This window comes from Lepidothrix coronata, unplaced genomic scaffold (assembly GCF_001604755.1).
Source record: "Lepidothrix coronata isolate B3197 unplaced genomic scaffold, Lepidothrix_coronata-1.0 Scaffold140, whole genome shotgun sequence".
Classification (NCBI taxonomy): Eukaryota; Metazoa; Chordata; class Aves; order Passeriformes; family Pipridae; genus Lepidothrix; species Lepidothrix coronata.
Genome location: NW_016690320.1, coordinates 795,486 through 939,664, shown reverse-complemented (window position 1 = coordinate 939,664; position 144,179 = coordinate 795,486). Strand labels below are relative to the sequence as shown.

General features: G+C 38.4%; 2 protein-coding genes and 1 long non-coding RNA gene across 6 annotated transcripts; 1 reads left to right on the top strand and 2 right to left on the bottom strand.

Moving 5' to 3' along the window:
• Positions 1-34,850: 34,850 nt before the first annotated feature.
• On the bottom strand, positions 34,851-73,869 carry LOC108503502. Its single transcript, XR_001876851.1, has 5 exons — positions 73,700-73,869; positions 59,199-59,309; positions 40,157-40,249; positions 35,145-35,241; positions 34,851-34,949 (listed from the first exon to the last, which is right to left on the bottom strand). It is a non-coding gene; the product is annotated as an uncharacterized LOC108503502 (long non-coding RNA).
• On the top strand, positions 44,265-96,352 carry LIPC (lipase C, hepatic type). Of its 3 annotated transcripts, none has more exons than XM_017827481.1 (10): positions 44,265-44,418; positions 66,187-66,237; positions 80,139-80,326; positions 81,932-82,111; positions 84,439-84,556; positions 86,550-86,783; positions 88,172-88,414; positions 91,716-91,836; positions 92,543-92,761; positions 95,194-96,352. In XM_017827481.1, the coding sequence occupies exons 1-10, from the start codon at positions 44,337-44,339 to the stop codon at positions 95,291-95,293; spliced, it is 1,536 nt and encodes a 511-aa protein (XP_017682970.1). In that variant the 5' UTR covers positions 44,265-44,336; the 3' UTR covers positions 95,294-96,352. The 3 variants fall into 3 exon arrangements, with proteins under 3 accessions (XP_017682970.1, XP_017682972.1, XP_017682973.1); XM_017827484.1 differs by having other exon boundaries at positions 44,285-44,418; positions 66,192-66,237; XM_017827483.1 differs by lacking the exon at positions 66,187-66,237.
• Positions 96,353-98,853: 2,501 nt separating this feature from the next.
• On the bottom strand, positions 98,854-143,524 carry ADAM10 (ADAM metallopeptidase domain 10). 2 transcript variants are annotated; one of them, XM_017827480.1, is made up of 17 exons: positions 143,461-143,524; positions 143,169-143,420; positions 135,191-135,341; positions 122,892-123,010; positions 120,773-120,931; positions 113,497-113,600; positions 111,933-112,082; positions 110,646-110,738; positions 109,846-110,029; positions 107,553-107,716; positions 105,736-105,919; positions 104,673-104,823; positions 104,208-104,391; positions 102,991-103,099; positions 102,525-102,745; positions 101,660-101,786; positions 98,854-101,159 (listed from the first exon to the last, which is right to left on the bottom strand). In XM_017827480.1, the coding sequence occupies exons 2-17, from the start codon at positions 143,221-143,223 to the stop codon at positions 101,065-101,067; spliced, it is 2,250 nt and encodes a 749-aa protein (XP_017682969.1). In that variant the 5' UTR covers positions 143,224-143,420; positions 143,461-143,524; the 3' UTR covers positions 98,854-101,064. The 2 variants fall into 2 exon arrangements, with proteins under 2 accessions (XP_017682969.1, XP_017682968.1); XM_017827479.1 differs by lacking the exons at positions 143,169-143,420; positions 143,461-143,524 and adding an exon at positions 142,383-142,413.
• Between the last annotated feature and the right edge of the window lie 655 nt (positions 143,525-144,179).

Below are 144,179 nucleotides of genomic sequence, written 5' to 3'. Positions count from 1 at the left end.
TGGTGGACTTTCTGTTCTCCTTTCCTTCTCCTGCCAACACTGTGTGCTGTGCTCTGTCTCTATACAGCACAATGTATCCCCAGAGATTTAAATACAACATGCTTTTCTCAGTTACTTATGAATCTTAGAAAGTTCTCACGAGAGCAAATTCAAGTTTCACCTCACAAGCTTGTTTTTTTGGCAGTTGCTTGCATATTTTTTCCCCACTGTTCCCACCAAACAACCCTGTTCTGGAAAATACAACAATTAACTATAACTTCCAGTAACAGCTGCTCTTTTTCTGCTCAGCACAATTGTTATTGCATTACAGATTACTTCTTTCAAACATTTACAATTTGAAAAGCCTTCTTTTTCAAACCACTATTAAAAATAGCACAAGATTATCCAGAAAAAAAATATTCTGTGCTCATCAGTTGGTAGTTTGGATTTTTATTTTCTAGTTTGCACTTACAACTTGTTAAAAGACCACTTTTATTTATTGTACTGTGAGTGTTAGTGTCTTTCTTCTTATTTGCACAGTCTAATGGCAGAGGAAAAAGTAGGAAAGTATTTTTGACCATTGGTGTTTCTATGTATATTTGAATCAAATATTAGAGAAATCCATATAGTATGAAGCCAGACGTGAACCTTTTATACAATTTTTCTCTCTTTGCTGACCCCAAATTCCTTCAAAAGTTGTTACTAAGATATGGAATAGGAATAGCACAGCACCTTAAATCAGCAATGATCAAGCTTTTTGGCCAGATGACCCAGTTAGCTCCTTTCCCATGACAAAGGACAGACTAACTTGGTCCCTCTCTGACCTGCCTAAGGACTGAGCAGTCTGCTTTAAATTCATCAGACTTTTCTTTCACACTCCAAACATTGCTCCAAACATCCAGAAATCAAGAGTAAGGATGCTGCTATTTGCTACATTGACAAATAAAGTGATAATAACGAAGAAGAGAAAACTTCAAAAGCTGGTAAAACAAAGCAAGCCCTTTTGGCCAGAGGCCAAAAAAGCTGTCTGAGAAATGCTTGGTTATCTCAGAAAATAGTGCACATTTCCCTGGGGACCACAAAAATAAGGAAACAACAGCATGGAGTAACACCACCAGAAGACTGTCTTTCTGTTCACCTGTCAGAAAACTCATACCTGTCTTGGATGCAAATTCTAACATTCCCAGTACTACTAAGAGGACCAGCTTAGGCACATTAATAGTATTATTTCCTCAGCATGAGGCACATAATAGTCTAATGGCTGAAGAATACTTTCCACACCCTCAGAAACAAGAGTAGTTTGTTTCACTGCACAGCTCTTCTCAGGAAACCTTACATGCCTTCCAGTTATAAACAGGGCTGTGAGTAAAAAAGCAACAAAGCAAACAATATCTAAAGACTTGAAAAGCCAGCATCTGAATAGAAGGAAATGAACAATCTCAGCCAGAGCTGAACAGATGCAATAGTTTTTGTAGCATGACCAAGGCATCAGATAACAAACATGAAGCCAAAGCAGTAGCACATGCTTGGCAACAAGTATTGCTAATTTAAAGAGTCAGGTGTTTTGTCAATGCCTTTTAAATACACTTACAAAATAAATAGTATTTGAGAATAAAAGGACTGAATTCCAGTGTTGTTGTTTTCCATAGCAAAGGAACAATACGTGATGATTTGAACATTTTCAGATTATTGAAACTAGACTTTAAAAAATAAACAGAAAAAGGGGGGGGAAAGAATGCAAATCTCAGTGGGGAAAAAGGAAAGCACAGTAGTAACTTACTTGAATTGATTTCCGCCCTGTGAACCTGAACCCTTCTGCAGCTGCTCACAAGAGGCAGCATGGACCTTCCCTATAAAACTGCACAATATCGAGACCAGAAGTGTTTTATCTTCATTTCTATCTCAGATGTTCAGGACATTAGCAACCAGTGGCTACACACTGCAGAAGACTTCTGCTACATAACCATTCTACCACCTAAGGCAGAAAGCCTACTCAGCTTCAGTGCAGAGAGAATTTCATCTCATGCACGTGTAAATCCCCAGTGGGTTCATGCTTTTCAGGGTACAGAAGCAACACATGTTTTTGAAGATGCTTGCACTGAAGAACAACTACGAGAAACACAAATAAAAAGATACATGAATCCAGCTGCCAGATTACCATGGAATCCCAGGGGATAAAGCAAGTGCAAAGGCTACTCCTCCTCTTGAGGGAGGAAAGCAGAACAGACAAACTTCGATTCAGAACCCCACTGTCTTCACAGCTATGAATAGTCTTCACAGAAGAATGCTTCAAAGTCACAGGCCATTCCAAAATGTAATGTATATGCAAATACAACTAGCACATCAGAGGCTTCTGATCCAAGAAAACATGATGGCTGAACAGAATATGGCTATGAACACATACACATTTCAATCTGTTCTAACACAAAAAGACAAAGTCCTTCCTTAAAATAGAAGCCATTATAAACTGCATTTGCTGTCATAGGTGGTTCTTTGAAATCCAAGGAACACAATAAACCAAACCATACAGCTTTAAAATGAATTTACCTGATCAAAACAAACAAAACAAAATCCACCTAAAATATTTACTCTGCCTGCAAGTGGACCGGTTTCCTTTTCTTCTTCCAAGTCTTTTGCCTGGTTTTCTAATACAACTGGCAGCAACCCTCCGGTTCTCTCTCAGGCTGCTGTCTTGACTGTGTGCAACTAGTCTTTCATTCAATGAGCACCAGGTCCTATACAAAATATTCCATTTCCATGAAGACAAAAAAAAAAGGAGTTTTGAGACATATTTCAAAATACATGTGATTTCATACCATTTCAAAAGTATACTGCGAGCAAACTGGACTTCCAACAATCCATCTAGCAATTACACTCTTTTTCCTTGCCTTTGGTCAGATGTGATGCTTACAGCAACCTGGCAGAACAATAATTATCTCATTAGGGGAGATCTACAGGACATGGGATTTGGATTTCCTCCTAGGGAAATCCTAGAACAAGAGATATAACTCAAGTATTGGCTGATTTTATCTGTTGTACAAGATTGACCCTGAGAAACACCGTGTTACAGGATATGATGCATAAATCAGTAAGAATCAGCTTGTGCTCCACATTCTGAATGCAAAGTGTTTAAACTTAACAGAGTTCTTATTTGTACATCTGACTTCAGGCAATTTCAGTAGTAATTAGAAAGCCAGAAGAAAACATATATTCCTAAAAAATATTAAGCAAACTTTAGAGCACAGCTATCCTGGGGAGGGGGGGGCAGGTGGTGGTAGAAGCTCTCCCTTCACATGTGAAGACTTAACTTCATGCCCAAATAGCAAATGTCTACAGCTTATAAAAGTGAAAAGTTGTAAAAGAATTACGATCTGAGCCTTTCTGATGGTCTTTTAATGTTATCATGACTGAGATAACCCTGCTCAAAAAATAATTAGTTTGCTTTACTTTCAAACTTACTAGATTTGTAACATCACAGTCTCTGGTTCTGAACTTTGCCTCTGTCATCGTTTTCCCTGATGCTCCTGGAGGTGTTCCGCTCTGTTCCAACTCTTCCATATTTATTTATTTTTTAGTAAGCACAAATGAGCTCCTTTCTTGTGTGCTTTTATTTGATCTGATAATAAACACATCCTCCTTCATGATCATCAGCTTTGATATACACAGTGGAATCCCCACATGCCCGTGGTGTGTTGGACTGTGCAAGAGCAAAGTGTTACACACCAGGCTTCCAAAACAAATTGCAGCTGCTGAGCCAGCCCGAGAGGGCTTCATCCCACACCACTTCCTCCTACAGTGGCTTTGGGAAGATTTTCCCTGTCAGAACAGTCCTTTATTCTGCAGGGCAGCTTTATCAAAAGCCATGTCTAGCATGAGGGCTCTAGTGGTACCTCAGCTTCGCTGTTATGAGAGGAAGAGGAGCACCAGCCTACCTAGGAGGGGTTCAGTGCTGTCCAAAGGTGTCCAGCTGTTCTGGGGGCCAGATAAAAGCTTAGACAGAAAAAAATCTATTGTAGCACTTAAGCATAAGGAGGTACTTCAGGCATGTGATTTGTCTGCTGGGCATCTCTGTGTTAAACACACACAGAGGAGGTGAATATAAGTTTGAGGTTGTTGCCATAAGCATTTACTTGGCAAAGAACAGTTCCTGGTGGAAATCAGCACTTAAGGAACACTTTTTTCAGAACAATTTTTTTTCAGATCAGCACTGCACCACTATTTAAATTACTTTCTCAGTTACGTATCAAAAGCCACAATACTTCTAAATTTTAATAATAGCCCCATACTCACCAGTAGGTTGTTTTTTTAAACAAAGCTTTTTTAAAAAAATTTCATTTGGACAGGATGTTGTTTATCACCAGCACTTACTATATTATTTTTGAAGACTGTGACACAGTGATATAAACGCTCCAGAAACATTATTTTGATGTAAAATACACATTGTAAAGGTGATGAGTATGGCAAGATCACATTAATTCAAACCTTGTTTTTATCTATCTCAGCCTTGAAATACATGGACCGTGTCTTTACTTCATCAAGCCGCTTGCTTATTTGAATGTCTTAGTTAGGACATTTTTCAAATGTTAAGAGCTTGTTAAAAATAAATTTTGAAGGAGCAAGGTCTATAGATCCTGATGTTCACAGAGGTGGCTTCTGTAGTCAGTAGCAGTGTCAGTAAGAAATGGAGTGAGCAAATGCAATGCACACAGGAGATGCCACACTTGGGTCACTCAGGTCCTGTGTGCCCAAGTAGGGAGGACAACAGTTAGATTTTAAGGTCTGAGTGCAGATATTTTTTATGACATGTTTATGTGGTGCCAAGCACAATGATGAGGCCCCACGGTAATGGGGTGACAATGACACACAGCTTTCCTGTGCCACCCCACCATAATCCTTGCCCCTGAACTTAGCCCTTTACTGTAGGGGAGACGTTTTAGCCTGCCCCACTTGTGCAGTCCTTGAGCTCTCTGCTGAGATGGCTGATAATACACTTTATAACTAATCCTGAGAGGAAAGGCTGGGTTTGGTGATGGGATGGATTTCCAGGCACAGAGTTTCAGAGTCAGATTCTGGTACCTTGTCACCTGGAGAAGCCCTTAGCATAAGCTTACTAAAAGAAGAAAATGATTCTTTATATTTTACAATGAAAGTACAAAACACAGTTATACCCAGAGACATAGGACCCTTGAACTAATTGCACCAATTGCACCAAAAATCACAGTATTTGAAAAGTGTGGTACACTTGGAAAGGTGATTTGAGCAGGACTGCAATGTTCATATCCCATTACCAGGCTCAAAGTGCCCTTAATTACCTTGTTTGTGTAAGACCAAAAAGTTTTACGCTGCTTTTGGACAGTATGACCAGCATCTCTGGGGAGTATCATGACAAGGTCATGAGTATCTCATAAGACCATCCAAAATCCCTAGATTTTTAATAAACACATTAATTCACATTAAATAGCTTGCATTCCAGCTATAGTTCTATTTTTAGGGTATTTGTTGTGCTTATATGAAGAAGTGTCACCAGTTTTGAAGTATTTTTAAAGACAAAAAAGAACAGCTACCTTTGTATGCAAGGGGCTGCTGGGGGAATGGGCTGCTTCCACTACCCCACCAGCTAATGGAGCTGCAGGGAAGGAACCAGGACGTGGCAAAGTGACCCACATGGTAACATGAGCTAAATGGAGAGCTCGTTGTTAAACTGATTGGTTGTTTTGCCCTCCTGGGAACCTTAATAAAATCTTTAAAGCAAAGGAAGTGCTCATTATTGTAATAGCACATTGGAATATCTCGTGTCAGCAACAACCTGATCTAATGGTTTACTCCTTAGCCAATATCTGAGATTTTCCTAAGGGATAACTACGTTTTCCTACTGCAGTGTTGAAGGGCCAAAAAATTACAGATTTGCCCATGAAAAACAGAACAGCCCCTTAAAACGACTTGCATATCCTGAATACTGCAAGAGAGCTCTAAAAAAGGGTGGAGACAGTTACCAGCCAGAGCTGGGACAAGGATTTGTAATAGGCACAGATAAATCGCAATGAAATTTTGAATTTAGCAGCCAGTTTATGAAAACCTTCACACAACTCTCTTTCCTCAAGAAATGTTCTGAGAAAAATTGCTTTCCTATGAACCCTGAGTAATGGTTTCCTGTATACCCCCACCCAGAATAGACTAAACACAAAACAGTAAAAAACGCTTTGGAGGTATAAAGCAGGCTGCTGGGATGAATGAAGTATTTGGGAGCATGACTGTTCAAATGCTAGCTAGAACAAAGTTATGGGATCTACTAAACATGCCTTAAAGCATGTTTAGTAGAATCCAGAATTATATTTTGTTATTTATTAGAAAGCTCCACAATAAACCAAAATATCTCCTTGTTCAATTTTTCAAAAAGATAGTATCTTTACTGTAACCAGTTTGAATTTTCCTCTTTTGAGCCTCTGATGATAGAATTAAAGACACATACCATGTGTCATTTTATACTTTTCCCCTATTATTTCCCTCCTCCCTTGCAAACTCTGTATCTTCTCAGTATTGAAGTTGTTTTAAAGCAGTAAAGGAAACATAAATACTACATCACAGAGGACAAAACATTTACAATATGTTTAAGTGTATTGAAATTTTCTAGTTACCAGGCAGTTTATATATAGGCATTACAATAAGCAAATTCAGAAGCCCAGGAATTGCAAAGCTGGTCCAAACAAATGTCACTGGATTAAACAATAACATACAGCCAGAAAATATTTTCCAGAGACAAAATAGAAGAAAAATTATGTAAACCATGCAGTAAAAAGATCACTTGACTTCTGTGCTGTATAACCTTGCCAGCTTAGGAACACTATGAAAATTAAATATTATCAAAATATATGATTTTACTCTAAGAAAAGATAAGCTAATTGTGCAGACTAATATTGAAAGCTGTTTAAAAAGAAGCTGTATAGTTTTAGCACACTGCCCAATGTTGCTACAAAATAATGTTTTATCTTGTGGGACCACAACTTTCTTGTCACTAACTTCTTTCTTATCAACTCATGATTTTTAATCAGAGCAATGTTTCCACAGTACCATTTACCAATAGGGAATTATATACACCCTTAAGCATATGCTCATGAGAAAGAGGATAGCAAACTCGTTGCTTAATTACTTGATACAAAATTATGTTTAGACAAAAGATATAATGAGAAACTAATGAGTTCCCAGGATAGCAAAAAATTAAGGTACAATACCATCTGTGTATCCATGATCCAGAAGTCCTTTTTGGTTTGCATTCAGAGAAAGACTTAGAACTCATATCAAATCATGTCCTCACAAATTTGCCCCAAAGCAAACTTATTCATGGTTTGAAGCATATATAAGAGTGTGAAAACTTACTCCAAAATTCTCCAAGTTCTGTAAATTATTAAAAACACACATCCATGATTTAAAGTTCATATAAGAAAATAAAAACATCAAAGTGTTTTAAGACCTGAGTCATACCAAATGGACTGGGGATATCCCCAAATCCAAGACATGCATTAGAATTTTTAGGTTTCCTAAAAATCTCCCCAACCCTTTGGAGCCACTGGAGGGTCATAGTTTTGAACTGCAGACCGTATTAATTGGCCAGCTCCACATTTGTTAGAGGAATCAATGCAGTGCACTAATTTACACACACAAAACATCTACCTACTTCATCTCAGAACCTCCTAGAATATAACTGCATTTTCTGAGGGATCCACACATATTATAGATAACTGATCATTCCTTTCATGTCAGATTGTTTTGATCTAGACTTACATGATGTACTTGCATATTTCAGTAGTTGCCCACTTACGATCTTGGCAACTGAAATTATGTAGTCAATATTTAACCTGTTTATCTCACAATAATAGCAGCAAAGAATCCACAGGAACAATATGCTTCAGTTAAACTCTTTGGAAATGTGCAATACTTTAAGCAGTTGCCAGAATTTCTGTTAACAAAACAGATTTAGAAAACTATAAACAGACAGGTAAACATTTTTAACAGCTAACTCTCAGCAGATAGCTCTTATTTGAAAGCAATTTGTACCTTTTATAAACATTAGCCCATAAAGACCTGATGACATGTTTAAGTCCCAGTGAAACATGCCACAGATAATCTTGACACAGTTTACTTAACCCCTCTTATGTATATAAACCATATTTGACCTCCTCCAAGACACTTTCAAATATCATATTCATCTTCTCATTTGGAAAAAAAAATACAACCAGTACTTTCAGAGCTATAAATTAATTTTAATTTTCATGTCTCTATGAGTACAAATCCAAAATATCTAGTCAATTCAGTTTTGAAATGTAAGTGATATAGATTTTTATCTTCTTTCATAGTTTGAATTTGATTTTTAAAAAATAGCCTGTAGTTTACTCTTGAATTCTTCTGAAGTCCAGACCACCAACCAACAACTACATGAAATGAAAAATTTATCACAAGCTGTGCCTAAGCCTTTAAAGAAAAATGAAGTAATGCAGGCACCAAGTACTTTTTAAAAGGCATACCTTTTATCCGAGGGCAAGTCCAAGAAGAAAATAAAGATGTCGCCTCAATGCTTGGCTGCCCATATTGCAGAAGGCAAGTCACAAAAAGCAGTCAGGTGCCTGATAAAGGGATCTGTGGAGAAAGACAGTGAACCCAAAAACTATGATCACTTCTGAAGAAATAAAGTTCCAAAGCAAAGATTTTGCCCCAGTTTGGGGGCTGGGCTGTCCTGAGGTAACTTTAGTGTTCTCATCAGAAAGTAAAAACATACTGTTACTTGTTGCTACCATTTATGATTCTTGATTAAGCAACTGAGGGCTGAATCTTAATTACCTGACTGTAGCATGTGCCATTCTCCACCCTGCAAGAATTTCAAAACCCGTACGAGAGACTAAAAGCCCTTCTCTGCAAATACATCTCGTTCCTGTGAAAGCTTCTTTTCCTGAAAATTAGCATCTGCAAACTTCCATGGCACTGCCTGCAGTCAAAGAGCAAACTTCCTCCCTTGCTGTCATCACCATGGCCTGCTGAAGGGACTCTTTGTGATAGAAACACCAAATTTAAATCTCATTTTTGGTTGTCTCAGAGAATCTTGACATTCTCGAGTGATTCTGCTGGTTGGGTGGTACATTACCCATGGGGGAGCTCAGTCTCAAAAAGCCACTGGCTGTGGCCTGTTCTGCTGCCTGAATTTCACTTGATCAGAGTATTGTGAACCTGTCACAGTCTCAGCACACAGGCAGCTGGTGACCTTTGTGGTGAAGGTGTGCACACATTAGAGCTCAGCTGGCCTGACTATGCTGGCAGGTAACCTGTGACTTAAAATACATATAACTAGGCTGGCAAAAGCATTTCCATGTAGAATAAGCTACTTCACCCAAATGGACTCATCAAAGGCAGAAAAAAAATAGCCAAGAGACAGTTCCTAAATTCTTTGTATCCTTAGCCCTGGTTACTTACTGTTGATGCTGCTGTGCTGTTTTCTAGGCAAATGTGTTGGGCTGAAAGAAAATGTTTCAGTCAGGTAGGGAAATGTTTTGTCAAAGCTACCCAAAATTGCAGTGGGGAAAATGGTTTCATGCAACAAGTCATATTATTAAACTTGGGAGCAGTCTACAAAGCTTAATGTTGGTACAAAATGCCACTGAAACATCACAGAGAGCCCACAGATCTGCACGGTGGGTTGTCATTCCTTTAGGGAAACACATTCCACAGGCCATAGAAAAGTGAATCAGCTCAGCATCCATGGTCTTAGATGTGGACTCTGACCTCTGGATCTACCCAAACCTTGCAAATGCAGGCTAAAGCCCCAGGTCAAAGGAGCATAGATTTAGCTTTATGTCAACCTGACTTTAAATGTTTACATAATATTTGCTGACTAGGAATAGTTTTCAGAAAAAAAGATGAGATTCTGTATAAAAGACTGTGCCTTCATCTGGCATTTGAAGATTTCACAGGGTAGAAATCTGGAGAATGTCTTAGAAGAATAAAAAAGCTTAACAGTTCAGTGTCAGACACAGTGTTCAGATGGGATCGTGTTCACGCCTGGTACTTTATGTTTCCAATTAACTTGATTTTGAAGCAATGGATGATGTCCAAAAATTTACATAAATAACAAATACAGTGAAAAGTACAGATTTCCTGGGGTGTTTTAATTTAACATTAACCAGACGCATTTGCAATTAAGGCTGAATTCAAAGTCTGGTGCCTTAAAGCAGGGAAACCATTTACAGTGGAGAACTTCCCATCTAGAAGGAATATGTCCCAAGGGATTCATATGTCTGCTTGTAACTATTCCACATGGCCCATATTTTAAATGCTTATAGCCAGGTCAAGACCTATAGTGCATCATCCATCACTGGTATGAAAACATGGTTATCAGGTTCCCCAAGAAATAGGTATTTATGCAATGTTCACATTAGCACAACCTGTGGAGCACAAATTCTATTGACATGAATAGAATTGTCCCTGAAGGAGGTATCCTTCTATTTTGTTCCCCACCAAGTACTCAGTGCCTTTGGCTCTCACATCTCCTACTGTTCCAGAGTGGTTGGGAAGCTCTGGATAAATGGGAAAGCAGACACAGAAGAAAACTGAGCTGGTGAAATTCATGCTTGGAAGAGCACAAGCAAGAGCAGGGCCTGGCAGAGATGCTGCCAGGAGCACAACCTGCTGGTCATGCACAAGAACAAGGGGGAAAATATTTCAGTCAACATGAGCTTGGAGGGCAAAGGTAGGGATGAACTTCCATACAAACAGATACAAATAGGCAGGTCTAGGCAGGCACTACTTCAGAGATTCATCTTTCCCTTCACAGATATCTGTGTGTGTGACTACTGTTTTGGCACCCTCCTAAATCATTTCAAATCAGACTAGTCATGTACTTTGCATGCAAGTTGGTGTATTACACACTGAAAAAGGTAGAGTGTAGTTTAATAGATTAAGGTAATTCATGTAAGGTTTTAATAGATTCATGTAATTCATTAAGAAACAGTAATTTCTTGTGGATAACAGTCTCACTGAGTCTGCTGAGAGCCTATGTTCTTTTTTCCTGCTTCCCTGTTCTTCATTGCATGACAGGAAGTTTTTTTTTCTTGAAGTTCAGTAGTTTCAATTCCTTCTCATTCAGCTAAAATAAGAAGCTGCTGACTGTGAAATTGCAATTCCTTGTGATGAAAGATAAAGCATTTGCAATAAGACAAGGAAGACTGTTTAAGGCCAGAGTGAAGCATCAAGTTTTCAAAACAAACAAGATCCTTTGCTTAAAGGTAAAATAATTATATTTTCTGAAGATTTATAAAGATAACTGGATTTTTAAACAGTGCTGGTATTTTCTGGCACTTTTCCTTATACTGGAAAAACTCCCTTGATTTCTCCTAGTGCTTTCTAATAATTACACCAGTCCATTTTATCCATGTTCCTGATGCTTTCTAGGAATTCACCATCTGCTTTCTAACAATTCATTCACTGATTCCTAGGAATTTCCCCACTACTTTCTCTTACATTCTAGAAATCCTAATACTTTCTAGGAATTCACCTGGTGCTTTCTAGGAATGTCCTGTCTGCTTTCTATGAGTTTTCCCTGCCCAATTTTCACGGAGTGTTCTAGGAATTCACACACTGCTTTTTGGAGATGCTACTGATGCTTTCTGGTACTCCTCCCCTCACTTTCTAGTTATTTCTTGCAGCTTTCTAGAAATTCCTCTGTTCTTTTATGGGAATCTTTCCATCCTCTCTTGAACTCCGTGTCAGGGAGCAGCAAGAGGAGGGATGCTTGGTGATGGAAGCTGTGAGCCACAGCACAGATGGGACTGGGACCCAGAGGACATGTCTGGGGCCAGCAGAGCAGAGAGTGGCTGGTTCCATCAACCCCCCAGACATGGCCAGACAAAGGCAAAGGAGAAAGTCATGTCCAAAGTCAGTCCAGGAAATCCAAATGAGTATTCAGGAACAGCAGGAAACAGGGTTTGAAACAGGCACACCTACTTGGTGTAGCTCACACAGGCACATTTTGAGGATTAGGAAGCACTCTCATTAAATAACTTCTACATTCAATGTTTTGTAAAATAACCTAATTAGAAGCTCTGTATTCCCTATCAAATGACAAATTGCTTTAAACTTTTTGCACAATAAATTCTGAAATGTTAAAATCAGAATTTTCCATTTATAATACATTAGATTTAATAATGGGATGTAGGCAAACTGTTTCTCCTCCCCTCTGGAAAATGCACGAGAAGTTACTCTGATACAAAATTATTTCATCATAAACTTAATATAAAGGTATGGTTTCTCAGGTTATACTTTCTTCTGTTTGGTGCATTACCTACATATTTACTGGTCCTACAACATTTAAACCATGCACTACAAATTCTTTTCATTATTCCTGTTTAGTTCGTGTGGTAGAAAATAATTGTTAAATGTTCCACTACAGGATTCTTATACTTTCTGAAGTTTAAAGTTGGTTAGTACAAATATTTGATAGGGTTTTTACTACTACTGATGTGCTACTCAGTTTCTTTGCTAATTCTAGACAGCTGGCCAGCCAATGTTTTTCAAAATATATTTGAATGCCCTTGGATTCACACAGAGTCCAAATAAATGCCTAGTGTGGGAGTGAAGAATGATTTTTAAGTCTTATCTTGACCCTTTAGGTGTACCCTCATTGCATAACAAAATATGAGCCATATATCACATAAAAGCACATTTTTCCCAGGACCTTCTATTACTTTGAATTTCAATATTTATTTTTTCATATTTAAAAGGTGGGGACCAGTTAGTATTTAACACATACACAGACAAGAGAACAAACCTTCCTACACATAATTTGCCAGCTGCTACACAAGCTGTTGATATACTTGCACATATAATTTTCATTGCTCTGTGTTGGGTACTAAAGGCTGGACATTCCTCACTACAAAATCACCACTAGAGACAGAATTCTACTGCAGAAGACAGAATTATTCACTTCTCCTTAGTACTGAAACATGCTGCAGTTGCTCTTGCAACTCAAATGGTGGAGCAGAAACCGGGACTCCACAAACTTACTGTGCCACTAAGTCTGGTTAGTTGAGATGTGTTACACACTAAAATCATCTTAACAGGACACTTGTCAGCTTCTTTAGACCTCAGACTCTGTGAACCGACTAACCTACATCTGAGGTCCCCCAAACAGTGTTAAGATGTGAAGCATAAATGTTCTAATGAAGGACTTTTCTCTCAAGTTTTGCACTGACTGTGAAGAACCTATGAGTTATTTCTTTCAACCTCCATTTTAATATGAATGTGGAGTTTCTCTTCTGGGTATGTCCTACATATAAGAACATAAAAATGAAAATGCGCTACATGTAAAGTATGTGCTACACGTAAAGTATGTACTTTAAAACTACCTGCTCTAATAATTTTAATGCTATATTCTTGGAGACAATTGTTCATACAGCGGATGGGAAGGGGTTTAAAACTGTTTATGTAGATCTGGCTTATGAGTCATTCATACTGATCTTTGCTACAGGTGCTCTAGGAAAGAAAAAATCAGAGAGACAAAATCACTTCAACTCAGCATATGTTTACAGCCATCTAGAAAACTGTACTCTCATCAGGCTCTTGATGTATTTGCAAAGGCAGTTAAGAAACTTTTCTTTAGTAAATACGACTTCAAATTTCTAATAAAACCTAATTTCCACCTCTTGGTAAACCATTTGTATTAGCCTACAGCAGATTCAAACCCAGAGCATGAATAAGCCAAGGTGCCAAATAAGTTAGGAAAAATGTCTTCAAGAAATTGAGACCATTTTGATAATGATAATTTGATTAATATTCTTCCGACGTTATGGCTCTCCAACAAGGTCAGCAACATACCAAAAATCAGTGAAAGTCTGGAAAAGCACATAGACCTTCTTCTGTTCTAATTTGCAATGTGGTAAGTCAGGAGAAAGCCTAATGAAAGCATTAATGTCACACTAATGTAAAATCCATGTAAGTGAATGGAAAGTCAAGGCAGTATTTCTACTGAATTGGGTATATTTTTCTTCAGAGTGCCTACTGAGAATACTTTGAAGTTTCCAAAACGTACATGTGAAATAGCTGCCATACCTAATTTTTAATCCTCTATTTCGTGAATAATTTCATATTCACATGATGAATCTACATTGTCACAACAGAATAAATGTCCACAAACACACATGTGGGTATTTTCTGCTGTCTACAGAATTCAGAAAAATTACAAGTAAATAGAACAGCATTTTTGGCGTATGAAGATGCTTGCCAGGATTTAGTACAAAACATTTCCTTGCCAAGCTCTAATGCTTTCCAAAGTCAGAAACAAACCTCATAAAATAGTCTTACATAATTGCCAACCAGATTTTCTTTTTAAATATAATTCAGTCTTTGTATTATAGACAAAACCATTCTGTTTAACACGTGTCTTCTCATCCCATCATGTTTGATTACACAACAAGCTCCTGACTTAAAGACCACTGAAATCCATGGCAACATTCATATTCACTGCAAATTCAATCTTTTCCCATTTGAATCAGAAAGAGAAAGCAAGAAAATCTAATATAGTGTGGCCTTCTGTAGATTATCAGTGCAGTCAGTGGCAGATCTGAGAAGAACTGGGTGCTCCTTACTTCTCCCTAGGAGATATGGAGCTGGCCATCTTTTGCAAGTGCTGCTGGTATTTGAACAGTCAAATGGACTTTTGGTTTGCTTTCCCTGTCTGTTCTGCAATGTACATGGGGGCTGGAAGGTGGAGGGGTTTCTGTAGGCACTGGGAAATAACATGAGCTACAGTGGTCTGAGAGGTTACTCCCTTCACTGTAATAACACTGCATACATCTATCAGCTCATAAACTGAACCTTCAGCTGCATCTTTCTAAATAAAACCCTTCCTCCCACACAGTTCCTATCAGCTGAATGGTGATGCAAAGAACTTTCCAGGAGAGGTCAGTTTAAAGGAATGACTGTACCCTCTGGCTTCCCTCTTTTCTTTTACAGAATTAACTGTTTGAAATCCTACCAACTGAAATGCATTTTTATTGTCCCTAAATTTCAAGGTGATTGTGTAAACATTTTACTTCAATAAAAGGATTTCTTAACAGCCAGCTAGGAAATCTCAGAGTCCATTATTAATTAGCAAAAAAAGTATCTTACGGAGAACCTGGATTATCTGGAGCATCAGGTACTGATTGAAAAAATAAAAGCACCATAGTACTTATTTTATTCAAATGTTGAAAGGCAGAGTTATAGCTCCAAAACTCACAGAGACACTCTTCAGAGGTACCTCTGCTCACCAGAATGGGAAATACATGCTCTGAATTTCATAGAATCACAAACTGGTTTGGGTTGGAAGGGACCTTAAAGATCATCTTGTTCCAACTCCCTGCCATGGGCAGGAATACCTTCCACTACACCAGATTGTTTCAAGCCCTGACCTTGAACATTTTTTTTTATTTTAAAAAATCCAAGATTAACTTCTCCACAATAACAATTACACCACTGTGATCAGTGATGAGGTGGTTTATGTTTGAACTTGCCTCTCAATAAATATTCAGCAATTAAGAAATTCTCATTTCTTTCTTTTTTAAATGTAAACAAGACAGCTTTTCACACATAAAGCTGTTCTAACTCCAGGGCAAGGGAAAGAATTATGAGGCAGGCTTTGTACAGGAAGGACAGCACACTTTAAAATTTAGATTAATTTGCTGGACCTGCTGTCCCTGTCTCCAGCAGTTGCTAAAAAGCAGGTTGTGATGCAGCCCTGGAGCTTAGGAAGGGTAGGAAAGCGGTAGCTGCTCCATCTGGGTTCCTCCACGGTGCCAAGAAGTGTGAGTGCAGTAGATGCAATTTAGGTTTTATATCAGCTGTTTCAGGTACCAATAGTAGCAGTGGCACAGACCCTGTAAGTCTTCTGGGAGGTCAAGTGGCTCACCTGTGCTCAAGCCTCCCACGCAGAAAGGTTGTGTGTGCTGCAGGCACAGCTCCTGTCTGCAAGGGAACGGGTCTGGGGCACGTCACCTCCACCAGGGTGCAGAGTGAGAGCTGGGGAGGACCCCGGGAGCTCCTCAGCTGAACTCTTCCACTGGTTCCACTTTCATGAGTGACCTGATGCCACAAAAAATAAGAAAACCACTTGAACACTGACTCTCAGCATCAGTTAACATAAATTACAATGTGTGTATTTTATCTGCATATCTAAAATATAATCTCTTTTGGGAGACCTATGACTGATGTGACAACCTGAAAAATTTGTGGAGCAATTTCTGCCTGAACAGTAATTGTGGCTGGGCCAGATAGTGTCCTGAACTTTTTAGTACAGACAGCTTTTCCCTTCATACAACTTCCTGGATGATAATCATCCCTTTGTGGAGCATGCTCTAGTACAGGATGATACTCATCTCATCCCTTTGTGGAGCATGCTGTAGTATCCCACTTGGTCAGTGGATTAGGATAAGTATTTTTTCCTATCTTACTCACCCTGAAGGAAGAGAGAAAAACCATCAAACAATAAAAAACAGAAACAGATTCTCCTGATTATAGCAACTTTCCAACATGTGCATTAATTATACAGGCAGTGGAGGTTATTCTTTCCACTGGATCCATGATTACTATCTCATGCAAAATATAGACTCCCTAGGAAATCCACTCTCACAGAAGAAATGAACAGGCATTTTAAAAGGTTGGATTTAGAAGTTCTATATGGCTGAAAAACAATCTTCTAGTCCTAGAATGTAATTAAGAAAATAAAACAGAAACAACAGAAAAGTAGAAAGCGAAAGCATCATTTTTCTCGGAGACAGCTTTATAAACAGAGTAGTTTCTGGAAAAGAAGATTTGGAAACATAAACAAGGAATCTGCCTAGTGTGTTGAAGGGAAAAGTGTTTTGCCTACAGTTTTTGATAAATAAAAAGAGTTTAACCAATTAAGTATCTGGCTCCAGAATCAATCTCTTTTTGTCATGGAAACAGCTTGTAAAACCCTAACTGAACATACGGAGAGTGCAGGCTGATGTCTAAAAGTTTCAATAAAATACTCAGTACTGCTATATCTCAGAATTGCATATTTGTCTAATGACAGAATGCAAGAAATTGCTGCTCCCTCTTGTTTAAGAAGGATTGTGAAGACTGGATTGTAAGATATCCTTATTTGCCCTATCAGGCAATTTGCCAGTATGCTTCAAGTCCTTAACACAGTAGTCATTGGATTTCTGTTTTATAGGAACATTTAAAAGACCTATGGTAAACCAGAAAGTAATTTCTCTGTGTTTTCCAGCACTAGATTATTCTCTTGCCACCACTGCAACATATTCTGTAGGTTGTCTTTACGAACTAATCCCCCTGCCCGGTGCTCATAACACTGGTTTAAAGGGAAGGACTCAACTCACACTCCAGCATATTGAACCCTAGGCCAGAACCAAGGAGTAGAACCTCGACCCAAACTTCTTGAAAAGCTGGAGTTGGGGCATTTACTTAGACTCAGCATGAAGCTTTTATTTCCATTTATAATCTGGTACTGGATGAGTATCAGAGGGAGAGAAGGAGGAGGAGCTGGGGAGGGATGGGGGAGATGAAAACCAACATCTCTTGTGGACTCACACATGCAAACAAAAAACTATTAATTTTCAAGAAAATACAAGTCACAAAATAAAAAGAGAAGGGAAACTTTGAGATACACAGAAAATGACAAGGGCAGCAAAATTTGTGCTAACAATTTAAAAACAAAAATTAATTTTTAATAAACCTAGAAGAAAAACATTTTCAGCAAAACACCAAGATGGGAAGCATTCCCATCAGCTGCCATTCCTGGCAGCATCACACTGCTCTGTGTGCTGCTGAGAGAAACAGTACTATCATTCCAGATGTCTGTCAGAATAGCTGTGTCACTCAACACGGTCCTGACTGACCAGATCTGCTGATGCCTCTCCAGTTCACTCATGTAAATTGGACTTTAAGCACAGTCCCTATTTGAAACACAGGATAACTCTCTGGAACTGCACTCAGTGCCTTCACTCCTGTGTGGGGACCTTTGTGAAGCCACAGAGAAAGATGTCCCATCATGCTGATTTAGCAAAAAGGCTGCACAGCACGAGCATGTCAGGTTTTAAAAGTGAAACAAGTACCATTTGTGCACATGGGACAGCAGTGAAATCAAATCTGTCCTCTCTAAAGTCTTCCAAATAGACATTTCTGAGAAAGACTAAATTTAACTTGTTTCAACAATACCTGTTGAAAGCGAACTTTCTTTCCCTTTAGGCTGAGCAGCATACCAGCTTCTCCACCTCCTGTGTATGAGCAATTCCATTACTTGCCATTAGAAGACTGTTTTTAAAACACCTGACAACATCAAGCTCTTTAGTAGCAGTTTCCATCTGAAAATAGAATATATTTATAAGAACTGACCTAACAAAGGCACAACTATCCCTGTATTGTGTCTAGTTTGCAGATTGAGGAACTCAAGCCCGGAGGAATTGGGTTCACAAAGTTCATCAGTATTAAATCTGGAATTAATATTTAAATTCAGAAATCCTTGCCCATTGATGTACATTTTAATATTTTATGGACTGCAGTGGGACCCACCTCTCATGTTAGAACGTGACTTATCCCGTGTTTCAGGGTGCGCTGCTCTGAGAGACAAATATCAGCTGACAGCAGAGTGTTTTAAAAGCCTTGTTCAGGTGTTTTCCCTTCCAAATTCCATGGCGTTTGTTGGGCACTGCCCTGGCGCAGGTGCGGCCATGTCGCTCTGCAGCCACTGGGTGGCACTTCACTAAGATTTTTTGGCTGGTCCGTGAGTTTTATTGGTGATATGAGACAACTTCTTCGTTTCGTTCTCATCTCAAACCGTTTTAAATGAAAACTGGTGATGCCGGTTAATATTTCACGTAATTTAATAATTATTCCATATTCAAAAATCTGAACTCTTAAAACACTCTGGCAGAGATTAAATCACCCCCCTTCACTCAAAGAGTGCAAACGTAATCTAAATTTGTCTATCGCATTTGTAAATTGGGATCAGAATTTCAGCCCCACAGAATCACATTTTTCCTTGTTTTGTAAGTCTGTTGCCATTTACAGAGTTACAGAACCGGGAAACTCTTGGCTCCCAGCAGGCAGGGACAGCAGGGAAGACAAACATGAAGCCTCAGCTCTCGTTCCCGTTCTTCCTTGGCTTAGTTCATGGGATGAGTCAGAAATGAGGCATCAGAGAATGAAAAGCAGAGAAACGAACACCCTGAGAAAAAAGGCAGTGTCGCTTGCAAAGCACACAGTGGCATTTTGGCCTGCTGTAAGGAACAGAGGTGCTGCCGTGCACAGCATTTATGGCTTAAAAGCTCAGTGTATTTTATCCTCAGGGTGATAACTCTTGGCTTTCTGATTCTTTTGACTTTGAACTTGGACTAAAAGTTCACCTGGCAAAGGGTGACCCAGTTTGAAAAGCGTTCTACTCTACAGCCAGACAGAAAGCTTTGCACAATTTTGGTACCACTATTAAAGAAAGCTGAAATCAAACTAGAAATAACAATCGGGGGAAAGCTGAGTCCACCTTGCAAGAGGAGGGTCTAGCACCTTATCCTGATAGTACAAAGAATATGCTTGTTTTCTTTGAACACATCAGGGTCAGGGGTAAAAAACTGATCAAAGAAGAAGCTATAAAAACTGTCCCCAGCTTAAAGTAGGGGACAGTTGAGAAATCAGAAGGTATTTACCTGGCAAGCCAGAGAAGTTCCTGCCAGGAAAGTGCAAGACACGGGAATCTTTATTCATTGTTAAGCAGACCTTGATAGTTACAGCTGGGAGACGAATGATCCAGTGGCATCATCTATTCCATGCTTTCTCCTGATGACAGTTCAGCCACCACTGTGAAGAAGGGCTGGCTTGGACGTTTATTGCTAAGCCCTAGGGCTGGAAGAAAACAGAAACATAAAATATTGGGAGAATTTCTGAGGGCTGTAGAATATTCAAAAGACACGCAGAATGAAGAGATCTTATGTTGCTTTTATGGTTTATTCCAAAATAGTGTGCACTTCAAAGTACTGACTACACTAACTCTTCTGGGATGTTAGTTCCACCCTAGCAGCTGTAAACTCCTTTCTAAAGAGTTAATTGTCCTGTTTGCCTCAGTTCAGCTGATAATTCTAGTTTCCAGTAATTAAGATTGCATTTCATGATTCTCAGCCTTAGTGAATTAATGTTTACAGTTTTGCATGCTACAAAAATAATACTTGTCATTATTTTAATTAAATTATTCATAAATGGCATTGGTTCCACTTCAGATGTATGTATAATGAGAACAGGACCAAGCGGACACATCCGTCATCATAAATTTTGATGCATTTTTTTCTGTTAATTGGAGATACATGGAACTGTTCACATTGGATGCAAATCTTTTTAAATTATCTTCCTGCTGTCTGAAAAAAAAACCCACAACCAACTTTTTTCTTCAAGCTAAAACAAGGAATCATTCTTTATTCATCTTTACACCTCATTTCAGGCAATTTTTTCCAGCCCTGACATGGTTCTGAGAGTCTCCTTGCCCAGATGCCTTGGTGTGCTGAAAAACACACTGAGAATAATGAGGAGGGTGCTTTTTTCTCCAGTGCTGCCACATGCATGTTGTCAGGAGCCTAGTACAAAACAAGATTAAGTCTGATTCCTATCTTGTTAAACTGCTATCCAGAGCACATCCCAACATATGTAAATTTTACTTTTTTTTAAATTACTCCTCACAGCCAGAAGAGTGACTGTTTTAATAGCACAGTTGTAAAGCAATGGGACAAATTCCATCATCCCACTGAGGCCAGTAGGGCTTATCCAATTTACACTGATGTAACAGCCATTTCTGACTCATGCCAGGGAAATCAATGCAAATTTGACCCATAGTCCAAATGGCAAAACGTTTGGGGACATTTTCTGTCCTGCAAATTCATCATCTCACTGGTGGAGAACAGGTTAGGGCGATCCCATGCTTGGGTGCACAAACCTCCACCTCACAACAGAGTCTGCTTTGGGGGTAAGAAAAGAGACCTTGACAAGTCTGCAGCTAAAAGTGAGTTTGTGACCTGGCTTGTTGATTTGCTGCAGGACTGGGACAGAGCATCAGAAAAGCTTCCCCCAGCACAGTCAGAAGGTGATGCAGGGATTTAACATTCTGTTAAAAGTGAGGGATGGACTTCCATAGAAATACACTGAAGGATGATCCATATTTAGGAGAACATGAAAAGTTTCATCCTGAAAGGCTGAATTTAAAATCGTTCCTGTTCCTTTCTGAGCACACACTAAAATGCTGTTATAAATGCTGTTATAAATAAAGGTATTAATCTTTCTTTGCTCCTTCTTCCTTCTCAAATTCTCCCTTCCACTCTGATCTCTAGTTTAGGTCCAAATAGTGGCAATGAAACTTCCAGGTACAACCCACATGAACAGTCCAACCTGATAATGGAGATCAGATTGCTGAGTGTTAAACAGCTTTGTTGTGGAATTAGTCAAAAGCTTTACTGTCAAGGTTCTTGGAGCAAAAAGCAGTATCCAGAGACAATCAAGACAGGCTTTAGCACAATGTTAACATGCACAGGGGTTTAATCTAAAATAAATACACAGTAATTGAGTTCTTTCATTAGAGCTGATCGTTTTCATTGATGGTGGCTTGTGGGAAGGAGGAGAGGAACAAAAACAGTGGCCATCTCTAAGGAATAAAGGCACATACACATTTACACACATCACCTAAGAAATATAACACAAAGCAAAAACAACCCACAAATATCTACAAATTCTAGGAAGCACCAATTACTGCATATTCTGCAACAATCAGTTAAATATTTAATCAGTTACAAGGTCTCACATAAGGAACATTTGAGAGTGCTAGTGGGAATGAGATCTGGAGCCAACAATGGGGAGCAGGGGTTCAAACCTAATTCGCAGGAAATTAGAGAGAACAATTAGAAGAAAGGTGATAAAATCTCTGTTTTCACAGTCAAGTATTTCAGATGCTTTCTTTTCTGATACAATTGGAATGTACAGATCGTGCCTAATTGCAAATCATATTCTTTCCCGGTTGGAATTCTCTTTGGAAGGAGTTGCCAAAATCCAACCTTTTTTCCACAAACCAGTCATTATCAGATCATCTTCAAATACTTGCACCCTCATTTTTATGACTGTTGAAATGTTTCCTCTGTGATTAATTAGGACCTCCATACTGACAGTCATGGTATGTTGGGTAGCATTTTATTCTATAAAGGATGCATTGTTGAGAAATCATGACTCACGAGTGAAAACAAATATTTTTCACATTCTGTTACTAATTTCTAAGGGTATTGCTCTCATATGTTCTACCAGCACCCTTTGCCTTTTCTTAAATATGGAAGTCAGAACACAGGGTGGGTTACCAAAAATTCCCCATACCTTTTCCCTCTTGTAAAGCTGTCAGAACTCTGACTGTTATGGAGGCATTAGCTGTTTTGTTCCCAGAACTGCTACTGCCTATTGGACTGCGGTTTCTCATGGAAAAGTTACTTTTGTTCTTTCTGCTCTCTTTGTTGTCTCTCTTGGACTAAAAGTACATAGCTGTTATTTGTGTTTCCCTAAACAGAAGAGTGCCTGAACTGAAGGAAAGGGGCATTCACTAACAAGAAGAAAAGGATTTGAGGAGACAGCCAGAGTCACAAGGCCAACAGACCTCACCATATGCAGTTTCACAACACTTGTTTTTCTTACCTGTTGCTTCTCTCGAGATTTTTCTTCAAATAACCCACAAATGAACTTCTGTTCACCTCTCCTAGAAGGGGTTGTGTTAAATGGTTGCTAAGACCTAGTGTTGTCTAGATCTGTTCTCTTCTGTTTAGTTTTGATGGCGGGACAACAGCCTTCAATTGGATCTGTGATGTGAGTGGTTTTTGCAGCCCTTGCTCTGCTACAGGCTGCTGGTTAAATTAATTCTTCAGACAGGCTTATGGCAATTTAATGACATATGAGAGCATGGAAAGGTCAAAATTTGGCTCCCAAACTCTACAGTAATAATTAATTCTTACATGGTGCACTGTAGCTATATAAGTACTTTACAGTATTACTGTTCCTGTGTGACAGACAGCAAATCAGATGGAGCATGACCATGGCCAAGCCAGGAAGAGAACCCAGAGCTCAGGCTGAGTGCTCTCTCTATGCTGCATTTTAGTATTAGTTAAGGCAGCAGCAAAGTAAAACACTGCCCAGCAAATTACTGGTGTAGAAGTATTTATAGACCACAATTCAGTGCAAGCCAGTGCATTGCCACTGACTTTATCAGAGTTCACTTGCCTATACCACGGGCACTGTGAGCTCTCGATTCCTGGAAAACAGGGTCCTTACTTCAGCAGCCCTTGGGCACAACACAGCAAACAGCACAACGCAGGAAGAAGATGTGACTGTGAGAGCCAGACAATCCTGTCTTTTTAAGAGAGGAAAACAGCCTGCAACCCTACACACAGCCACAACTGGCTGGGTACAACGGGCTCCAGTCAGAGCCGTCAGACACTGCCGTGGCTGAAGGGGAGCACAAAATTGCCCCATGATGGCACTGCTACCATGAACAGTTGCCTCCTGCCAGTCTCATGGAATTTCCTTTACACTTCCAAACAGTTCAGAGCAATGAAAGGACACGTGTTAGAGACAAAACTCTTCTAGGGATCAGCGAAACACATTGAGCACATTCTATAGTTAGGGGGAGTTTTAACTTCATTAATTGGTGACTCAGGTGTAGGAGTCCTGTCTGAGAGGAAGTGGCAAAATTCCACTACCCCCAAAGCCTTGACCTCTCTGTTTCAGAGGTCTGATAGTGCTAATTCTGCCATCTGGTTGGAGACACTGTTTTTCATTATATGACCGCCCATCTCCTATGACCGTGTCTGAAACCACCAACTCATTTCACAAAAGCCACACAACAGCAACCAGGAGACATAAACCCTGAGGGTAAAACAGGGTAAGAAACCAGGATTTAGATCATGGTAAGGCCTGCTCTTAGAGCACAGGGGCTGACAATCAGGTTAAGAACCAGTGTTTTATTCAAACAACAGATTCTAATCTGTACTGTGAGGTTTTATCCCAGAACAGTAGGATTTGTTAAAACGCCCTGAATTAAGCACCCGAATAAGGTCCAAATTATAATATGATTGGCCTCACACTACTCCAAAACCCCAAGTGTAATTTTTTTGTGCTTCTAGCAGAGTTTTTATGCTGGAACTAAGACCACATGAGGGCAGTGTAGGGGGGGGAGTAAAATCCAGGGATATGAACTAAACTATAAACCTGATTTCCCTGCCTCTTCATGAAATCTGAAGAGGTAGAGCTGTGTCTACTGAGTGCATTGGCCTGCAATCATCCCACAAACTACAGAGGAAAGTTTAACACTTCTGTTCAGCCTCTTCTTATCACCGTCTTTTCTCCCTCCTTTATTTCCTTCACACCTGCTGTGAATGTTCTCTTAGCTAGAGTTGTGGCTCTAAAGTGTCTCAGAGATTGAGATTTCCATGCACTTCGCTCTGCAAACATGCAATGATTGTGCTCCTGACAGAAGGGAAACTGTAAGAGAGCTGGAAAGTGATATGTCAGGCCTGCAGTTGGGTGAGGTGCACATTTTGCACTGGAGTAGAGTCTCCAAAACTTGAGTAAACACCCATGGATTCCCTCATCTAACCCAAAAGGCAAATGCCCCTGGGAAAGCAAACAAGACCAATGTCCTTGTCTTTTGCCAAGTATAATTTTCACATTATTTTGCTAGGCTAGGAAATATATTCTTCAGAAACTCTTAGCTAAGCCCCTCTTCCCCTCAAACCCTCTGCAAAGTTCAGTTCTCTAACTCACTGGGACAGCTGTTCAAGTGGTTTTTTTCAAGATGAAAGTAGCCAGAATTCTTAAAATCCTCTAACTCAGTTTTACTGTGAATATGCTCTTAACACATGCAATATGTACTTATGTAAACTTGATTCTATTGTCTGCATTGTACTTCACTGATCATTGAGCTCCTCTAGAATCTTAAATAGATAAGTCTTCCAGGACGTAGTTGCATTATTCTGCAATTTCTTTACCTTCAGTTTTGGTTTCATAAGCAATTGATTATTTGAAAATTTATATTCCATTATTTTAAAATTAATATTGCAATCCTGTGTAGTTAGATACAGTGATAAACAAGAGCTCTCTCTCTCAGACCCTTAAGGAAACAAACCATTTTTTAATAATCACAGTCAGTATCCTGTGCCAAGGTGGATTTTTATCCACTAAGTGGAATTGCTGTGCAATTCTCACTAAAGCACAGTATCATCATCTTCTGTTTGCCCAGGCACTACATCACACCCCCTGTGTCACCCGTGCCAGCCCCAGCTGTGACACTGGATCCTTGAAGAAAGCAAGGAAATTAATGAGGTAGAACCTTTCTGTTTGAAACCCAGGTTTATTGCCTTCCAGAAAATCCTGCTTTTCAGGGTATTCCTCCATGAAATCCTGCAAAATAGACTTACAATATTCTCAGTCACAACTAATGGTAAGAAAACAAGCCCGCTGCCTGCTTCTGGATATCACATAAACCTTTGTCTTGAACAGTGGGTTTGTATTTTTCCCTGTATCTGATCAATTAAATCCCACGTTAGGGCTTCATTTTGACTTCTATTTCCTTCAAAATTCATATTTTATTGCAAGGACCTTTTCTAGCATGAGACCCAGCATGCAGAAAACTGCTGTGCACATTTTTATTTACATGCCAGCTTATGCATCTTTGGTCATAACAGGAAATCTGATCTCCCTCGTACACAATTCCTGGCCATAAAGCCACCTCAAAGTAACTGGTCATTATAGGCAAAATACTGGTTCTCTTTTAGGGAATGACAGATCAGTCTTTGATTTAAAATGTCCGGGATCTGGGCCTAAATCTTCTCTGTTTTTCTCTTCTGTCTCTAGTTTGCTATAATTTGAGAGGCCTTTCTGCTGGGTTTGGGTGAATAAATGTTATGGTTGTCTGACAGAGAGAATAGCATTTAGCTCGTAATAGAGGCTTGCTATTTACAGTTTAAAAAAGCCTATTCTGAGGTCCTGTCCTGGATGCCTAAATGCATATGTGGCTTATATAGTGCATTTTGTGTATTTTGGCACAAGAATGGGGTACACAATGATCTTATTTAGCAATATTTTGAAGAACATGCCAATTTTGAAAAAACAGCCATTCAAATATGTGACAGAGCTGTACCTTCTGTGGAAGAGGATATAAAATTGAGAATTGTTGGCTTACCTATCCACTGTTTCTAAGGAAGGAATCTTCATTAACATCTTTTTTCAATTTTCATTTTATAAAACAGTTCATGCCAAACTGGAACATATCATCAAGTAAGGCCAAGTTGGGTAAGCACATGTTTTTTTGTATACAATGAGAAGTACATTGTGGTCTGAATTCTGTTCAGACTGAAGTCTTACTAAGCTGCTTTTGTACAGAGAGGTTAGAAGGAAGGCTTAAAATTACCTTAAGATCTCTTGTTGCTTATGAATACTAGTGAAAAGATTAATTAATTTGTATGAGAAGTTTAGAAATCTACTGTTACTCTTAATATCCAGTGCTGATCCTTCAAGTCAAAAAGAACTGACTCATCTTGGGACCCAAACATTGCAGTTCTGGGTCTCCATTATTTATCACATCAGAATGGGAATTACTGACACGTGAATTTTACTTGGGTTTTAATAGGTTTTACAATATAATTTAACATTGGTGAATTGAACTATTATTGCAAGGCAGGAAAAAGCTGTGGATTGTTTCTGTTTCAATTAAAAAAATACTGATTTTCCTAAGTGCTCTAGATGTCTATATTCTACTGAAATCTAAACGAGAATCTATAATTCTGCTGAAACTGTTAATGATGTCCTCACTGTGTTTCCCTTTCTCTTTTATTAACAGATTTCCATGTTTTTTCTTAAAGTCCTGTAAATAATAGACAAAGTTCCAAAATCCAAAATAAGAGAACTAAATGATGTTCAGGCACCATCCTAAAGCTGCTTTGTAATTTTGAATATTTAACATCATATTATAACATCAGTGAATAGATACTTGGCAAGATTGACTAAAAGAGATGTAGAAAGAGGAAACTAGTAACCATTTAACTGTGAAAAGGGCTCTAACACGATTCAGAGCCTGTGGGAAATGTGATATGAGTGGTTATTGTTGTGTCTGCCAATTAAATAAAGCTCATAAAATTATTCATAGCAAATAAAGTCTGTTGAAAAATTAACCAATTTTACTCATAGCAGACTGTTCAAAGATGCTTCAGCTTCTCTAAAAGCACTTTTTTTGTCTGGGAGGGGTTAGGAGACCATCCACAATGGTCAGTAGTCCTGGTGATGTGCACGATATGTTTTTTTGTTGTTGTTATTCTTTTCCTTGATGACAAACATTGACATGTTTGGAGGGAATTGACACTTTCCTATTTGTAAAGAACACTGTACTTTCAGTACAGTTCATAAGAAAGAAAATAAAAAAGAAAGCACTAATACATCCTAACAGCACTAAGAATAGATCCTAGTAATGTATAGAAGCACGACCACAATAATTTCAGATAACTAATGAACTGAAAACTTCTAAAAATGCTTCACTGTTAGGAAGTGAATAAGTGTAGGGATTTAGACTTCTGGTACCAGTCAAACAACAACTAAGAGATGCTGAATAGTCATATCCAAGTTTACCATGAACACCTGAATACAGCACACAAAATATAGCACCTTTACTCCAAAGCAAACAATGCTTTAAAATCCATGTATACTCGTGTTGTTTTCTCAATGCTGCACAAACACACAGGTTTGTGCTGTGCTTTACAAACCCGCAGCCAAAAGGGCAGTGCTCAGACCATTGGCTCCAGTTTGGAGATGGCAGCTGCATTCACTGGGATAGAAAAAAAGCTGGGGAGCTCAAGCCACCACAGTATTACTGCTGACAAACATCTGCACCCGGTCTCCCACCCAGGTCCTGAACAAAGCCGAGGTAATGCTCAGCACAGCCGTGAGCAGCCACTGGCTCAGAGATGGTGGGGAGCTGGGCAGGAGCTTGGGCTCTGTGCCACTGCACCCATTACTGGGTCAAGAGCTCGCCAGCTCTCTGTGGAAGGTTGTGTCTCCTCTGTTTTGCTAAGTACTGCTCTGAATTCTAAGATAGTGAAAATATGTTTTAGTAATAGCTTTGGTGCTGGAAATAAGTTTGTGATTTTTCCTGACTACAAATCTGCCAAGCAGTGAAAGAGCAGGAAGCCACTTGTACTTAGAAGAATGGGAGCACAGTTCTGCTTTGTACTTTCTAAACTCATCTACAGAGAGAAAATTGCCCAGCTCTACAGTATAGTCCACTTTCAGGCTACAAGAAAGGATCAGACAGTGCTTCTGCTCACAACACAGAGACAAAGGTTAATGAAAGCCAAGACCTTTGGGTTGAAATCTGTTCCTGCCACCGTAACCGCTCTGTGGATTAGAGTGCTTTCCTGCCAAGTGGCTCTCCCACAGCTGGAACAGTTTCACACAAACAACTTTTCCAGTTAGCTGTTTGTGTTTAGACTACTCTAGGTTTTTTAGGAACAGCTGTGCAGTTAAGCATCTAAGTTTAAAAACACTCTAGGCAAGTAATTCAGGTGCTAAACAAGGACAAGAGCACTGGAACACAAGGATGATGCTGTAGTGAAACAGCACAGTAGAAAGATAAAGACTATAAAAGCCTCTTGCTCATATCTTACACTATTTCAGGCTTACCCTCACCTTTCAGGCAAGTATGGACCTTTTTAAGAGAAGTTATAACATAGTAAGAACATTAACAACATTAAGAAACCACGCATACAATTTCTGGAATATTTTATCAGACTTCTCAATAATTTGATCTCTTCTCCTCACTCTCCCTTTGCTTCGCATTTTGCTCTGTAATTTTGCAATGCTTCTCAGTGAAACTACCTTTTTCATGATAATCAGTGGCCACAAGCTTTCCACCCCAAGAGCAAACACCCTCTGTCCCCAGATAGTCTCTTCCTTTCATCCAGCTACACCACGGAATGCCAACAGTTTCCCGTGTTCAGTGAACACACTTCAACATCTTCAAGTTCTAGGCCTAAAATTATGGTGGTATTTATACATACAGCACCTTTTGTCCCAAAGCTTTTCAAATGAACTAAAGATATACATGCTTTGTTCAGAGGTCATTTAATCTGCCATGGAAATGCAGCCAGCCTTGGTTGGAAATGCAGCAACAGTTAATAGTGCATAGCAATATAAGAGCAGTTTAGGTCAGCAAACTATGAATGCGTTTGTTCCTAATGAAGCTGCTGCTGTCATTTAGGAAAGGAGTAAGCACAATAATTATTCAGTTTGGAGTTTGGCCAGGAGACCAAAATTAACAGCATTCAGGCTTCAGTAAAAATGTTCAAGTGTTTAAAATGAGCCCAAATAATGTGGACCTAAGTTTGAAATTTCATTTGAAAGATGGATGAGCAGGTCATTTTGCTGTCAATGGGTCCCTAATTGGTTTGCTGCAGAAATTTTCTTTGATCAATACTTTCTACTTTTTCGTGTAACAAAGATTCTGTATTCATCATCTCTCACTCCTACATTCAATGCCTAGTTACAAATCCCTTACTTTAGTAAGGCAAAAGCGAAGAAACTGGAGTGACTTTATTACAGTGTGCATACTAAAAAGCCTTAACTTTTTAAAACAAATAGTTTTGTCTCATATCTATGAGGAAAATCAAGAACTTTCCATCCAATTGTTTTAGAGCGAATTAGGTTTCTGTTAGAAGCTGAGTTTTCTGCTTTTTCTGCTTCCTCACCAAAACAAAGATTGGAAAGAAAAGTGTCCTTTGTAATTTTAACTGGATGGCTGACTAGGAATTTGGATTATTTGCATTTGTCCCAGGTGAATATTGTTTCTATCCCTGTCCCATGTCACACACAGAATCTTACGGTTGCCCAACCCCTTCAGCAGGGCACAGGGCAAGGGTTTGGCTTAGCCCTCTTAGTTCATTTGCTGAAGGCCAGGCTTCTGTGAACACAAATCAGAGCTGTGAATACTCCACATATGAACATGGACAAAACTGACACGTGACTATTTGCATTAACAAAAGCTAGATTGCAGAGAGACAGTTATATGCACAAAATTATTTTTCAAGGGAGCATCTTTCACTCACAGCAATCTGGAATATGCTGCATCCACATCAGTAACATGCTCTTTGCTAGGGTTGCCCATCGAGATTGCCATACCAGCAAAGCTGTAGCACTGCAGACTTAGCCGGGCCTATAATCTACTTTTGATCTTGGCAGTAACTTCCCACTGACATAATTGATAGGTCTGGTTTCAGTCATGGAGTTCACAGAGCCTAACATTTACACTCTGACCCATAATCATATTTAGAATATACACACACCTCTTCCCGCACAGAGAATAAAAAGCTGCACAGTACATCTTTACAGGAAGACTGTAAAGATTCCACTCATCCATCCCTAAAGACAGAAGTCCTTTTCAAGGTTTTTCATCATGCTGTGCAATAGTTGTTAATGATGTCAACCTCCTATAGGTATCATACAAAGAAGACCAGGGAAATAACTAGGATACAATTTCATTATCCACATAAAAAATGTCCTTTCTTACAGCAATCCAGTTATTGAGGAAGTACTGCATGTTATGAGATATGACCAAGATATTTCTTTCATCAAACATAATGAAGCTGGAACAAACAATGTGAGACTTAACATACCTGTGACTTTTTACCTCAGGAGACCAACACAAAGCAGAAGGTTTTATCAAGTTATTTCATTATAAAAGTGACTGATATGCATGCTTAAAACATGCACTGAGGGAATGAGAGGCTGCAAAATATTAAAGTAACCCTAGACCACATTAGCATAGCCTTGATCTGCAAGAACAGTACTGGCAATAAACTTTAGCTCAGTACTGATTTTTTTGAACTTCACCACAGTTTCTTGTAATATCCTTTGTTAAGTCAAATCTTAAGTTCAAATGCAGTGAGCAAATTGCCCCATGTGTTTAAGTCTGGTCTTGATTTGTACAAAAGGCACATTCTATTTCTTCAAAGGTTGACTGAACAAAGTCCAACAACTGCAAACAAAGGATGCTGGTTTTGTTTCAAGTTAGCAGCTGAAGCTAAAAGATGTGATGCTTATGTTGCCTTTACTTAAAATCGTTATACCATAGTAATCTAGAAAGCACACAATAAAAATTCCCCAGTAGATCTGCAATAAAAATATTATTTAAGAATATTTTTAAAGGGCATCCGATTTGCCGTCACCAAAGGAGGAGGATCAGTATTCCTTCAGGTGACCAGAGTGCCTGTCCAGGGAAAATGTTCCATTTTCTATAGATCTGAGCTTCTGTAACTCAAAACAGTACAACAAATCTTAAAAGAAATGGAAACATGGAACCTATTTCCCAGAAGGCACCGCACCAACCACTGCAGCTTTTAATAGGTTTACGGCTTTATATGTATTGTAATTCCCCTTTTGGCATCCCATATTTTTAGGGGGTTTTATTCACTTTCTTCTGGAACTGAAAGTTTTTCTTCTCATAAACCAGTCTGTTCCAGAAAACGATCATAATGGCATTTTGCTGTTGCTTGGGAAGAAGGTGACCAGAGCTCTGCAGTGCTGAGGTGCAGTCAGGGACCAGCTGTGCCATGAGCTGCCTCCCCAGGGCCTGTCCCAGGGCACTGCTGCACCTACGGTATTCCAGCACAATTCCCCAGACACATATTGGATACATTCCTTGGGATACAAGGTCAACTATTTTTAAAAGTCAGGTTTTCAGGGGGCTTCCTTCTCTGAACCCACTAGTCTCAGTGCACCAGATTTGCCTGGACAAAATCCCAAAACAACTTCCTTAACAGAAGAGTATCACTCCTATTCAAAAGACACAGTGAAAATAGGCAGCCTTGTAGGGAAGCACTTCCTTTCAGAAATTATGGTACACATGGATATTTCACACATTAGGATACTGCCAACATTCTCCAATGTCAGCTGTTACCACACCTGTAGAAACTGGGCCATGCAGTTCATTACTAGCAGCTATCACTGCAAAGCCAAGTGTTCAACACAACATTGCTTCCATGGCTTTGATTAAGCAAATCACATGCACTAAATGAATGAGGAAATATTGTCTAAATCCTCATTTCAAAGTTATTATCTAAATTATTTGTTTTCCTATTCTGTTGTATTCGTTTTGATAAGCGTTTAATTTCACATCAAGTGATTTTTTTCTTCTAAGTAATGAGATCATCTTCTGCCAAAAGCTTTTCTTTTTGCTTGCTTTTTTTGTTTTGTTTCATAAAATGAAATCATTGCCATGTAATCCAGACTAATAGCTTCCCTGACAATCTATCAGCAAAATACAGGGATACGTGGCTCAAAATACAATACAAGCAAAATATAATAAATTCAAACCTACCTTCTTTAGGCTGTCATAACTCCTGATGAACACTGGCTATATGTGATACACTCCACATCACTACTAATGGCTCTCCAAGGACTATATCTGTAACGATTTGCCAGTGATACAGCCTGGATATCCTTTGCTATGAAACCTAAAATACGATACACATATCCTGTAATTCCAATTAAGAACTTGATTTCATTACGTATTTCATTCTTCTCAGAGGGAACAGGTATGAATTAAACAGGCAATGCATGAAACAAAGCCTTAAAAAAGGGAAAAAGAATATCAAAGACCTATAGCTAAATCAAAAATAATCTGGAAAATACACCAGTTCTTTAATTTAGACCAACTCTGCCTAAGCCTAAATGGAAAAGTAAAACTGGAGGGAAGAGATGTCATCCAGGGGGACCCTGACAGCTGTGAGAGGTGAGCTTGTGCAAACCTCACAAAGGTCAGCAAGGCCAAGTGCAAGGTCCTGCACCTGAGCCCGGGCAATCCCAAGAACAAATACAGGCTGAATGGAGAACCGAGTGAGAGCAGCCCTGGGGAGAAGAACTTGAGGGGTGTTGGTGGATGAGGGGCTGGATATGGGCCAAATGCAGTGTGTTTGCAGCCCAGAGAGTCAATTGTGTACTGGGCTGTGTCACAAGTGTGACCGGCAGGTTGAGGGAGGGGTTCTACCCCTCTACCCCACTCTTGTGAGAGACCTGCAGTGCTGTGCCCAGCTCAGGGACCCCCAGCATAACAAGGGCATGGACCTGCTGGAGCCAGTGCAGAGGATGGTCACAAATATGATCAGAGGCTGGAGCACCCCACCTATGACAACAGGCTGAGAGAGCCAGGGCTGTTCAGCCTGGAGAAGAAAAGGCTCCAAGGAGACGTTAGAGCACCTTCCAGTATGCAAAGAGGGCTACGAAGAGAGGTGGGGAGGGACTTTGCATGGACAAGGGCATGGAGTGATGGTACAAGGGGGAATGGCTTTAAACTGAGAGAGGGAAGATTTAAATTAGACATTAGGGAGAAATTCTTGGCTGTGAGGGGGGTGAGGCCCTGGTACAGGGTGGCTGCCCCATCCCTGGAAGTGTTCAAGGCCAGGCTGGAGGGGGCTCTGAGCAACCTGGGCTAGTGGAGGTGCCACTCCCATGGCAGGGCAGTGGAACAAGATGGTCTTTAAGGGCCCTTCCAACTCACACCATTCTGTGATTTTATGGTATATGTTTATGCATGACCTTAAATCCTCTCTTAGTGAGTGATTCTTGTAAAAACCACCTATTGCAAAACCTTCACTTATTTTGAAATAGATTATTTTCAGAGGAGAGGAATTAGGAGACAAAATCAGGAATATACAGTTTCTTTGAAAGTTGGACCTTAGGTTATGCTAGTTGAAATATCTCAGAACTGTTCCTAAAGTTGCATTATTTCTTTAAATGTTCGTGATTTTTGCTACTGTGAAATTTTCTAAGATTAATTTATAACAAAAATTATCACCACCTCCCTGGGATCCCTGGGGACAGTTGTAAAAGCTTTTACACAGGCTTTTTTTTTCACTAAAAAGAATTATGGCAAACTTCTTCACCCATTTCAAAATTTACATTATATATGACCTATAAAAATATAATCACATTCTTATTTCTTTATTTGAATTTCTTATTTCTGCAGCAAAAAGGAGTGGAAAATGTGACATTAAATGTTCTACTCAGCCTTTAAGTATGAGTAAATCACTTATTTGAAATTTTTGTGTTAACTTATCTCCTGACAAATACTATACAGAATGGACAGGCAGGGGTAACATATTGAGGAATTTGTTTGGTGCCATTTGGAGACTGTCATTTCAGAGCAAATGGAATTCAGTTTTATCTCTTTTGCATTAACAAAAAACTGATGTATTTAAATTGTAATAACTTTTGTAGAATTTCACATAGTAATTTCACTAATCTGGAACAAAGAAACTGGAACACATATTTTTCAATACAGAATGTGGTTGTCAGAAACACAATAACTTTTTCTAAAATAATTAAGAGGATTAAAATGGCGCTGTAGTTATATAAAGAAAAAAACCCCAAATTTTAATTACAAGTTGCTCTCCAAATATGCTTCTGACCTAAGATTCAAGGTCCTGAGCAAAGGTGCATCTTTATTAGACCTTCTGTATCAAAGTGAAATTACTGCATTTATAATAAATTGTGCATTTCTGTAATTTGGCAGTAACACAAAAAACCTCACAACGTATTTTGCATTCTTATTCTGTTTTGCATTATGAGATTCCCAGAGCCCATTACAAGAACCATTTACATGTAATTCAGTAAGATTTTAGAAACAGTATATTGGACAAAATGTTTTAATCAGACAGAGTGCAGAATTAGACCTAACAAATATATAGTATAAAGCATTTATCCAATCCTTTGCCAAAGTTTTGAAAATGTATTTTTTTAGTGCAACATTTTTTCATCTTTCAACTTACCTCTCTTTTTTTTTCTAGAGGAGGTGAAAGTCCATGAGTAATAAATTCAGATCTACCATGAATGGGCTTGATTTCCTCAGTCACCTTCAGGAAATTGCCCTAAGCCAGGGGTGTAAGTTGGAAAACATCGTCAGTGTATTGCAACCGTGCAAACATTTCTAGTTACACCTAGATTTTAGAGAGTTATCTTCCACAATATACCTTGTAGCTGAAAAACACTATAATTGACATTTTTAAGGAGGGCAGGGACAGAATTCTTCAATTTTAGGGTACAAACATGGTTGAGGTGCTTACCTGAGGCTGATTCCAGAACCTGCATTTTTAAATGTGCGTTCCTGCACTGCCAGATGAACCGGCTGCCAGGCACGGACTGCAGAGCAGATTGGACCATCTGTGAGGGAACATGACAAGAAAGGTTTCTACCCCATGGTCTGAATTCTTCCTCTGCAGGAAATTCCAGTACAAGATGCCAAATGGAATTTGGAAATTAAGAACAAATAATAATTTTGAAGTTATAATTAGAACACAGAAGAGCAAGGAGTACATAGCAGGAGACTGAGCTATTAAATCTCCAGGGAAAAGGCAGCTGCTGCTTCTGTGCTCTTCCTAAGGGTGGTGGGAAGGCACTGCAAGCCAGCAGTGGCTGCCCTGGGTTTCATGGTTTTGTGCCTCAGCACAGAGTGAAGAAATACATGCAGATAAAGAAGAACAGGTCCATGTGCCACAGCAAGTACGGACTTAGAAAGGTTTGCATCCCATGGATGAGGCTTTCTCAGTGGTGCTGCTCTTCTCCATAGTAAATGTGGTTTAGTCTGCTGACCTGTTCTCCAACCACCACAAACCTCTTAGTCACCTTGAAAATTCATAAGACTGACGCCTGTGTTTTGCCCTGCAAGTTATTCAACAAATAAGACATCACATGATAAGGTTTTGGAAAAGACAAGTATCATGTTCCCAAGTCAGAAGCCCTGTTTGCTTCCCTGCTCTTAAAATCTGCCCTGTATGGCCTAAACACAATATATTTGAGGTTAAAGTTTTGATGTGGGAACATAACAGAAAATGTATTCTGTTAACATTTATGTTCACTGAAGAAGTATTCATTTCAAAATTACTTCTGAGACATAAAAATAGCAGAAATATGCAAGGGGGAAAAAAAAGTTCAACATTTTTCTTAAGCTTTGCTCCCATCTGTTAGATTGAAGGATTCAATTAGATACAACATTATTACTTTGACTTATATAACACCTTCAGAAAATACAGTGTCATTTACAGAGCCTCACCACACTCTGGAAAAATAAGTACTATTCTGCTGCCTTTATCTAATGGGACACCTGAACCAGCAGAAAGCAGAGTGACTTACCCATGAGTTAACAACAGGAAATTAGAGCCATAGAAAGAAACCAGATCCAAACACCTGGTTCCTAAACTCACATTTTAAACACTAGATATGATGTTACTGCTTACAGGTTGACTGATTGTGGAATTGTGTGAAGTCGTTTCTTAACAGGCACCAAAACTGTTCAGAAAAAACAGTTTGAGAAAAAAAAAGGCTACTTTTCTCTGCTTTGTTTGCTTTCCAATCTGTAAACTACACTAATGCTGCCATTAAATACACCTGCCTTGGGGGGTTTTTACAAAAAAACCCTGATGTTCCACAATATGTGTACATTGTTTTCTAAGGGAACTTCTTTAAACAGTAAACAGTACTGCAGTAAGTGGGAGACACATATAGTTTGCTTGAAAGCCCCATGGTCAGGTGAGTTGAACCATGGCTTACCAGTGTCAGGGAGGAAGTAAAGAATAAGGGAGGGAATTATCAACTGATAAAGATGCAAAAAGAAACACAGAATTGAATCTCAGCAGTGCCCTTGCTGATCTCACTGTCTATGTAATTCATAATGATATTCTGGGATTCCCCTCATCATAAAAATGTGCAATTGTAGCACCAAAAATATACTTCTCATCTTAGTACTTGTAATTCTTGACCAGGGCTTTAAAAATCTTTTAAATAACTAAGTAGGCCAAGCTTTTAAGTATCTCTCTTACATTCGAGAAGGTTCCTGAGCACTCAAGTCACTTTATAGGACGCTGTACCCCTTTAATATTGTACTGGATATTGTTGTTCTGTCTCAAAAGGCATTATGGACTTTTCTGGTGAAAATTTACAGTGAAATATAGAAGAAAACAGAAGTAAAAATTTGAGCAACCCCCAAATTGCAGGTCTTTAATGTCATATATCTGACACCTGTATGGATGTGACTGAGAAATGAAGGCTGACATTCAACCCTGAATAAACATGCATGAAAGAAACTTGAGAAGTAGGTTTACACAATAAATTTTGTATGTGTTTGCAAAGTGTGTTGTGGTCAGAGACATTGCTCTGCTTGTTTCCTTCTCCTCCTTTATATCCCAAGCAAGTTACTAAAAGAGGAGTTTTACCATCATTTTGTTTGAGTTATGTCTGTGGCAGCTCTCTTGGTTATTGACCTTGCAGTCCCTCAGCACTGCTTGCTTTCAGCCCTTTGCTCAGCTTCCTCTTCAAAGTAAAGGCACTTCTCAAGCACTTTGGTGAACCACAGCTACTTAAAAGCCACAAGCACAAACTGGTCATTTGGCAAAGAATATATTATTCTTACTCAACTGACGTAATCAGACTTTCTCAATTAGCACTTATGGATGCAGCATATGCTCAAGGGCTTGTTTGCAATGCACTTGTCTGCAGTAAGTGTGACTCCCAGATGGAGAACTAGCTTTGTCTTACCCATGTTGCCACCCATAAAATGTTTCCACACACAAATGAAGGAACACAGGGAAAAAAAAAGAAAGTGGAGCTAGAGAAAACACCCTGATGGGGTTTCTTTTTAATTATATGCCTGCTTTTTTGGCCTATTCCACAATGCTGAAAATGAATACCACAGATGGAGGGTGGGTGTTAAAAGCCTATTGAATACTGAAATTTTACTAATCTGTTATAACAGGAAACATCTGTGCTAAATGCAGTATTTAAAAGCTCTTCCCATTTCAGTTGTGGAACATCAGTATTTACAGGACAATACCAAGAAATTGTTTGAATTCGTGGTCATGGTCACTTCAAATCTAATACTGACTGATTTCTTTCTGTGAATCATTTCAACAACTATGGACATCAGAATACCAATGTACACAATCAATTATCCTATGGTTTATCCAGACATCAAAGATTTGCAGTTCCAGAACTAACAGAGACACCAGCATTTAAATTCTTTCTAGTAGGCTACATTCATTTCTATTTGTGTGAACAAAGTCAACAATTCTTTTATCAATTTGGAACATTTTCAGGCAGTTTTTCAGACCAGATTTTCAGAAAGTTCGGAGAAGATTTTAAATGCATGTTTATCCTAACTGATGCTTAAAGTATTAAGGCTTCTTCATTCCTTAAGTAAGCTAATTTTCTATCCCATAATCTTGTCTAATCTTGTAGAAATGTAGGAACTGCACAATATATCAGATCCAAGAGTCTACCCAATCCAATATCTAAGTTCTGCTAGGACAAGCAAGAGCTGTGTCAGGTCCTAGAACAAGCAAAATGTTTGGGGTCGAGAATTAAGCACCTGAAACACTCTGCTCCTCCCAAATCTACTCTGTACACATTAATCCTATTCTTCCTCTTTCAGCTTTCTTGTCTGTTTGCTCTTCCTTTTTCATAAAGACTCGATTTCAGTGACAGCAGCTCCATGGGGATGCAGGTTTTGCTCCTGTGAGCATGTTAAGCTTTAAGAGTCATCATCAATCAGCACTTGAATGTTTATTGTCTTTCAAGTTCCTTTACTCGGCACAATTCTCTGCCTTTTGTTTAAGTGTTTTCGTGTGTATCCTCTTCAAATATGTTACTTGCAAGAAGCCCTACTTGTCTTGTCCTTGTTGCCTTCTTTATCAAGAACCATCAATCAATATTGAATACAGAGGTTAGAAAGGGAAGGGAGAGAACACTGTTGGTTTTACTATGGATTCACCTGTTTCAGATATGCTTCTCTTTGATGTGAGGGAGGTGAGCAAGCAAGGCAGCTTCAAAAAGCATTGCTCTTGTGTTGGTTTTGCTTAAAACCATCAAGCTCAGTCCTCAGGGGGGAGGGATGAGTTTGGGCTGGGTCTCAGTCTGCCAATGAGCTTTACTGCAGGTGTTGAGCTGTTTCTTACACAGACCAATGGAGGGAAATGTCCTCAGCAGGCAGGGTGGGCTTTCCAAAAGCACATCTGTTCTTCACAATTACATCTATTGACAGCACAGTGCTGATTGATGGAAGCTTTCCTACATGCCACAGCTCTAGAGAAAGCTGCTTTAGCAATGATCAGTTCAATGTAAAATTTTACAGGCTGTATAGTCACCCCTGAAACAGGGCACTGACAACAGCAAAAATCCAAAACAGAACTAAGAAAACAGGTGGATAAAAAGTCTGCAGCTGCACTACCCTTTCCTGTAGTGCATAACCATGCAGAAGTTCAGCCCTGGCTGCTGAAGAATAGAACTAATAGTAATGAAAGGCAGGGAGCAGGCCAGCTCCTCACCTATTTTAAGGCAGGGGTAATAGCAAGCACACAATATTCTACACATAATTGGAGAGCGTGGCCAGTCCAGATGTGTTGAGATTTGTTCTCCCCTTTTATTTGGTTTGTCTAATCTGTACTTTTCTGATTTGTCAAGCTTTCAGGGACATACCCCAAGAGAACACAGTGTACCCATGAGAAAGACAAACACACAAGCCAAGAAGCAGCATTCCTCTAAGGCAACTAAACAAGTAATGCATTGTTGCAAAAAGCACTCAGCTAACATTGAAGTAAACAAACTAGAGAACGCCTTTTTTAAATTGGAAGTAGGAGCAGATGACCCACTTATTGTACAACTATATTTATGCTTGGCAGTTGTATTTGGGTTCTCTTCTTTGTTTAGAGCTGTTTATAATACGAACTACTCAGTGTAGCATATTTAAAAATTATTAAAAGGTACAAATATACAAAATGTGCTAAACTTGAAACAAAACTTAAAATTGCAAGAATGCATTGGCTAGTCCCAGATGTGCACCCAAGGAAAGTGAGATAGTATTCTGGGTGATGAGTCATGGAAGAAGACTACCTTAATCAGGAGCTACAGAGCGTGAAATGCATCTTGCAGGAGAAACTCCTGTTTCACAAAACTATGGTCATGCAAATGAGTGGTTTTCTTTCATATCAGAAAACAAAATCTGCTGATCAATTATTTACTTGTGAATTTAATACTGAAAAGTCTGATGGCTCAATAGCTGTTGCTGTAAAGGAAGTTTCAGACTCACGTGCAGCTGCTGTATGTTTGACATAGGCCATGAATCCACACACAAAACTCCATCTAAAACTGTCTCTTCGGAGTTATTTCATATTTAAAAATCCTAGGAAAGATAAAACGGGAAGAATAAATTCTGGATTTAAAAACTGCATTAAAAATTCAACCACATAAAAATTTTCTTGCTCTATAACCTCAGATGTATTAGCATCACCATCACATGAATCTTTTTTCAAATGCTAGCGGCTTATTATAGGAACACAGGGTGGATCCTCAGCTGGTGAAAATCATTAGAGCTGCACAGAAGCCAATTTATGCTAGCTGAAGTTCTGGTCCATAAAATATCTTCTAAACCTGAAAGAACATCTTGTACTACAGTGTTATTGGTCTTCAGGTGATTGAAAACCATCTTGATGAACGGTGTGGTCTCAGGGAAAAAGCAGGACTGTACGCCTGACAAATTTCTGCCCTGTGTTCCCTGATTTAACTTGATTAGAAAGAAACATTTAAGCAAAAACTTGCATGGTACAATGCATCATTAGTCACATGCTGCTTCTCAATAGTGAAACCATCAATTTTGTTTCAGATGTCTAACTATAATTGGAACATTAGCCAAGAAGCAGATGGGGATTGTGATTGAGGGTTTACCTCCTGGGTATATATTGTACAAGCAGCATCTCAGCAGAAGAGAGAAGGTTATCAAGCTCTCTTACAGGACATGCAAACTAGATATAAACACACCAGCATAAGCTAGAAATCGGCCTTAGGACACTGTGTGTTTAAGAAAAGATAGCATTTCATATAAAGCAGGCAAAGCATTGGCCTCCATGCAATACTAAACAGGCATTTTATCTGTTTCACAGAAGAGCAGTTTGGATTCCGTATTTCTAAATTTAGAATGCAGATCACTACAGTTGGTATGAGTGATTTCAATGCGGGCAATGAAGTAATGTGCAAATGCTGGTTGTTATGGGAAAGAGAGTTCGTATCTACAGAATAGCTCCTTTTTTAAAATGGATCCTTTACATTTTAAGGCTAACTTATTTAACCATAGCCATAACCATATTAAACCTTACATTTAAGAACTTAATTTCAGATATTTTTTAAGAATCAAGGTTTTTGCAAATACCAAACTATCCATTTGCCTTATCCAGAGCATGAGTAACAAACATATTCAATTCTAAAGAATAAACTTTACACTCACTCTTGACAGTAACATCAGGACACAGTGTAGCTTGCATATTCCAGGTGTCATTTTCCTCCATCAACCACACAGCTTTCTTTATAGTACCTGAGATTTCTGTTCCCTGATTTTCTAGTGCCTGTGTTTATTCAGCTGCTGTAAATTTTGTCACTGCCAGTGACTGCAGCAGAGCAGTCTTACAGTTCATATGGCCCCAGCAGAGCAGCAGACAACTATTAGTGTCTCAGATACATCCAGTTTCACTCAGCATCCTCCATGACTAACTAATAAGAAGACCCAGAGCATCCTCTTTTTTCCAGAGGATTCTCTTTTTTCCGCAGTGATTTCCACCCAGAATATTGCGGCTCCCATTCACTGCACCACGCAGATCCAAATGTGGCTGGAAAAAAGCCATTTGGGTATGTGATGCAACGGGCTGCCAGTAACTCTGAGTAGCTACTGCACAGTCCCTTCTGATAAATACCTGTCTCCACTCTTTCTATTCTCATAATGTACCAAAGCCTCTTTCTTGTTATACTTTCTACATCAAGAACTAATTCCTAAAACAATTTAGGTTATATATTCATAGAATTTTATATATGCAATAACAATACAAACAGCAATTAACCCATCTGAGAGAACAGATCAAGCAAAGTAGTTATCAAGTGACCAGATAAACAAGTTGAAAACAGCAAAGGTTCTAATTTCAATATTTGGATTCACAGGAAAATTATTTGTTGGGAGTTTCCTACCTCTAATGTTCATTACATTGCAGGAGACCCATTCTTTTCTTTATGAGTAGATAATAAAGGCAATTGGATTTACTCATGTAAATCAAATGGAGAAGAAAAGAAAACCCAGCCCCACATTCCAAAAACACATTGTGTGACAATGCTGTAGAGGCCATTGGGAGCAGCTCCTTCCTCTGGAACACCATCACATCTGCTCTCTGTGGACTAATGTGCCATAACATGCAATTTTGTGCTACATAAACTCATCCTGAATATGCTCTGTGAAACCTCTCATTCAAATGCTGTACAATTATTCCCACAACACCGCTTAGGGCCGTCACCATTATCGGTGATACTTTGGGAACACTGAAAAGACAAATAAATATTGGCAGTGGCTGATGCAGAATTGCCAAAGAAAGTGAACACCTGCCAAAAGAAGGCAGGTTCCTCCTCCTTCTTTTCCCAGTTTTCCTCTTACCACTTTAAGCAATCCTTCATAAGATGCTCATAATGTTTCTGGTTTCCTACACAGGTGCTATAGTGGGAAGTAAATGCAAAGACTGATTCCTATGGTCTTTATTTTCAGGCAATCTCTTCACAAAGATCCAACAGCCTGTTCTGTCCTAACAGATCTACCACCTGGTTTCAGAACAATTCCTGTCTGCAGAAAATAGAGCTTGCAATCTTTCTCCCCCAAATGGTCTTGATTACTCTGGCTATATCACCATTCAACCTGTCACTCAGATCTGTCATCTTCACATCATCTTCAGCTAACATTTTTCTAAGTTCACTGCAAGCCTGTGCTAAATCACACCAGTAATTTCCACTAGTGTTAACTTTGCTAAAATACAGCATTTCCTGTCCATCATCACAGCCTAAATTCTTGTCTTGTTCTTTCTTCTTGTCCAAGTTCTATCTCCTGTCTTCTTTTCTCATTCACTGAAAATGCTGCTGCAAAGAGTATTTATCATTTATCAAAAGTAATTTTGATCCTATCACCTCATTTTCTGTATTTCTTCTCTTTTTAATGTACTTTCAGACACACACACTGATCAATCAGTCTCGACAATGCTTCAGGTGTTTGTGTGCCAAGACCACTGCCAGCTCTGGTGACTGGTGTGACCTTAGAGGTTGTTTGTAGGGGTTTGTAGCTGTCTGCTGCATCCTAGACTCAAAGCTCCTTGGAGTGAGCAAGGAAAGGGAGTGATCTGCACTTTTCTCCCTTATTCATAATTAGTAGAAATGCAGGTTGATTTGCAGCCTATCCTAAGGCCTGTGCTACCATGGCTACATCATAATTGGCACTTCATTCCCTTAAAATGTGCTAAAGTATGTCTCAAGAACTGATGGGGGAAAACTAGGATGCTCCAGACTGATGCTAAGGTGGCCCAGAGGACACCACTGTGTCCTGCTCGTGTGTGAGACCCAACTTAGTGTAATAGTTGCTGCCTATTCAAGAGTAATTTTGGTCCTCTCACACTTTGCACTACACCTCTATTCCTTGTGGCATATACACACAACACTGCAATTAAAATTCTGCTCTGATTTCCAGTACAAACCACACTGTATTAGTGGACACCTTTTCTCTGAACTGACTCCTACATTCACTACATGCATTCTCTTATGATTCTTTTAGTGGAAGTGGAGAGGTACATTGGTTAATTGTGCTTTAATAGTAAATTTTGTATGTGTTAAAATATGTTCACTTAATTTGAAACACTGTTGAGTGTTTCAAACTAACAATTATCAATTATCAAAATAACAATTAACAATTTTGGATAATTTACAATTATCCAAAATCTGATACCAGTTTTACTAATGAAATAAGAAAATTGTTTCATGCATATAAAATTTTGATGCTTCCCTTGCTGGGATTTGTCTATGTTAATGAAATATTTAGATTAACCTTCAGCTCTTACCATTATTTTACAAAATGTTCAGACTGAGCTGTTGACCAACTGAATTTGAGCTGGTTACCCATGGCCTTTACCAGTATTTCACAGAACTCATGCCCTCAAGTCCCCTTGCTCAGAGCTGTGCAAGGCAGGAGGTCCAGTTCCAAATTCTTTCTGCCACAGGTGGCATAACATGGAAATGAAGAGATTGAAAACAGGCAAATTCCATTTTCACTTCCATAAAAGGCAAATCCGGGGTAGGGAACAGGAGAGTTCAAGGTTAATGATTAATGGGCAAAGAATTTCTTGCAAAGCACTGCTAATTTTGTCCTTTTCCCATCTCTTGGCAGAATTTGGCAGAACTCTCTTTCAGAGAAAGAAAAAATGAAAAGTTTGCAACTTCTTTCATTTTTGTTGCTTTCTTGTGTCATCGTCTCAGCAAATACATATGGAGAAAAGAAAAAAGGTAATATACTATCAAATATAAATAATGATCATGAACCTTTTTTTAAATGTTTATGCTATAAAAATGTAGTAGTATTGACTGATTGATCATCAGCATGTTGTGTTTGGGTGCTGTGTTCCCTTAAACTATGGCATTTATAACTGTCTGTGTTTATTGGAAAATGCAGTTGTTTGTAATTACAACAAACATTTCTCAGTAGAAATCCATACATTTGAGACTATAAACTTATGGTACTGTGACCCTTAACAAACTTCTGATGAAGCTAATTTTAAAATTTATTAGTTTGAAAATATACACTGGAGTGATATTGTCATAATCCTCTTGGGCTGGAAGTATTCTCTACAACAGATTCAGTCTCCTACTATGAATCAACATTTCTAGCTATCTGACAGTGTTTAAGCTTTTATTTTCTGAGTTGCCTTTCATCTCAAGTGGGAGGAACATCTTGGAGTGAAAGAGATACATCTGCAGTATGTTTTGTAGAGCAGCACTGGGAAGGATCTCTGTCACTGGTTGTACTCCCATTTCCTATGCATTTGTGTTATGCACATTGTGTCAGTGTCTGGGGGACTCTTAAGTGCATCACAAAACTGCATTTCTTGAAACCTCTCAGATGTGATTGACAAAGACAATTCCATGTTTGGCTTCATCATTGAGCCATACAGAGCAAGAATGAGCTTTCCTTCTTATTTAACTACATTTCTAATAGTCTAAGTCTGAAGGGGATAAATGTAGTTTTCTCTTTAGCTGGAAATAAAGCAAGATGTGCACATTCACAGAAGTATGGCCTCTTTCAGTAGCTGTGTTTTGCATTTATGTTAATTTGTATTAACAGTTTTAGAAACCATTTGCTATAAAATGCTTTATATGCAATAGGCATTGTGATTTCAATCTACAGGAGGCAGGACCACCTTTCTTTGATTCTGCACATTAAAATTCCCCTTGGGTTTCATTTTGAACAACATAAAATCCTTGAATTAAAACACTATGAGAACTTAAACTGCAATTAATGCCATAACTTGGCCTGGTTTACCAGACAGCAAGATCTGCATATCCTTAACAGTTGCTGAACCTTAGAAAGCTGTTTAGAAACCATGAACAAATTCTGTATTTTTGAGAGAACCAAAAATTAGAGCACTAACTTTAATTTGAGGCATCTCACATAATCTTTGCCCAGATCTATCCAGATTCCACTGTGTGGTTAAAATTTAGTTCACCATAAATACAAACACCAGGCAGAGAGAAGAAATCATTGTACCCCTGTTTTTTCACAGTCACAGGTCTTGCCTTATGCAGCTCCATTCCCCTACCCCACTATCTGTGGCACTGTTTATAGCAAGGCCAGTTGCTTCACTCTCTCCGTCTCCCTTTCCCCTCATGACCTAGGACTCCTGTATCGATGGACTTCACTTGTTTGCTTATTGCTTCTGCAGTTTAAAACCTCACTTGTGACAAAACACAAGTGACATGTCATACTGACACTAGCAGATATGCCCAGTTCATAGTATGCTGAGGCAAGAGACTGATTTCAGAAGTAGAGCAGGTTCTCTTCTAAAAATGCAAGAAGACTCGACTGTATTTTCTTGTAGAGGCTATCCACAGCCCAACTAGATATGCTACAGAGGGCAGTTACAAGGTTAAAGGACCTGGTTTTCCATTACGCTGAACCTGGACCCTCATCTGCCAATTTTAAATGGGTCCAGCTCTAATTCCAACTATCCATTTGCATTAATATATATTTCTGCAGCTTTCACTCCCTTCTTATCCTTCTCCAATCCAACCTCAGCCACACCAACCTTGTCCAGAAGATAACGGAACTCCCAGTTCTCAAACTTGCCTTATTTCTATGGCCATTTGATTTGGCAGCATAGCTCTGCTGGTTCTGTCTGTCCTCAATCAGCTCTGGTATTTTGGCCACACTTAGTAACCTCAGGGAGTCTTTTTCTTCACTTCAATTCCCAAGGAGGCAAATTCTCTTCCCACAATGGCTTATGCAAATGACAATAAGGCATTATCTCTCACTAAGGAAGGGCAGCAAAGATTTTAGTTCTGCATAAGAGCCCTTTAAATGCTGTCAAGAGGAGACAGCTTTCAATGAGCATTGGATTTATTTTACCTGGATATCCTCACACCTTGGAGCTCCCTTGTTCTTGCTCTAGCAGGAACTGCAGCAATGAACAGTGTAACTAAAAGGATCTGCAAGGCCTTCTCAAAGATGAATGTCTGGCATGTCATTCTAGCACAAACAATTGCTCTAAGGGAACCATCCTCTAAAAGAACAATCACTGTGTAAGTAAAAGTCCTACTCATTCATTTGTACCCAGAAAATAATCAACTCTTTTTTTTCTCTATCATTTTATCCACCTGCACAGTAAAAGAAATTACATTACAAAATCAGAATTTATAGGAGTTAGACTGCAGTGGGTAAATCAATTTAGATAAGTGTATGTAAATAATTTTTACGAAGTTATATAAAATATACATACTATAGGTTCTTATTTTATACTTAATTATGTAGAACAAGATTTGCATTACCAAGCAAAAACAACATCCCATTTAAAACACACATGAGGTTATTCTTAAAAAAACCAGAGTGTTTCTGAAATATCATGGTTTTCTTGTACAATTATATAGCAGGAAAGAAGTTTGTAATTTTTGGCAAATGTTCATTATCTAAAAGCAGCATCCCGGAACCAGAAATAAGCACCTAAAAATAACATCCCTGAAGTTAAGCCAAGATGATTCTTTCTAAAAGCATGTGAAAAATGCTTCAACATAAGCTCCTATTTATTTTGATTCTTCTGCTGTAAACATAAAACTAGGTGGGAATATATTCAATTATTCCACTTGGTTGTGCAGAGCAGAGTTGTGCAGTGGCTGACATGAGAACTCCTGCTGTTGAGCCAGCACTTCTTACCTGACAGTCTCACAGCTGGCAGCTGAGCTGGACTTTTTTTTGCCCAAAAGAGAAAGGTAACATCTTAATTGTCATCCAGGTCTGCTATGTTTTAAGTATTACAGTGCTAACATCTTAGTAATATAACATAGACCACAGGAATGGATTATAGAGAAACCTGAATAGCTGTTACATTTTCTTTATTCCCTAAGAGTATTACAGAGATATAAAAGGTGTGTTTGGTATATCAAATCCTCCAAAGCCTAGATAAAACTCCTCAATAAAATGCAGTGCATGGAGTATACACTATCAGATCTGAAAAACTACCAAAATAATAATTTCCACATGATGCTGAAAAACTATAAGAAAGGCAATAAACAGAAGATTCAAATGCCATTTAAACTGCAGAGAAAGAGAGCTAAAGTCTGCTAAGGTTACCTTTGACATGGAAAGTGAATATCACTTTTACTGTCTAACAGTTTTTTAAAGTCTACCCTAAATGTAAAAATGTAGAGAAGACCTTCCTTTCAATTCCTTGAAGCATATTCAGTGTAATAATAATCTGTGCCTTAAGCTTTCATTAATTCTGTGTGATTCAGGTTTCTATTAAATGACAGAAGAACACAGACTAAAGCCAACAAGGCCACAGGATATTAGCAATCCCAGCCCACTTCCAGTTTGAGAGAAAGTGCTATGAAATGAAATTGGCTCCAAAAATTACCGAAAAAAAAGTATTCTTTTTCTCTCCCTCTTCTTCATTTGCAGAAATATACCATGATTACAACACATAGAAACAAGACTAAAACCAGTTAGTGTTTCTCATTTACTTCACTGGAGTTTGTACATCACCTCTGAAGCTGAAATTCATGTCACTTCTAGTTAGGTCATTCAAACAGGGATTCAGGAGCTAAATTTTATGATGTACCAAAATATTGGTCCAAGAAGTCTTGGAATTTGGAAGTTCAGATGTCAGGGTACTAACCAGTTACACTAATGATTTAGGTTATGATATTAATAGAAGTTCTACAAAAGTATTTGCTGTCATTTTCTCAGTGTTTCAGATTCACTGTATCCATACACAGCTTTTGCAATGCTCTCAGGAGTCTTAGAATTCTACCAAAATTTCTATCATCTAAACCAGTTATTGCTCCTTTTGGCACCCAGAAAAATCTACAAACATAAATTCAGCCATTGATTTTCACTGCAGAGTCCAAAATACAACTGTAGTCTAACAGAAGGCCCTTTGCTTTTCCCATGACAAGAGACAATAACGGGAATTTGATTGACAAAGGAACTATCCATGCATGAAACAAGTTTCAATCTTTCTACTAATGCAAGTGACTGAACATCTTAATGAGGACCTTAAATTCACCAGAGGATTGCAATTCATATGACTTAAGCATTACATTCTTCTGACCACTGCTGTATGAACAGTAGTTGAACTCATGTGACACTTAAAAAACTTGCCCATGCAGAACAGTTCTTGGTAAGGTGGCACTGCAGTCTAAGTGCTTAACTTATTTTCTTCCCCTTTCTCTCAAACTAGAGAAGGTTATAGTTAATTTTAAACATATATATATATATATATAGTTCTGATGGAAAATAACTATCAATAAGAACATTCATTATTAAAGAGAACATTTTTCTTTTCTGCCTATTTTGTGTTTCACTCTAGGTTCATATTACACATTTCATTTTGGAAAACATAGTTAAGCCCAATCCATGTGGAGCTGCAGGGTTATTAATAGAGTTGCATTGACAGCAGTACAATAGTGATGATGTAGCTCATAACACCATATGGTCCCCTTGGGTGGCCTTAGCACAGTGACCTTTTTTCCTACATGTTATCTAGAGCTTAGAGACTCTTTGCTGAAGATAAGTCAGACTCCTTGTACAGTGGAATAGCTTGGCAGCAGGTGGATGGGCCAGCAGCCACTTCCAAGCAGCATGATTAATATTTCCTGGCAACATAAGCAATAACTGGCAAAAGAGACAGAAGGGGCCATCTATCTGCACATGCCAGGACTGGGTGATAAAGTTCACTGCTCTGGCAACAGGCCAAATGTGAAATATAATTCCTGCAAAAAAAAATTGTTTAATGTCTATATTCCAAGTTTAAAAAAATTACCACTTTCACACTTTGTAGTCTTTCTTCTAGAAAAATATGCTGGTTTTAAAGTTATATTACTATGACAACTCTCTTGTTCCTTTTAAATTTAAAAAAAATTGTTAGAGCTGCTAATATCCTCAGAAAGCATTAACTGCACAGGATTGCACACCCTTACACATAACCACTGTGATCAGCCAACAAAAGCCTTTGCTGGTGCTGAAATGCTTCTAACACAAGGTGGTTGTAGAAAGAGGAGCTGTTGCCTAAAGCTACAGAAATTCTCCTTTTTGCTTAGCCAGTCCAGTAAAATCTATCTGAATCTTTTACCAATAATACTTGGTACATAATAACAATACCAATAATACTTGGTTTATATTTGGGCTTCTACTTTGCCTCCAGACTTCGTGGTGTTGCTCCAGCTGCAACAAATGACAAAAAAGAAATCTAGAAATACTGGATATCAGTAGACAAGGTGTTTGAACACATACTGCTCTCTGGAATGAAACCAGCATGTCTAATCTGAAAAACCAATTTTTAGGAGAGAAATCCTCAAAACTTCTGCTATTTTGAAATATTTGATCCAAAAAGCATTTTCTAATTTTGCATAGTGCTTTACTCAGTAAGGGAAACTGATGGAGACTACTTCCAGAGGAAGGCACTGAACCAGGGAGGAGATGATGACAGAGCGGATCCAAGGACAAAAATAAAAACATACACATACGTTTGGTTTAATTTTGTGTCTGGAGCTGACAAATGCCCCTAAAATTCTGCTACACTGGCATGTTCTCCCAGATCTTAATGCTAACTTTGACAACAATTATATAGAAACACTGCCGAGATTCAATTTTTCATTTTAAAATCTTCTCTATGTTAAATCACTTGTGGTTCTACTTTATGCTTCTCAGGCTGAAAATAATCTGTAGTGTCAGACTGAAGGATTTTATTTACCCTTTCAAGCACCATTTTTCTCCCTTTCAGTGGGCCATAAGGGATATCAGAGGACATCAATTAAGGTTTATCTTCATGTTTGCCAATCTGCACTTCCAAAAGTCCCTCAAATTAGAGATTCTGTCAAATTGGGGTGGGAGTGGTATGTATGGCTGTTCCCTAGTTGTGCTAATAAAAGATAAATATACTGAAAAACTACCAAATTACATTCTGATTTATTTACCAGGCAAATCATTGTCTAATAAATATACTGTCCAGGTAATTGTCACGACTTCAGACTAAAACTTGTCCAGAACTTATCTCTGATTGGAATTCTACAAGTTGTTATAAAAATAAAAATAATTAAATTTTATGGACTTTCAGACAAAAAATATGTTAAGAAGTTATATTCATGATTTAAGAGGGTAATATTTTGATTTGTTATATTCCCATTTGATTTTTTTTTTGTGTTGTGGTGAAATAGAACTGCTAGTTTTCATATTTATGTCCCTTGTACTTTTAACTGAAGATGACAGTGCCAATGCCCTCAAGGTTTCCTTTTTAGGGGCTGACAAGAGGAAGGGAAGGGACATGGGAGATATTTATCTTCTTTTTTTAAGGCAGAAATCTTTGGGCAACTTTTATTCACTAAAACAAAATATTTTGAATGGTATTATTCAGGCCATGCTTTCACCTGAGAGCTTACAATCTTCCAAGATTTTTTTTTGAAATTTAATCATTTGTAAGAATGATGAATACTATCTAAAACCCCTATCATTTTTTTCAGAAAGCTACTGCATTTTTGAAACTGATTATTATTACTGAAACAGAATATTACTTTTAGGGCCTGAACTGTGAGGAAGAAATAATATGAATCAGCAGTGCTTTTAGGACACGTGGGAAAGGTTTGACCTCCAGTTTATTGTGCCAAATATATGGTCTGTAAACTCTTCATCCCCAAAACCTTCAAAAGGTATTGAATCAAGTCCTTAGTAGCTACTTAAACACTTCTTTCAATGTCTCAAGCAATGCCTATTAATGCTGCCATATCACTCTTCAGTGATTCACTAGAGTCAGCACCTTCCAGACCTTTCAAACACCTGAACAATTTCATAACTGATCTTGACTAAAATAGCTTGTCTATGACAACACATAAATTGCCACCTACACAACAGTGCCTGGCTAAACTACAAGGAAAGCTGACAGCCCTAATTGCATTTAATGTCTTTATGCAAATGAGGGTAAGCTGGATGAAGCTGTCCCAGAGCAGAGGTTTACCAGCAGGAACAAGACTTTCACAGATTGTATCTGTGTGGGATTCCCCAAATCTGCTTTTCAGGTTAAGGACCAACTGCAACCAGCAGACAGAGTCTTCTCTGATGCTTGAAAGTAACCCCAAAGCAGTTTTTGCACAGTTTTCAAGAAATATGGAGGTGTTACATGGAGGATACATTCCTCCCCCCAGAGTACAGAGTAAATGAAGGGAACTGTGACTAAATTACAGTTGATTCTCTGGCCTGTTCTGCCAGTGTAGAAATGAGCAGAGCATACTGAAGAAGTAGCCTAGACCTAAACAAAAGAAAGAAAGAAGGGAACTTAGAATATTCAAAGATAAAGAACTCAGCTACCAGTGTAAAGCATTAATGCTTGATCTCTGCAGCACTAGAGACTGCACAGAAAGCCAGCTGGCACATCATCTGAAAATCCACTGTGCTCTCTATCCATCATGCTTACCTTCTGCTTACCTGGGGAAAGAAATTAAAGCTTGTTCTTTTAATTGGGAACAGTTTTTTTGTAAGGAACATCATAAATCATTCTTTACTTAGTAGACGAAATCAGAGAATCATAAAATCTGAGATACTAATAAGCTCTTTTTATCAGTCATCTTTGTCTATAGCTTACCCAATAAAGCTTTAAAAAACATTCCAACACAAAGCATTCCAGTGTGCAGTGCTGAAGTTACTCTTCTGTTTTCCATTGACCACTATGATGCAATTCAGCCATCTCTACTCAAACTGGGCAGTAGGTACTTTGTGATCCCCAGGCTTGCTGGGCTCCTGCAGTCCTCTGCAGTGAGAATAACTGGGCACTGCCTTAACCAGAAAGTATTCCATCTGACCTGCTGACCTGCACTTATTGCCCTCTAGGGCACACCAAGGTCAGTACAGAAAAAAAGAGACACTGAAACCTTTCTTGCAGCCACTAAGCTGACAGCATTTCAAATACCACCAAACATACAGAGAGTGTGTGCTAAGCATGAGATTTTGCTTACTACAAATGAATTGGTGACCTTCAGCCTGCGTTCTACACCAGTACAAGCTGTGTGTCCCACAGAGCTTTGGGATTTTCACATTTCTCTTAGGGCACAGATACCTTTAGGATTCGCTCTTTTCAAAAGCTTTGTGTGCCTTTCCTCTCTGCCAGAACGTTTCCTCCATCCCAACAGCAATATCCACACTGTTTCCTGGGCAGAGGAGTTCAGCAGGATCCTGATGGATGCCATTTCACAGTCTTAGTCTCTTCTCACATACTCTGTGACCATAATGTGATCTTTAATAAGTTAACTTAAAGGAACTGTAACTTTTCCAAGAAACTTCAGCCAAGGAACACGCCTCTTGGCACACTCTGGTTTGGCAGTGCCAGTGTCACCTCAAAGAAATGCAATGGAGATTCAGATCTGACAAAATGGACAAAACTCAGAGTCTTTGATCCAGCTCACAGAACAGACAGTTGTGCTGCTTACTATTTTAATCTCCCTAAATCATAGCTCACAGTAAATGGTAATGGGAAGGGCTGCTGAATACATTGTGTTCTTCTAGCTGGAATTTTAAGTAGCAGGAATTAACACAATTATCACAGAGATCCTTAGAAAATAGAAACAGAAGCAGGAGTATGACATACTATTGCAAGAGGAATCTTTGCATCCCCCTTCTTCCAAACCCATTTCTGGAATTTCAGTAAATTCATAGGATTTGCACTTTGGATTTATTTGGTTTTTCTCTTACGCCCTTCTCTATCCTTCCAGTCTAGGTTATGAGAGTTATGTATATCCATAAAAAATCTTCACCTTTATAAAACATTAAGTTCTAGTCAATTAATTCCATTGAGGATACCTGCATGACCTTAAGATGCACGTAACTATTCATTTAAATGAAATGTTACTCCCATGGACACCACCAAAAGACCTGATATTAACTTATTAGTTACTTTCCATCTATGAAGTATCAATGTCAGTTCTTTAACTGGCTTTAAAAAAAAGAATCACTTTGGATATTTTGAAAACTATCATCCTGGTGTGCAGAAGGGAACAGAATTCTCAGACACCAGAGAGTTAATGCTGCATCTGCTCAGGGCCTGGGTGCTCTGAGCTCACAAGGACTTCTCCCAAGCCATCCATCACATCAGCATTTAGCACTCTGCAACCTCAGCACTTCATTACTTCTCATCTCCCCCTTAGACATTCTGGACCAAGTCCAGAGTAATCCAAAAATATGGATCTTGGGTCTTTAACAAGTGATTAAAGAATCTTTTACACCCACCCTGTAACATACCATAAGTCATAATTCAGCTACTGGCTGGCTGTATTAGTGTTTTTCAAAGTAAACACAGTCACACAACTTAACTGTTGTACTACAGGACACTCTGGATCCCTGGAATTTCCAGATGGAAGACTGTTTGTTTCAGATATTCCTTTATTTCATCAAAATGTAGTAGATTTCCCCATGGATTTCTGTGAGCTGACACGGCCTGGATATTTCTACCTTCATTGTATATTGTACACCCTTGGATGCTGTGGGTAGTTGGAAAATGCAGTAAACCAGCATTTTTCCTCTTGCTGTGTAGCAAGTTAGTCCCTCAATACATGACTGTGTTCCTGAGTAAGCTTAATTGATCATAATAAGGCAATCAAATGTGAATATTTTTTGCTCTTTGATTTCTAGAATGTCATTTAACAGTATAACCAAAATGAGACTAAAGACATGAGTTATGCCAAATTAGAAATCTATCAGAAAATCAAATATTAATATTAATGAAAGAGAAGGGGTGACATTCTGCATCTGCCCAGCTCTGGAGAAAAACAAGGCCTCAAATACTTGATTTTTTGTGCTCTGTATTTAGCCAGTGCCCAGTGATAGCAGACATTTTAAAGTCCAAGGAAAGGCTGTGGTTCATTACCCTCTTGGTGCCATTAACAACTTCAGCAGCCCTTGCCTCAGGCCCCTGGTGCAGGTACTTCCTGAGCCTCTCCACTGTGCCAGTACAGCTGCTTAGTCAGAGAATGATTCTACAATTTTTCTTGCAGCCAATCAGCCTGCAAACTGGTCCAGTCGAAAAATAATCCTATTTCTTTCTTGTGATCCTACTTTTTAGCTGGATAAGCTCCCTGATCCTGTGCACTCTGCAACTAAGTGACCAGCTGTGCTGGGACAACGACAGGGACTACAGGAGGTCAGGAGTGAGGGGGTGGAAGCAAGACAGGGAAGAATTCTGCTTAGAGTTGCTTGGGCTGCACTGAAGCCAAATGTCCAGTTAGGAACTAAACACCCTAACCATTGAGTAATATTTTTTAAAATTTTTTTTAAGTTTAAGTTTTTAATCTCAATTTTAAAAAATAAATAAATCTGCTCCCTTACCAGGCTTTCTATCATCAAATTTAGGCTCTATTAGAAGTTTAAAGATCCTTTCCTCTCTTCTCATTTGATTGCTTTTCAAAAATCACTTTAGCAAAAGAAAGGGAACTCAGAAAAAAACCTAATTTATCATTCCAGCTCATAAAATAATGTAACTCGTTGTTCTGGTTGGTGTTAATAATATTTATATTGGAAAGGTCCAGGGCAATATCCTTGAAAACACAATTGTTTTCTGCACCATCAGCAACCTATTAGCCAGAAAAAATAAAAATTTTGTACTTTGGAGCTTTTTGGGTACTTGCTCAAATCAAAGCTTTCATTTCCTTCATACCCTCCATACATATTTCAGCAAATTAACCATGGAAAAAGTTCCAAAATTAGAGAGACAAGGTTTAATTTTTAACAATCCAATTCCTAATCTAATGTTTTCCTATTATTACTTCTGGATTTAACAAGGCTATTTAGCCTACAGGAGAAATCCTTTTAATAATGGAATTCTGGTGTAGTATTTTTGGGAGATCTCTGCCTTTTTTCCTCTTGATTCTCCACCACCCCCCACTTCTTTTTCCTCCACACACATGCACCCACTTAGTTAATTGTGTGTGATCACTAAACACAGACACATGTGGGCATGAGAGTCCCTAATCAGACAGGCACAGAAACAAAATCTCTATCCTTCAAGGACAGGGTGAATTCTGTCAGGCATTTTAAAGCCAAGGCAGGTCATTGAAGTTATTATTAGCACTAATTAGCACTCCCACAAGCTGCTGAATTCTTTACCTGAAGCCAAAGGCCACTCAATATGGTGCAAAATTTGCTCACATATTTGAAAGAATCAGTGAATTGGCTCCTCTGTAGGAACACAGGGTTGGTCCATTGCATGTGAATAGGCTTTTGGTAAAAATACATCTGATCCATGTACCAAAGGATCTACAGAAGCAGAGATATGATGAAACTGTTCCAAAACAAAGGAATTCTACAAATGTCTAAACAGATTTTGTGAGAAAAGGAAGACATCTGGCCTTACTTATTATAATGGTGCTGTATTTTAAACTTTCTAGCAGGTTTCAGACAATTCATCCCCCATCTCAGCTACACTGCTGTTCTTTTAAGTTAGTGTTTTATGTGGGAATTTGAAGACAAGTCTGTATGAAAACTGATTTTTTCTCCCTTGTGAGCAGCCTTCCCTCGAGAATGAGAGAGATCTGAACTGAATCACTGAGCTCCAAATAAAACACTGATCCTAATTCTGACAGTGGCTAAGAACTGATGAAAGCCAAGTGAGCCACCTCTCTTGTATCTTAAGCACATTTCGAACAAAGTGCCATAACGGGGAAGCCTGGCAATAGCTCTCATTAGTAAAAAGCACTGCTACAGGGCAGTAGAAGGATTTATTTGAAAGAAGGGAGAAAGAAATGTGTTAGAATCAGCTATTTTGGGTCTGTAAAATAATCCACACTATGACCTAGTCAAGCAAAATTGTACCAGGAGTCAAAAAGTAACATATTAACAAAAATAAAATTAGCAAATATTTACTGTAGAACCTACTATGCAGGAGCCTGGCACCTAAAGGATTCCCCTCCAAAAACAAGTCACTATCCTGTGTGGCAAGAAGTTGGAAACAATGAGGAGTCTTGAAAGGTAACAGGCAAGATGTTTCTCCAACTATCATTCCTTGCAAAAGTGAAAAGCAGAGAGTGAGAAACACAGAATAAACACTCCTTTAAAAAAATCCAGGCCCAGCTCAGTGCAGATTGACAAGCTGCAGCTCTTCATTAGCTGGACATGCAACCCAGCATCCAAATGCCATCCAAACTGGGGGCTTCCTATGTCACTCTGAGCTGTATCTGAGTTTGTGTCTGTCACAGAGGCTGCAGCTTCACTACAAGCTCCACTTGGCCATGCACTGTCACACTGAACACATTTTCATCCAGCCAAAAGTCAAATCACAGAGCTGGAGACAAGGCCCTCAGGATCTCCATCGGTCCCTTCCATGGGACACGACACAACACACTTTGTGGTTGCAGAGGTCAGCCAGTCCCTTTCGACTTTACGCCATCCTTAAGGCACCACTCAATATTTTAAAGAACTCTGCAGCTCTGAAGCACCAGTAATATTAATGGTCACAATTTTAGCATGATCAGTATTATTACCTCTGCTTTAAATTAGGCACCGAAAAACACTGAGCTTCCAGTTACTATGACACAGCATTCAATGCCAGGACTGGAATCCTTATTTTTAGCCTCCTGGTCCCATTCTTGAAGCATTTGCTTTGTCATACTGCAGCCAGAAATGCATTTCCTCTAAAACTAATATACAAACAGCATCAAAATTTTGGCCTTCACTCCCTGAGTGATAGTACCATTATGAAGATGAATCAAGGTCACTGCTTTTTCATTTGTGTTATCCATTTTTTGAAAAGGAAGCCCCACAAACCGAGATGTGACACTGGCTGCTGACGGAATCTCTGTCATTTTCTTCAATTTGCAACAATTTGTAGCATTTTCATTATTTAGAGACTTGATTTCCTGACACCAGGGCACAGCTACAAGGTAAATTTCTGGGAACACACAAATGACATAATCTATTTCCTTTAGTATGATGCCAGCAGCTGAAGGGTGAAATAATTGCCTGGAAGTGCACTGAGTTGCTTCATTCTGCTAAACCATTTAGGATAATGGGAATTCTGGAACTAAATCCCTAGACACCTAACTAAAATTAAGCCTTTTAAACACTGTGACAGAAATTAATGTCAAATGCTTCAGGAACACTTTCCCTCATGGAGACAAACCTCTCTACAAAAAACAGCATTGCTAACTCATAATTAACTCTCAGAAAGGAAAAGAGCAAAATTTTCTAACTGACTGTGATGATTCTCACACAGTTGGCTCATTGACAAGCCTTTTCTAAGGTTACAAAGTTAAGTAAAGGTTGCCAAGCACTGGTAGTATAATAGGACCATGGGATGCCTTGGATGTGCATTTAGAGGTTCCATTTACCAAATAAACAGGAGCTGGACAGATCCAAAGAATGAGGATGGTGCTTATTTTAGGAGACATTACAGATGGTTTCCAGTTTGTGTTTCAACAAAAAAATTGTGCAAAATTAGAGAACTGAAAACAAAAATCTCTCTTTTTGTTATTGAGACGTGAGGGATCATGATTCTGGTGTCTCAGGGCTAGAAGGCATGTATACTACCCTGGCCAGTGAACACCTTTAAAATGAAAATAAGCAAACATTAAATGCATATTTATAAGCAAACAAAACTCAGATGAGTGTGAGCATTAAAAAGTGTTTCACTCACAATTTCACTTAGGAAGGATTATTCACATTATCTCTAAATTGCTTTCACTAAATTAAGAGTCACGTGTTGCTGTTGTATCTTTGAACTTTTTCCATATGTTTTAGCCTGGATCAATTCAAATGTTTAAGGCAGTAAATATACTTTGAACAACAGCTGTTAGCTCAGAGGAGGAATCTGACCCTATAAGAAACTCTTTTGGCATACTCTGGTATTCAGCTGACATTCCCAGGCAGCCAGTACATCTGTGGGTGAATTCAGAGGGTCAGCATAGTAAAGGCAACAGGAAAAACCAGGGGATTATTAAGTAGATAGAAAACAAACAACTAAAGAATTTCAGACTTTGATTATCACACCTAATCTCCAGTGTCAAGCTATCTAACCAGCTTGTCTTCTGTATCACCTATGCAAAATTGAGGAAAGCAGTGCTGAGATAGCTATGCTTTAAAATAATGCTTTAAAATCTCTGTCTTTACCAAAGTTATTCTGTTTCAGAAGAACATAATCTTTACCGCTCTAAGTGAATTTTTCTGTCAGGAAAATAACTTTTCCCTTTTCATCAGTGTTGACACATCCTGTAATCTACCCTGCATCAGTTACATATGAGCCACCACACAAAGAGATTACACTGACCCTTATCCACTCATCATGGAATAAGATGAGAAGCAGGATTCTAAAGGGCAAGACTTGTTTGTAGTTTCCACTATGACCAAACCTGAATGTTCCAGTCCTTTGCTTTTCAAAACAAAAATGATGGTTCTCTCTGTTCACTCTCATTTTACCTATTAGGAGTCATAGAAACATGATCAAATATGATGATCTTTTCTTAACAAGGTATCTTTCCATAGTCAGAAGAAAAGTGTTCAAGAGCAGCAGATGAAATGTTACATGAAAGCCTAGATTCACAATTCTTACGTGAGCACTCTGGTTTCCTGAACCTGCTCCATCCCAGGGATTTCTGTCAGTTTGCTCCATTCCATAAAAATCCAAACTTAGGCTACTTCACCATTTCTATCAAGTTTGCTCCTGGAAAAGAAATAATCCAATCAGAGGAAGGAGGTAAAAAGAGATCTGATCAACAGGCTTAGAGTTCTTTATAATACAGGGCATTTCCCACAGTCTCCATTCCTGACCACTAAGTCAGAAAACAGAAAGACAATTCCTGAACACAGTAGTACATGAAGATTAAGCTCCTGGAATCGGGTTGACCAAGCTCTTAAATAACAGAAATGATACAATCCTCTGAGAAGTTTCTTGCATTGTGAAGTAGTCAGATAAAATATTCATGTTCTTAAATAGAACTGCTAATAAAAAAATAAGTAAAGGCTGGTTGTCAGCACTGTTTGCAATATGGTAGTGAAATGGGAATGAAAGCAATAGAAAATAGCATGCCAACAAGGGAATTTGAAAGCAATAAAGTAAATTTATATTTGTTTTATATTTTGCTTTATCCTTCACTGGTTTTAAAACTAATTTTTATTAACTATATCACCTGAGACTGAAAATACATACCTCAAATATGATAAGCAAGAAAAAGGCCCCAACATTCAATTAATAAAAAGACATTTTCTTTCTGCTTTGGTTTTAGCTTTGGGTACACACTCCAATGCAGTATTGTGACTGAATATAAAAACAGAACAAGGAATTTCGTACTTAATCCATAGTCTCCCTCAGCATCCACGAGAGTATGAATTTATATACTAAAAGGACATGGTTTATAAGAAAGGCATTAGAAGTGCATTTTACTTAATCTATTATTTCTCCTTTGAAAATATATTTTATTTGCTCTAAATACTGTTTCTTCTCCATTACCAGCCAGTCATCTTGTGATAGGGTCTCATAACTACATCATTCATCAAATTAAGACTATGTTTACTGCAAGAGGCCCCCCAGTGCAATAACAGCATATTTGAGCAGTGAGACATTGGGTGTAAAAGACCAAAGTGAGCCCACTCCAGGCCCCTGTGGAAGGGGAGAGCTTGGGAATCGCTCTGGACTGGTTCTAGTCTAGTTCTGGGGATGAGCACCCATCAGAAGCTGGAGCACATCAGGTACAGTGCCAGGGCACAGGCTTTGCTGTGGATTACTCTGCAAGGAGTCTGCTTTGAGTGCTCCCAGCTCACTCCTCAATGCAAACACAAGCACGGAAAGATGGGCAGATTTGTTGTAAAAGTGATCTCCTGTGGGAGAACCACAAATCCAGCCAATGGATTCCCGTGACCCATCCCCACTTAAGTCTGCACTTTTTCTAGGAAGGCTACTTTTGACACTCCTGATTTTAAAAAAGACAACACCATCAACGAAACAACAATAACAAAAATAAGGAGATGGGGGCAGACAAAATGTCAGATGAATTAGACCACTTGATTGCTGCTGGCAGACTTTCTATGCTTGCTTTCTACCACACATATTTTTTCATATCATTCCCTTTCATTGTGGGGCTGGAGAATACCCAGTACCATAGAAAGAGCGAGACAAAGCCTCCACAGTGAGGATTTAGGCTCATTTAAAATAGCTTTGAAACATGGTCATATCCCTAAAAATCCATTTTGTGTTTGTTTTATAATGGGCTCAATACTTCCTAAACCTATTTATAAATTCCTTCATCTTACACATGCTGTATCCTGCTAACAACATTTTATTTTTAGAAAATTCCCTTGCCTGACAATTTTGCAGACTTGACTCAACCAGTCTCCTGATAAATTCAAATTAAAAACTTGATAATTAAATACGGAGAAGTATTTCATCCTGTCATAATTTTTGACTGTCTGAAACATCAGAAGCTGTTATAAGGAAACTAATTTGTCTCCATAGCAAAAAAAAAAAAACAACAAAAAATCTAGAAGCTTGTCTGCTTTAATTAATCTGTTGCAAGACAGCTTTCAGAGGAAGGCCCAGCCACTCAGGCAAATTTTAGGCAATCTCTATAAGGTTTAAAGAGATGTTTATGCTCTCATTTTGGCACTGCCACTGTCTCAAATTCCAACTCTCTTGCTCCTTTAGCCAGGGTGCTGTTTTCCCCTACACTGCAGAGATGATGGGCCCCAGCTAACAGTTCCTGTGGTGCATGTCAAATTGACGTGGGTACTAATATGTTTTATTCACAATTTTTAGAGTTTGAAGTTAGATTAAATGACAAACAGAATAATACAGATAGTGAATCACCAAAAATCATCACTTATTTGCTGAGCTATACTTTTATCAGAGACCCTGTAAGTTACTTGAAGCTTGTCCGTGTCTCCACACTTCATATTTCTTCCTCCAAGATACTCTGCCTTCCCTTTCAGTAAATACAGTCTGCACAGCCCTACTGAAAGTTAACTTCCTATTCAAGTTGGCAAACAGGCCAGCTATTGTATCCTCTCTGAATACTGCTTTTATCTGACAGGTCTGTGAGTCAGCAACATCTCCCTTAAATACCCACTCCCAGTATCACATGCACAACCACCACAGCATCGTGTTCAAACCAGGGATGCTCAGCAAATATGCCCTGGGCACGTCTAGTCCCAGACTAGCACCAACAGGATCTAAACTCATAAAGGCTCATGCATATCTCAAAGCCACACTGACTTAATTTATGCCTCCAGATGGAGTTATCTTTCCAAGCAAAGCACACCACCAGTTAAGTCGCAAGCCTCGTAGGTGTGGGAAGAAAGGAGGCAGCCCAGGAGTGCTGCTGTAATGGAATACTGTGTTTTCACACCTACACCACATATACTGGAGAAGCAACTGTGCAGGATTGTCCGGGCATGTTCCCTGCATGCTGGCCAAGCTCTTTATTTGCTGACACATTCACGTCCTACAGAGCCAAGGACAAGATTAAGAAAGCTGACTCAACCGTGCCTGTGAGGTTTAGGGCGCTTCAGTGCCAGTGAGCAGCTCTGCTACAGTAAACTTGAAATGTTTTACTGCCCAGCTACATTGAAGAGAACAGAACAGCTATCTCACTGGAGGAATAAAGGGAACAGTAGAAGCTCTTTTGGGCTGTGGCTGCTGCTGTCCCACACCAAGCCCTGGGCAATCTCTGCCCTTTGGGATCATTTTGTACTGCAGAAACACTATGGAACATGATTTGTGTCCAAAGGAATATATGTTCCAAACACAACTATTGCAAGATTATGAATGAGTTTTTTATTAATAACTCATTAGAGAAAAAGAATGGGGAACCTATGAAAATTTTTTTCATTGTTTTCCCCATTTTACTTCCATTCCAAACCCAACAGACTGGCCTGGTTGCTCTTCTTCATTACAGTAGATAATAATATCCCTTGAAATGATTATGAACCAACTATGGACTACAGTGGTTCCATCTGGACTTCAGGATAGCAGAAATACCAGTGGGTTGTCAGCCCACAGCTGAGAACTTCTGACCTCAGTTCTTTCAGCTTCGTGTCAGGGACAAAAGAGACAAGCAAATGTGGACTAGAATTTCATTTTCTAATGGCATGGTTATAGTCCCTATAGTCTCCACTTCTCCTCTATTAAGAGGGAATATTTCATTCTATCTAGAACTTGGAGGAAAATATTTAAATTATATTTTTTCCTCACAAATATTTCAGGCGTACATTTCAGATAAATAACATTTCATTATTTGAATTTGTCATTGAAAGCTGAGCTCAGAGAACTCTATTAGGGACTTAGGAATTATTCTCCATAAATGAAGGAAACATGTCAGTTCCATCAAGCCCATCCAGCAGATCACAGAATAGAATCTAACAGATAAAAAGCAATTAAAATTTAATTTATCGTTATTTCATTTCCACTCGATTCTAGCTGGAACTGCAAACATACTGAAGGACTGTGAGAAATGCTGCCCTGCCCTTGTGATCTCTCTTGGGATTTCTGGGATGCTTCCAGTGTGTTCTGAAGTTGGCAGTCTGATATACCAGGAAATACACACAAAACCACGTTAAATGTGGCAGAGTAGGAAAGGTTTTGGCAAGGGTGGGTGAGCATCTCCCAGGACAGTTTTATAAAATGAACCATTATGACAGAGGTTGTATAAACAACTGCAAACCTCTTATGTCAACCAATTATTCCATGTGTCCTGAAAATGTCTGTCCGGCTACGGTGGCAGCTACAAAATGCCTGTGGAGCAGAGCCTGCCCATAGAAATAAACTCATACTTGTGTAAGATTAAGAGCATTAGGTTTGTTAATAAAAACCAAAATAATCCCTACCTCCATTCCCCAAAAGCCTTTGTTTAGGATTAAATAAATTGCAAAGTTGCTAATAAAAGAAGCAATAAATCTGAAAGACTGAGAAAGAATTATGCTTATGACAAAATGAACACTCATTGTAAGGAATAATTATCCCTATATTTCAACAAATGCACACCAAAAGTTGGCCACAGCACAGCTACTACGTCAGGTCTGTGCAGCACCACAGAAACGAGAATAAAATTCAGAATACTTAGAATATCAACACTATAATTACACAGCAGCATAATTACAGCTAATTACCTTAAAGGTTAAGAATGAACCTGTGTAAAATAAAGGAAATTCTTCTTTTAGTTAATGGAAGGTTTGGCTTATAGATTTGTCAGGCCCAGGTAGGAGAAAATGTATTTCTCTTTTAAAAACTAACATGCCCTTTATGTGAATCTATAGCAGAAAATTATGGGAGTTATTAAACTCACTGTAGAGGGGTAATAGATGGTTCTAATTCAAAATAAACTGAGTAGAGTGTGACTTTTGCTGCTTGCAGTGGCAGTTGTTTAGTTGAGGCAGCCTCCCATAAATCTGAACAAAATCCATGATGCTGCTGCAAAACAAAATGAAAAACAAAGGCAACAAATAGCTTCACTTCCATTTATAACAACTGACCCAGGCCCCATGGCAAACATGTGATATATCTCCAGCTGAGAGCCACAGGGGCCTGGGAAGTGATGATATACACCAGCACTCAGCACAGTTGCACATGGACTGTCTATTATCAGATGTAAACTTAAAAATAATAAAAAAAAGAGCATCACAAAACAAAACAAAAACCCCCTGACAAACAGCCAAGCCTGAAATGTCAATTTAATCATTAAATGCAATCACAACAATGTACCATCAGCAATATTAGACACTGTACAGAAAATGGATCAATAGAAAAAGCCCGTAAAGTGCAGAGCAGAGGTAGTTGCCCATCGCTGTCAATGACAGCAGCCAATGTGTTCCTCACAATCAATTTGATTATAAATTCTCAGATTGTCTGTGCTGTCCAGATTGCACCAGGAACACTCAAAATAGGCAGGATAACAATCATAGCACTGAACTAAAATTGGAGTGGGAGGGGATGTTTTAGGTTTTTTTTCTTTAAAGTTCTCTTTGGATTTCGTTTCTTCAATTAGCTCAGTATAAGTTGGGTTTGGGGTTTTTTTACTGTAATTAAATTATCATAAGCCATCTTCTGCCACTTTCCACTGGCTTATCACCCTCTCGATGGTTGATGGAAGTTATTTATTTTTCTTTCTTTCCTTAGGTTAAGTCACTTAAATTATTAAGACTTTACAGAATAAATAATTAAAGAAATAACTAATTTAGTACCTCCCTAACATTTCGGCAAAAATACAGCAGCATTTTCATTCACAGGAAAATACATATAATTTCTCAATTCCTTTTGAGAAATACTTACATTAACGCTCCTAGAAAACCAATAATTCTAAAATCAGAAGAAAATAATGGAACCTCTACAATGACTTCACTCACTGCATACTTTCTTTTAAAATTTACATGTCTTAAACATCCCAGGTCAAATCAACTCATAGCTTTTTATTAACCTGGCCTTCTTGCTGAGAAGTAACAGCTCTCAATAGCAAATGTCATCACCAACAGCAAGAGTTATTATCTACATGTCTGCCTAGCTGCTTGTATGTCTGCACTTTTACCTTGTTTTCTCCTCATATTTATTCTATCAAAATCAATATGGTCATGAGTAACCATGACACTCAGCTTCTGCTAATGCTCACTGGAGTTGGAGCTATCAGAATACTTTATCACCACAAAGTTGTTTGGTTTTTTGTTTGTTTTTTTTTTTCCAAAACAGAGGCAAGTTAGTACTTGGAAAAGAGAACACAGCAGTAACCTTCACAAGCAAGATCTCATGTCTGCTGTGAACCACAGCAAAACTCACCTGCTTATTTATTACAAAATGACTCATTAACCAAGATTTCCTCCTAGGATCCCCCAAATCTATTGCCCTGTAGTTTCAGTCTAGTAACAACTAATTCTCTGTTGAATTAGGTTCAAATATATCCTCTATTTTTTCTGCTAGAAATAAATTTTTCAAGTGTCTGGTCACACAGTAAAAAAATTATTGCTAGCAACATTCTTTCTTTTCATGATTTTATCATTCTTGAACGACATTTTTTTTCTTTTTAATTAAAGCTGCTATGTTAGTTTTTAAAGAAAACAAAACAACACCCACAATTCCCTGGCTAAAAATCATCCTGTGTTCATTTCTTCTGTCATTAAAGAATAGAAAGAAAATAGTTCTTACAATCAAAATCCATGATGTGCACTACAGAGGGGAAAAAAATTCCAGCAACACAGACAACAGTCTGAGGAGTTGGTCTAGGAAATGTGGATGCTTAGACTTTTGCTCCTCTGTCACTACACCATTAATTCCCACATTCTCCTAGATATCAGTAGGAACACACTTTGTATTTATTTCTCTCCTCATGGCAATATGAGGAGCACTAGAACAGTGAATCAGTGACACAGAATATTTCTGCTGTCACTATTCCCTGTCAGTGAAGGGCAGAATGCTGTCACTGCAGACTTCCTTAACCAAAAATTGTGTCCAACTGTCCATGCTGGTTTCATTACACATATGAGCCTTTGATAAACCCAAGAAAACTGTTGCCTCAATGGAGTAAACTGGGCTTTTCCTACAGATTTTTTTCTGTGTTTCTCAGTACAAGTCTCCAAGGAGAACCTGAGAACTGGATGGTGTGACTGTGGTCTCAGTATGTGCCCCCTTGTCACAGGGCTGTGGGGTTCCTTCAGCAGCGTTCACTGGCCTACCAGCAGCTATGAGGAAATTTGGCTTTCATTAGTATGCTGGTGATGCTGAGCTCATTTCCCATTTTTTACCAGATCAGAAATGCCATTCTACAGCCAAGATGTACACGTGAATGAGAACAAACTTGGCTGAAGCTGACTCTGCAGTCAACAAAGGCACTGCTGGCAGCTGGCATCGAAATATTCACATTATTCCAGCCTAAAAAGCAATCTCTTTTATCATGCAGAATTATACTGACCAATTAGCAGAGGTGATGGTGAATTTGGTTTGGTTTGGTTTTTGACTGTCGAAACATGAAGAGATTCAGAGAGACTGGAGAGTCCTCAGCTCTAGAACTTGCTCTGAGGACAGGCTGAATGTTCCATGTGCAGCACTACAAACAGCATCTTTTTTGAGAAACCACACTTCACTGTGCTATATTTGGTCGCTCTGCTGTATGACAGGGAAGATTTGAATTGCATATGGGCATGTGGATTTACTCAGGCCACATAAAACAGCACAACGCAACAAGAGGCTATATTTCCTAAAGCAAATATTAAACACAATGTGGGGTTTTTTTAAATGAGGATCTGATATGAATGTTTACTGGATATTATCATAGCTCAGAAGAGAGGAAAGGAGGAAAAGGAAATTATGCAGTGAATTAGAGAGAGGAGACAGGGAAAACAAAATGGTCTGGTAGTGCATAAGACATTATCACCTTCTGTGACTTAGCCACATAAACTGTGGTTATTATAACTTTTTATGTAAAAACTTAGCTCTAAGAATCCTAGACTGAACTCAAATGTAGTGCCAAATAACAAAGCTGATAAATTCACCTACTTGGTGTTCCAGGCATGACACACAGTGAATCTCCAGAAGTTACTGAATCCTTACCTTGGACGTGTCTCAGGCCATGAACAAACACCTTGCTCAGTCAAGGAGCCCTACCTGTAGCACTCTTCCCACTTCCATCATTTCCTGACACTTTTTACTTTCCCCTTTTATCCAGCTCATGCAGTAAGTCGGTTCACATAAGCATGCCCTAATTTGTTTCAAGCAATATAAATCAGAATAGTTTAAACAGTTAAAATAGGTGATGTGAGGTAACCTAGCTGTTTTTCCTTGCAGCAATTAGGCAATGGTCCAACCTTGGAGCACTGGCAAGAGAACAGTAAGGGTGGTAATTTCTGACTGGTGGGAGGTGACAAAAAGGTGGAGGTGGTAACCTCTTTGGTGGTACAGATGGATGCAGACAAGGATGCCAGTCCACTGCTGTAATATGCACTGAATACACTCAGAGGCACATTCAGGTTCTTATATACAAAGGAAACTCTGCATCCAAATAATTTTGTTTCTATTGTTACAGAACATTATTAAAAAAAAAAAAGAAAAAAAAGTGGTTTTAAACTGCAAAGTGAATTTATATATAGTGAAAAGAAAGATGTCTTCTGGAATAACCTTTAACTACTGTTCTGTACAAGATTTCCTCCCATTTTGTGTCTTTAATTCTTTGCATATGAATAGCAGTTCCACTTTCTTTGCCCTACAAAATATGACAGATTCTAGACAAAACATGCCAACTAAAGTCAGAAGCATGAGTTGTAGTGTTATGTGCACCACCTATGCACAATATGGTAAAGCAGCTTTTGACAAACTTGAGTAGTTAAGAGGATAATGCAGAAAGGTAATCTCCATATTTACACACTCAGGTTTCCGTTTCTCCAGTTCCTGCTGTGTCCCCACATTCCAGAGAACTGTAGTTAGGAGATTTTGATCTGCAGTGGCAGCCAGCTGTTGCTGTGTCCCATGGAGTGCCCCTGCCAAGAATATTACAGGACTGAGCCCACAGTTCAGCCTTGCCCCCTTCTGTGCCCTCACACGGCTACTTGATGCCTTTCTGTGTCACATCTCCACTTTGCACAGAAGGGCTGGGACAATCTGCCACTCTGACGTGGTTCTAGTGCTTTTTGTAGGCTTGCCATGTTCAGCAAGGGCAGCTGTTCACCAAGCAGCAGAACTGGCTCTCTGGCTGTTTAGTTGAGCCACTGATCTCTTTTCTGGGTTGGTGAATGTGAGATGGCCATTTCTGGATTGATAACAAGCTGCTCCTTCCCCCCACACTGCATTCATGAGACTTTTTGGCTGTGCTGTGCTCTCAAGCATCAGAGAGGAATGTGCTTCCAGCTGTCTTTCAAGAATCTCATTAGGATTTCCCAGCCAATTCTGTGAAGTTTCACATTGGTGCCCAAATACAATTGGTTTGTAACTATTTGGAGAATTTTTAACTTCTGAGCCTACATAACTCTGTGCTAGTCAAATGAACACAGAGATTATAAAATCAGTTTTCCAGGCACTTTCAAAGATGCTTTTTCTTATGCTAATAGAAAAATAAGAAAAGGTTTAAGTGGGCTGTGTTATTTTTCACAGAACAATCTTGAGCAAATTAAAATGTAAATTTTTATACAATCACTGCTTTTGGGTGACAAATCTTTTGCTTAAGTCTTTAGATGCATCCTGCCTCTGATTTTCACATTTGAAGGTTTCAGAAGAACTTGCCTGATCAGTTCTGTGATCTCTTTTCTTATTTCTTATGCTGACTTATCCAATTTCTGCAAGAGTTTTTAGCTTGCTAAGCCAACAGTGAACTGATCCAGTAGAAAGAAAAAATAATTCTCACATGTTGGGTGAGTGAACTGAATAAAAGGAGGGCAAGAGCCATGGCCGGACTGCTCAGGTATGGGGAATTAGGTACTCTGAATTCTCCATTATCACCTCCAGGGATGCACAGCTCTCAGGACCAGGCCTGGGCCCTGCTTTGGGAGCAGGAGTTCCACTCTCACCAACATTGCCCACAGCTCAGTAAAACCTTCACAACCTCAGAGGGACACATACCTAAAGACCCCAGAAGTGAGGCCTAAGGACATGAAAAGGACAAAATATGGAAAACAATCTCAACTCTTCAGTTTGCTTCATGTCAGTCTACAACTGCTAAACAAAAAATGTGTAAATAAAAAATAAACCCACTGAAAGTGAATGTTAACATTTTCTTCAATCTGACATACTGTTCTCAAAATTCAAACACCCACGACTACAGGAACTGAAACAACACATCTGACCAGAGACACTCTAAATATCTGGTCAGAGATACATCAATACTGAGTAACCTAGAAAAAAAATTAACATTCATCCAGGAAATTAGTGGTTGACTTATGTCCTGAAGCATTTTGAAGGTTATCCAAACTACTGCAGCTGTTCTGTTAGCATGTCCTTCATCTGCATTAAGAACCATGCTCTGGACCTGGAAAAAGTGTTCAGCAATGCATGGATGCACAGCAAAGATTTAAAATTGGATCTTTTATGTATATTGTCTCTGAATATTAAACACTTGAACTTTCTAAGACAAATGCCCAAAGTAATATTTCATTCATATTAAATGCTGTAGTAATGAGGGGAATGTCATATGATTTATCAAGTACATAAAGCATTGTAGTGTTTATAAACAGTATTTAACAATGATGAATAGATTTTTTTTATAAATATATAGATGTTTCTCCATGTGTATGCACTTTAGACAACACTATGTAAGATAATTATATAAATTACATAGCTATAATGGACAATTAGGAACCCAATTATACTCCAACATATCATTATACTATTATATAGTACTAATTTACTGCCCTCTAATACATATTTACTGCTACTGGTCTCCAGACTTTTGGTCTTGGAATACCTTAAAAATCTGCAATTTTTTAAGTTACCAGGAAAAAACCCAAGTATTTCTTTCTCTCCTCAACCCAAATTTGGAATTTTGCACCCAAACCTCAAATACTGCCGGAGGCCCAGAAACTAAATTCTCACTGTCACTGCAGTAACAGGTTAAAATTGCAGCACTGTATGCCCTTGCAGTGCTGCCAAGAGGCAGCTTTATCTCACTTGAAATTGAGATTTAAGGCTTTGAGTGAGACACAAATCACCTGCCCAGCCATCTAACTCACTGGACCTCAGCATCATGACTTTTAAAATGCAGCTTTGATCATTTTATACATATTTTCTCTAGGATTGGAATCACAGTGTGCAAAGGTGTCTGGTCTTACTGGTTAAAAGGATAAAACTCCTGGAAAAAAGTTTTCTATGCTGTTAGTATTTCTAATAACATTTTGCATTGTCCCATGCATAAAATATTAAGTATTCCAGAAAATAACATCTTCCAAAATAGTTGTCTCAGGACTCCTGGAAAAGCCTGAAGAGCTCAGCAACATCTTAGACAATTTTGATAATGGCTCACCCCAAACTTTGACTATGAAATCTTTGTAGGACACCATTGCATGGTCCTTTTTACTAAAAGAGAGTGTTGTACTGGAGTATTAGACAAAAGTGCTGAAAATGTTTTGTGAACTATGGCTCAAGTGATGGCAGCTGCTATAATCTGCACTCAGCTCACCTCTACAAGGAAAATTACAACAAACATTGCATGACAGCATTAATAAAAATTCCAAGATTGGTTCTATATGCAGAATCTACCTTAAAATATGTCCACAGTGAATGTTCCTTCCTCTTATAGTCTAATAGGAGGATCAAATTCCTTCAATGTTCAATGAGAAGTCTAATTTCTAGACATAGTTGCATGGAAATAACTTCTGTAAACAGGGTGCACTGCAAAGGTTTTAGAAGAAATACCTACAGGCATCCACTATGAAAGATCAGTTTGGAGAAATTCAGGATACACATAAAATGATCAAAGTCTTTTAATACTATATCAGTAAAACCATCAAACTCTTGCTTCGATGAACACACCTAGTGATTGTCAAAGCAAAAAGTCCTTATGTGCCACAAAAACAGGATTTCCCCTCAGCTATTTTGGCTTAACTAAGGCTTTCAGACAAAAACAGTAAAAGAAAACAATTCTATAATTTAAAAAAAAAAAAAAATTAAAAAAATCAAAGGACACAATGGAAAAAACCAGCACCATTTTGGAGATGCAAGAGAAAAGGAAACAAGAAGAATGAGAGGAGAGGGTGATTAAAGCAAAATATAGCTCCCAGGAACATATGCTTAAAAATTCTCCCAATATTTCCTCTAAAATGCACGTTCCTTGGAGGTACAAAAATTTTAAGGGACCAGATGCCAATTCACTACTCAGACTGAAAACTTTGGATACTCAGTTCTATTCCCTGAACTGAACAAAAGCCATTTGGGTGGACTGAGATTTAATTATACCCAGGGTAGGCAGATTCCCCCACTTATCAAGGGCCTGCCTGGTGCTGGAGAGCTGTCTCATCTCACTGTAATTGTTATTACAGTCCTGAAGCTCAAACTCATCCACATTCCTTTTTTTCTTTTCCCACTGCAACACTCCATCATCTTTCACGTCCTATTCACCCCTGCCTTCCAGGAAACATAGCAGCAGTCTGGCCTGGAGGGCTGTCCCATGGCCCAACGAGTGAGTTCCACTCGGCAACACCTCCCTGTGTAATATTCTAAAGGTTCTGATGTTTTTATCTTCTCATTCTTGTAATTTTTTGTTATTTTTTTTTCTGAGCTTCAAACACACATTCTTGCTGGATATATTTCTCCTCATATTACAGAATGCTGTGATCCAGAAGTCACGCTGAATTTCTGACACAGCAAGTTGGCACCAGACAAGTGATTTCACTGCAGGATCACTCAGCAAAAAAAGCAAGGCCACAGGAAGAAAACGAACTCCCACTTCCAGCATAACTACCCTAAAATATGAATCAAAAAATGTCTTATATTTTGCAAGATTGTATATTTTTTAATCAAAATTTACCCCTGTCATGATGATATCAGCACATGTGAAATGGTTCCAAGGGACGTGCACATAAGTAATAGAGATTTTCTCTTGGTCTCTTTGAAATAAAACTGAGAAAAACAATGCTCTGAATCACAATGTTATAAGCAAGTACATGCAGAATTCTGAATCCTTTGATCTAGGTTTCCTGTTTAGCTCTTGTCCACCTCTTCCAGGGTAAGAGCTGACTCAACTTTTTAAGAGCTGAATAGGAAAATATTTTCATATACCAAGAATATTTTCTAGCCCAAACTAGATAAAAAGTCCAAACTTCAGCAGCACCAAAATTGCAAATTAAAGCTTCAAAGATTTCAACATAAATTAGCCTAAGTATGTTGTCGATCAATTTTGATTTCAGTATTACTTTTTTAGTTACTAAAAATTAAAAAATCTTTCCAGGCAATTAATAATTCAGAACAACAGCAAATCCTAACACTGATAATTTGGATGTAAATAGGGAATGAAAAATTTTCAACTGAAATATTTTCCAAAAGCTGTTATTTTTCACAGGTTGTTCCTGTTTTAAAAAACAGCTGAAATCTAAGTCAAAAGTAACGCCAGGGAGCTCCACATCAAATAAGAGTGGCTGTAGTGGATGAACCCAAGGCCCTTCTAGTTCAACCCCCAGCAGCGGTGGCCAAAAGCAGGGGCATGTTCAGCATAAAGCACTTCTTCCCCCACATCATCAACCATCTGCAGTTCAGAGATCTCCTGAGCAAGCAGTGCTGTCTCTGTGTTCACTGACCCTCACTGGACTCCTCTTAGACACTTCCATTTTCCAACTAACCTGATATAAATGCTTCATTGCCACAACACACCCAGTGAGGAATTCCACAGATTAACTACATGTCTTGAGGAGAACCATTTAGTTATCTTTTCTTATCAACATATTTTGTTGTCAAATAATAATCCTTGTATGTTTTTCCCAGTACCAGATGTGATACTCCCCTCACTCCCTGTTTTCTCCACACCATTCACGATTTTAGACCTCTACACCACATCACTCTTGGTTGTCTTGTCTCCTGGCTGAAGAAAACTAATCTTCTTAGCTTCACATTTGTAATTATTCATTTGCCCCTTCCTCTATGTGACAACATCATACAAACAAATATATTTCACCCAGGCAGTTTGTGACTATTTCTTCTTTTTGCTTTTTATATTATGGAAATGGAAATGTAGGCTCCAAATTAAGCATCTGAATACCTCGGCAGAAACCCTGGCAAAAAAAAATTTAGTCATGCATTTATTTGAAAGGAAGCATTTTCATGGAGGGTGAAAGCATCACTTCCAAGATTTACCTACTTTTAACTTTTACTTGAAACTACGAAAATTTTCGTTAGGTAACAGATGAAGGAGAGATAATTATTTGTTAACATTAATTTATAGTAACAATTTAACATCTATGTTATTCTACTTCAAAGCCTTCCTGGAAAGACACGTTGTAATTATTTTTTCCAGTATTTTGCTTAAAAAAATTCAGATTAGGTCAGATTAAACCACCGGGGCACTAATTTCAATTTAGCAACTCTGCATTACACAAATAGGATTTAAATGCTCATATTTAGAAGGATTTTACTTTAGATGAGAGAATTAAGAGGCTGGTGTATGTTACCTATAAATAACATGAGCTGTTCCTCAGTTGTGGGGCTCCTCCTGCACGCCAAGATGGCGAAGGGCCCTGAGGGGAAGCCGAGCGAGGGGCGGCTGAGGGCACTTGGTCTGTTCAGCTGGAGAGGAGGAGACTGAGGGGAGACCTCACTGCAGTTACAACTCCCTCGGGAGGGGAAGAGCAGGGGCAGGCACTGATCTCTGCTCTGTGGGGACCAGGGACAGGACCCCAAGGAATGGCCTGATGCTGTGTCAGGGCAGGTTTAGGTTGGATCTCAGGAAAAGGTTCTTCCCCCAGAGGGTGGTGGAACTGACCAGGCTCCCCAGGGCCGTGGGCACAGCACCAAGGCTGCCAGAGCTCCAGGAGCATTGGGATGATCTCTGGGGCACAGGGGGTGACTCTTGGGGATGGGTCTGTGCAGGGCTGAGGGCTGGACTCGATGATCCTTGTGGGTCCCTTCCAACTCAGCATATCCTGTGGTTCTGTAGTCAGACAACAAAATAGCAAGTTTCGAGAATCAGCATTCTTCCGTGAAGTTTTCACCTGATATAAAAAGACAAAAGGAACAGCCAACAGTTTGGAGGGTGGGTGTTATTTCTTTGCCTTCTGTTCTAACCATCACTTCAATACTTGATTCTAAATAAAGGAGATGAGAAAAAGAAGTTTTGAAATTTCACATTGTAAAGGAGGGTTTTATGTGGAATAGAAAGATTAAAAGAGTATGGCATAAGAATAAAAAAAGGTGATTCTTCTGAGAATTTTGAAGCAACCCAGTGTTCAAAATCAATAACAGTAAAACAAACTTAGGAAGAGAAGGAATAAAAATGCATACTCCAATACATATAAATAATAAATACATAAATCAGAGAAAAGTAAAAGGATAACCTACTATTTTTTCTCTTAAAGAACACATTACACTACCTTTTACTTCTTCTTTTGAAGCCACTAAATAGAAATTCCTTATTTGATTCATAAGTGACTTGAGATATACCTCTGAGTAGTTGAGATGCACAACAGCAAGTGGAAACAAAAACATGATATTTAATCTGTTTTGCCACCTTTTTCAAGGTTTTCTTGCAAGAGTTACTGAAACAGTTTCGATGTCTCCATCACCTGATGAAGTGCATTCAAGAGAAGAAATTTCAAATAAACAGCAGCACAAGATACATAAGTAGAGAATTCAAAATTAGTTGACATCTTCTATCAAATTCTTTGATATAAGCAACTTCTGAGAGTAGGGTGCATGCCTTTATGCTTTACACCACCAAGCAAATTGTACTAAACAATGATCTGTACCAAATACTTTGAATATATTTTACAATTCTTGCATATGCTATGAATTCAATACTGGTTTTTTTTTCCAAATGACTTTGCCTTTGGGAAGCATTCTAATTTTAAAAATGAGAGGGAGAAATATCAGCTAGGTCTAAACTCCTTATTAACATGTTAACAATTCTTTTCAAATCATGATTCTGCTATTATTGAACAAGACAGTACATTCTCGTTCTCCAATTTCATGCACCCAGAAATTAACTCTGAATAGTAGTAACCAGAAAATGATAGGGATCTGGGTCTCTGCTGACAGTACTAACAAGGCAGTTGATAATCACATCTGCAAACAAATTTCCCCATTCCTCAACCCTTCCACAAATAGCCCAGGTAAACAAAGAACACAGACCTGGAATAGCAGAGCAGAACAATCTTCCTTTTATTCAGCTGTGGGATAAGTTTTTACAGATTTCCTCAGATCACTGTGCATCAAAACATGAGAGCAGTGCCTGATTATAAGGAATTCGTGAAAGATCAGCAGCATTCAGACACCAGAAAACAGAGATTTACCAGTATTAATCATGTTTCAATAAAGAATTAGATATTTGACTTTTGGTAGACATTGAATGGGTCTGATTTTCAAAGAAAACAAAAAAATATCCTCTGCACTTTAATGGTAAAGAACCACAGCAGACAGAATGACCCCTGATAACTGTAGAGCTGATTTTTGACCAGGCACACACACCCCCCCCTTCCACTGACTGTCTCATTGCCTCCCTGATGAAACCAGGGCACCAGCCCCAGTGAATTCTTAAATTGGCCTCTTTCTAAACACACCTCTCTTCCCATTTCAAGACTCACTAATGCCACCTGTTAGCAGATTATCTGGATGGTTTGAAAGCCGTGCAACACACAGAGAAGTCAGTCAGTATGAGTGGTGTAATTTTATATGCTCTCCTCTTGGATTTTTCAACAGAGTTGGAAGTATGTTATCAGAGGGCTAACAATGTTGGGTAATCACCCTTTGTGGCTGTTTGGGTACAAACTACACTTGTGGTTAGTTTGTTGACTTACCTTTGGCATGTCTGCATGCATATTAGACGAGAAACAAGAAATGACAACTCAGAAAACTATGATACTTTTCAGACAGAGAATCTAATGCTGAGAAAAGTATCACCTACTCAACGTTCATTTAAGCTTAAACCAAAAGGGAAGCTTTTTTTCAAAATGTCTCTTTCTGAACAGACCTAATAATGTATAATCCAATTGTCAGTTTTTTCTTGCTGGCTACTTTTTAATTCATTCTTTGGTGAGTGATCCCTACTTTTCAATGGCAAGGTGAGCAAGTTAAGGAGTGTGAAAATACAAAGAAACTTTTAGAAGTAGGATGGGCATTGCCTAAAGAAATAAATACTAATAATGTGAACAATAACGAAATGCTAATAGTGAGAAACAATAACTGAACTCTTATCTTGCACCCTTCAATGTACATTGAATTCCAATGGCTACTAGACCTACTACCAGGTATGTAGGTGTGTCACCTTATTTTATTTATTGTTTTTAAATCCCAAATAAAAATATTTTTATTTTGTTCAACTGGGAATCTCTCTTCTTTTTCCTTTTCAATAAGGAAACATGATTATGTCAGGTCAAATCTAAAAGTGCTTTGGTTTGTCTGCCAAAACTAACCCTAAAACATTTTGGAAGAAACTGCTCTATGGCAGTGAAGTGGTTTTACAAACCCAGCAATCAGTCTTTACTGCACCTCACAGAAACATCCTTAACATGAAGTAAGGAAAGGTAAAAGGCTGAATCTCCTCCAGGGTGTCAAGAATTCACAATAATATTTCTTGCTCGTGGTTACTGTGCTGCTCTGGGTGAAGGTAATTTATGGGAGCACGTGGATCAGTGTGGCCACATTGCACTGCCTTTGCTGAAAGAATTCATCAAAGGACGATCTTCAGAGAAAAATTAAATGAAGTCAGCCCTGGGTAAGGGCTAATTTTCCAAAGAGAAACTCTTTGGAGTTTCAGATAGATCTCAGCACACTTTGCTGCAATTACCATGAAAAAATTCTTTGGCAGTTTAATTTTTGCAGACTGACCTATGAAACTTTGCAGTTCTCTTCGGTCACGTCACTGAGTCACTGGTATGACATTTTCAGCAAGAGTCTGTTGTAAAGCCAAGTTTTTCCAATGCTCTTTCCTTCTTCATATCATTACAATCCTTAACAGACTGAAGCAGTTCCTTGTCAATTGACACGACAGGTTCTGTTGGAACTTTTGACAGCCAGGAAGTAGTTTGAGCAGTATTTTTAATACCCTCTCTCAGATTCACCAGCAAGCCCACAGCTCAGCCATTAAAGCACTTTCCCAGCCAGTGTATAAAGAAAACAGCTGTTTATTAGACTTGCTTTCTGTAGTGTGTACAAACAGTACAGAGAGCAACAAAGTGCCTTTGCAGTGCACAAACACTGAGAGAGCAAAAAGAAAACGAACACAAGGCATTAAACAAAGAAAGGATGTGTACAATGGAACAGGCATAAGCTATTTATTTTTTGTTTGTTTTTCTTTTTATGCTAAAAATAGAACACAATGCTTGTAGAGACTACTCACCAAAGCCTGAATAAACCGGAGGTCAAGAATATCAACATCATTAAAACTCTTTCCAATTTTCAGTTCTTTATCTAGATTCACTTTTTCCTGATATTACTTACTTCAGAAACTAAGCCCTCTCCCAAGGAAAAAAAAAAATCCATCAGAAATTCTCTTAAGTGGACATTTTAAGAGAGAAATGATCAGACTTAGTCCTGGGCATCTATCACAGTTAAAAGTGTCCTGAAAGAAAAATGTGAGACACTGAAGCTAAGAATTTGGTCAACCAAACCTTCAATAACTTTGAAGCTTCTTAAATTACAGTTCTTGTAAAAGGCTGAACAAATTTCTACAATAATGTTTCCAAGCTGTGAAACATCACATTGCCTGGAGTTACTTGGAAGGTACAACAATTAGCAACAAATAGAAAATAGTGCACATCCAGTGCAGGTCAGTTCAGGAGTTTTCTTTCTAGAATTGCTATTCACTTAAACAAATTAAATGTGCTGTTCTATCATGCCTTATCATTACACTGAAATTAAACCTTGAATGAAATTTGTAACAAGACTGACATGTGGCAAAAATAGTCTGACCTTAACCCAGCGTGGTTTCACATTAGGGTTCTTTGTACTGCACATCACAAGATGCTACTACTGCAAAAATATAAACAGGGGAGTTTCCCATCATGAAATATGTTCGCAGGGTAAAGGCTCCTCTGTGAATGTATCACAAGTTCTTTGCAAATTACCAAAATCTTACCAAGACAACACATCATAGAACTTCAGGATAGATTTGCAGATACAACCAAGAAATGAGTGTGCTAAGGCTTTAGGTATGTTCTGAAAACATCTATAGACATAAGAGTTGTGATGTACCAAAAAAATAGGAACTGTGCTGACTTAGAAGACAAAATACAATACTTCTAACATTACTGTTATATTAAAGAACTTTTACTCAAGAAAAATAAGAACTAAATTTAACTAAATTGAGTTCTGTCCCAGCACAGATAATTTTAACTTCTCTGTGAATAAAATATTTCATTTTTACCCCCAAGAATATTTTGTTGGGCCTAATTACAACAAAAGCCTCCTGCCTGACCATTTTAGTGGTGCTGGTGAGCAGCTGTTGCCTCTGGAATTGGTAGCACCTGAACTTGGCAGTACCTGAACTTGGTAACACGAGCTCTGTTCACTGTTCTGGATGGGGTTAGCAATTGCCTTCACTAACTGGCACTGACATCCTCTCTTCCTACCAAAACCATCTCCCTGAATGCACACTGGAATTATACTTTTCAAGTCCCAGTGACTCATGGTCAGTTTTGTTATTGATTACTACAGTCAAGTTGTTTTACCCTTGTGTCACTTCCAATTTATGAGCCCCATTTAAAGAGAAATTCCAATCAACTCTATGACCTTGTACTTCATAGGAGATTTCTACCTGTTTCCCTTGCTGTATTTTCAAGGTGTCATCCAGCTCCTCATGTTTAATGGTTTGGTCTCCTCGGCATCAGTACTATGACCATGTTTTGTCAGTCTTGTACCTTTCCTGTCTGCTTTTTTAATGAAAATATTACAGTAATATTAGCCAAAATACTCTCCCCAAGGAACCCCATTAGTAAATTCTCTTCATTTTGAATGTTTCCTTTCCAATGCTGGGAACTGTAACCTCTCTTTTGTCTAGTTCATCACGCTGTGCCTTCTCTTCTATTAATCCCCATTTTTTCTAGTTTTAGTAATAATTTATTATATAGATTTTTTTTCAGCTAAATCAATAATCTGAAGTCTCATTAGAAAGGTTTGTATGTCACAAGGTGTTTTCTGTAAGCTTCTGCTTAATTTTACTCAATTTTTCAGCAATTGCTCTATATTCATGTATTTCCATCTAAGCTCACAAGGTTCATAAGAACACAGTTCACCCTGTCCCCATTTTCTTACTTGATAGACATTTCTGAAAATGCCATCCTACATGTACCAAGCTACTTTACCTAGAAACAAACCCAAAAAATAAGTATAACTAGAACAAGAACACTTCATCTTGCCTTTTCAGAGAAAAAGAATGATTTATGATGTGATCTAATAGTTTTAAACAGTCACCTAAGTCTCTAAGCAGAGTTATAACCCAGAATTAAATGGTTATTTTAGTGTAATGATGCTTGCTCAGCAATTAGTAGCAAATGCAGATTAGTAGAAATGCTCTGCAGAGCGTTAAGAGCCCATGGATGTGCTTGTCTGTGCACACACTGACATGGTGAAGTCTCAGCACCTGTCCTGTGGTTTTACAATCCTTATCCATTCTACAAAGGCCTGTAGCAATCAGATCAATATCTCCTTTGTAACTGCTATTGTTCAAATAGAGGGGCTCATAGGCACATATAGATCACCTATAGATCTCTCAAAAAAGAGATCACTTTTTTTGACCCAAAATGTACAGCTTAGCCCACCTGGAGTAGGCAACAACTATTCACAGCCAGAGTTCTAATTTTACTGCTTTACTCTGTCTTACAAACTGTGTTGTACTGGTAACTTCTTCAGGTTTTAGATTCCTTCCTATTATGACTGTTGTTACAAATTTCATTTCAGAGGCACTGGAATCACAGAGTGAACACACCAGAACGAAGAAACATCAGAAAAACTCAGAAACCAGATTTCGACTCTATACTGATACAACGGAAGGCGACTGCCAGATTTTTTTAAATCAGCTGGAGACTCTTGAGAAATGCAGTTTCAATTCCTCTCTTCCTCTGGTGATGATAGTCCACGGCTGGTCGGTATGAACTCACATTTTGATTTAATTCAAACTACATTTGATTTGATACACTTTCCTTCTCATTACACTACCGCCAAAAATATCTTCAGATATCCCGTTGGGATTACAAAGATGGTAGATTTCCCTGGCAGCAATCATGGCTAGAAATAATACATCTCCCACAGATTCTGAAGGAACAGCCTATAAGCAATTTTTTCCATGGGACTCCCATGCCAAGGATTAGATTCAGCCCCAGTTTAAGGCCAGCAGAGCTTGAACAAGTACCTGAATTAATGTGCTGTGCTCCTGGAAGACTGAATACCAGTTTCATTTCCCTGATATGTTCACTGACACATATTTACAGACTTCTTGAAAAATGCACACAATCTCCCCACATCTTTCTCACAGATACACCCTTAAAAAGAACTTCTCATAGCCCCTTAAGCTAAAAGCAAAGCCTTCAATATCAGTGAATTATAAATGAACTGCTTCCAGTTAAACTGTAAAAAAGCAATCCACCATGAAAAACCTTTCTCAAAACCACAGCAATACCAAGAGTGACTTTTCATCAGCTTCTCAGTTGAAAAAGAAACAAAAGGCAGGATAAGAAAATACATCATTTTAACAGGTCTTTGATCCTCACAGAGCCACTGTCCTTACCTAAGGTGGCAAAATGGATCTCCCTTGCACATCTTCAAATACTCAGAGAAACTCTGAACACCCCCCTTGATGCAGATAACTCTCTTAACAAATAAGGGCAAGGCTGACTTTGGATGAAATATTGCCTTAGACTACTTTAGCCAAGCCTCACAAACAAGAATCTGTTCAAAACCTACACCCTCCTCAAAGACAAACCACAGGCCTGAAGCTGCCATTGAAGTTTATAATTCATATTAACTTCATTTGCAGAGGTGTTGGGGGTCTTGGAGGAATATGCATGGAAACCCAGACCTAAGACTCCCAAATTCTGTTACACCAGAAGAGATAAGAGCATTTTATCACTTAAGGAAATAGATGCAACTAGAACAATTTAATCTGATAGATTAAATAATAATTCTAGTCCATCAGATCAGAAAAACGCTTTGATACAGAAAATTGGAATCAGGTGTTCAAAAAAGAATTACTCAAAAAAAGCAGCTCTCAAAATGGAACAGCTATAGAAGATAAATGCTCGTTGGTCTGCAATCCTCCAGCTTCCCTCCCTCTCCAACTCTTTTAGCTTACAGGAACAGCTGCTCTTGAATGAAATCAGAAATTTTCTGGGCATTTCTGTCTTTCCTTTTAATGAGTAATATCAGTTATCACCAGATGAGTTCAAATATTTTGGGACATCATTTTCACTGATAAAAGTTCATATTACAAAACATACATTATTATACAGTTCTTATATTGATTTTTAATTTTTTTGTCTACCAAACCCCAAAGATTCTCAGCATTAATCAGGCTGAAGCCCCTAAAATCCAGTTATCAGCATTAAATCCCTCCTTGTTCATATTAAGGTTTTTGTTTCTTTGAGCTTTTCACAAGAAATATTTGCCAGACACTATTTGGCATTGTTTTCTCATAACAATGGTCTTTTTATTGTTTTGTTGTGTGTTTGTTTTGCGGGTTTTTTTTAATATAACAGGTGGATGGGATATTAGAAGGTTGGATTTGGAAAATGGCAGCAGCTCTGAAGGCTCATCATAAACCCCTGAACGTGATCGTTGCAGACTGGCTCACGCTGGCTCGCCAGCACTACCCCATTGCTGTACAGAACACACGCCACGTGGGACAGGAGATAGCAGAATTCCTGGAATGGCTGGAGGTAAGAGCCCCCAGATCTGGAAAATGTTTCTCTGGAAAAGATTCATTTCCTTGTTCTTATGCTTCTACAATCATTTGGAAGTACTATGCTGGCTAATGCTGTTCATTTCAGTCACTCACATTTCTTTATTAAAGCCCAAATTTTTCTTCCATATAAACTTTGATAGACTTCATAAACTTTCACCATGCAATAGAAAAAAGCAAGTGGTCTTGCTTATTAAAATATTTTATGTATCTTTAGAGGTAAGATAATTTCCTGCTACTTTAGCTTTTCAACTGGCATGTGTGTAGACAGCTACCACAGTCCCACCCTTTGAAAGCAGGCAGACAGACTTTGCAAGCTAGTTCAGCAAAATGGGTTTATGTTACCTGTGCTTAACTCCTGCTTTTAATGCAGGATTCAATCATGTCTGATTTTTGCCACAGTTTCCCAAAGATTATGCTAAAATAACGTAAAAGGAGACCTTTCCAGAGGACAGACATGCTTCACAAAGCAGATGACATGGAGGCAGCAGTGAGTGCAGAGACACACTAATACAGTGACTACTTATCAAAACTCCTGCTACTTGGGGAGCAGTGGCCATGGCTGGATTGAAAAGGCAGAAAGCAAACACCAGATGAGAATCACTCGTACAAATCAGGAAGCCTAAGCAACTCCTGTTGTATCAACCTTTAATACTAATTTAAGCTATCTAATTTGAAATGAAATTATACTTCTGTACTTGGCAGTGAATTTTTGAATATATTAATTTAAATAAGGTGAGGCCTAAGGTGGAAGCTGAAAGATCTGTAGCAAATACCATTGAAGGTCTAAGCTGCTTCCAACTGGAACGGCAGAGCAAGAAGCTGTCAGATACCATGCCCAGTTAGGGACAACAGGCACAAAAGAATGGCAAAAGAGCCAGAGTCACTATTTTTCATTGAGACGTTACAGCAACTTTAGCTCTTGGTCAAATGCAGTTTAAGTTGATGGGGCCTAAAGTGATTTTTGAAGCTGTTAATTATTGAATGAATCAAACGGTGGACTTTGTTCATTTGCCAGACACACCACATTGTCAACAGTAAAGACTGTCTGTGATTTCTCTAGTGTCAACAAACAAATCCAGGCTTCGATAAATGACCCCTTGCCCCAGCACTGTAGGTAGCTTCTCTTGTACCATGATATGTTCCAGAATTTAAATATACCACAAATTTTCACACCATTAAATAGCTTGTGTTCAACCCGAAAACGTTAAACTCAGAAGGGGAGCTCAGGTTAAAAACCCCTTCATTCCAACTCCCCTAACTATCTCTTTGCTATTCTTACAGGTAGTCAATTATTTGAAATATTCTCAATAGATATAATAAAAGCTGCAGTGCTGCCCAACATTTTAATTAAGAACAAACAATAAGCAAATATTAGTGCTCTTAGTCCAAGAATTAATAGGGCATGATCAGTAACAACCTCGGTAGCATCCATCTCAATACCACCTGAGAAGAAAACTGGTCAGATTCTGTGATTCCTAAGAGCTGCCTCTCTCAAAAGAAACTTGCCAAGTTTCACCTCATCTTCAGAAGAGATGGGTATCAAGACTGTACAACTCCGCTGAGACAGGCAATATCCACAAAGAAATTAAAAGAGAGCTTTGCCTTTCCTGCAAGAAAAATATGCCACGTTCTTCTTTACAAGTCAGAAAAACTTTGAGCCTTGCAGCTCAGGTGAAATGCTTAAGATGTACATCTTAATTTCTTAAATGCTTAAGATTAAGTAGAAAGAAGGGCTCGAGGCCAATTCTGCTTCAATAGTTTTGTTTCAGATCAGACACTCAGCTTTGTAGAAATCAGTCCAAGAAATATCACTGCCATATCACTTAACACGTCTGATCAATCTTTCAATACCTTGTCTTCTCGTTTAGCTTGTGCTTGTATCTCAGGCCAAAAAAGCAAGGCACTTCCTATAGAGGATTGTTTTACCCTGCAGTTAAAGGACAGATAATCATTTTACAGTCACAGGAAAGTCAGATGCTGCAGACAAAAGGCAATGCACATTTGCTTCACTTGCTACAAACAACAAAAATCCTACTATCTGTGTTGGTGCTTTTCCTGTAGTAGGAGAAGGTTTTCTAAGTAGCAGTGCCTAAATATGTGGCATTTTCCTGCTGCATGAAAAGGAAGCAAGGGATACTCAGCCAGTGAAGAAATTTAGTGAATGATTCACACACATCATTTGCCCACCACCATCAACATACAAATTTCTTGTGTTATAATTCATGGTATTTCTAGCTTGTAATAAGTATTTCATCCTTTTCACATTTCCTGCATCTAAATCAAGTTGCCACTATCTTCCAGGAATCCATTCAATTTTCCAGAAGCAATGCTCATCTAATTGGGTACAGCCTAGGAGCTCATGTTTCAGGATTTGCTGGAAGTTTTATCAGTGGTACAAAAAAGATTGGAAGAATTACAGGTAAAAGACTTATAACTTTAAGAAATATAATAGTCAACTGAATTAAATTATGCAGATATTTGACATATCAATGTCATATTGACAATTAGCTGTTGGATAAGCAATATTCACCACAGTTCAGAAGTTTCATCCCATTGGTTTGGAAATTAGATTTAGAAAACGTAATGAAAACATTTTTCAAAATTAAGTCTCATAGTGTCTCTATCTTCGATCTCTCTTACCTCAGTCCAAACTATGACACACAGAATATACAAACATGAGAACTACAAACCCAGAGACTCAAGCTGCATGTTGCTTGAATTTATCTTGTATCTGTTCCCAGTGATTGGTTAAACTAAAAGTTAGCCACTGACCTTGGATCTTTGGCCACTGTCTCGACCCAAAGTCATTCAAATACACTGTTCATTGTTAGCAAGTCATTTAAAAAAATACATTAAGGAAATTGTCTAACTGTGCTTGAGCTTTTAATTATGGTACAGTGCTCACACAGTGAATTCAAGCCAGTTCTCCTGTGGCAAAAATGATAGTTCTGGATTACATTTTACAAGAGGTATACCATTAGAATATCCCTGATAGATGCTCAAAACAAACCAAGTTAACCCCTAACACTTGATTATTTTGACTAGTGGCATTCTAAACTTTCTGTAAAGTTTTGTGAGTGTAATGAAAACATATTTAAAATGTTATTGGTACACTGCACACAGTACCTGAACTAATGCCCAGTGACAGCCTAAAAAAGGCAAAACCAAAACAGAAGTGCATTTTACACAAGGCCCACATCAGCTACATTTAATCCATCAGAGAAAAGATTTTACTTTAATCAGCTTTAGAAGTGAGCCAAATATACATGATACATGTGTATATATATATATGAATATACATGAATATACTTTGAAGTCACAACTCTAATCTTGGATTCATTGCCACATACCACAGTCCCTTACACAATCAGCTCTTGTGGCACTGCCTGCATGACAGGAAGCTGATTTTACAAAATACATCATGATACTACACCTCTGCATACACTGAAGGACTTCAGGTCCCCAGCACTGCTTGTTCAAACCTTATTAGTACATAAACCCTTGATAATGGATAAGTAAAAAATATAAGAACACGTTATTTTTTGTAATAGCTATATGCATTCTTCAGCAGAAGTTGTTCAGACTTGTAACAATAAGCTCCAAAACTTGACAGTGATAAAAGTTATTAAAACTAAAAGGAAATGTATGCCTTCAAGGTGACTTCCCTACTTGTAGCCTGTGTTATTAGTCTTGTCTGGTTACATCTATGCTATGTTATTCCATAGTACCAACGGAAGAATACCAAATTTAGAAGCTTCTCCTCAAAACTGAATGCAGCTTTCAACTAAGCAGAAAGTTCTCTTCCATCAATCAATTCCAAACCAAGAAGAGCACCATACGAAAAGATCTAGCAAACAAAAATCAGCAAGACTTGCTAAGCGGAATATTATTTTTCTGAATACTGTAATGATCTGCCTTGAAGACTTTTCAAGTTGAAAAATCATTATGAAGAATATCTACCAGACATACAGCCCTTTCTAGCAATAAGTGAAGCTTTATAAAGCTTCAGGTCCCAAATGTGGGCTAAAAGTCAACCTTGTTGTGGGACTGGTGTCTCCAGAAGGGCCTCTGAAACACTCGACCTCTAGAGTTTAAAAGAATAACATTGTGTAAACATCCCTGCAGTGACAGGGCGGCAGTGAGTGGGTTTGTCCATGACAAACACATCTATCTCTGGGCCTGTGGCCTTGTGCAGGCAGCACTTACTGTTTGTTACAGCACCTGTGTTTGCTTTACTTTCTGCTGTAACCACGTACCCTCTGCAGGACAAGTGTTCTTAGCATTGTTTCCATCAGAGAAAGACCTTGGAAAGTAGCAGTGCTGCCTGCTTTTAAGTATCACAGACTTTTCTTACAGCAGTAGAACAGTCCTTCTGCACTAAATGACAAAGGGATTATTTGCTTTTATGGCAGGCCTTGACCCCGCCGGTCCCCTGTTTGAAGGAATGTCACCAACAGACCGTTTATCTCCAGATGATGCAGATTTTGTAGATGCAATTCATACCTTCACTAAACAGCACATGGGTCTCAGTGTGGGCATCAAGCAGCCTGTGGCTCATTTCGACTTCTATCCCAATGGAGGCACCTTCCAGCCTGGCTGTCACATCCTGCACGTGTACAACCACATCGCACAGTTCGGGATCACCGGTAAGAACCGAGGGCACAAAGCATTGCACTGGCAGGACCTCTGGGAAACTACATAGCTCTGTGACCTCAAACAGCTTCTAATGGGAGTATTATCACCTCTTATACGCAAGGAAATTTCTTGTCTAGAAATCAGCTATCTGATTTTTACATGTATTGAGTTCAAACTGGTTTTCCCGGCTCCAGTGAGGAACTGGGCTGTCCAGCTCCTGAAAATGAAAACATCCTGCAGCAACAGGGCAGCAGTGAGTGGGTTTGTCCATGACAAACACATCTATCTGTCAAGCACTTCTGAGTAATTTCAAAGGTATGTTTTAGCAGTAGGGGAAATGAGAAAACTTATTCTAATTAAGCCAGATTCATCTAGTGTGCCATTAATTATTTCAAATCAAATAAAACACAGGTCTGTACTACTCACCTCCTTAGTTCACCTTTTCCTAACTCCCTGTCCTTCAGCTGTGTAGATGATGCTCCCTCTAGGACCTGGCTGACAGTGTTCCAGGATGGGTTTTATTTATAGAAGCTTATTTCCAATGTACCTAAACACAAACGTACAGAGAAACTGATGCAACATACTGAAAAAAGATAAGGTACTGATGCGCAGTGACAACCAGAACTGCTCACTGAAAAACCCCAAAAGAGCACTGCTCACCCAGGGCATGACACTGTGAAAGTATTTCTCAACTATCATCACATGCTGCCTAAACATAGGCCTGACTTTTTAGCAGATAAAACACGACAAACAAGCAACCAAGCACAAGCTCAAAAGCTTGTCAATGGACATATATAAAAACAGTTCTCCCAATTGCACAAAATAATTACTGTAATTTGATGGCTCTTAAGGAACAAAAAGATACTTACTTCTCATAAAAGCATCTCTATGTATTTAATAATTTTTTAATCTGTTTAATACATTTTTTGCTCCTTTTTCCCCAGGAGTGGTTTGCAAGCAAAATTCAACATGAACGTTTTTCACTCTAATAGGGACAAAATATTATATTACTGCATAAGCGTCCAAAAGACAACCACTCAGAATGAGACTGCTGTCTTTAATCTGGCACGATCTGAAAGACTGCACATCACCTCATATTGTATTTTATATTGACCAAAACAGCCAGGATAATGTAATTAAGGTTCATATTTACAGTCTGATACAGTCAGGCTATAGAAGTTTAAGCAGCAAATTATTCAATTTTATTAGCTATTTTTTAATTATCCTAAAAGTTACATTGCTACAATGCATAATTTCTGAGGCAAAATCATGATGTAAAGGGTAGTAAGGGTATGGGGGGAAAACCAGTAACATATTTGTAGTTGGTTACAGTACTCCTCTGCAGCTGAAATGGTAAAAAGGAACAATGGCATGTAAAATTTTGTTTGCATTTTTTCAGGCATCACTCAAGCTGTGAAATGTTCCCATGAGAGGTCAGTTCATCTGTTCATTGACTCTCTTCTGCACAAGAACAAGCAAATCACAGCTTACTGGTGCAACGACATCAACACTTTCAACAAAGGATTGTGCCTCAGCTGTAGGAAGAACCGGTGCAACACCCTGGGCTACAACATCAGGGAGGAAAGGCTCCCAAAAAGCAGACAACTCTTTCTGAAAACAAGAGCACATATGCCCTTCAAAGGTTTGTGGGAATACTTGTTACAGTGCCTAGATTATCACAAAGTGAGAGAATGAGCCTAAGCTTTGTGATCCTATTTACTCATTCATTCAGGCTTATAAAATCTGTGGGAATAATCAATTTACTGAGACAACTGAGAATCTCACCCTGATGCCTTTTCATCAAGATCCTGGCTCTTAATATTTCTGTGGGAAAAACCCTGCTGCACACTTGCCCCAGGCTAACCAAGGATCCAAGGCCCCGGAGATACTTGGGGTCCTGAGCTGCAGGATTTCCCTACAGCTGGCCTGTGCGGGTTGGTTGTAAAAGATGCAGGCATACAGCCAAGCTGAAAAAAGCAGCATAATTGCTCTGGAAGGCCTGTAAAACACCCTGTTCCAAGTTTGCCCAAATTTTATCTGCAATTAGTCTATGAGATGACATACAAATTACTACTTTTCAAACAATGGACAGACAACAGAATAGTCCGGACTTCTACAGGGCTGAACTGCAGCACAAAAATAAAGACTGGCACTGTAGCTTCAGTTCTACTAAATTACTTTATCAAGAGTGCAAACTAACAATTTTCTAAGCTCAGGGAGACAGTCAGTGTGGTTTCTTGGTCATACAACCAGACAGAGGAGACACAGCCTGACAGGGGAGCAAGGCCTTTCTGCCAGTCTCCAATACACTCGGCTGCCAGAGCCCATGAGATGGCTGTTGTTGAGCAGACATTCCCTTGCCAGTGGCAAGGTTTATGTATGTTTTAAAGCAAGAACAAGCAGGACTGTGTGGGATAATAGGCAGAGACACGCTTCTTCCAAGGGGCTTTCAGGGCAGGGACTCCTGGCACACAGCATTCCTCCTCACCACCTCCTGGGCAGGGCTCCCGCCTGGAGCCACAGGTCACACACATGGAGGAGACACTCCCCTCGGGCTGAGGTGCTGCTCCCCGGCCCCTCAGCACAGCCCTGGCACAGCCCCGGCCACGGGGGTCACACAGCCCCTCTCCTGCTGCCAGGGCTGTGCCAGGCCAGAGCCTCCCTTCTGATGGAGGGCTCGGCCCTCTTGTCCCTCAGCCCGGACTCTGCAGTTGGGAGGCACTTTGGATGTCCACCATGCACCCCTGGCATGGACACCGAAGGGCCTTGCAGTTCTGAGGAGAAATGCCTTAAAATGCTGCTTGCATTATACAGCTTGTTTCCCCACAGAGTCCACTTGCTCAACTGCAATATCACAGATTCAAATTTTAAAACATACAAAAAATTCGTGTACTTGTAAAACAATTTTTTAAGTCTTTCACTAGCACAGCTATGAAATATTCAGTGATGATTCCAGAGGGGTCTGCTCAGCCCTGATTGCTACTCAGAGCAGCTGAATCTCCTGAATTGCTTCCTAATACTGTTTAAAAGGGTTCAGGAAGCTAATTGAGGTATATTTAAAAATTCCAGAGGCTGCTGCAGTACAGTCAGGTCCTTGTCAGATCAGGGAAGTGACTGGTTCTGGGGCCACGGTGTCCGCTGTCACCACACCTGGGCACAACAATGCAACCCCTGTGTTGCATTCTTCTCTGGACATAGAGCTGGTTTCAGCTTGTGGTAAAATATCTGCGTCCTTTTGGCTTTGATTTCAATTTAAACACGTTGCATTTTTATGCTTGGAACTGGTTTTGTATCAAAAAAACATCCTTGGCGCATATGCAGATAACAGTGCCCCAGACAATGGTCTCCTTTCACAAAAGTTCCCAAACAAAGCGGCAACTGTGGGAGGGTGCTCACAAAGTCATCTTTGTAATGCTTTAAAAAAAAACGTTTGAAGATCATGTGAGAAGCCCAAACAGAAGAAATTTGAGAAACTCAGCATTACACTTCAGAATCCTCTGCGCCTTCGTAAAATCTGACATTTCATTTTCAAGTTAATGGCATTATGTTCTGGAGAGTACAATAATTCAAAAAACAAAAAACCCGTTGTCACAAACAAGTTATCACTTATAACAAGGCTGTGATGGGACCCCAAGTTGGAGATTTTACATGAATATGCTCACCTTTTTCCTTAAAGTGAGCCCCACAACCACAGCAAAAGCCTAGGCTGTATCTGAACAGATACCAAACAATCAATTTTTACATGGAGAGAAAATTCAGAGAAAGACAGATTATTAATAAAAGTGATCTGTAGACAAGCCTCTCTGCCTTCATCTTCATCAGGTTTGCAGCAAAGGATCAGCCGATTTGTCTGATCTACTGAATGACATGTTTTCAGAAGAAAATACATTGTTCACTAACATATAACAACTATAACACAACAACAAAAAGATACAGCTTTTCTAGCAAGTACCTTCTATTGTAAACACCCTGAGCTAAAAACAAACAAACAAACAAACAATCTGTGCATACACAGAAAAACATAATTCCCTTGGCAGTATGGTGGAGCCATTCTCAGATGTAATGAAGACTGAAGTGGGTGGAGAGACTCTACTCAAAAACTAGTGTGTAGTAATGTTCCTGCACACCTAAACCTATCCGTTTTGTCTAGAAGGTGGCAGGTAGAATGACCAGATGAAGAGTTTTGGACCTTCAAACTGTGTGCACAAGCTCTAACTGTATGTTGTTGGTTTGTTTTTTTTTTCCTAATTCACAAAATATCAAACTACTCACAATCAGAACAGTGATGACTTCTTAGGCATTCTTCCTTCTGACAATGTTCAGTTCAGACTTTCCAAAACACTGTTCTTCTAGAAACCCACCAAATCTTGAAGCATTAATGACATCTTTCTCACAGTAATGTGCTTGAACAAAGCCATATTGTTAACAGAGGCACGTGAAGCACAATGTATCATTATGCAGGCAAGGAAAGTTTGTGAGCCATCTGTTTTGCAGGGCAATTTTCTAGTTGATCAGAGAAAGGGCCTGACCACATTGCATAAGGTCTTCGATCCACATCATACATCTCTGGTCATGCCCAGTCACAAGGATTCATCTGGTCACTTGATAGAGGGCTTGCCAGAAATTCTAACATTTAAACTTCAGAAAAACTGCAATATTTCCCATGGAAGAATGTTTTATCCTAAAGGGAAACTCATCCCAGATTACCTTTTTCCTCTGTCCTTTTAAACAGAGCAACAGGGCCGCAAACACTAAGGGATTACACAGCACAGCAACAGTCAGAAAAAAATGATCAAGTTTTAATTTCAGCAAATTAATTTGAAAAATAACATGTAAAAAAAAAATCAAGTTTCTGCTTTGAAAGGCAAACTTTTTTTACCTAAGAAATCTATTTCTTCTTTGACCATTAATTTTGTCACTTTGCAAATTCTTCCCTTCTCCAGTGTACCATTATCAGTTCAGGATCCACATCATCAATGAAATCCAAGGCAAGCCGATAGACCCAACTTTTACCATGTCTCTGATAGGGACTAAGGAGGATGCTAAAAACCTGCACATCCCACTGTAAGTATTGGTATCCCCTGTCATTGTGCACGTGAGAAAAGGTGCCAGTTAGCAATACTATTAATTGATAGTCATGCTGTGAGTGAAATGGTTCGGAACAGATAAGTGAAGATGAACTGGAAATTGCCCTCTCTTCACTCATACTGCCTAAAAATCACAAGTTTTTCAACATTCGTAGAGTTTTTGCAGAAAAAAAAAATCTATAAAACAAACAGCAGATTTGGAAGTTTCCTGTCCACTTATGTTTTGTCCATCCCATGGATATGACAGGGAGATCTAATCAATTAAAACACAAATAAAAAAATCAGCTGTAATTAAGATAAAGAATTTTGGCTATTTATCAGGATGGACACTTTTTGTATTAACAAAAGCAAAGGTAACAGCGTGGGTCAGCATTTGTTGTAGCAGACAAAAGATGTAACATAGATGCTATTATGGAACACCTTTTCTTCTACTGTCAGAAAACACTCCTGCTTCACCAGCTGTTCAAGCTTCTCCCAGTTCTGCTTTTTTCCTACCATGTTTTCATATTTCACCACTTTATGCATCAGAAGGAAGAGTATTCTAGAGACTGTAATGTTTTGTCCTAGAGACGAAGGATGAAACATAGTTCTTTCTCTGGTCTTAGAGAGAAAAAAACTTTTTTTTTTTTTTACTTTATTCCATAATAATTAAGACAGCATTATTCTGGTTTTATTTTCTGTAGAGTTGAAGGTATTACTGGGAACAAAACCTACTCTTTTCTCATCACCCTGGATGCTGATATTGGTGACATAATAATGATCAAGTTCAAATGGGAAGGAACTCCAGTTTGGGAAAACATCTGGGACACAGTGCAAACCATAATACCATGGACAAAAGGCACTCATCGACCAGGACTTATAGTGAAGGCATTAAGAGTGAAAGCAGGGGAAACACAGCAAAAGTAAGTGTAATGAAAACAATAATAACACCGCAGATGTTTGGCACACAGGTTATCCCAGACAAAATACAAGCATCTGAGTCCCCACAGTCACACCAATAGTGAATTTATCCGTGTTCAACTTCTGGCTTCCCCTCCCCTGTCCCTCAGATCAGACTGCATGATTTTTAGGTGACTTCAAGAATTTCTTTGTTCTCAGATCAGAAATGAGTAATGGGAAATGCTCTGGCTCACCAGTGCCACCAATGTGAGTGTAAGGCACACAGGCCCTGGGTGCCAGTTTCGTTGACACTTGGGAATAAAGAATAGAGAAACCAGCACACACATCTAAGCAAGAATTTTAACAAGTTTTACGAAGCAATTGCTCTACACAATTAATTACAATTTCTGACATTTTTAGAATGGGATCACCTCACTCCATAAGTACCACATGAAATGTCAATGACACAAGATACTACATAAGGTAAATGTTGATTCCAACATTAAGGTCATGAGGTATTCAGATTCCTACGTACAAAAATATTAATTGACTTTCAATACCTACTTCATAGAGAAACTCAGCATCACCATTCTTGAAAATACTCATTAGAAGGATCCCATGCAGAACTACAGTCCTGTGATTCCTTTTGGTGTTTTTTCTCCTGCTTATTGCTTTGAAACTGGATCACCAAGTCTAAGTGGCCTTGTTTTCTACATACAGCAACGTGCACAACACTTTTGAAACTGCTTATTCATACAGAGACATTTCAGCCAGAAGAGAGAACTTGTAATGATTCCCACTGCTTTAATCTTTTGAGAAATTTTAACTGAGCAGTTTAATTAAGGTTAATGAGAAAAGCACACCTTACCTTGTAACTGTGGCTCAGTCTTAGAAGGTAATTCTTCCTTGGTACATTCTCTTTCTTACCACCACCAGTTGTAAGTAGTGCAGACTTCCTGTGGAACAATACTTATTGGCAGAGCTGCATCTTCTCACAAAAGACAAATCAGAAAACTTAAAGAGACATTTCATAAGATGATTTGTGTGTGCTGGAGGGCAGAGGAACGGTCATATTTTCTTAGGTTTAGCCCTCCTGAAAATGTATTTTGAAAGTATTTTCCTAACCTGGCACTTGGCACATGCTCCTACCATTAAGAAAAAAAAAAAATTCTGTAACATCTCCTGCTGTTTTAAAAGCCATGATCCCAAATCAGTACTGACCTAGCTGCCAAAGCAAATTAAAGTGTAGCATACACCACAAATTAGAGAGCTCTGTTTAAATGCAGACTTTTTTACCTTGAGAAAATAAGAATGAAGGCTGTGAAAGGCTCAGGTCAGGTACAGTCGTTTTGCTAACCAGAAAGCTCCTGTCCAATACACCCGTGTCAATAACCTGGCACAAGCCAATTACTACTGATGTGCTTCTTAAGAAATCCTAGGAAATGGGTAACTGAGGTGGGCACTTACACTAATAAAAGGTTAGGCTGGTATCTAAAGGTACCTAACACTCTTCACAAGTTTTTTTGTTGCAAATAGAAGTGGGAGTTTGTGTCAAGCTTTTAGTGGATACTGATCATGTGCTGGGTTTTGTTCTGTGCAATCTGGGCAGTGACACGTTACTGCTGAAATTACTGCACTGATGCTTGGGGGGAAAGATTATTATGTGATTCTAAAAGGAGGAACAAAGGACACTCAAGGACAAGTATTGTCTTCAAAGAAAAGAGGTGTGCAGATTCCTGTCTTCCACAACAGACCAAACATTGCGTATCACAGAATCAGCAATCTTGGAAATCCAGTATTTAAAAAAAGATGGTAAGCACATGATGTGTTTTGAGTTGTCCTGTGCTTTCTCGGATTTGAACAAATTAACAATATTTTATCTCCATGTACCTTTACCTCTCAGTATTTGTGATCTTTATATACATGATAAATTTTCCTTTACTGGATTATCTAATGAAAAACACTTAAGATACAACAACATATATTTAAAAAGCAGGTAAAAGACCATTATGAGGAATAAAATACCAGATTCCAACATGTTTGGTTTCAAATATTTCTACAGCACATTTAGTTGCTGATGTTGTTAGCATCCTACATAGCTGATATTTAGCAAACTCCCAGCTAAATACCAGTATTCCAGCTATTGCTGGTATCCCAGCAGCCCAAATAGGGCAATCCTGGTGGTAATAGTAGGAGTTGAAACAATGACAATGCCCTGCTGACAATACAAAGCCCAAATCACAGTGAGGGTGTGCTGTGGAGAGCAGCAAGTGGGGTACAACACACTCACTACGTGGGAGCTGCCTCCTCCTTTATTCTCTGTACCTACGGTCTGGCAGTCAGATAAATCCATTTCCTCACAAGCCTATAAAAACAATACCTTCCTGTAAAAGACAGGATAAAGAATGTGAGCTTCTAACTAACAGTGTGCTTACATGCTGTGTTTCCTTTCTAGAATGACATTTTGTTCCCAAAGCATCGACAACGTTCACCTTCATCCATCCCAAGAGAAGACATTTGTGAGGTGTGAAGATCGCTATCAGAGAGAAAACTGAGAATGAGCAGGAACACAAAGAGAAAACTACTCACCAAAATATTCAAAATGCTGTACACCTGGCAAAATTATTTAAAAACACACAGTTACATTAAATATCCTAGGAGGTTCAGAGTAGTGAAGAAAACACATTAAAATATTTAGATTTTGTGATGCAACTGTGCTTTGTTCATCCACGAGCCTACTCTGGAAATGATTGAGCAACTTCATCAAGGCAACAGTCAATTTTAAACTCTTTAAAGTCTGAAAAAAAAACACTTGCTCACCAGAAATAAAAGTATTCCTATTTGAAAGAATTATTGCCATATGCCTTTGAAAAACTTCATTTTGTTGGATTTAAGGGGAAAAAAAGAGTCTCAAAAGGAGCATTTCCCATTAAATACTTTGAAACATTAATAGAGTTACTATCAGTTAAAACTTTCCTATATTATTTCCTAATACAGGAGGAGTTAATTAGTTCATAAAAGAAAATACTCCCAAATAGGTAACAAAATGCATCTCGACCTACAGAATGCTTGAGCTGTCATAACCATATGACAAGCCCAATAACTGTATCACCTAAAAATTCTATACTAAACTTTGCTCTATTTGAAAGTGCTTTGCTGTTTAACTATTTTAATTAAAGAACTGATTTAAATTACTAGTAGTGTAATAATTTCAATGATGCTTAGTATACTACACACAATTCTAGCACAGCTAATTTCAGTTAATTTCTGCATTTAAATCAAACTCACCTGTTCAATTAAGGCCTGAGATTTTTAGATTCTAAATCACTGTATACCAGATTTTAGCATAACTTGAAACTGCCACAATAAATGAAAATGCTAAAATCCTCAAACAGCTTCAGAGCATATAAACAAACTTTACAGAGTCAAACATATACAATTCCCTTGTTTCCTATGTCAGAATATAAACTACAAAAAGAAACATTATTGCCTCAGATTGGTTTTATTCCCAGGTTAGTACAAACTGAAATAGAAATCAATATGTATGTATTTCATTTGTCCCTTTGTAATGCTAAGCACAAGATTCATTAAAATGATGTTTCTACAACTCTGCATTTTGAATGCAATTTGTGTTAAATGTTCTCTAAATGGTAAAAAAAAAGTGCAAGAAACTGCTGAGCCATGGAGCAAAGCATATAATTCGTACCAAGATATTGCAGGGAATTTTGAACCAAAATATACAGATGTTATCAGGAGGAAAGCGAGATTTATTTAGAAAGCATGACAAATGAACAAGTTTTAGAAAGCATGACAAAAACAGCAAGTTGAGCAATCCTGCAAGCAGTGAACACCGATCAAATGTTGAATGCAGGCATCTCTGCCAACCATTCAGTGTTAACTTCTAACTTTTACAAGCTGCTGTCCCTTCCTGAGGTGTAAATTTCAGAAGCTGTTTCAATATTTAAAATGGCCGCTGGGAGTTGCATCTTGATTAGGATAAATATTTAAAGATTTAGATACAAATTCCATACTAAAGAATCTTTTGATCCTCACTGAAAACAAATGTTTGTGCTTTGAAAGATTTTGTTCAATGAAGCAAACTGGTTTTTTAAACACAAAAGCATTTCCACCTTCTATGTCAAAAATTACAATTTGAGTGATTAATTCCATGCTTCAGGTTGCTATCCCAAATATTTAAATTTTGTAACAATTATTTTATTAAAGCTCTGTAGCTTGTAATCTAGCCTGTGATTGTGTAAAAATCAGTTGCTTAAACACAACAGCAAAGTCAAATTAGGAGCATACACAGAAGAAGGAAATTTCAGCCATAAGTATTTCAGGTGGAAAAAGGGTCAGGTTGTCTATAGTGTGCTGAAACTCAAGTAACAGGGATACTGCAGGTTTTTTGGGAAAAACCATCCTCCAGTTCAACTGAGACAAGCTGGTATATCCTCAGATAAGATAATTTGAAAACCTTTAAAAAGCCAAGTAGGAAAATTAAAATAACATTCAATATTTGAACTCTTGCATTTAAGAAGACACTTATTCTGAAGCCTTTTTTCACAAACAACTGTCCCAATTAAAAACTCCGTCCATTTGTAATGACAAATTAGTCATTACACTAATTTGTGATCTAAAAATAAAATAAAGCACAATTTGTGACATACTCAGTTTCACACAACGCCTGAATGCAACACTGAAATCATACCTAGAATTTCAAGTGCCTTACTTTGTGCTCATTGGAATCATCCCTGTCTCACTCCAAACAACTGACTGGAGACCATGGAAGCCACCAGGTGCCTCCTCCTGCAGCTCAGAATGACAGAATGACTGCTGGCCTTTTAATCACCTCTCTGTGATAATGAACCTCCAATATTCAGAAGTAAAAACCTCTTCTCTTTTGTGTTCTTCCTAAAAGAAATATTGGAACGTTAATTGAAAGGCAAACTATATCAGTGACTTACAGTCTGTATGGTATAAATCAAGTTTCACAGTTTAGGAGGAATTTGATGCTCTTCTCACATTCACATGATTCTCACTATGCTGTATATGCTTCCACACCAGAGGTGAATGTATACATTTAATGACTAAAACATTAAGAAATGCAGGATGAATAAATTAATAGGTACAACTAAGGATTATTAGAAAAATTACAGCTGGTTATGTATTAATTTGTTTCACTTATATTTTAAAATATATTTAAAATACATGTGAAATTTGTATTTTAGATGCTTAGGCATTATTTCCACCTTTCTGGTTTCCACTCCTAGGGAGATTTAAACACAACCACCATCAAATCTAGTAAGCACCTATGATACGGATTTGCAGAAGGGCTCTGTTTTTAAGTGATTTCCTTTTAATGCCTTTTGCACAGACAGTGCTATTTAGCTACAAGAGAAGCACTTTTATAAAAAAAAAAAACCAGTCACATGGGGTGGTGGTAGGGAAGCACTGTGAGGAAGGAACTCTGAATATGCTTTGATAACATCAAAGTGTGCACTGCTCAGTCAGGGAAACAGATGTCTTAGCAGGCCACTCTCAACAAACAGCCCAAAGAATGAAAGCCTCACTGGCAGGACCTGGCTGTTCAAAGCAGTCTTATCACTTAAATCAACCAAGCAACACACACAAAAGCACAGAGACCCAGCTTAGCAGTTTTAAAACACCTTGCAAAAGCAAATTTGCTCCTTCTGTGAGTCTTATCCATCGGTTGTACATTCAGAGCACTGCATGGGAATTCCAACATTCCTCTCCAAATATAGATTTATTTCCAAAGGTATCATTCAGGAGCTGTGCCGTCAGGCTTCAATACCCCACCAGCAATTAATTTTCATTTGGAAGGTAAGAACAGAGAAAGTTTTATGCCTGTGATCATTTAAGTAATTTAAAGTCAATTTTAGGGTTTTTCCTTAAACAGGTTAACACAAACACATCTACTCTTATCATGCAGTTACATGTGCTAAAATTGAGAGGGGCACTTTGACAGAGCAGAGATAGTACAAGTGCTTTTTGGCATGACAGCCCCTTTCCAGCAAAAGCCAAAAATAAAGTAGAAGCAGAATCTGTGTATCCCTTTTGCTTTCAGGGCTCAACAAGTAAATGGATCTTCAGAAGATGATTTCATCAAGTCTATTTATTAATGCATTTCAAGTTTCAAAAAACCTTACATATCTTTGCACAATACTTTATTTTTTGCATTTTTTAGTAAAAATTTCCAAAGTGAACAAAAAAAGATACTGTATAAAACACAGTGGACATGAATTGACAGTAGTATTTCCTTTTCATTGTCTTGAACTTGCTTTCAGTTTTACCACATCTTGACTTGCAGTGGAGAGTTCAGTGCACATTTCTGTTTTCAGAAAACATTTAACTTAGACTCAAAATAAAATAGGGCAGCATTTGTCTGCCAAAATCCTACCACAGGATAACATTACAGGCAAAAAATTTACATGTTCCAAAGTCTACCACACTCAAGAAGTTACTAAGAACTCTTGCTGAATAAAAGTCACCATTTTAGAAATGCAAACCCACTTCCAATCTTTGCACAGTCTTAAAACAAATGTATTTAAAATGACTTAAAAGCAACTACATACACTTCTAACTAGTTAAGATCATTTAGAATTATTTATATAGTCTATTGGACTTGGGGTTTCATGTACAAAATTTGTCTCTAAACCATGTACAAAAAGCTGTATTTTGAAAAAGTTACCACATACTGTACAAGTTTACAAGGAAGAGATTCCATTATATTCTGTAACATTTTTGGCCTTGCTGGCTTGCGTCACATTATGAGAATGATTGTGTAAACCTTATACTCTTAAAAAACAAAACAAAAAAACCCAAAATAAAACAAAAAAAAAAACAAAAACCAAAGGAAGCCTGTCCAACCCTTAGTAAATTTTCTCCTAAGCAAAGCCAGGAAAATTATAGCCATTTGCATCTCTAATTAGCTTGGTGCTTTTGGAAAACAAGCAATAAATACATCACAAGCTTAAACGTTTTGTAATGCCCCCTTTCATCTCCTGCATAGCAGTAAGCACCTTAAGACATCTTTTGTTTCATCTTCAAAAATGCCAATTATTTACATTCGTAAGAAAAACTCTGGAATGGGACATTGTGCTGTTGAACTTCACAACTGGTATAAAATGTGGGAAAATTGGTAGTCCTAACTACAATTTTAACTCTGCCACAGTAGCCAGGCAAATCACTCTATTTTAGTGGTTATGAATCAACAGTATCATGCTGAAAAGTTATCCAAATACCTGATAAATTAAAAAAGAAAATAAAAAAAAAATACAGCTTTTCTTTCTTTCCACATCCCTTAGAACATAATTACCATACTGTAAGAATATCTGAACAGCCCAAATAAACTGGTTGCAATTTTTAAAACAAGTTGAATAACAGGCAGAATTTTCTAATAAAGCATGGAAATATTTCATCTAACTATTCATTATTTAACTGAATAATCAGACAAATTAAAAATATTTATGCTGAGCTACACGAAAGACACTTACATATAACATTTTTGAAACATTCTGACACTTGCAAAGGTTGCAGAACACCTGTTATATCTCTACAAGACCATCCAATCTTGTTTGCTGTGTCTTAGCAGCTGTTGGATAAAGACGAAATGAGCTTGAAACAACTTTGATAATGATAAAAAAAAAGTGTGATTGGATTCAAAACTGCTGTGTAAAGCATCACAGGATCCTTGACCACTACACACCATCATCCTCTGTTATCCTGAGTATGTCAATTAAACAGTAATTTCTTCATTAATAGCGGAAAAGTTTTATAATACAAAGAAACATCCATATTGCAATTCTCTTGTTTACAATTGCACACAAGTACGGGTGTACGTTAGAAATACATGTCTGCATATAACAATGTATATACATTGACAAGTAATGTCTCCAATGCTGAGGTGGTCTAGCTTCCTAGCCTTGTCTGGCAGTTGAAAAATAGATATTTTCCTCAATTCTTGAGTAAAAGTTTTACTACAGCCATATTTGCCTGCAAGTGAAGAAAAAATGCAGCACTGAAGAGCACAGAAGGGGGAAAGAATCATGATATGCTAGGCCTTTGTGCCACTAAACCAAAAATACGCAAGAAAAAAACCCCACTTTTCTTCTTTGTGAGCTGGAAGATTCGCTCATTAAAAATTAACAACCACTTCCACTTGTTTTGAGGGCATATCATGCTTTTTTTTTTTTTTTTCCTCTTCGATTTTTGAGAGTTAAGACTGGGGACAATGACTTATTAGGTTTTCTTTGGAGCGAGTTTTCCCATTGTAGGCACTAGGAAGATCCAAGGCAAAAAGCTGCAGTCAACGTCTCATATGTCCCATCTGATAACTCTCTCGGGGCCTTTGCCGCTGCGGGGGCTGAGTGGTTTGGGGTGGTCTCCTCCTTTTTAAAGTGCCTGTTGCAAAGAAAGGCACCCATTATTAAAAATTAGTTTTAAAAAAAAAAAAAAAAACAAAACAAAGTTATTTTCCAGAGGAGTTGTCCAGGCCATGCAAATCAGACATAGCTATTTTTTTCCGGAAGGCTTCGGATTCAGAGCTGCAAAGTTTTAACCAGATGATTAACTGCAAGGAGTACTTACAGAATACATTTCAGTGTCTCAACAGTAGTTCCTTAAACAGGCCAATTCTTACAGAATGTAGCATGGAATAGGAAATGAAGGGAACTCTGACTCAGAAAAAGTCTTCAAAGCTTTCTTTTGATATGCATATTACGTTATAGGAAAATGAGGCAAGAATTAGATTTTTATGAATTGTTTCACTGGCATCAATTCCATTTGTAGTTTCACAGCTCCAGACTAAGAACTGTAGGTTGGGACACCTACAATTTCCCTTTAGAACAAAATAGCTGAGGATAAAACACTTCTCTATAAATTTAATTATCTGGTATACTCACCTGGAAGTGGTTTATGAGGAGGCAACTTTGGATTACTGCTCGGAGTATGAACACTGCATATCTTAATGAAACCAGCCATTAACATGATCAATGCAATTCCCATAAGCAACACTGCCCACCAATAAGCCTAAAAAAAACAACAAAAAGAAAAGACTTTGTGGGCTGGCACACATGCACAAGAGGCAGAAGACGTTGTGTATGGCTTTCCTCTGTGTTCTAAAAATCATCAAAGAGCATTTCTGAAACATCACCGAGAACATGTGACCACAACACTTGAAAGAAATATGTCCCCAGAGTTCTCACAGAAAAGCCCAAATGCTTCAGATCCATTCTACTATCAGAAGAGTATTTCACAGAAGATACACTACAACAGCCATATAAGCCTAAAACAACCAACAGCTTGCACAAAATCGACTATGCAGCTCTACAGTGGTGTCTCATTGTAGCTTTCCTTCCAGCTTATTATTAGGATAGTGTCATCCAGCACAATGAAAATAATGAATGCTAAAGATCAAAATAATTAGTTACTTAAAAGAAATCAGAGCTTTCAAATATTGTTAAAACAAGAAAAACCGGTAAATTAAAAATGTGAACATTAACACACCAAAACAGACACTGGAATGAATAGAGGTATTAACACAAAATATTTACTTGATTATTTGTTTGTTTCCATTTCCTTCAATCTGTCAAAATTATTTGCTGCACTGAGGGTGCTTACAGAAAAAGTAGTCAAACAAGGACTAATTATACTTTGAAGAATGCTGAAGCACTGTGTATATACAGCAACACTTATCAGCTGTGATTCTTGATTAACAAGAACATTTTGCATTAGACTTGTAATATAAAAAAGAAAAAATATACTTACCACAATCCACTCTGCAATATTTTCATATAGTTCTGGATTAAAAATTGCTTTCTTTAATCTAGCTAGAGGGCCATCAGCATCTACCAGTCGACACCTCATAAACACATCACAGTAGCCTTTGAAATCATTACAGGGAGATCCAGGTTGCAAAGTAATAGTTTCAAGATGAAAGTAATTCTCCCACTGGCTGGAGCCTGTGCTTGCACACGTAGCTGGGTCCACTGAAAAGTGAATACAAATTAATCAAACCATTATTGTGTTAAGACATTTGTTCAAAATGCTTTTCTATTTATCTGTAAAAATGCAAAATATATTGTTTATTTCCTACCAAATAAAATGCAATTTCTATCTAAAACCAAGCATGAACGAGATCAGTGTGCTCTCAAGTTAACAAAAACTCAATCCACGAGAAGCTTCCTCAGACACCCAGTGCATTATTTGAGTTTACAGTTCAGACAAATCTTACTTTTCCTCATGCAGCAGACGTGACACAGTTCTCTGTCATCCTTGCCATCTGAACTAGCACATGTACATTCCTCCAAGCCATGCTTCTCACAGATAGAGCCAGCACATTGCTGTGGGAGACAAAAGCACAAGAACACCAAAATCAATATCACTTTTAAGCACACTGATATTAGAAAAGGTATTAATTTTTAATATCTGAAAGCCTTACTGTAGGTCCAAAGATGCTTATCAATAAAAGCAATTGCTTCAGTTTCAATGTTTTGGCATATTTAATAACTTATTAAAAGGTGATTTACCCTATTTTTTAACACAGTATCTTTTTTTATGGCCACAGAGTACCCTGAAAAACACTCACAAGCACTACAATTCATACTGAGACATGACCACTCAAAACCGTGGTTGGAAAAATAAACCAAACACGTCTTCACAAATATTTTCTCCCAGAAAATAATAAAAACTAATGGCAGAAAAGACTGTGTATTTAATTTCCCTGTGGGAGGATCCTCCAAACTCAAATAAAAAGCTCAGTGTATTTATAATCTTGTTTCAAAATCAGTAACTATATAAAGACAATTCCTCTATCTTTAATGACTATGCATTAGCTGAAAAAATATTACAAGCAGCATTTCATTAAAAACCTGGACTGTGGAAAAAACAGACTTAGAGCAACCCAAGTTCCAGCTCTTTAAGAGGATGATTTTTGCTTGTTTCTGCTTCCAAATAAACACAGATTAACTCAATAAGAGACTTCCCATCAATATTTCATAGCAACTGCCATGGCCTCTCTAACCCAGGAAACTAATGGCAGTTCAGAATAATTCTATATGTTTGCACATCAGTGCTACATGTATGTGTCTGGAGCAACTGTGTATTTTCAATAAAACAAATTCAAGCTGTATTGACAGCATATCTAATTTTCTGAGGCAACAAAATTACCTGACCAAGACTGAAGAAAAATGAAAGGGTGGAATTAGAAAATAAAACAATTCCATAATCCTGATTTTTACAAAAAACTTTAAATGGAACTTTTCAAATAGTACAGCTACATTGCTACTAGTTACCTATGTCTTAATACTTGGTGTGCTTTCACAGTTATTTTGCTTGAAACCAATAAATCAAACATTTATACTGAAAAACAGACTGAGCTTGCACTGTTCTCCAGCAAGCACTGAAATCATACCTATTCACAACAAACAACATGAGCAGTAAAAACCATACCCCATTTATGCAGACTTGGGTGTTCCTGTTGCACTCTGTGAAGTTTTTTTTGGGGTCAGATGCTGGACAGAGAGCACTGAAACCATTACACATTCCTTCTTTTGCACAGTCAGAATCGTTCCGACACTTTTCCGTCCTGTCTTTGAAACGACACTGGGGAGTGCAACAGGGGCCTTGGCTGGGGCTGCAAACAGAGAATGGGCACGTCAAGAAAAAACATGAACAATTGCAAAAGAACCCTGAAACCTACTCAAACATATTTCTGATTTGTGCTAATCAAACTGTGAAATTTTTCTCATGGCATAATTATGCTTAGGGACTTCTCACTCGTTGTATAAGGCATTTGAAACAAAGTCATTACTTTTAGAAAAAAAGCAGGTAAACAGATTCAGATTCTGAAATACCAGTTAAAGTTCCCAATAAATGCCCAAAATTAAAGGGTACTGTAACACACATGCACAATACCTGCACATTTTGCCTGGTTTTAACTTGCATTTTTTATCTTCTGCTTGGTTTGCATCAAAACAGCAATCATCTTTACACTGGTCACTGTATCCACAATCACACTGTTCTCCTTGTTCAACCAGTCCATTACCACAGATGGGCTGCCCAGACTCTGAAAAATGCCAGTATATTTATGTACAAAGCACTACAAAGAACATGCAAACAGCCTTATAAACATTAACAAGCATCCAGCCAATCATGACTGAAAAAGCCTGGTCAAGATGGACTTTAAACCAGGGCTCAAGTCAACTTGCAGTACTGCTGCCACCCAGCTTAGTCATTCCTACAGTTCACAGAACTTTAAGCTTTGAGTGAAAGGGTTTGGCTGGTAACGGTGGGAGTGCTAAGAACAAGCTTTCTGCTGAGTCTCCAAGGGAGCCACGTCCTTTCCTGCACTCCTTTAACAGTCAGAGCACCTTAAGGCAAAGGCTGATGTCACTGGGGTGAACTACTATTACTCCAAAATCCAAACCTACTCACTGCACAATCTCTCAAAATTTGTGGGAGCTCACACATCACAGACTCCAGAAAGAAAAAATCCTACAAAACCTTGGGGGTTTTTTATGTCTAAATAGGACTCCCTGAAGTTTAATATGTGCTCCTTCCCCTCTAGTCCTTTCACTGGGCATGACTGAGAACACTCTGGCCCTGTTCTGTTTACTCCCTCTCACCAGGCATTTATAAAGACTAAGAAGAGCCTCCCCCAGTCTTCACTGCTCCAGACTTAACAGGCTTTCTTGGCCTCTCCTCATATGTTAGATGCTCCAACCCCTTAATAATCCCTGTGGTCCTTTGCTGGACTCACTCCAGTATATGCCTTTTCTGTACTGGACAGCTCAGAACTTGACACAGTACTTAAGATCTCAGAGTTAATTCTTTACTAACAAAATCTTTCAGCAAATGAAACCAAAATTAATGATTAAGATAAATAAAAAAGTAAAATAAAAATAAATAAAATAAATGTATAAGTAAGCATCATAGTAATAGCTCAATCATTCTGCTTTCAGGGTGATTAAATACATACCAACAAAACAATTATTTCTCTTTTTCTCAAGAACTTGGCTGATATTTCGAATGCTACAGATAGAGAACTTGTTGTTGTTAAGTTTGTCCCCAGACGTAGCTCTTGCATACATGATATAATTGCCATTCTCTTTCTGTCCCAAGTTCTTGGACTCTCCTGGAGTGCACTCCATTCCAGAATCGTGCTGCAAAACAAACATTTTACAACTATCTCTATCACAACAGGTGCAAAAGTAACTTGGATTTGGTGGTGCTAACACAGTGAGAATAAAAACAAAAATAAAGCACTATCTTACACTCTTAAGATTTCTTGCAATACAAGAAGTATATACATATAAAACCAAGGTTTGCTTTTGTGTTCTGTTTATTTTGTTAATGTTTTTTTCCCAAGACAACAGCAGCAAGTGTCTAATTTCTTAAGTTTTAGGTTATTTGCTTTCTTGGCAATGTACACCCTCAACAGCATGTCCCAGAACCAACAGTGACTCGGAAGAGGTGCCATCTCCTAAAAAGAGTGGCTTTATGATCTCAAGAGGGTAGTAAGTATTCTGTTGAATAAAGGCAGGAGGAGTTAAGAGAAACTGCAATCCATTCTTTTTGTTTGTTTTCAGGGAGGTACAAAGAGAACTCCAAAACAGAGCAGGAGTCTGTCTCTGTTGGCTGTGACTGGCATCTCTACAACCCCCAGAGTGAGGGATGAAAGGCATCCCAGGTTGGCAGATTGTCCAACCATCAGCAGATTGATGACACACTGAGTTGTTCAGCGCTAGAGGAACTCCAATGCTGTTCTGATGCACTCAGCTTCCCAGAAATACAACCTACCTCTCCAAAAGAATTACCTAGGTTTTAAAGTTTTCAACATAGTTGTGAGAACTATGTGATTTATTGTAACTTGGTAGAACCAAACACATGTTCCTGTATTTGCCAGGATCAAATGCAACTTAAAGAGTATAATTAGTGGACCCATCTTTCAGGTTGATCTGAGATGTTTCACTCAGTGGGATTGTTTTTTCAGCTTCATGTGCCCATATTTTCAATTCTACTTGGAAGGCTTGTCCTAATCAGAGCAGTGGTACTAGGGATTTTTCAAGGGATGTTAAGAAAGCATTCATATGTGAGTAACTGTTTTGGAAAAACAGTAAATTCCTGTCATATCTGGATTTCATTTTACTTCCAAGAGCAGAAAGTTTTAAAACTTTAAAAATAAATTTAAAAAGCCCCAAACCAGAAGACTTTGTTCTCATTTTCAGCAAAACTAAAAGCCTCATGCTTTCAATTTGCCACAAAAAAAAAAAAAAGATCACATCCCTAAATGATGGTGAAACAATTCTACTCTCTCCTTGGTATCTTAATTCTCTCTACAATTTTCTTAGCTAAACTTGTAAGTATGAAATAATTGAACATAAAAGCAAGCCAGTTCTATCTTCATTTGTTGAACAGATTATCATCTTAATCAATTTTGCATTGATTCTTCTCCTCTCCAGGATAAACTGAAATAAGATTTAGAAGATGTGCATGACCCTAGTCTTCACAAAAAACAAGGAAGCTTATAGGGAATAATAACAAAGTCTCTTTGTAAGGGATTGAACTAAAATAAATAAACACTTCTCAAAATCCACTGTTGCAGCAGTGTTGTCAAATACTCACAAAAGAGCACAGTTTGGCCATCCATTTGTGTTTGTATACATTGTGTGTGCACATATGCACACAGGAGTCAGGATTCTACTTTCCTTGTTTATAATAAGTAAAAACCCCATTTGTAAATCATGCCCTTTGAAATGGTTGAAAGGGAGTTAACAGATCAACAGTAATACTCACAGGTGAACCAAAGTTATGCCCAACCTCGTGAGCAAAAGTAATGTGAGAAACCTTGGGAGGGACATGAGAGCCATAGTTCTGGACAGTGATGATTCCAGTGTTCAGAGACTTCTTCTTCCCGTCAGAATACAATTTGCTTTTCTCACATATTCCTCCAGAGCTCCCTGCATTTACACAAAAGTACACCAGTTAGGCATTTAAGGAAAGAAGTACTGTGTTACTTTTCTAGTGACATCCAGAGCAACAAAGTTTGTCTCCTCAGTGGAGGTTTACAGACTAACAGTTCTTCTGTATAATTAATAATAGCACAACCTTGAAAGTAGATTAGATTTATTCACACTAATGCTCTCAACACTGACTGGATACACTTACACAAGAAGTTAGCTGGTTTAGAATAGCTATTAAGAGCTATTTTGGGCTTTCACTGCATGGACAAGCCCTTATTTCATCACACCTGTAGTACAAGACTAGCAGGGTGCAACGGCCAATACAGGTTTGCCACAATCTACATCCCATTTGGATTTCACTGAATAAAAAAAAATCCACAGAAGGTTTGCTGGAGATCCTCTCTCATAGAAAGAGCATTTATAAAAAGTGCCTCCTAAGATTATCTACGTATCATTGTGAGAAAAAGTGACTCATTTTTTCACTACAAACTAAAGCTGAAAATGCTTTTGATGTGCCACTTAATGAGACCCATGTTTGGAAGGTCAACAGTCAAGTGCATCGCACTTGCTATTTGGAAAAGTCTAATCATTTTTACTTTAATTTCACCAAATTTTCCCATAACCTGGGTTTGTACTGAAGCACTATCAATGTTCTAAAATTCAGCTATTTTATTGCTAATGTAAATGGTGTCTAAAAATGGTGTCTAAAAAAAGGTTTCCCTTCTGAAATAGTTTCATTTTAGTGACATATCCCACTTGACCTAGGTCAGTGCATGTGTTAAGGATGAAAATCTCCTTCAAAGCAATTTAATTTTTCTCAATTAAATTTAGTTATGGAAGCAGTGCTTATGTAATGCACACTCCAATTCATCCTGTGCCTGCTCAGTCTGTACATTAGACTGGTCATCACAGACCCAGTTTCTCATTTCCACAGGCCATCTATATTTCCTATGGTTCTTCCACAGTCACTCAGGTTAGTCCACACAGGTCCCTCTAACATACTTACTTCAGTCATGGGTCCACTGATCTCTTACCTCTCTGAACACCCTAATGATAATTATTTGAGCTTTTTAGTCTTCTAAAATAAAAGTCTGAGACTGTCATCCCACAACAGTTTTCTATATAGCTCCAGTACTCTACAAAGAGCAAAGTACATCTGTAAACAAAGTGAGGTTATAATGTATAGCTACATCTCATGAATGGTTTCATGTTTCTTCCACAATTACTCAAATTCTGTTAAAGCTCTCGATAATGTTCTCATGAAAGTATCCAGTCTCCTGCAAAATCCCACAGAATTTGCTCTCTTTAGCCTAATTTGTTATTACATATAAAACACTTAAGGAAAGAAACAAGGAAAGATTGTTCCTTCTCAATTTCTGATTTTGATTTATGTGAAAGCTTCTACAGTTTGAAACCTGCGATGAGCTATAATGAATGAATTTGTATTTATTCGAATTTAAAGCGTAACAACTTTCAAATATATCATTTATAAAACTAATATACCTTATAAAACCAATAAACAGAGGACAAATATCTTGAGATGCTGCACACAGGAAGACCATTATTTGATCTTTTTACATCAAGGGACATACCTTAGCCAAAAATACACAGCTAGACTGAAACTAATGAGAATCGGTTCAAAAAGAGTCACACAATATTTATTCTGTTATCTCCCAGAACAAGATCTCAAAGATTTAAAAAAAAAAATAAATGTTTTCAGTACTACCTAGAAAACCTAAAGGTTCTGCAGTGTAGTTCTACTACAAAACTCAAACTGCACAGTTGTAAGCTCTGCTTATGTAGAGCAGAAATACTTGTTTCATCTGTCACTCTACTGATCACTAGTACTTATCATAAATAAAAAGCAATCCAAGTAATAGCACCTTTATGTAAAAAAATAGTTTTCCTTCACTGTTCACATCTTGCTCATCAGAAATACAGAAATATCAGCTGAAGTGACACGATAGATTTTAAAAAATAAAATAAACATAATCAAAATTGGAAAGGTTGGTCAGGAGATTTTTGTGTTATTTGCTGTCAATTTAAAGGACATGGTTTCTACCTTTCTTCTAGCACCTATGAAATAATACCTTATTTCATAGCACTGAAGGTTTCTGAACAATTACCTGAAGGGGCTCCAACCCAAGCCAGACCAAGGACTCCATCATCAAAATCACGGTCTGTAAACACATAGGCCAAGCAATAATCATCATGATTCTGCTCCGAGTTCAGCTCCAGAAACTTTTCCACACCAATGTTCGGAAATCTAAAGGGATTGGAAGAGTCCTTCTCATCTACGGTTGTGTTAATCTGAAAGCAAATTGAAACAAACTGTAAGACATGATTCATTTTCACTTGCACGTGCCAGCTAAGAGGATTACTGCTGTCAATACCTTGGTGTGTTACATAGTTTAAGATGTTGCTTAAGATTTGTAAGCCTGGACAAATTACCACCCTAATATTTGGAAAACAAAGTTCTTCAATAAATGAAGAATTGCCCTTGTGTATGAAATCTCCACCCTCTTATTTCCTTCTTCTTCTTTTCCTCATCAGTACCTAAAAGGTTATATTTGTCCTCTTAAATCATCACTTTTTACAAGGAACTTTCTACTTGGATAGCCATTATGTGTTCTTGGGGAGTAGCAATACAGTCCATTCACCACACAACAACACTGCTGGAACACAAGCAAATTGATTCCTAGGAAAAAAACTGGCTACAGCTTAATAAAGAAGCAGTGGGCTTTTGACAACAAACACTAAAATAAAACCAAAAAAATGGTTGAGGGCAGCTTTACTACAGAGACACTTGTGTTAAAGAACTATTATAAAACAATAAATAAGTACAAGCGAACAGGAACAGGACATTTGAAAAATACAGCCCCTAAGGATTATCAGGGAAGCTGAAAGGATTTCCAGTACAACTTACTCTTATCCGTTTCACCATGAAGCTGATGTTACGGATTCCTGAAAAATCTGTGGACTGGTAAATGGTGTCAATGGCTTTCACATGGCTGGATATCTGTCAAAACCAAAAACATCCACAGCTCAAAGATCCATGCATTACACTGTAGCTTATCTTGAACAGCCACAGCTGCAAGGCCTAGACTTCTACAATAAGGTCCAGTGCTGTAGGAACTCTTAACAGGCCTTTTTAATCAAATGCTGATGGCAAATAATGGAAATAAGTCACTACATAACCAGTAGTTACTACTACAGTACTTGCATTCCCACCATGCCAGACAACACCAAAGGATTTTGCCATTTCTCTTTTTACTTTTTAAATACAATTCTATCAACTATTCTGATACCTCTGTGATACTCCTTCATTCATTGCTATGGTAAGGCAGCACTGCTGTTGAAATTGTATTCAAAGCACTGCATTTCTTTTTTGGAGAAAAAAAATTTACTTGTTACAGCATTATTCTCTCATTTCTGGTAAAACACAAATGTGAAAAAACTAATAATTTATCTTTTCTAAGAGCACATAGAAGTGCTACCTCATTAAAAACCTGACTTTGAAGGCAACTTCAGAGCTTTGAAAAATGTTACTTGAATTGTGTATGTACAGTGTAATGAATAAATAGTAGAAGTCAGATTTGCAAGTGGCAGCGAAACTTTAGACTTCAAGAAGTATGTTAACATGCTAGCTACATTTTCAGCAAATTATCAGCAAAAACACTAAATCAAACCAACCCTTTTTGCAGTTAATAGTGTATTGACAAATTAAAAGCATCTTCTTTTAGCTGCCACTGCTTTTTTAACCATTCACTACATCAGATGCTGCAGGAACAGATCTCAGCACCATTAGCTTACAGTGGTTTGAGCTAAAGTTTCAAAGGGAAGGCTGTGCAAGTGTTAAAACAGAGGTCTGGCAGGCTGTCAAACAGAACAGAACTCTTCAGAAAGTATTATTTTTCTGAGTATGAATTGAGAATAGTCAGGCTGCAAGTGCTGCTCAGAGGTGCTAAACATCACAGCTGCCACTAAAAACCAAAGGAAGCACAAGTGCCCAGGACTTTTGTCACAGAAACAGCATCTTTTCAGTGAAATAAAAAAGCTGCTTCAATAATGTCAAGATCACTTTAACAAATGAAATAAGACATCTAAAGTAAAAAAGTAAAAAAGCAAAAATACACACAAATAAGTTACATGACATTCATCAGAACTAAACAAAGGAAAAGCAGATAATTTAAACCAAAGGGACTGGAAATACCTGTGAGATTACAGCTTCCCTGGTTCCATAATGTTTGTAGAACAAATGATCAGTCTGAATATACAGCTGACATGTATTTTTTTCAGCCTGAGTGGCACGTTTTTTCCTTAAAAGCTGTGGCCCATCATTCTTAGGCTCTTCAAAAGGCTTCTACACATACACAGGAAAGGAACACATTAATTTTGTAAATCTACACGCTGCACTAGATCACCTAAAAACAGCAATGGATTTTGCTAAACATCCTCTGCTAATACAAAGGGACTTCCATTTTTTTTCTTGAACTTGGAAAGTTTCATGAATCTCGAATTAAGTACGTTTTCAAGTTTTCAAGTATTTTTACTGCAATCTTAGCAAAACATTTCTGTGCATTTCATTTTATATTACGAAAGGCAGTCAACGTTAAACAGATTTTTTTTTCATTCGTGTGATCTTTGGAATTTTTCTTTTTCCTAATCCTTTTCTAAGATATACAAACTGTGTTAGATTAGTAAAAAACCAGCACTGATGGGACTTAAAATGCACCTTATTTCAAATTGTAATTACCTTAGTTGGCTACCTCAGCTAACAGAAATGTTTAAGCACTTCAGCAGGGAACAAATGGGACACTAAACATGAAGTTAAGGGGATGCTGGCTAGTCAAGAGTGGTATCTGGTAACACAAGGGCCTTACAGTACTAATTGCTTGATGGCCCACTCTCTCCATGAAGTTTAACAAGTAAGTTTTTGTGAAAGCATGTTATTGTTACCGGTGCTGAATTGTGTATTAATATTGATAATATCCGGAGTCACAGTTTAAATAAACTTTAAGTTGCTGATGCTGTTTAACAATCCGTATCGCATAGTTTTGTTGGTATGTATTTAACTGACACCACAAAATTATGCTAAAACTTGGAACAGCTCAGAACATAACTAACTCTAAGAGAATCTCAGTAACTTACTGTTGGAAATTGTTGGGGAAAAAATATTTCATGACACGTGGTGCAAACCTGAAGGCAAAACCACTGCGGGACTCTGAACAGGTACACGAGTTCCTCCCACGGGACACTTACCTCTCACAGCAGGTAATCTGTAGCTGTAACCCCTTCACTCTTAGAATATTGTTAATAAGACCCTCCCACTCATATCACTTAATTTTCCACTGAAAGCACTCAGATATCCCAAGTGGGTTACATTAACGTAACTTGAAAATCTAAAAGTTACTACTCTTTAGAATGAATATATTTCTTGGAGATCAAGGGCTCTTGAAAACCTTCCTTCCCAATTGCAATAAAGTATATTCCTCATCTTAAGCTTGATTTCCACAGCCATCCAAAAATCCTAACTGTTGAAAAATTTGAGATCATGTAGGATTCATTAAGGCTATAAGCTGACACATCTTTGCTACAGAAGCAATGAGAAAAAGAATTTACAAAAATTATGTTAATAAGAAACCTCCAGCAATAATTTAAGTATCTCACAATGTGGAAGGATGATGACTGACCAAAAGTAAAAGAGACAACATACAAGAATTAGGAAGTTATCACACTAACTACTAATCAACATAATCCATTAGCCTGTATTGTACCTCTGTTGTTGGTTCTTCTATACCAGTCATCTGGTACTTCTGCATTCTTTCAAATACTGAATGATCTGCACAACCTCCTTGTGGTCCATATTTATGTGGATATTCTAAAAAGAGGAAGGCCAGGTTGAGTTTTCAAATTCCAAGCAGAAGTCCAAAATATGGCTGTATCACTGCAGCTTATTCAGTTTGTGTCCACTATTGTACATGTGGATTGAGGGAAGCATTCTTAGATTCAAGCTTTATGCAGCTGTCTTTTTTTCATTAAACATTTCTACTAAGATACATTCTTACTTTTACAAACAAAACAAAATTCCAACTGCTTCTTAACATTGTTTTCTTACAGACACAAGAAAATATGATGAGCAGTGTCGTAACATAGGAATGAGAACCATCACTTACACATCTGTACCCAAGAGCTTGAACTAACAGCAGCCTTCAAAAAATGAAATCACAATGGAAAATCATCAGAGATCAAGTATACTAAAGACTGCTTGGATAGAGAGGGGGTTTTTATTTTACTCAGTAAACAAACTAAGAAACCTTGTTAACATTCTTAGAGGGTTTTACTATTTTATTCATCTTCCACATAATTGTTGAATTTTGTTTTTACATTATGCCACTTAACTACTAACACATAAGAACCAAAATACTAGTGATCCTTGGTGTTCAACTCAAATCTACAATTCAGAATTATGAGTTTGCCAGCAATGTTCTTGACAAGGTGAAATGCATGATTTCCATTCTGGAACGTAAACAGTGCAATTAAGGATGAGATCAGTGTGTGCACGTACATATGCATGTGTGCAGATTTGAAATTCAGAGTTACACATTACAAAATTACGGGTAGATTTGAAAATTTCACCGGCAAAGTAAAAAAAGACTGAAAAGAAACACTTTCAACTCCTCCTTCCTGCAGCCAACTGTTTAAATTTCAAAAACAAAACTGCCATACTATGTGGGTACACATCAGTTAAACATGGTGGAGATCCAAACTAGCTGAGGGAGAATATCATACAAATGCCTGTTTAACAAGGGCAATTTTTTCAATACTTGCCAGTGAAGATCTTATTGCACAAGTGAATGTCCTTCAGACACACAGAGTCGGGTTTTGGTTAGGTTAGGATCTATTAGAGATTTGTAAGCAACCTGTACCTGCAGAAGCTTCCTTTGGAGATGAGAAACACTGAGGAGGTCTTGTCCCTTCAGAGTCTTTGCACGTTGGATCCCATTATAAACTGGTGCCCAAGTAAGAGTGAATGGAATACAGATTATGGGACCCACAGATTTAAATAATTAATAATTCCATTTCTGTAGGGCAAACCACAGTTTTAGCATCATCTCAACAGAGTGGAGGTTTTGTCAGAAACGTGTAAACTTTACTGAGGTTTGTTTTCAGGAATTGTCAGCGGGTTCATTTTTTATTTTTCTTTGGTGTTTTTTGTTTGCTTTTAAAAAAGAGTGGAGATCCAGACTCACAGAGTAAACAGAAGACTCGTAAGAGTGGATTTAAAAAGCCTAAGACCTGTCACCAAGGACCTGATGTCCACCTTATAAGCATTTCATGTGATTTTACCCTGGACTTCCTCTGGTTCTGTGGAGATGCCCCCTTGGAGTATGGACTCTGATATGGTGTCATCTGACAGCTGCCTTTAATTATCTTTGATTCTCATTCCTGCTCCCTGCAATCATATTGTACGATGCTGCTAAACTATTTCAATACACAACTTACCTTGTAATTTTATTTAATTACTTTCTGCATATTAGTTTCAACTTTTCCCACCACACAAATGCCATTTTTTAACTGCTGTCTCATCACATTCCTCCAGGCACAGTTAGACACAGCACAGTGCCAGGAGAGTGAAGAGAGAAAAAGAGAAAAAAAAGCTCTTACTGTAAGTCACCTCAACCAATTTGCTAAAGCAAGGTAGTGGGACACTGACTTGGCTACAACCAATATTAAACAAAAAGCACCGTGCTCTCTTGAGGTCACTTTGTAATTTTGGGGATCCTGTTTAATATCACCAGATTGGAGCTACAAGCAACGGATTATAAATATGATCTTTCCCTTCTCCATCTCCACCACGCTTTTTTCCACCCACAACAGTATAAAAAAAAAAAATCTACTGTTTTTATTCTAATGAAAATTCTCATTACCTACACCCCAATTTCACACCCCTGACTATTTATCTCTGCAACAAGAGCAGGTTATCCAGGGGCAGGAGCAATGGACAATCCTGCCTTTCCACCAGCACATTTCACCTACAGTAAACCATTGTACCTTTAAAGCAACTCCTGCAGGAACCCCACCCTGTAGCATTATGACAATTGTCAGAACAGTACTAGAAATAAATGCTCTCAGTGCATTACACAAAATAATCTGTCTTTTCTCTCTGTCTTTTTCCCCAAAGATGTTAGGAAATCCCTTAACTACCTTTTTAATGTTGACTGCCTGCAATTCAAATAAATATTTCTCCCTTCAAAAGTAATAATCTACTAAGAAACACTTTAAAGGTATGACAGTAAAAATTATAAAACATTGAACATGAAACAGTCTACAAAAGCAATTGCCAAGGTTTTGCATGTGCTGGAAAACCCCACATGGACAAATTTGAAACCACCTTGCTAAACACAAGAGGCAGGTAATAGCATAGCTCACTTTGGACCATGTCTGACTCACAGGGAAAGCTGCACACCAAGTTTTCTTTTGCTAAATGCTGCATTACCCCCACACTGTGAAGGCACCATTCCCTCTTCATCTTTTGAGAATTCCTATTTCCATCATCCCCTGCAGCAGTTCCATTTTTAAATTTCTGAAGCTAAGCAAGAACTACATGCTGTCAGATGACTTGGACAGTTTTGACCCACATGACAGAAGTCTGATCCATGCTCTTGTGAAGCTTTTAAATGCTCTGAGATGTGCCAGCTCTTTGGGATCAAGAGCTTCTTAGCCTACCTCTACCACAACCCCATGAAGTGAGAAGGAGAAAACATGTACCTTCACCATGAAATGATTGCTTACAGTGAATGCAGAATTGAGAAAAAACAAGAAGACTATTTTCCAACAGAGCTACAGCAGAAAGGGTTAATAACAGATTCGAATTTCTAACTAGAGAAAATCATTAGGCAAAACAAATACTTTATTTTTCTTTTCCAGCACTGTCCACTTTCAATTTTTGTACCTCCTGACAGAATGTTAAAAAAGAGTAAAAGGTAGAAGATAACAAGAAATCTAAAAACCACCCCCAAAATCTTGTCATTTCATACTTTCTGACAAAGATGTCTTATTCTAATTAGATGGCAGGTAATTATTGATTTTTACAACTCCAGATGCTCAAAATAAGATTTTTTTTTTTCCTTTTAGGAAAATGTACTACCTTCCACTAAGACATTCCTGATCATGTGAATTTTTTTCTTCTACTTGTCAGTAAAAAGTACAATCTGTTAAGCTTTTATGTTAACTACTTAATGATTACTGGATTTAGGCATCTGGGACAAGGATATGCCATCAAACTTTCATCAAAAATGATGAAAACTCAGTTCTTCAACAGCCACAGATTTGCCCAATACTAGCAAAAGCAAGAGTGTCAGAACAAAATTTTGATGTAAGTAGATACAAAAAAAATCCTTATTACAGATTTCATTCAAAGCAGTCTGTGACACTCTGCTCCTATGAAAACTGTCAAGTAGACTTTCATTATTAAATTGACAACCACAATGTGACGAAAAAGAAACCAAGTTCTCATTAATAAAACTCAGTTTGCAATGGTCTGTACATCCAGCAGACAGGGCTTTGCAAAATTAAGAAACACTTCACTTTTAGTTCTCAATTATATTGTTCTTCCATGTTAATTTTCCTGAAGGTCTGAACAGGATCTTCCTGTGTATTGTTGATCTGAGGAAACACAGATTTTGTATTTCACAGCATGAACTCAGGGGTATACTTGAAGCAAACAGTATTTAAATAAAGTAAATATAGTTCAAATGAACTCAAAGAAATGTTTCCAGAATGTTTTAATGCAAACAGCAATTTGCATCTTTCTAGCCCTAAATTATAAAACAGTTTGATCAAAGAGTGGTTTAGAAACTAAAATCATTCAACTTGTGTTTCAAGTCGTGAATAGAAGGTTGGCTTCCACTGGTCACCAGATCCACTGTAACAGACAAAAGCTGCCTTATAAAGTTGACAATATAATCCCCATTTACAAAACAACTTTTGTTTAACTACTGAATAAGAACTCATTGAGATGCTAATCATATGTTGCATTGTGATTTCTGAAAAGCACTAAAAAGCATATTGTTTCAAAAGGCTGAAACAGGGTGACCAAAAAATACCCAAATTAAACCAAAGATGACTTTTTACCTCAGTCTCTCCCTAGTTAGAAACAGGAACTTTTTTACTGCTGTTGTCCTATGTAACAAACCAGTGGTTTGACTCTATTTCACCAGAGTTAGCTTTAGATTAGAGTAAAAACAACAAATTAGCACGCTTGCTTTGATTTTTAAAGCTGCTATAAAGCTTCGCTTTTTTGAGTTGTTGGGAGTTTTTCTGGAGCTGCAGTCCAATGCAAAAATAGCTCTCATGAAAGGCAAAAATAATTCAGCTTCAAAAGCACTGTTCAGAGAGAGACAGAAGTAGTTGTACACTTGAGATATTTCAGACCACAGAAATCCTGGAGGCATCTAGATACCACGGAAAAAAGTGAATCCCTACAATCAGAACACAGGCACATCAGCCTGCCCTGGCAGCAACCCACAGGAGGGGAGTGTTTTTAAATAGTGCTGCTTAGACTTCTCTCCAGGAGGGGCTATTTTCAACCATGCTGAGCAAGCAGCAGTGCTCACTCACTTGGTGACTTGGAAGCCCCACTGTACTGTTGCTTTTATGCGGGATAGATTTAGACAATCCCCTCTGATAATCTGATTTGGTTTCTAACTGATGGTTTCGATGCATTAGATTCAGGAGGAAGAACAGTGAAGGCCAAAGCACCAGCACCTGAATAATTAAAAACACCCCAACATATCCTGCTCCCATTCACTTTACTAAGACATTACTAAGAACCAATTTCATCATTTGCTTTCTCCAGTTCCCAAGTGATCCATTTACTCCTCTGACAGAGATCACTTCTACAAAACAGCAACAGTAACTTTCATAAAATCAATTTATCCGCTTCTTTAAGGTACAGTTCTATTTCTGTCAGTAGTTGATAACAGTGAAGAGTATTTTTAGTCACTCACTATTTACAGCATAAGGAACTGGGACAGGAGACAATCTTCTTGCTTGTCTCACCCTTTGAAAGCTGGGCACATCACTTCACTGCCTTATGTCTCTTACTTTCCTCCTCCCCCTCTTTTCAACAACAGGGTTAATAAAACCCTTTATAAAGCTGATGGTGATTTATTTACACAAAGTCCTATGTAAGTGGTAGTCCATCATTCCCACTATCAAGCAGTGAACTGAACTGTGCAGTGAGACCTATAAGACATGAAAAACTTACAAGTACGTACAAATCATTCACAGAAACGTTAGGAAAAATGTACCTTTTGGTTTCACAATAGGTTCTTGTAATTTTTTTAATTACTTTTCCTCACTACTCTCCTGCTACAGCAGCAACCCCTGTTATATCCAACTGCACCCAGCAAGGCAAGCTGCCTCCTCACTTTCTGAACTGATTTTCACCAGCAAGGCTTTGCAGCACGTGCTGCAGCTTCTCTTTGAGAATCAAAAGTATGGAATGCTACCCTGTAAAGTTTATTCTCAAGTATGGGTCTTGTAAGCACAAGGAAAACATACACTGAGTCAGTTAGAAAACAAGTACAGCCCACAATGTACACAAAACTCAGTAAGTGCACTCGTTCACAAGCTCTTTAAAATGATGGAAATTCTATTTGATTTGGGGTTAGAAATCATGTTTACAGAATGAGACAACAGTAAGGACTCACAGCAATTTTAACATACTCAAAGACAGCACACATACTGCCACTGAATGTGAAATACAAAAAAATCCACCCAAACTTGCTAAATTTTTAGCAGAGAAAGATAATTTCTCTTCACTGCATTTATACAAGAGAAGCAATCAAGGAGAGCAATATGCAATAACCCTGTGCTTCTCACTGGCTTACAGCACAGAGAAAATTATAATACATAAAGCCAAATCACAATCAGAAATTTCCCTCATCGAGTTTCCTACTCTTTGACATTTCTTTTCTCAATGCAGTCTCATTATGACGTACTTTGAAAATGATTTATACGTATATCATCATCAGAATTGTTCAAGTGACTTCTAATGATCTAACACAAGTCTCCTCATCCAATTCCAAATGAGATTTCAAACTCAAACCTTCTAGAGTTTGTGCAATGGTCCAACCAGACACATTTTTAAACAAAGTTGTGGTTTAAACTGATTTTTAAGCAAGACTGAAGTCGTACATAAAGTTAGCTTGCAAGACAGTTTGTTAGCTTCAATAACCTAAAGATCATCTTAAACTGACTTTCTGCCAACACCTACTTGGAAGGATTCAAACTTGGAATCCACAACTTTGTTGCAGTATTTTTGAGGTTCAGCATGAAGTTACTTAAAAATCAAATAAAACTGATTTGTATTATACCTGGAGACTGATCATACACAAACAGGCAGGTGGAGTGCAGAACTCTGATGCAGCAGTTCTGAAGATGTAGGAGCATTTCATGGTACTTTTTCATCCTTCTGGGCATTTACAACTAAAGCTAGATTTTTAGGGCTATACTTGTCAAATTTAAGTACTATCTTCTGTGCACTTCCATCAGCTGCTGTGTAAAATGGGACATACTGGGTGCCACCGCCTCTGCTAACGAGCTCTCTGAAGACACATGACCAATGCATGTGGGGAAAGCTTTTATTTCACACAAGTGCCACCTTCACAAGATACAGGTAATTATTCAGTGGCTTGAACCTTTATTATCTTTTATTTTTCAGACCACAGGGAAGAACAATCAGTATAGATCATTTTAAAAATGCATTTTTCAAAAGAAACATGTACCCACTGGGTACAAAATGTACTGCTTACACATTTAACCCTGACTGCTCAGGACTTCTTAAAATGGCAGAATAAAGAAGACTCACTTCGGTTTGCCAGAAATCTCTCTCACCATAATTGCACATGAATCACTTCAGGACAGCACAATTCACAGTGTCATACACAAAAAAAAGTCTCATTTGATGCTTACAAATGGCTTATGGGTTTTGACATTTAATAAAAAAAAAATATTTCATGTGTAGCACAAAATGGAAGTACTCACTGATATCATCTTCATGATAAATGACAGAGTGGAACGGGAGGTTTCTGTCCTTTATGTATCTCTCTGCTGGCTCAATATAAAAGGTCCCACTGTGAGTTTGGATGAATCCTTCAAATTTTCCATCAATAACAGACCCATGAGTAAAACTTCCCTGCTCACCTGTTAAGGGACAAAGTGCATTAGTTTTTATTATACTTTTAAAAGCTTTCAGTCCTGTGCAAACTTCAAGCATCACACTACCCAGGGCGTTCAGCAGAGTGCTATCACATGATACATGCACAATTATCCTGGTCCTGTACCAGTTCCCAACTGCTAAAAACCTGCATGAATTCCAGGGTAATAAGATTCTGGATAACAGCAGAAAGACATTCTGGCAGAAAGTTTGTGTCTGATTTTTTAAGACTGAGATTATTCAGCAGTAAGACACACAGTTATAGCAAAATCACAGACACTAAGCTCAACACCTTCCTGATCAGGTGCATAAATGACATGTTTAAAAAGCATATAATGAAGAATTCAATTATATATTTTAAAGCTGTTACATATACAGTATGTAATCCTGCAGCCAAATCCTGTCCTTATACCTCCCTTCATACAATTATAAATTAAAAAAAAAAAAATCATAGAATCAGAGCACACTGAACTTTGAAAGCTTTCAAAGAAAGATGTACCTATATTCAAGACATCCATTTTTCTCTGCAAGCATAAGCCTCTTAAAACTGTAGCTAGGTTTAAATGTGGCACAGAGTGAATCTGTATTTGCAACAGTCATAATCTGGAAAAGTGCAACTGTCAAAGTTTAATCGCTGACAGCTACAACATGCAGCATCTCAACAAGCCTTTTCCACACAAAGGATGAAAAATTACTCAAAGACTGTTTACATATTCCTCCATTAAAGAAAGTTCAGAATCACACTATCAAATTATCAGAACCTTACTCATCATTAACCAGTACCAATTCCTAATTAACAATTACCAAGAACTATATAAAGCTTATACACTGTACTGAAATTTGGAAAAATATCTTGAAGATGTGCCAAACAACTCTTGAGAGAACACCAAAAAGTAAAAGTAGGCTTTGCAGAACATTCATTTTCAGATATTTGTGAGTGATCTGTAAGTGATCACAGATTTGCTTCAAACTATGTTCTATTAGAATGTACATTAATATAATGAACTTATAAGCCACAGACCTTTGGAAATTTCAGAGTACTTGGAAAGAAATCTCTTGATCTGAATGGAAATCAAGAATCAAGTGCAAAACAGGTTATTTACTGAACTCAAACTTTGTTCATGATTTTTATTACAAGTACCAAGTTAGGTTGAATAAGATAATAAAGAGGATTAAAAGAAAATGTAGAGTAAGCCCAGGGAGTAGGTTCACATGGATCCTTTAATCTGATCCATTAAAAATAAGGAAAGCACCCAAAAGCTTTCCTGAAATACTTTCACAAAATAAGAAAAAAAGGCAACAAAAGTCCCCACACACCCTAAAAGCCCTGTGACTACTCAGAATGCCTGGATTGGTCTGCTAGATGCATATGAAGCCCTAAGTGTGTATACAACTTTTCACAGTTTAAAACTACCACTTCAAAACTGCAGGACATCACTAAGAAAGATCTTCAGCAAAACCAAACAGACAGAAGACCAGAGCAAGTCTTAATCCATCTCTTCATCTGCTTTTAATTCCTTAATTCTTCTTTTTTAACCAATTTTATCTTTGGTATTTACTGAAATCGGGTATATTACCCTTAATGATCATAGCTCTATATTCCTTCTATTCCTTTAAACTAAGAATGTACCTGATTTTTTTTTCTTTAATGCATACAGCTTTTTCCTCTTTTTTTTTTAGATGCATCCGACTTCTATGAAGAGTATGTTCCTAAGCAGAGTTAAACTTCAAGTTTCATGGATATAAAAATCATTAGATAGAACTCACTTGTTACGTGTGAACTCTTACATGAGGATAAAAGCAGATGGAGTTCAAATGCACTAGATGCATTAATAAAGTTTAACAATAATCTAATCATACAGATACTCATTTTCTGCATGTATTATTAAAAAACTCCTGTTTAAAATTACTGCACTTTCATCCATGTTAAAGTGTTGTACCACTTACCATAAATGTGTCCAGTGTAAATATGGGAGGTATCGTAATCAATCACTTGGTTCGATATTTCTACTTTAAAGTCATCACTGAAAAGAGATGTATCTCTCTTCATTCGAAGGTTGAATTGTCTAAAGTGAATAAAGCAAGATGGTAAATTGGCTTTGAGCTTCAATTACAAAAGCACTAAACAAAGCACTTCTAACCAACACTTCTCTGCAAACAATTTGCAGACTCTGTAAAATTTATCCGTAGAAAATGTTTATACTGCACAAGATTTAGACTGGAAGGATTTTCTTAAGCAAGATTATTTAGATGCTTTTGATACAGGCAGCTAAATTTACAAGATTTAAGCCAGAAAACTGGGTTAAACACATACATCTAAAATGCTGACATGGACTATATGCCTGTTCCCATTCCTTCAGAAGACACACATGTAGCTTAAGGAAAAAAGCAACTATTTTACTTCACAGCACTTTGAAGCAGAAGAGATGAGAACAAGTATCACTTATTTTACTTCCACTGCTGGCATTTAAGTAATGTAAATGAATGTAGGTGAGCTAATTAGTGTTTCAACTGAAACTCAAAAAAATAAGATGGGCAACAGCATCTAATAAAAAAATACCCAAAATGGTAGAGCTGCATGCACAACTATGTAAACAGCTCTACTCATTGAATGATCTTGTTCGAATCACAGCACTACATTCTTTGATGCAAATCCTACTGCTGATCTTTATATGAAACATAATACATTTTGTTTGTATGAAAACAGAAGTTTCATTCACTGAGGTCAAGCAACACAACTGAAGTGTTTTAAAATGCCTGACATTATACGAGTTCATACCTTGACAACTGTTAGCTTGCTTCAGAATTTCATTTGGTATTCTCTTGAATTTTGTATAAACATATTGTGCAAATACAGATCAGTGAAGTTGTTGAAACTGCAGCCCATTCCAATTTTAGTGTTGATTTTCTTCCTATATTTTTCTCTTTCTGCACAATCACAAAACTGAAGGAGTATTATAGCTGTGTCACCAATTTGTGACACAAAAAGTAACTCTGATAAGTTGACTACATCTGTGTCAGTCTTCTTCTAAAAAACACGAGCAGTATACCAATCCTAGAGCTGACCTTCACACTGAAACCTAGTATCCATCTGTGCTAACAGCAAAATAGCCCAGACAAATAAGCACCACAGTGTAAAGTTGATTAAATCTAATTACTTTTTAGCAATTAGCTGAAGCATACACAAAATATAGGTTCAGTCTTCACTTGTATGCTAAATATGACACCACAGTTATAAGTATTTTGAAACAACTGTATATTACAATGCAAACTTCAAGATAAAAAAAAAAAGCCATGACTACACTCAGATTCTGGGAGGGGCTGTAGTGACTCATGTTGACTGTTCTGTAACACAAACAGCATTTCACAATCAAACCATATTTATTATTGCTGCAGCAGTGCCAATAAAGCTTCAAAGCAAGTACTCTCCTCTGGCAATGTGTGTTAGAGGTATCTACTACAAGGTTATGAAATCTTGAGATGTGGCTGGTGGATGGGGAAGGTTAAACCTCAGCAATTCCCTGGCACTTGGGCTTTGTGCCAAGCCAAGCAGTGCTCCTATCACAGTTTCAGTATAGATGTATTTTCCTGTTACAAAGGAAGAAACAGTTCACTACAGATGCACCTGATACTGGAATCACTGAGACACAAGAAATGAGAATTCCTCTTCTTGAAGTTGCCTTCTGACTACCTCTGCCACAACAGCCTTTGGTAACAGAGGTTCATGAGGAAGAGGAGATAACCTGAACAAGCAACCGAGAGAAACATCCTAGGACAGAATGCTACAAGATTGCACAGCACATAGTCCGAGAGTGGGGTGGTGTGGGGTGTGGAGACTTGAAGCCACTCTACGTGGCTCTCATGGGGCAGAAGTTAAAAATGAACAGTAGAAAGAATTAAGACCAGCACTGATACGAAATCTGAAGAACTTCATTCAAGTACTTCCAAAAGTTGTACTCGCTTTGGATGCAATACACTGCTCAGGTCAGGGTGTTATACAGATTTGAACTCCATTTTAGTTTGATGTTTCCCTGTGACTGAGTTCTCCAGAGCTACTCCAGGATGGATCAGACTCTAACTGCATCTGAACTCAGGTTAAATGGCAAGAGGTCTCAGACCCTCTAGAATCTCTCCTCCCGTCTATACTATTTGATGGAAGACTTCTTACCCTAAGAAGTCTGTAATTCTGCCTCTGTGATGAACTGAAATATCTACTAATCCCAGCAAGAGCACTTTTTATGGCTAAAACTACTTTTTTTTCTCATGAAAGAAAAGAAGTATTCTGAAAAAAACCCTCAGTCTATATAGCACTTTTCTTTCAGAAGTGCAAAAAACATTTCTTCAAAATTAGATTTTTCTGGTTGTATTCATGTTAGTTTTAAATAAAACAGAGGAGCAGTTGTTTCTAACACTCAACTGCATCAGCAATTTTCTATGGCTTTGAAGTGCACTGTGTAAAAGAATGCAGGACTTCTCATGTACTTACTCCTGCCTGTGCCAGCAGGGTGGGGGAAAAAAACAGGACTCAGACTCAAAGCTAGGGATAGACCAAGTTTAGCTTAATGTAACACCAAGTACAGAGATGAGCGAGCTCTAGGTCTCAACTGAGAAGCCATCCAGCGTATCCTGAATTTCCAAGTCATCTCTGTCCTCATCCTCACAGATGAGCGGGACATTCAGCACATGGTGCTGCTGGGCTGCCACCAGTGACTCATCTAACCACGCTTTGGGGTCAGTCTTGAGCTTTGCCTACGTGGCCAACACTGCACAGGACCTGCTCTGGGGGAGCAAGGGAAGCTCAGTGGAGCCTACTGAAGTTGGGAATGGTCCTTCGTTCTGTGTGGGATGCCCTTCCATCAGAATTACCCTGTCACTTCAAAATGTTAGAAGTTTTGTGTAACAAATTAAAAGTTTCACTAGTTTAAAGATTAGGAAGTCTTTTTTTTCTCCTTTAATTTTCACCCTCTTCATACTTTCCACATTGGTGCATAAACACTACAAATTCTAACCCATGTTGCTAATTATCTACTTATTAATAAAATTGGCTCTATTTTCAGGATTAGAGAACTACTTAGAGAACTGTTTCAAATACAAAACAACTCAGCTGTGCTTCACACTAACAATTCTCTATTTGATTTCTTAACTTAGTCAAACTATTAGATAACCTGATCATCTTACAGCTATTTTTAGACAGGTCTTTTCTCAGTCATTCAAACATACTTGATAGGAACAGGATTATCTGCCTGGACTGTTCACCTTCTTAATAATGAAAAATTGACAAATACTCCTTTAGTTCTCCCCCACTAAAAGAGGGAGTGGGAAACAGAGACAACTTGGGGCTGCAGGGGGGGAAGAGAGTGGGAGGTGGAGGAGGAAACAAGCATCTATTCATCTCTACTTCAAATAATTAACAACTTTAACAAATGACCAAACTTTAAACATAAATTCCACTTTTGTGACTATGTCGAGACATCTTAATGTACTACTGAGAAGTGCCAATGAAATAAATTGCACTGAAAAGATGCCACTTTATAGGTGGGGAGACTCCAAACTGTAATAATTGATTCAAACAAATGGATACTTGGCAGGAACCCCTAAAAAAAAAATCCAGTTTAACACCCTAATTTCTCAGTAAGGAATTTCCAAAGACTCTACAAAATCCATTTCAGCATCTCACCCAATATAGAGGTCTTCCTAACACTCACTCTAAACTTGTTCAAAGTTAGTATTTTTTCCTCTTTTTTGCAAGGGATATAAGCTAGTCCCAATCCTTTTCAAAATGATGCAAAAGAGAGTGCACCTCAGTTTTTTTTCCTGGCTTAAATCCAGTAACTTCATGAATTCTTCCAAGGACAGGAGACTCCAGAGAAGTTAGACAAATTTGTCTATATCATTCCTGAATATGCTTTCTAAAGTAGCCACAGTGGAAGAAATAAGAAGCTTCAAATAAGCCTTTTAGTAATTACTATTTCTACAGCACGCACTGAGTTCTCAGTGTAAACTAAGCAATTCCCTGGCCTGGCTACACACCAGGCAGGAGATTAACTAATTTCAGAAAAATAATGCCTCTTTTATTTACACACTCCCTTGCAGACCACATTTCCCAGCAGCAGTGATTCTATACAACAGAATTAAATCAATTCAGACAAAGTTTTGACCTTGCTTATTTGTTACTGCTTTTATCTTACAGATATCTGAAACCTGATACAGTAACAAGCTGTTACTTAGTTACTAAATGATTGCTCATTTGGTTGAGGATAGAATTTTGTTAAAACTGTTATATGTATATATAGTTATATAAGCTGCTTTGATAATAAACTACATCTTATTCATTAATGACAGTACCCTGAAGACTATCAAGAGGTAGATTTTTATTTCTCTCTAGTTTACCTCAGGGAGATTATCTCAGATTTAAAAAGTATGTAACATACCAACTCAAGTCATAATTAAAGAAAAAATTTAGTTGAGAGCACCACACTGAGCTAAACCCCTGTGCTTTCCCGTGGGCTTGAGTTACATCAATCCTATGCTCTAATCAGACAAAGCATTTTAAAAGAAAAAAAAAAAGAAAAGGCCCTTTACATATTGACAGCACTTGGTAAAACACACATTAAGGCTTAATGTGCCTAATCTACTACTGTGCCTAATCTACTATTCCATTTCACCACAATGGAATGTCGAACTGGTAACAAGTCTGCAGACCTTCCCAAAACTGGCAGAAAAAGCCACTACCACTGGTGCACAGAAGGGCACTTGGTGTTTCCCTTTTCTGTCTTTTCTCAGTCAAATTGCTGAAACCAGTGTCAGGCTGAGAGGCAGAATCACTCAGTGACCAGAGGAGGTTGTGGAATAAAGAAAAAGAATAAAAAGTAAAAAAAGCAAATAAGGAGATGGAGGAGTTACTCCACAGCTGGAAGAAGTGGCTGGGAAAAGGAAACAGAAGGTGATGGTTTGGCAGCAGTATGGTATGGGACTTGAGTACAAGGAGAGTCCATTTAGGTTCACACTCTTTGCTTCTCAGTAGGAATCAGAAATATCCTTGCAGCTGTGCTTCCATGAGCCTCCTCACAGGTCAGGATCTAGAAGATACTGTTCTGCTTGAGGTGCAAGTCTTTTATCCTTACTTTTTTATGTAAGAACTCAAAAGACTCTCTTCTCTGAAAAATGGGAGGGGGTCTACAAATGGAAGGGGATAATAACTTGAGCTGTTCTTTCTAACTGCTTCCACATCAGGCATCCCACAATCTAAACTCAGTTCCCACAAGACTCTCAGACTCATTCCAGCTCTGAACTATATTAAGTAGAAAGCAGCTTAACAACCTAATAATGGGTTTATACTACCCACAGGCCTACAGAATCATCACACATGGATATTTTTTTACATTGTTTTAACCTACTATTAAACCCACACAGCATACTCCATCACTTAACTGATAATTCCCATGGTCCTGCTACCTACAGTAAGTAAAGAAAACCTAACTCTGAAACAGCACATGATAGGGTCTCCAGGTGTATCATTCTTTCTTTTACCTGCCTAGATGCACATAGAATCATCCTCTATTAAGTCTTTATCTAAAACCCAATCTCTGCAGCATTTTAACACACTCAGCAATCCCAGCTGGAACACTGGCAGCTTATGTTTTTTTACCACTGACACCTCTAGGATGACACTTGTGGTTATTCAGAGATTTCTTTCCTGACCTTCAGAAGTCAGACTTGCTAAGCTTGGTATTCCAGAACACTACAATTGAAGTTACAGCCTTCATCCCAAGCCCTTTGCCACTCATTATTCTTGATATACACAGCTGCAAACACATCAGCTAGCTGAGATAACACAAACCACCCAAGGAGGATCACAAGTAGCAACACGTTGGCTAATTTACACTCTGAGAAAGTCAGTCAAGTATCTCTCTGTCCTGAAGAGAACGTTGTACAGATTTTAAAGGCAGAATAGCCTTTACTCAAGGTTAAGGGTTTTTTCCCCTCTCAGTAAAACTTCTTTGGGAAGTTCAGTGCAGATTCTATCACTTGTTTTCCTGTTTATTGAAGAGACTCTCTGCATTTGTATTTACATAAAGTTGACCATTTACATGCAGTGCCATGTTCTAACAAAAACAAGAAATAAAAAAAAGAAAATGGGTAAAGATGTACTAGAATAAATCACAAATGAAGTTACCACATGAATTTGAACTACAAAAGTAGTTTAGAAAGAAGCTTTCTTAGTGAAACAAGAAAAGATGTAGAAGAGAAACTTGCTAGCTGATAATACACCACACTTCATTTTAAGAACATGGCTTTTTGAGAGTAAGGCTACGTCTACTAAAGTTTGCTGGCCAAGGAGTAAAGCTGTAAACCATTAATACCAATTTTAGCAGTACAGCTGGAAACCCTGCACCTCAGCTGGGCTGTCTCACCAGTCCAACACCACCATACCAGGTGTTTCCTACACACACCCAAGTAAAACACCAAATGCCTTTTCTCCTGAGGGCTACACATAATCCAGCTGACTGTATTTAAACCCATAAAATGCAAAACATCTCACCTACAGATCCAGCCTCTAAAATTTTTTAGTTTCATTTCATTTAAAAAACGTGTAGAGAACTCAAGATCCCTGTTTCCCAGTTCTCTGCAAGATAAAACTACTTTACCTACAAGCACCAACATAGGGTGGGTTTAGATTTTGTGAGATTTTGTTTGGGTTTGGTTTTTTTTTTGACAAAACAAGTGTAGAAAGTGAGACCTAATTCACAGGTCTCTTGCCTGGCAAGTTATTTGTCAAGGTATATAACTTAAAAAGTACAATAGATAGGTAACAACTGAAGAATTGTCACAGAGCAGTTAATAACTCTGAAAACACTATAGCAAGAACTAAAGAGATCTATTTTTCTCTTTTTAAATTCAGGACAGCCTAAAATGAATTGCAGTAAGTGAACCCTGCAAAAAATCCACTAGGTAAAATTCATGAAAATAAATCTCCTAAGTTCACAAAAGCCAACCAGTCAGTCTTATTTGATGACCACTAAACCAACCTATTTAAGGAGTTAGTCTGTTTAGGAGTGTGTTAAAGTGCACATGGAACTGGAAGAGACACAACACATACTTTCAGATTAGTCCAGTAATACTGAATTTGCTTTAGGTTCAGACAGGCTCATGGAACATAGAAGACAGAGCCAGTTCAGGAATTGAGCACTATAATGTATGCACAATTTAAAAAGTACTTTAATTAAATGCCATAAAAAGAGCAACTAGTTTAAGGTTTAATAAAACCTTAAACTTGACAATATAAAGTCCTCTTCAACCCAAGAGTAACCAGCCCAGTTACTTCAGTCCATCTCAGCATGGCAGCATGCTCGGAATGTCACCTTTGAAATCCAACTTATCAAATACTATTTCTGTGCAGGTATCTTCCTTTGCTTTCATAACCTACTCAAATACAGCCAACAACTATCTTATTTAAACACAAACATTTAACAGCTCTGAATAATGAAGGCAATAAGAAGCATTACAGATTACTACAGAACCCAGAATAAATAAAACCCCTCAGACTCAATTAAAAACTCTGAAATTTAGTGGTCCACAGTTTTCCTATTATATATGGATCACGTATAGACCATATATTCCCACAAACATGTCTGAACTTAACAATGTACAGTATTTTTTAAAAAATAAAATTTTAGGTAAAATAGGACGGAAAAATGCAGCTAAATTGCAAGATATCTGAAAGAAGTTCTCAGTATATCTTTAATTTAGTAATAAGCAGTGTTATCATGTGTTCAAGTACCACTTGAAAATTCAACTGTGTACTCGAGTTGTGTGGGCAACTTTCCCAAGCAAGAGTCATCAACTAATCCACAAGGAGCACAAGTGGGTGTGGATGGACAATTAACAGGGCAAATCAGGCAAAAAATTAGAAAGCATAAGCTATTAGGAATGCATTAAATAAAAGTTGATTGAAAATAGAGTTAAACACTACATAGATATAACTTTTTTTCCCCATTTCCGAATGCATCAGAGTCTCAGGAATTCACTGTTTCGTCATTAGGTAAAAAAATATAGTTAGAACATCAGATGTCATCCAAGTTTTTCAAGCTCTGTCCTCAGAATGAAATCACTCTCAAGTATTTGGCATTTTTCTGATTTACTACAGTTCAGAAAAATACAGTTTAAGACATTCTACAATTAATATATTGCAAATGTTTATTCTAGCTTCTCTGCCTGGGAAGGCTCGTCTCCAGTAAGTGACCAAGTCCAAGCACACATTTTGTGACTAAAGTCATAAATGAGAGTAAAATACAAAGTCAGTTTTAGTGATGTCCCAAATTTCTTTTTGAAACACTGACATTACCCTGACACACAAAAGAAAGTTACTCAGTATTAAATTGCTTCACTGCATCTCAAGCTGGTGCCAAAATTGCTCTTCTATGAATCAATATATGTATTTTTGGGGGGGTTGTCTGTGCTGTGTTTTGCTTTTGGGGTAGTTGTTTTTTGGGTTTTTTTTGGGGTGTGTGGGGTGGGTTCAAAAACTACTTTATATTAACTGAGTTCCTGGTATTAACACTGTGCATTCATTAACTTTGTGTGAGCCTCTCCTGGACTCAAAGGGCACCTTAAATTAACTCACACTAAAACACTCAATATAAACTGGCAAGTGGAAGAGCTATGACACATAGCCAGGATGGTTTTAAATTTTCATATTCCTTTCAATCTGAAGCATTTTAGAAATGAGCACATTTTACACCACTGGTGAAACAGTAATGCCAACTAATCTAAACTACATGGTTTATTACTCAAAAGAACTGTAAGTATCTACAGCTTAGTTTCAGCAATCTTAACTGTCCTATTAAGGACATTGGTGTTTTAGCATTGAATAGTGTGGCTGGTTCAGTCTAGTTCATTACATCTGCATAACAAGTTGTATTTTATATCACCAAACAACAATTCTGAAAAATTTCTGTATATTGTGTGACACCTGACTTTCAGATGAAGGTTAAATAAAGCAGCGTTTCTTAGTGATGACAAATTAGACATCCATTTGTAGAATTACCAGGTCTACTGTGAAAAAAGGTAGCTTTGGGTTTAATTCCATCATTTCAGAATCTATTTCATTATTAAACTATAATGATTAAATGGTCACTTTAACTTGGTATAAATATATAATATTTTAAATTGTGATCTATTTCTTCCTTTTTCAACAAAAGGGCACTATGAGATACAGTTCTTAAATCTAAACAGTCTACTGAAAAGGACAGATGCTACTTATACAATCCTAAAATACTCGTAGCTGCCAGCCTTTTTCTGGACAATGAAACTAAGTTTGATAGATGCTAATCTGGATATGCCAGCACTGCCACTTGAAAGGCTGGTGTTGCATCCTCCCTCTCACCTCTGCTGCTTAGTTCTGCCCTCTTTTTTCTTACAGCACGTTTGCCTATATGCTGAATGGAAGGATGAATTCATCTGGCTGAAAAATAAGCAGTCAAATCACTTTCCCATCTTGACTGGCCCCGTGACCAGCCGGTGCATCCTCTGGCACACACGGAAAGATTAAGTTTTGAGGGTTCCAACTGGCCCCAGAGACACAGTGTAAGAACTGCTGCAGCCCAGCCAGCTCCACGTGCTGCTGGCAGGAAATATTGGGACAGCTTCTCCATTGCCTTCCTGGCTACAAAAGGCAGCTATTTCATCAGAACCCAAATCAAAACACAAGACTATAATTTCAGTACCCGTAAGTAGCAGCTGCTTAGTATCTTTATTAAGTTAAGGAGATGAAAGTTGGACAGCTGGGTGCCAGTAAACCAGCTTAAAGTTTTGGTATAAGGCCATTCAAAAAAATCAGGTGTAAGTTTTCAGAATCTCAAACCTCATGTTGACAAGAGTGCCTTCAAGTTTCATTACCTGTATTTAAATAACACAGCACAGAGTCCATAGCCCGTATCTAAATGGTTAAAATATTTTGCAAAAGCCTTATTTCCTACCTTCACACAAAGTAATTAGAGTACTTGATAGCAAGGTTTTAATTTTGCCACAAGTGATGACATAAATCAGTTATTCACAATAAACTAGCTGCAACTGCAGAAAGCCAATCTTATTTATACACTGCTACACACCTTCTAAGCTAACAAACAGGCTCTATGAAGTAAAACACAATTCACCTGATCCTTCCTAATTCATATTTAAAGCAAAATGAAAATATTTTGTAAGAAGACACCCAAACTGATTAACAGGAACTTTTGGACTAAATTTACAGCCTGCCCTACCCTCTCTTTGACAGAAAACATTAGATGTGTCGCAGGAAACCACCAAAATCCTAAATTATGGAGCAGCCTGACCTTACAATCAGTTTCCAATCAGCCTCCTCAGTTAATGATGGATTTGTGCCTCAGAGCACAGGGATTTAGAATCAATTCCACGTAAATATCAACGCTTCATGAGTAATAGTAGCTGTTATCAAAATATAAACCTGATTGTCTAAGGTCTGGTGTCACTGAGATCTGTGAAGGAAGAGGGGAAATTTTTTAGACCTCATTATTATGGGTGCAGCACCATTTTTATGCAATAAGGATTTTCACCCCACCTTAACACCACAGATAGAACACAGTGGTTAAACTAAGAGCTCTCTTTTACAGAAGATTATCATGGAATCTTTACCAACGACAAGATGAACCCTCTCAAGTGGACTGAAACGTGGACTGCTCCCAGAAAGAACAGCCTCATCCTCCTTGTATCACCCCTTCAAGTCATACTGATTTTTTTTTCCCAAATAATTTTCAGCTGGATTAGTTCCCAGTCCCTGTTCCTTGCATGGCTTTAAGACTAGCAGTGCTAGCACAAGGCTGATGCTGGGAATGCAGTCAGGCCTGTTCCTCTCTGCAGTAGTGCACACTTTGGTAAGCCTGAATTAACCACCAGCCTGCAGCTTAAAAGTGGCAGCATTAGACTGAAACTTAACTTCACTGTCTTGCAGCCTTGCTGGAGATCTAAAAGTGGAGAGGTTTACACTGTGAGGAGCCTCTGAAGCATTTCCACTCTGCAGTCTTGTTTATTAGAACAATTTAATAGGGTAGACTAGAGACTGCCTGTGAAGTTACAGCAGAGACGACAGCAATATGACTCTTCTTTATACAATAAAATTCTCTGGACTAAAAATCACACACAAAAACATGGTTTTAAGGACAGGGCTTCAAATTTATGATTTGGGTTGCAGTGTTACAGCAGCTAGAAATACCACCCTAATGCTAACCTTCTGGGAGGAGGTACTGAAATTCAGTCATTACATCATAAACCTCCAGTAACAACACTTCATTCCCTGAAGAAATTACAAGCTGGCACAGAAGCAAAACACTTAATCATAAAACAATATTCCAAGCACATTCAGGAGACCTGGTTTTACATTTGCTCTGTCAAACTGCCTATGTTTCTACATATGGCTAACAACTATTTATGAAGTTCTTAATACTTAAATTGTAACCGAAATAACTAGAAAACCAAGGGCATTGCACAGTCCTAAAATATATTAAGACAGTGGTGCTGCAAAGGAGGGAGTCAATGAAACAAAGATACAGACAAAAATACTTTAACATTCTTCCTGTTTCTCCTCAGTTATACAAAAAGCAGGCAATTCTAAATTACAAAGGGATCTTCCTAAGTGAAGCCTACAAAATATACGCAGTTGGTCACACTGAATATCTAACTTTTGTACTGGATCTTATATGTTTAATTGAAGGCAAAGAAAGTCTTCTAACACCAATTGTCTTTCCCCATGTCAAATAATCACTAAATTCCACAATAGCACAAAAAAACCCAGATAACACCAGTACACACAGAACAGGGGTTTTGGCCTATTTTGTAGTTTCAAATGCAATTTGAACTTCTACTTTTTCTCAATTAAATCTCCTCAGGCTGTTTGGCATAATTTTTGGGAAAAAAAAAATTAAAAAAATAAAAATACCAAAGCTGCATTATAAACTCAGAATTAACTACCATTCTGTTCCCAGTATGATTCCATTGTTTAGGCTTCAAAGTGCTTTAACAGTTACCACCAGAAGTCCAAATGAGTGATTACAAACAATTTCATACTTATACTGGACATGAGAGCAAATACTCCACAGAAACTGTAAACTGCAACTCAGTGTATTCTAGCTAATGGTACTTTGATGACTCTATTTCACCCTTTACATTTCACTATAATTAAAACATATATGAATAAAATATTTAAAACAAACACCTTCTGAAATCTCACTAACCTTCCATGAGCGTGAAAATCCAGGCGCAAGAACTGCTCTTCATGGGTTACTGCTCTTTTGGCACGCTGGTGTTTTTGGTGTAACAAATCCACATCATAGGACAAGCCTTCATAATGTCTAATGTACTTATTTAGAGGATTTCCATACTGGCCTGAAAGAGAGACACAAGTAAGGTTTAGCATATCTGAAAAATTACTAAGGTTATAACCACACTACTGTGGCAAAACAGTGGGTGATGAGGACCCAAGTTCCACGTTATATCCATTTTAGCTTTTTTTCTCCTTTGTACACTTCAGATTCATTCTACTCCAGTCTCACAGATTGGATGCACATCTGCAGTTACAAGTGCATCAGGTGGACTTTGGAAGGCATCTTTCACTTGAATTTCAATTAAAACAAGAGTAGTTAATTTACTCCAAAACTACCCCACAAAGCAAACTACATCACTCTAGACAGGAATGCTTGAGAAATGTTACAGAAACGAACTCCTGATTCAAAATGAGAAGTACAACAGCTGAACATCTTTCTTCTGGTCCCCCAGAATTCTGCTTACTTCACTCTACAGTCATGACACAATATCTGCTCAGAATGTTTATATTCTCCATTTGAAATATTCAGGAAAATTAAGAGCAAGCTGTGCCACGTAGCAATACATTTTCTATCACATGGAATGTTCTGCCACACAGAAAAGTCTTATTAAAATGTATCTCCAGAGATGTAGATTCACTTCAGTCTATTTTGGACATTTCCTTCTAGGATAATATTTATCACTCACATTAAGAGTTCATAATAGGAAACTCCTATCCTGATGGAGGAAGAGACATGCAGAACTGACCAGAGGTACTGACTAACCCCCAAAAACCATACAACTTGTGGAGAAAACCACAAGAACTCTGAATTCTCCAAGAAAAAAAAAGGCTATATCATAATCAGTTTAATCTCAGACCAACCTATATGTGAGAGTTCTCAGAGGCTACACGCGATATTTTTCTTCAGATATTTAAAAAACAGCTAAGTAAATTAATACTTCCAAATGCAATGCTTGCATTTAGCAGCAATGTGCACAAGATGATACTGCTATATCTTTTCAAAATTCAAGTAATGCTATACTGCAGATAAATCACACTCAAATTTCCCCACAGTACTTTAGGCTTCTGCAAATGTTGACTCTTCATCGTTAACTGCAAATACAGTCCACTAACAAAACTTCATCCTAATTTTCTCTCACTCTTAGTCTCAAAATACGAGTCCATTCTCATCTAGCTTTCCAGAAAAGAAAGTGTGTCTCAGGTGTCTTAAACATCTAAAATGTGTTATTCAAGCAAGTTATATGAATTCTAATCCAAATAAGACACAGGACCATTGCAAAGTCTCAGTAACCAGAAGGAATTTTGAGGATGCAAGATGTTGTCCTTGTCCGATGTTTCTCTAATTACTTCCAACATAATTCCACAAAATGAAGCATAAACACCTCCTGTAGCCCAAGAACTTCGATAAACCAAACCAGATAAGCCTGAGACCATGCACGATATGTGAGCCTGACTACAGATACATGCTTTCCAATTCCAGATGTATGACCCAAAAGTGTCAACATTAAAGCAAATAAGCTTCAAAATTAACTGATATAAGCTAAGACTTAAATTTTTAACTGTTAAATGAACCTAAATCTAGAATACAACATTAATAACTTGTTTGAAGAACTTGATCAAATCTAGGGAGTTAGTATGCTGCAGAACATGTAAACTTCTGTGCTCCAGAATTAACTTTAACTTTTCTGTGGTAGGAAGCTTTTAATAATGCACTCCTTTAATTTGCTACAGACTATTTTTCTTCTCAGTACTGCAAGATACACTTTAAACAACTTTAGGCACCTAAAAAAAAGTTTTGAAGCGTGACAACTTACTGAAAACCCAATAACACTTGGGACCTGATCCAAGTCTCATGACCATGTGGAAAAATGAGAGACTGCATTTAACTGAGTCACAAAGAATAGTTTTTAAGTGCTAACTGCTGTGACAGGACAGTAAAAGACTATTGACATTAGAAAGTCTTATAACTGTTCTCTCTATCAAGCAAAAGCAGAGAGGGTTTTAAGCAAAACCCTTCTTTTCTTAACAAAAAATGTATACACTCTCTGTGATCACACAGGGAAACAAAGCTACTTCTTTTCCCTTTCTCCAAAACTTAAAGAACTCCTCATGTTTTAAGTACTCTCCTAGCAAACACTTAACACAAACACTCTTGCTGCTCTCTTCTTGCTTAACTAGAGCAGGCTCTTAACACCTACAGTATCACGGCTTTTCCAAAAGCCAGACAGGGTTGGAATCAAGGTTTCAACTTACTTTCACTTCCAGAAGTAGCTATAACATTAATGTTGCTACAGTGTTCAAAGTCTGCAACTGATACATAATCTCCTTCTAATAAAGCCAGCTACTTATCAAAAAGGATTATCTTCCTCACAAAGGAAGCTTAATAAGTAGCTCAACCTCGGTAACACAGGAGTCTACAGAATCCTGTGGTAAAAGTTTATTACACTGCAAAGGAGACTTCACTGAGCTGCACGAGGCAGGTACAACTCCTGCTCCAGTTCCTGTGATTAGAAGATTCTGTATGAAAAAGGAAGAAGTCTATCCCAGGAAGAAACACCAAACCATGAACATCTAAATGTAGTTTAAGGGAACAGCTCTACAGATTCCATGTGTCATGTTGTCATCAACCAACCAAAGACAGCATGATGCCTTTCCAGGCAATCTAGTGGAATAAGCCAACATTACCCTTCACCTAAACAGTAAGTCAGCAGACAGAAACCTTTTAGGATACAGACACTGAGAGTGACAACTGGATGGCTTTTGAACCTGACAGTGTAGTCTTCCAAAGAGTTGCTAAACTAGATGTGGCATTTCCTATGACAAATTCCCTTCAGGAATGAAGCTTTATTCTCATGGGCTTAGAACTAAACACCAGGAACGACTTTAAACAGAATCAGGCAGAGCATTTAGGCAAACATCTCAATGTGACAGTCCCTGTGAAAGATTTTTGTGTATGAGGATATACAACTCCTCAGTATCCCTAGAGAGCTGTGAAGAAAGGTATCTACAGTTGTTGTTCTGAACAAACACAAATCCCACTGGACAGGCACAGAGTCTGAGGCACATATTCTCACCTTCTGACTGAACTTATGCAAAGGGTAAAATCTGTCATCCATGTCATTTTAGCTATAAGCTTCCTGGTACACCCTGAGCATCTACATGCAACAGTTGTTTTGAAATGTTACTGTGATGGAGGGGAGTTCCTGATAAGGGGAAGACAAATGTCATCCCCATCTTCAAGGGGGAGGGCCTGGAGATCTACAGGTCAGAATAATCTCAGTATCTGGGAAAATTATGGAGAAAATCCTCATAGAAGCCAACTCCATGCCCAAAAAGATGACTAGTAATAAACAGTACCGAAAGCTTACCAATGTAAACATAAACATCTATTAATTTTATATATATATATATGTATGTGTGTGTGTAAAAGATTACAACGTTTAACTTCTCATATAAGGATAAATCAAGCATGCACTGTTCTAAAAGGTGAAGTTTACATTAAATCACTCAGATTTGGACTCGTATGACAAATGCAAGTAGTTCAAACACAACTCAAGTTTGTTAGTGGGGGGGGGGAAAAAGCACAGAATATGGCTTGATAGAGTATCAGAAATTGTTCAGCAGCCAACTCACCAGACAAGTCTTTTAACTGCAAGCATCATCACTGATTTGCAGATTTGAAATGCCAGCATATGATAAATATCTTGTAGAGAATTATTATTATAATTTTAATTAAGATAATCAAAGCAAGATTTACATCAAGTTGTTTTCAACGTAGAGGTTACGTATCTTAAAAAATACTTCCTTTACATGGGGCATTAAAGAGTGCACAATGCATTCAGATTTAGCACACCTGTGCTTAAGTGTACAGCAAGCCAGAAATCCTACCATAAACCTCCTGACTTGAACTTCACTGAAGAATTTCTCCAGACTGTAGTTTCATAATTGCAGCAGAAGGGCAAGGCCCTGCTGCCCTTTCACATCTACGCCGTTTCTATTCTTCCCTTGCATTGGCACTAAAACTGATTCAGCTGAAAAATGTTCTCTCTCTTCTGGTCAAGTTAATTTTTGGTGAAAGAAAAACATGTAACCAAGAAGTCAAGTCAGGATCATTTCCCTTCACTGAAAGCTCACACTTAGGGCATGGTTTGACAGTACAGCACCAGCAGTGTAAGCAGATGTCTGCTGCTTTTTTTACCTTCTTCCTCTCCACCCTGTTCAAGTCCCAGCTCTTCTTCCCCACCAGGCTGGGTCTGCACAATAAACCAGCAGAAGTCTTACATCTGGTGGAAAACAATAATTTCTTGTCTTTGAATTGGCTCCTCATGCCAGGAGGAGAGGTGGGAAAGCATGGCCAGGGCAGGACCACCAGACAGCAGTAACTCAGCACAGTGGCTCTGCCACACTGCACGACTGACCCTTTGGATCTTTTAAAAGTATAAATAAACTGCAGCCTGAGGCTTTTGGGCAACAGTATTTCGAAGTTATTATCTAAACACCTGATTTTATTTACTTTTAATTACCATAGGCATTTCTGAAACAACCACCTGACAGCTGTCTTTACTAGACACTGTCTCCCCCAGACATATAAAATTCATAATGTTTTTATTTTAAACCCCAAATAAATGCTGGAGGCTCAGTGCTGCCATGTTAATGAAGCCTCGTGTTCTTCTCAATTTATAGTAAGGATGCAAACTAAATCACTCAGATGCTGATAGCTCATAAATGCCTTCCCACAACTCCCCCATGTGTCCAGAATAAAACAGAATTTCTCTTGTTCTCACTGGGAAATACATAGTTCAGTATCCAGCAGCACCAGACACTAAGACACAACTCAGAAGTCCTAGCAAGACAGAAGAGTGTGTGGTACCAGTGAAAACAAGCTATTTATCATAAATTTGCAATGATGGGGTTTTTTTAGCTCTCAGTAGTTCCCTTTTGTGTTTTCTATTTCCCTTTCCCTTTTTTTAATGACCCTCGGGTAGAAGGAGAGGTTTTATTAGTTCTTTCCGTTCTTTTAAGAACATAATTATATATGGATAATTAAGTAATGGTTAATATACCTGCATGCATCTCCATCACATGCAACAAAGCATGCTACTGAAAGTTGCCAATAATGTTGCCCAAATTAAGTACCACTTTATACACATCAAAATTATTAAAAGATCCCTTAAGCCAAGCAATTTGAAGGGTATTGGGGAAAACACTGATATTCAACTTTTACAAAACAGTTCTTAAAATTCAAGGTACATATATCTTATCTCGAGTAGACACCATATAGTAGAAGCTAAATTCTACCTTTCCCCTATTACTAACAAAACCAAAGCAAAGTAAATAGTGTGGCTTTTCCTTCTTATACTGTTCAACTGCATTCAAATGGACCTACTGGACCGTTGGTTTTATGAAGGTGATTTTTATGCAGTGGAAGCAAAGAAAAAGACTTCTAAGAGAGCCCCTAAAAGTGATCTAATGCCAAAACAGGGTCAATCATGTTTCTGGGCCCATTAGGCCAAGTTTCTGACAACTTCTCTGTTTTAACCATACATACATAACATTCAAAAAGCTACAAAGCAGCCTAAGACAGACATTGCAGCACATTTCATTTGTGATTGCTTTTGATTACATTCCCCTCACGTAATTTTAAGAACAATATAAACTACAACAGAAAATATATTTTTCAAACAAAACCAAGAGATTTCACTAACCTTTCTCCCCAAATAAACTATCCAAGTTATGCTGCACCTTATTTTAATTGTTGATTTTGTGATTCATACCTAACTGTGAGCTAAAGTTACAGCTGGTTCTGTTAATCTATACCTTTATATCTAAAGACTATTACAATAAAGTATGCACTGTGCCTGCATGGTATACTGGCACAAAGCCTTGTGTAATTCTGAAAGAGTTCAAACTCAGGTATCCCATAAAAATATTCCAATCTTAGACTCGACACACTAAAAAGCAATTTTTTAAAAAGTGCAGACTAATGAAATTTTCAAAATTAGTACTATTTAATACCTACACGGCTTAAAATTAGACAACTTTACAAACAAGTATAACTTAGCTTCAAGATGCACCACACCCAAACAAAACAGGTAAATTGTTGGGGTTTTTTCAATTCTTTCCAGTTTGTACTGCTCTCACAGTAATTTTGTAACAAATCATGAACTTGCCCTTTCTAAACAGATATTAATGCCTGCCTAGACGAAAGGCATGCAAATGAAGAACTTTATTTTCCAGCAAGTAAAAACATTTACAGTATTAAGAAACTCTAGAAATGTGAACACAGATAAAATAGACCATTCTAATCTTAAAAAGCCATTTTAATTTAATATAGAATTATGTTAAATCTTTCATAATTATGTTTAGACTTTTACCAAAAAAGTTCCCTAGGATATTTTGGAGATGTGTATTGCCATTATCTCCAGATTTCTACCCAGCATTATTAATCTTTCTTTAAAGATTTACCTGCATTACTAACACCAGAAGGCATGTACTTTTGTTACCTGCTAGTGAGGTGTGCGTCCTAACGCCCAGAAATGTCGAAGGTGCCCATTCTTCCCTCAGAGAAAAAAATTAACAGGAATTTCTAAAGTAAAATACCCCCCATGAACTTTCTTCTATATATCCAGAAGACTGTACTTTACATGTTTACTACGATTTTAAGGCATAACTGCCTGCCTAGAATTGAACAGTAGAAACAACCCTCACAACTGGTTAATGAATCATTTCAAATCAATTCTGTGCCAGCACCATTTAGTTCAGAAAACAAAGAGGCCTTGAAAGTATGCCAATAATTAAGACTGAAATATTTCAATAGTTTACAAGAATTTATGAAGGAAAACTCAGCCTTTTGTGTAACCACCCCTAATACAAATAACGGGATGGCTTCTGACCATGTACATCACCTTGCTTTTTATCCCACAGCTTAGCCACAAGCACAACTTACTGGAGTTTTCTTATACTTTAATGCTACTTTTCGAGAACTTGTAAAAGACCAGGATGCAGGGTTAGTTTCTTTGTTAAGTGTACTCTCGATGTGCACAGATGCAGAGCCCAGATAAACCGGAGAGGTGCCAAACGAAACAGAGGAAGTCGATCTTTACCAGCTGTTCCACCCATACTTCTCTAGAAACACCCTCGCAAGTCCACCCTTTCCAATGTCTGTTCTTTGTACAAAACCGAAACTATTTCCCTGCCATGACTTGACCAATTAAACATTACCAGGCGCGGTGGAGAAACCACCCTCCCGGCTCCCTAAAGCTGGAAAACAACTCGCAACGGGATAACGGGATAACGAGACAGTTACACGTCCCCCACAAACACAGCCGTGCTTTTCCCTCCGGCCTGGGAGAGGGGGGACGCTCGCCGAAGGCATGACCACACTCAAGGAAATAAAAGACGAGCCGGGGTTTTTCCCGAAGCCGAACTTTCCTCCCGCCCGAGCTTCCTGGTGTCGGGGACAGGGAAGCAGCCGCCGGGAAGGGACCGGGTAGCGGCCACCGGGACCGTGCGGAGAGTCCCGGGGGAGGGAAGCACAGCCGGGCAGGGAAAGCACCGCCGAGGGCCGTAGGGAGAAGGGTCCGGGTGAGAGAGGAGAAGAGAGGAGAGACGAAAGGGAGAGGTGCCCCGGTGCCCGGGGGGGAAGGTCCCGGGGCAGGGCCGGGGGCGCCGGGCGGGCCCCGCGGCGCGGCCCGGGCGGGATGAGCGGCGGGCGGAGCGGGGACAGCCCGGCCCAGCCGCGGCCCTGCCGCCGGGACGCCCCGGACAGTGGGGCCCGCCGCCCCCGGCCCCAGAGAGCGGGGCGAGGAAGGGAGCGAAGGAATAAAGGAGGGAGGGAGGAAGGGAGACGGCCCCGAGCCAGGGCCCCGCGAGGCCGGGCGGCTCCTCACCTCCGGCGCCCGCCGCGCAGGAGCACAGCAGGATTATCGTCCCCGCCAGATCCATCTCCGCCGGCCGCAGGCCCCGCCGCCGCCGCCGCCGCCTACCCACGGCACATCCGCCCCAGCCGGCGCCGGGATGGGGAGGGGCGAGCCGGGCGCCTCCCTCCGCTTTGTCCCCCGCCGCTCCGGAGGACTGTTCCCGCCCACGGGTCGGCCGCGGATCGGTCGGGCTGTGCTGGGCCGGGTCGGGCTGCGCTGGGCCGGGTCGGGCTGCGCTGGGCCGGGTCGGGCTGCGCTGGGCGACTCTCTCCCAGAGGCGCTGTCCCCGCTCGTTCCGCTCCGCTCCGCTCCCCGCGCTCCCGCTCCCGCCCCGCTCCCTCCGCCCGCGCGCGCTCCCGACGCGGCCGGCGGGGCGGGGCCGCGGGACACGCCCAGAGCGCGCGGCCCGCCCCGCCCCCCGCGGGCCGGGGCCCGGAAAGGGGCGGGGCTACGGTACACGCCCATCCCGCCCCGAATGGACACGCCCCCTGGGGGCGGGGCCTCCGCGGCCGCTTCCGCCGCGCCCCGGGCCGGGGAATTTGGGTCCTTTTAAAGTGTAAACACATCGCACGGGCCGGTCTCCTTTATCCCCCTGACCACGTAAGCGTGGGTTTCCTTGCAGAAACCAATTTGATTTTAGCGTTTTATTTTGGTTTCTTTTATCCCCTTACCACATACACGTTTTTCCTTGCAGAAATTAATTTAGCGTTTTATTCTGGCTTCCTTAACCCGTTTACCAGATACACGTTTTTTTCGTCGCAGAAACTAATTTACTTACTTTTAGAGTTTTATTTTAGCTGCCTGACTTCTCCCGATGTGATGTCAGGTGTTGCAGTGTCCCCACTGAACAGGGACTTGTCATTTTGAGACTGTCCTGAACAGCCTTCATTAACTCAGCTGTGCAGGAAAACCCTCCCATGGAAATACAGATGTGACCCATCCGGACAAAATGTTTCATCTCTTTGTCCACGTGATAATTCT

Bases quoted from the DNA above. Each gene is read 5' to 3' on its own strand.
- LIPC (XM_017827481.1), top strand. From the start codon at position 44,337: ATGAAAAGTTTGCAACTTCTTTCATTTTTGTTGCTTTCTTGTGTCATC. The intron at 82,112-84,438 runs GTAAGAGCCCCC...ACTATCTTCCAG, and splicing joins AATTCCTGGAATGGCTGGAG to GAATCCATTCAATTTTCCAG. The intron at 86,784-88,171 runs GTAAGAACCGAG...GCATTTTTTCAG, and splicing joins CGCACAGTTCGGGATCACCG to GCATCACTCAAGCTGTGAAA.
- ADAM10 (XM_017827480.1), bottom strand. From the start codon at position 143,223: ATGGATCTGGCGGGGACGATAATCCTGCTGTGCTCCTGCGCGGCGGGC. The intron at 113,601-120,772 runs GTGAGTACTTCC...TCCTCTTTTTAG, and splicing joins TTATCATGAAGATGATATCA to AATATCCACATAAATATGGA. The intron at 101,787-102,524 runs GTAAGTATATTT...TGTTTTTTTTAG, and splicing joins ATATTGCAGAGTGGATTGTG to GCTTATTGGTGGGCAGTGTT.